The sequence below is a fragment of a genome, unplaced genomic scaffold (assembly GCF_019419815.1).
Source record: "Pyrus x bretschneideri cultivar Hongxiangsu unplaced genomic scaffold, Pyrus_bretschneideri_v1 Contig20, whole genome shotgun sequence".
Classification (NCBI taxonomy): domain Eukaryota; kingdom Viridiplantae; phylum Streptophyta; class Magnoliopsida; order Rosales; family Rosaceae; genus Pyrus; species Pyrus x bretschneideri.
Genome location: NW_025999502.1, coordinates 7150055 through 7294233, shown reverse-complemented (window position 1 = coordinate 7294233; position 144179 = coordinate 7150055). Strand labels below are relative to the sequence as shown.

The window sequence follows — 144179 nt, the reverse complement described above, 5'->3', positions numbered from 1 at the left end:
AAATATCCAATGCATCTCATTGTGCATGGATTAATTTGTCAAAAGGCTTTTTTTTATCCAACTTACAAAAATATAAACAATACAAGGTGTTAACAAAATGTTGTATTTTTAACACTGTTGAGAATACAAATTCAGAGGAACTTGTGTATAATAACTTTGTTATTCTATGTAGTTCACTTATCTCTCAATATTTATTAATATTTACTGTCGTGGATCATCCTGGATCATGAACCTATAACATTAGATTATGCTTTATTACGCACACATACAACAAATTGATGCATTTTGTGTATGAAAAAAATTGGCTTGCCCAAAACAGAATCCATCATTACATCCATCGGAGCATAAAATCCGTATTGTCGCAGATTTATGTGGGATTTTTACATTTTAGCATGTGAAACTCAAATATATATGGTTGTGTGAAAAACATATGCTTTCAACTGTAGTCATTGAGTAGGAGCACACTTCTTTTACATCTTTCATATTCACGTATGTAAAGGCCTCCAAAATTTAAAACAAAAAAACACTCAAATATAGCACTAGATTCTCTCTTAATTACACATCATATCCTGATCATTAATTAGTAATATCCAGTTTCAGATTACCTCATATTCAATGGTCATGACTTCAAACTTATTGCTCTTGGATTCTTCTAACTTAAAGACAATTAAGAAGATGATTGAAAGCCAACAAAAAAAAAAAAAAAAAAGGAGTTTTAACGAAAAGCCCATGGTACTGTTCACTTTAACGAAAAATCACATTTTTACACTAAAAAGTCAATCTTTGTATTATTCACTTTACCTTTTATTCTGTCCTTATCATTAAAAATTGAAGTTTTCAAATCTTTTTCATTAGTTTTCCTAAAAAAAACCTCTACTTTTCCACCCACGTCTCTCTATTTAAACGACTCAATATGCACCTCATCTAAAATTAAGTTGCTAGAAACTAGCTAGAAGCCCTTGAAATACTTTAGCGTACTTATGGATTTGAACCATTCTATCAATTTCTCATCTTCTTCGAACACTTCTTCCCCGTTCGATGATTTCATTCCATTGGATTCTTACATTCTACCCGATTGCGACCCTCATCTTTCTACCAAAGAGGTGAACCTAGCTAATTTCCTTCTACTAGTTTCTTATGCTAGACATGGTCATGTGTTTTTCTTTATTCTTCTAATTATTTAATTTTCTTGAAATCGTTTGATTATGCAGGAGGAAAATCATGAGGCGAAACGCTCTAGTTTTACGCAACTGCAGAAGGAAAATATCGATGTATTTTGGAATCAACAGTTGTTCGAGATTCAAAATACACCAGGTTCTTATTTTGTTGCTGTCTATAACTAGAAGAAAACATGTCATTTACCACATGTCATTTACTATGGTCATGAAGAGCTAATGGTAAAAAAAATCCAATTCCACCACGGACATCATGATACACAATTGACAAGCCATCCATGGTAGATTGTTCGTGATAAATGAACCATTGTCTTGCAATAATAATCACGACTAGTATCTTCTACGCTCGCATGCCTGACTTTCGCTAACATCTTTCATTTTTATTGATTTAAGTTTCTAACGGCCACCTGTTGGCTTCTTATGATGTATAATCCACAGTGAGGAAAACCCATCACGAATTTCCTATTGCAAGGGTAAAACGAATAATGAAATCAGATGGAAAAGTTAAGGTTTGAACAAATTTAAGGTTTTGATTAGTATATAAGAAAACTCCTTTCTAATTTACTAAACTTTCTAAAATACTAATTAGATTGAATATCCTAATTTCAGTTGATTAGCTCGGAGACTCCCATCTTGTTCTCCAAAGCATGTGAGCTTTTCATCATGGAGCTCACACTTCGTTCATGGTTGCACACCGAAGAAAGCAAGAGGCCTACACTTCAGCATTGTGACATATCCAGGGCTATTCGGAATGATCAACTACTGGACTTCTTGGTGTCTATCGCAAACTTGTTCTGAATTTCGGATATTTGGGATTTTCAATTTCGAATTCGTGAAAATATTGTTAATCTTTACTTTCCTTAATCGTAGTAATTTTCTTTCTTTTTTTCGTCCATTGCTTGCTAGCTTTCTCTTCAATCTTTCGTTCACCTTCAATGCAATGTTGTACATCTGCATATTTGGTGACTTGTGAGAGCCATATGTATAAAGTTGGCTGAATGAATGGTAATGAAGCTTTACTTGAATTGAACGTTGCGTACAACCATGGACATTTCAAATATATATTAATTAACTAACTAAAAAAACAAATCAATACGAGTAAAACAATGGAACCCGAATTTCTACATTTAAGTTTGGGATCCTAAAGTAACATATCAAAATCCACATTTCCCTCCCTGCAATGCACGGAGCATGCATGCCACTAAAGTAAGTTACTTAATTCCTTCATTATTACTGTCTCAATTTTTATGATTGCGGGTTTTTTTTTTTTTTTTCCTGTACAAACAATATATTTACATTAAAGAAAAATGTAATGGTATTATTATTTTTTTTTTTTGTTTCAAAACGAGTCTGAGACGGCCAACTGCAGCTTCTCCTGCTCAGTAAGCGAGTGACGGAAGTGGCACCGGTGACCGTAAGGACACGCGCCACCAGCTAACACCATCCGGCAGAGCTGAGTCTTGTAGCGCGGGTGCCTCATCACGGGACGGAGCTCCCTAACGCCGTGAGCAAACTGGCAATTATCCCGGTACGGACACGTCCCCGTCTCCTCCCACTTGTTGCAAAGCTCCGTCTTCAGCATGCCTTGATTGAACACCTTCATCTGGCTTTGCTGCACTTTCCCACACACTACCGTCACCCACTTTATAATCTTAATTACAATTAATTATTTAATCAAAATTCATTTAATTCGGTTTAAGTGATTAAAAGTTTGTAAATTTAATTTAACTCACAGTCATCGGTCTAGAAACGCTCGGGACACGTGGTCGATTCGAGGAGCGAACGGAAATGCTCTTGGGGAGCGAGATCCGGTCCGCATCGATGAATCTGTTTCGCTCCATGACGCTCGTCGGACTGATATCGGAGGATTCCTCGGAAACGACGCCGTCCTGAGGACCGAGACGGAGAGATCCAAATCCTAGTCGCCGAAAGTCATCGAGAAACGACGTCGCCGTCGGACTCTGATACGCGGACGATGACGACGACGAGGGGAGGAAGCTCTGGAAGGCGGCCTGCGAAGAAAGGAGCTTGACGAGGTCGGTGTTCACCGACCGGAGTTGAGCGTTCTCGCGGCGGATCGAGTTGAGCTCATTAGTGAGGTTGCGGAGGTGAGAATTGCATAGATCATAGTGGTCGCGGAGCTCCTCGTACTCGAGGACCAGCTGAGCCTGGTTGAGGGACGTCGTACTGTGGTGGTGCTCGTCGGAGTCGGTATCGGAGAAGGAGGAGCGGGTGGACGGAGTCAGAGAGAGGGAGCTCGGAAGTGTATATATAGGCTGGAAATTTGAGGAGAAATCGGAGCAGAAACCTCGGGAAGAATCGGGTGAGTTGGGGAAGGCGGTGTTGGTGTTGGGCTCCATGCATATAATATATTATATTGGATGTGGATTAAGGGAAAGAGAATGAGGAGAGTTGAGAGTGGAGGGGAAGCATCAAAACAGTTAGAGGCCATAACTGAATTTATATGTTATCTGTTGCGGTGCAGTTAGAGAGAGAGAGAGAGAGAGAGAGAGAGAGAGAGAGAGGGGTTTGCTGTTGCTGTTGCTGTTGGTGGAGGTGGTGCAATGCAAGGCAATGTTTGGCTTGGTGTTGAAGTATGCTGTGTGTGAGGTGAAGATAGAAGCTAACAGCTTAATGAGAGAGAGAGAGAGAGAGAGAGAGAGAGAGAGAGAGAGAAAGAGATTAATAGCTTAATTAGGTTGGTTGGATTAAGACGGGCGTTGTTAGAAGAAGTTCTATATTCTAAGTAAGGTTTAATAATAATTGTATCTGGATGGTTTGCTTGTATATCACAACTTTAACAAACTCTCATATATGGCCCCTCCTTTTGGTAATTGGCACCATCTCAATCAAATATTCAATGTGTCCATTTAGCTTCATGTGTAACCAAACCAAACAACCAACCTGTTCTCACTCTCGCAAAGATATTCTTATTTTATTTAGGAGAAATTAAGCTCTAATCCTTATTTTTTTATATTCCATTGATTAAAACCTTATTTCTTGTCAAATTTTTATCAAGGTCTTTGGGTTTTAATTAACGTCATTTATTTAGTGTTAGAAACATTACATTTAGTATGTTTATATTTATGGCTAAACTTTTTATCATATATTTCTCTTTGTAGTTTGTACCCATTTTTAATTTGCAACCCTTTTTTTAAATTGTACCAATTTTCTTTTAAATTTTAATTTGTACCCATATATTAATTTCTTTTTGTCCCTTATTTTTAAACTTTTATTTGTATTCATAATTTTTTTAACCTTTTATTTGTCCTCATAATTTATTTATAATGTACCCATTTTTATTACAAATGTACCACTTTATTATTGCAAAATGTATCTTTTTTTTTTTGTAAGTACCATTTTTATGTAAAATGTACCTATTTTTTAATGTAAAATCTATATAAAATGTGACACACCCCAACCGAGATCAGGGAGTGCTGGCCGTCACGCGAAGGTGACGTAACCATGTGCACAGTGCGGAAGCTAAAAAAACAATAATAGAAGAAGTACGAATAATTAAAAACTAGCATACATAAGGTGAAAGTAATAAGTGCTAGCGTAAGTGAGGCACAAGTTCAGAGCATAACACCTAAAGCAGTCCAAATTAAATGACACGACAACAGTACACCCGAAGGTGGCCCTACGCTGGTGATCGTCTGTCAGAAATGCCGGAAAAGCCCTCTGGGAAACCACCAAACTTGCTAGATAGCTAGAACCTGGAGGGGCGCAAAACAAAAGCGTGAGTGGGCAAAAACAAAGCTTTTCGAAAACCATTTAACAAAATAAGTTATAACTCCTCGCCGTAAAACCTGTATACTTCCCAGAAAATAAACATTTGTACATATAAATATATATACCAATCATGCTTAAGAATATGCCATGCCAAATCTCACAATGAAATGCAAGTGCTCAGGTGAAAAATCATATCAATAACGTATAATCTGGCAGCCGGAGTCACCTAACGTGACCTGTACGGCTGCATCTAGAGCTCCAATCTCAATCTCAATAATTAAACCTGCCCACGAGTCGGAACCACCTAAAGTGGTCTGTACGACAGGCCTGGGTGTAATACATATAAACGCTCTAGTGCTACGATCACGTGAAAGCTGTGCGAATAATCGCGGGTCACCTACGAGTCGGAACCACCTAAAGTGGTCTGTACGACAGGACTGTGCACCTAACTTGGATCCAAGCTGAGCGTGTGGTGCGGGAGGTGAACAACACGTGAAAGACTGTGCCCTACTCTGGGCAGGAGCACTAACACCGGGGGTGCAGGTTATGAGCTCTCTAAGCATCTCAAATCACTACTGAATATAAACGTGAATAACACTTACCTGGCACTTACCTGTGCGTCCACAGCACCAATACATACGAACATATATATATATATATATATATATATATATAAATGCAACTAATCATGCATAATAACCAACAATATAAAAATGGCATATAACTAATAAACATTTAAATCAATTTCTGGGAAATATAAGTATATAGGTATATACGGAAAACCAAAAGCCCACTCACTGATAAGTGGAAAGGTCGTAACCCCTCTGCCTCGAGTGACCACGCTCGTTCTCGGGATACGTCTCACCTATATGCGAAATAACTATAAAAACGTTAATTTTAAAGCACATAACCAAACTTTAGAAATAACTTCTCATACAATGCTCAAATGGGGTGTATGAATACACCAACGTGATCTACTCAACCTCAGGAACATCCCCATATTTTAAAATAATTTTTCACCACCGTACGCGCCCTCACGCACCGGCCAAGGCACGGCCACACGCGCCGACCACGCGCAGGCACGTGCCTGGCACGCTGACGGCGTCAACTGACGCCGTAGGGAATATTCCGTTAACCCTAACGGTTTCCGTCAACGGCGTTAGGAATATTCTGTCTTCTTCCCCGACGAGCCTCCGGCGTCGGAAAATCGCGAAAACTTTAAACTTCGATATCTTCTTCGTTTTTCATCCAAATTTCACAATATTGGTACCAAAATGAAGCTTAGAACTAGAGGAACACAATCATACTACTTTCAAGGGTTAAAAACCACGAAATCTCACCTGAAAATTCAACCCAACTCCGGCTAACTTCGAAACTAGTGATCCCGACGTTCAATTCCTTGAAACGAACCACTCCGAGCCTCCTTGGGACCTCACCAAGCTACCTACAAGCTTGAAATTCCCTAAAACGTGAGAAATCACGTGTGCATAAACAATACTCAAATTCGGACATTGTGGATTCGACGTGAAAACGATGGTGTTCTTACCTGGAAATGGTATGGTTGGACTCCCACAAGCCTCATGAGCTCAAATATGGTCTTGGTTTCCTCGATCTGTGGAGGTTTAATGGGTTTTGGGTGTGTGTCCATACGTATATGGTGAATGGGAAGGGAAATGGGGCTTGGGACAATCACAAGGAAAGGGACAGAAAGGTGTGGGGTGTGGGAGTGTGAGTGTGTGGCCCAAAACATGCCAACACAACACAAAAAAACCAATAACGTAACGAAATCGAACTAGGGGCAAAATAGTCTTTTCACGCGTACGTTTTAACATTCCCGGGACGGGCTGTCACAAAATGTACCCATTTTTGTTATATAAAACGTGCCCCTTTTTCGTATAAAATGTATCAATTTTTTGTATGTAATATGTACACCCAATGTACCAATTTTTTAATTGTAAAGTGTACCCTATATAAATGTACCCATATTTTATAAAAATAAAATAAAATCCCATTTTTTATACCTAGAATGCACCCATAAGCAATTATTACTGTTTTATGAAACCCATAAGCAATTATTATTGTTTTATGAAACCCATAAGCAATTTTGAATAATTGAATTGGTAGTGTAAATGAAAGCAAAAAAAAGGTTGAGTTTTTATTGGTATTATTGCATCTTTTTTATTATTATGTCATTTATGTGGTAGGGGAGGGATTTTAATTAAAAACTTAAAATGTATAAGATTTGAGTCTATAACAATTAGGAACCAAAGACCGCAACTAAAAACTATCCCTTTTATTTATGTACGCTCTATTTGGAACCTTCTCGCTTTTAGATTTTAGTTTTTATCTTTTACGTTTGAAATACAAGAAAACTATATAGGAGAAATGAGAGATAAAGAAGGGAGATAGGAGAGGAGAAGAAATTAATGAAGAGGGTGAAATTTCCTTTATCACTAAGACAGACAGTGAAAACCAAAGACAAAAACCGAAATGGTAAATATCAAATAGACCCTTAGATTTTGTCTTTTTGGTTCAAGTTTTAGCTTTCAATTTATTCGTACTTTAGAAAATAGAAGAACCATCGTTTATGTGGATAAGTTTGCAATCATGTATCAATTTGAGTTTTGTGGAAAGATAAATTTACTAACTCTAATAGAAATAAAATACAAGAACCATCATTTAGTGCCGAATATCACTTCTAATAGAAATAAAATAAAAAATTGGTCACGTACATATATTTCTAACTCCCTTTTAATAAAATAAAATCTGTTTTGTCTCTAGTCCATTTTTGCTCACACTGAGCGTTACTCTCTATCTATAATTATGACATGTGTCTAAAATACTAATCATAGAAGGTTTGCCCGCCAACTCTAAGGCCAACGGCTGAGGCCGTCTAAAGGGAAAAAGAAAAGGAAATCATCTTTTGTCTTCGGCCTTAGTCTTTGGCTTTCGATCCGCAGTCAAACCTTCTAAAAAATCCTTTTAGGTCTCTTCTTTTTCATCTTTTCCGCTTACTTTTGTATTTTGTGTCAAATTGTCATCGTGAAACGTTGTAGTCACAAGATAGTTACCGTCATTTAGCCCACGAACAAAGCCAACAGATGTTTTGACTCCAATTTGCCCCTTCGATATGAGTTTGGAGCCACATGGTTGCGCAGGTTAAGATTTAGCTAATACAACATTATGGGTCTAGTCACTAAGGTACTAGGATTCTCTTCAGAAAATCGACAAGATTTAGAGTGACACTATATTGTCCTTTTAATTTTGATTTTGTTCAATAATTCCCAAATTAACACTAGGAGTTTGTTGGTGTTGATTTCTGTCATTAAGAGATGTGTTTCTTTTTAACTTGTAATTCTGATCTGTGTCTGAAATAATGAAAGAGGTGGACTTGTTTTGATTTATTGGATCTACTTTACTTGGTATCATGGAGTCATGGTAGTGATTAAGTGATACAATTAGACCTATGGGCATCGTAATCCCTATCTCATACTCCCAATACAATTTAGAGTTTTTGTTCACACGTGATCTCCATCAGTGGTGGAGCCAGGGTTTTCAAATAAGTGGGTCCTAACTTCGACTAAAAAAAACTTCAATGGACCATTTCATCAAGCACCTAATGGGCACTTGCTGATTCCTGCCGACATTTGCCAAAAGCTTACGCCAACGTATGTCAACAACTACTATGATCAATGGAGGCTTGTCGAGGGCAGCTATAAGAAATTGTCGAGTAATATTGTTAAAATTGTCAAGGCTTGTTAACTGAGGCATTTCATTGCGAACTTCACACAATCAAGTTGCACACAAGAAGAGACAAAAGGAAAGTAAGAAATGATAAAAGAAAACAAAATTAGAAGACAAAGGAAGTTACAATTTAGTTTGTCATAGCTATTTATAGGGGTCAAATACAAATGCACAATCAAACATTCATAGTGATTTTGAAGCTGTTGGGATCATAGGTAACCAATGACTGCATGTTAATTCCACCATTGATCTATGTGTAACACAAGATTTTACGACATTGATCTTTGTAATCTTGCGATTCCCAAGGAACTCAGTTTTCAACAAAAATGATTGAAGTCTACTTGTTGCGTTGCCCCTTATTCAAAGAATGAAATATGAAATGTCATACTTTTTTATAAAATAAAAAAGACTAATCATAGTTAATTAGTATCCATTTACCTAATTCTCATAAAAAAAATATATAAATTTGTTATGAACTTTCCTAGTTTAAGAGTGATTGTGTAAAGCTTATATTAGATTTGATTCTAGTTATTCTTTCCTATATGGACTTGTATTCCTTGGGGATGAATGATTTCTTCTCCCTTTTTACTGCTATAAATAAAGGCACTACGTAGGGGGGATAACATATCCTCAACACACAATTCCCTTACAATTCTACATACACATCTCTCCTCTCTCTCTCTTCCCTTGCCGCTGGCCCTCTCTCCTTTGTCAGATAAAATAGGCTACAACACGTTATCAGCACACTCCTACCTCTGCGCTTCGAAATTTGACGAGGAGATTTTCTGCATCAAACCAATTCATCCATATCATCACTCACGCAATCAGGTTCTTCCAAAACAATGGTTTTTATCTTGATATTTTTGCAGCCCTGACAACATGAACATTCACCATAATGCATGACCCAACTTTACATTTTTTGAATTTTAGATTCTACATAAATTGTGTATGCATTATATTCATAATTGTTGAATTATGTGAATTTGATATTTTCCATGAATTGCATCAAATATATGTACATACATTAAAATATTTGAATTCAATATGCATTGAATTATTTGAATTGAAAAAATGAAAAAAAGGCCATTTGGATTCTTCGAACCCACACTGGCGAGCCAGCCGAGACCATGGAGCCCCACTTGTTTCCAACACCAGGACTCGACGCCACCATCGGCATTACCACTGATTTTCGATGAAAGCATGGCCTGCAGCCATGTCCAGCCACAATGGTTGCTTTTTCCGACTACCTGAAGTCGTCCCGTCAAAATCGTGGCTGAGATTTTCGTAATCTTGTCGGAGTTCGAAAACCCTAACTCGAGCCCAAGGGTTTCTGGGTTCAACGACGTCGAGATTTCACTCTTCGTCACCTGGGAAGAGGTTCTACGATGAACCATAATCCCAGACCGCTGCTAAAAGTGACAGGTATCGTGTTCTTCCCCAACAAAGCACACCTAGCACATGACTGGGCTGTTCTTTTGGTCCAACAACATAGCCTTTTGGGCTTTGGTTCGTCTCGACCTAACCTAAAACCCAGCATTGGTTTTAGGCTTGCATGCTGCAACCTATCGCAATTCCCCTTTGGTCCACTCATGACACCAGACCACGTGGCTTCGGTGTCTTCCTGTGCACGATGCCGCACAAGATCCCAGCTTGCAACTGAAGAACCAATACACTACATGAGTGCCACCTAATCCACGCTTATCTTGGGCCTATGATATATTGGGCCTAAATCCCTCTCGGCCTAATCAACTAAACCTACCCAGTTTTGGGCCTGGGATGCACAACACCCTTTTATTAAGCCCACTCGTGGGCTTAGGCCTCATTTTGGGCCCCAAGTTCAATTGCCTAAATATTTTTAGGCCTAATGAGTTTTATATTTTTTTGCCCATACTTTTAATTGGCTCGAAGTCCAAATAATTAATTCAATTATAATTATAGACTTGCAGTTTTATTTGCATATTTCCTTGTTGCATATTTTTTTGTGTATATATTTGCGTTTGCCTGCGAGAACATATGAACCTGAAATTCCTAATTATTTTGAAACCTGAAGTTTCTAAAAACATGCCTTGTTTGAAAACCTGAAGTTTGTCACTTAAAAACATCAACCATGAAAACCCGAAGCTTTTTCATGTGAATTTAACCAATACATGTCTATTAGAACCTAAATGTTCTACCCCTATATGAATGGATTGATTTTTCTCCATTACACTAATCACGTCTTGTCCATCTACTTTGTGGTAGGAACATGTCGAATTTGAACAAACTTGACTTCACCATTTTGGAGGTCTCTGGAAGGAACTACCTCAAGTGGGTCCAAGATGTAAAGCTTCACCTCACTGCATAGAATTTACGTCCCGTCATTGAAGATGAGATGGACAACCCTATTGGCGAAGCTAAGAAAGCCACTGCTATGATCTTTATCTGAAGATATATTCATGACACTCTGCAAACTAAATACCTTGCTAAGGAGGAACCATCTGCCCCTACACAAAAGCGTGACAGACCTCTTGGTTCAAATGATTCACACCCCCGAAAGAGGAAACCCACGGCACAGGCTTCTGAAGAGCCTACCGTGAATCTAACTGTTGCTTACTCATTCTATCCAACTCATGAGGAAATTCTAGATTACGGAAGCATCCTAGAAAAGATGAATCATCCTCCTGAGAATCGTGAGATTTCGGTTTATTATGCTAGCTTAGATGATGTGTGGCGTAGAAATGAGAAGATCGTCGATGATGCATTTGCATATGCAGTAGCTACTGAGATCATGTTAAGGGATGACATTAAACCTCGTTCCATTGATGAATGTCGATGTCGAACCGATTGGTCAAACTGGAAACAAGCAATTCAAGTCGAACTCGATTCGCTTGCAAAACGTAAGGTGTTTGGACCCGTAGCTTCTACTCTTATACATGTGAAACCCGTTGGCTACAAGTGGGTTTCCATTTGGAAGCGTAATGAGAAGAACAAAATTGTGCGTTACAAAGCTTGTCTTGTTGCTCAAGGTTTCTCACAAAACCCCGGGATTGACTATGGCAAAACTTATTGACCCGTTATGGATGTGATTACTTTTTGCTACCTTATCAGGTTGGTAGTTTCCGAAAAATTGAGTATGCAGCTAATGGACGCAGTAACTGCGTATCTCTATGGGGATCTTGATTTGGAAATTTATATGAAAGTTCCTAAAGGACTTACATTGACTGGATCAAATATTTCCAAACCCCAGAACACGCTATCAATTTGATTGAGGTGTTCACTCTATGGTTTGAAGCATTCTAGAAGAATATGGTATAACCATCTGAGTAAATATTTGACTAGTTAGGGATATGTGAACAACGAACTATGCCCTTATGTGTTCATTAAGAAGTCACATTCCGGTTTTGCGATAGTTGCAGTATACATTGATGACATGAACCTCATAGAAGCTCTTGAAGAGCTCGCGAGAACTGCTGCGCACTTAAAGTCAGAATTTAAGATGAAAGATATAGGTAAAACTCGATACTATCTCAGTCTCGAGATAGAGCACTGTTCAAATGGAATCTTAGTACATCAAACAAATTACACTTGGAAGGTGTTGCGCCACTTTAATGAGGATAAAGTGAAGCCTTCGAGTACTCCTATGGTCATTCGATCGCTAGATGCAAAATGAGATCCCTTCCGTTTGAATGAGGATGATGAAAAGATTTTGCAGCTTAAAGTTCCTTATCTAAGTGCAATGGGCGCTTTATTATACTTAGCTCAATGCACTAAACCCCATATCTCCTTCGCTGTTAATCCTTTGGTAAGATACAGTATTGCACCAACACGCAGACACAGGACTGGTGTTAAAGACATCTTCCGTTACCTTAAGGGTACTACTGATTTGGGATTCTTCTATCTCTACGGATCCTCGAGTGATATCGCACCCCCTGCTTCTCAAGTCGATTCTCGCCTTGTTGGTTATGCCGACGCAAGATACTTATCTAATCCGCACAAGGCACGTTCTCAAACGAGTTATATCTTTACCATTGGAGGCACCGCAATCTCTTGGAGGTCAACTAAACATACCCTAGTTGCCACTTCGTCTAACCATGCTGAAATTCTCGCCTTACATGAAGCAACTCGAGAATGCTTTTGGTTGAGAGTAGTTGTGGGCCATATTCGAAGCTCATGCGATCTTTACCCCGCCAGTGATGTCCCAATGATGATCGATGAAGACAACGTAGCATGCATCGAACAACTCAAGAAAGGTTACATCAAATGAGACAACACCAAGCACATTGCACCAACGTTCTTCTTCTCACATCAACAACAAGAGTATCAGAAGATTGAAGTCACGCAAATTTGTTCACAAGACAATTTGGCCGACCTTTTCACCAAATCACTGCCGAAGACGACGTTTCGAAAGCTTGTTCAAGGAATTGGTATGCGTAAACTTTCTGAGTTGTAACATTGTTAGTTATCTTTGGAATTGTGTAAAATTCAAAGGGAGTATCGTGAGGAATACTTGCTTGATCTTAATGTACTCTTTTTCCTTACGATTTGGAGCATTTTTTCCATTGGATTTTTGCTACCTAAGTAGGTTTTAACTAGGCACCCACCTTGGGCTGGTTATATCTCTGATGACGTCCCGTAGACATTTCTTTTGACTTTGCATTTCTCACGCATTTTTCCTTAGACTCTGGATTTTGTCCCTATTCGGGTTTTTGCCATACCCTTAGGGGTTTTGTAATGAGACTTACTACTTTATGCAAGTTCTTACCTTATTGAGAATAAGCGTTGTTCCTTTGAATCAGTGCAGACAACTCGACTTCCTTAACTTCTGCATGATGTTAAATCTACCTTGAGTATTTACACACTCAAGGGGGAGTGTTATGAACTTTCCTAGTTTAAGTGTGATTGTGTATATCCTAGATTGAATTTGATTCTAGTTATTCTTTTCTATATGGACTTGTATTTCTTGGGGATAAAGGATTTCATATCTTTTTTTTACTACTATAAATAAAGGCACTACGTAAGGGGAATGAAGGATTTCGTATCCTTTTTTTACTACTATAAATAAAGGCACTACGTAGGGGGATGAATGATTTCTTCTCCCTTTTTACAAGAACATCTCTCCTCTCTCTCTTCCCTTGCCGCCAGCTTTATCTCTTTTGTCAGTTAAAATAGACTACAACAAAATTAAATTAGTAAAATAATAAACTTTACCATTAATTATACTTTAATATCCTTTCACTAAGTAATGGATTACAGCGATTAACACCCCATTCTGCTGCTCTTTGGCAAACGAAAAAAATGAACTACACCCACCCTAGCAACTGCAGCGCACCTCTGCACCATAGAAATAAATAAATAAAAAGTTGATGGCAGATTCGAAGGAGCATCTCCCACACCATGGTAACTTTTGTTTTTAATATACAACAATATTTAACTTTAAGGAAGGGGAAGTCGAATTTAAGATCTTTAGTAAATATAAATATATTACTAGTTGATAGTAAACCTTTTAATCTCTCCTCATGGACAATTTTTTTTTGTACAATTAGGGATACCATATTAAATCAGATTCTGCAGGAGGTTTAATCAAATTGTGCAATTCAATTCTTTAGTTGCTATAGTGCACTTCCTGTTTTTGTTGTTCTGTGGACCTATTGTGCAGGAGGTCTGATTAATGAGGGAGATTAAAGAGAATTTTTTTTTTTTTTTTTTTTTTTTGTCAAAGGTAAACTTTATTAGATTCTAATTGAAACGTTTACATCTTGAGCAAGAATATTAAATAAAAACTCTGGACTAATTGCATCCCAATGGAAAATACCTCCATGTGAGGTTACATATGAGGCGACAACATGATCAGTGGCATTTCCACTCCGCTTAACAAACCCAAACCTCACCCTTCCTAATTGAGATACCAAAAGACCAATATCATGAATAAAGCATTCCAAAGTAGCATCAATCACGTATTCTCCCATAAGCATTCAAATAAGCACCTGAGAATCCGATTCAAGCTCCACTTCCGCACAACCCAACTCGATACAAACCCTCAAAGCTGCTCGGATCGCAGCAGCTTCAGCCATTGCTACCGAGTTGAAAACCCCACCTCCTTCCCCACCAGACGCCTGCAACAAACCAGTAAAATCCCTTAAAACCCACCCATAACCACCTTTGCAAGTCTTCCCACACCAAGCCCCGTCACAATTAATCGTCATCACACCAAAAGGTGGCCTCTTCCATCGAAGCCGTTGACCCGCGAAGCTTGATTCAATCCCCTCCTCATCGCAGCCACCATCTCTCCTCTTCCTGCATTGCCCAACACGAAACTCCAGGAGGTGTCGCTGCACTAAATTCACCATCTCCATGGGATTAACCAGCACTCCTTTAAAGACCATTTCATTCCGGCTCTTCCATATTCTCCACTTAACAAACACACACTCCTGCATCAACTCCTCATCTTTCATTGTCGCGTAAACAACCTCATAGTCCCTGCCAATACTCACGGAAATCCCTACCTGCCATTGATGCCATGTCCAGCTACAAAGAGCAACAGTACCATAGCACATGACTAAACGCACATTGGAAAAACAAGTGATGCTCCGTCTCCTCTGTTGCTCCACACATCACACAATTACTATCCACTTGCATTCGGAGTTTAAGGAGGTTGATCCGCACAGCCAAGGAATGGTTACAACACCGCCATATAAAAAACAGCCAAGGGAGATTATAAGGTTTACGTAGGAGGAGAATGAAGTATTAAAGATTACAATCAATTACTCAATGAGGGCATATCAAATAAAGAGTAAATGGTAAGTTATTTATTTTATTAATTTAACTATTTTTTTTTCAAAAAAGATTATTTAAATGCATAAACTAGCTATGGTAAAACTTTTAGACACATGGCAGATGACACTTTACTACCATGATGGATAGCAATTGTGCCTATACACCATGGTGTGAGTTTGATTCTCAATGATTCCTCCCCATAACACTATCGTTTGTCCAAAAAAAAAAACCCTTTAGACACATGGTACGGTTCTAAAAGAGGGTAGCGCCATACCAAGATAAATTTTTCCATGTGTATCTGGACCGCAAGATGATGCATCTTCAGGATTTAGAGGAGTGAGCAAACACATATGGACTAAACTAGAGACATTAAACTTTATAACAAAAATCACTTATTATTACGATCTAGTTGTATTTCTCTACCCTTGTAAATAAGAAGTATTCGGTTCGAATATCATGAAAGGGGCATTGATGCTTGCCTAAGGTCCGCTTTTTGAGGTCATGTGAGGGACAAACTTATTGCAACCGCCAAATTAATCCAACGGTTGAAACTCTTAATAACTCATTTTAATGCGTTACATCCGATTGAAAACAAACAAACAAACAATTCGCCCACATAAAACAAACAAAGTAATCCGATGACTCCCATCTTATTTCATTGGTCAGACGAGGCAGAAGATTTGGTGGAGGTGAGGGTGGCGGGGTGTTGATGAGCAGCCATAACCATATCTTAAAGCTTCATGACGGAAATAGCTAGATAAAGTAAATGGGTGTTGAATGTTGAGCACAAATCGTGGACTACTGAGAAATGAAGCCACGGCTTTATTTATTTGATCAATATCCGTCCAAAATCAGATTGGATTCATTGGAGCCACCTTGGAGTGATTGAACCATTCAATCAGAGTTTCAGAATATGGGGTTTTAAACCCTAGTTTTAGGGCTTCATGGCTTAATCATCTCGATCCCTCGAAGGAAGAAACCACTAAAATTATAATTTTGTTTTCTTCTGCCGAAGATGATCTATATATCTAAAATATGTTAGCAGGGTGGATTTTACATTAAAAAGATGAGGAGTTTGGCTAGAGTTTTGCCGTGAAATAGAACTCATCGGGTTATTGTTCTTAATCGGGTGAAGTGAATTTATTCAAATAAATTATTAGAAGCTTCAACCGCTAGATTAATTTGACAGTAATAATATTTATCCCTCACAGGACTTCAAAAGGTGGATCTTAAATGAAAAGTACCGTGGATAGCAAGTTTGATACCAACTTATTTCTTAACTATTAATATAAAAATATCGTTATACTCCAGCAAAACAAAATTTAGAAAATAAAATATAATCGTACTGTCCAAAAAGTAGCTTACAATTTCGTCAAAAGTGAAACAACGAAAACTGCCAATGTAGACTTCTCACTCAGCACGGTTTACTAATAAAACTAGATTGATTAACTACAATAAACATATTTTGAGAACTAATGAATGTTTATTACGTTATCATTATAATTACTAGCATTTGCCTTCACATTTTGTGTGAATGAACATATTTTTTTAGAAAATGAGAAGGAGAAAGGGAGAGAGAGAACGTGGGGGAGTGAGAGGTTTTTTTTTAATTTTTTAATTTTAATATTGGAGGTATTTTAACATCACATATAGGTGAAGCTTCAATAAAAAATAGTAAAATTTAGACCTGTGAAATTACATTATTGCCCATCATTTTTTTTGTGTGATAGAAGACTAATTTGTCTTTTCACCCTATTTTGGCTGATAAAAAGGGTTTCATTAATTAGTAGAGATTAGTCATCAATATATGATTAATCATTACTGAAAAATAATCACTTCTACAAACCAAATGTCAAAATATGTTTATTGAAGCTTTTTTAAGTATTTTCTATAAAATTATTATAAATTGCCTCAAAAAAAAATAAAATTATTTTAATAAGACACGTATCCAATAAACACGTAAGAAAATCTCCACGGACTCAAAGACAAAAGTCTAATGGTGCTGGCTAAATAATCATTGTACGTAAAATTCGATTTTTTTTTTTTTTTTTTAACAATACGTAAAATTAGAATTGAAACACGAAAGAATTAAGGAAGACAAATGAAATTTGAATAAGAGCTAATTGATTTGATGGGATCAAGATCTATTTATGGCTTGTAATATTTATATTTTATTTACCTTGACCAAAAAAATCAGAAATTATGATTGAGTTTATAATTAATGATTAGATTCTTGAGTAAACGGCAAGCGATTACCTGTGCTATATTATTATTAGGTCAAGCCAACTCAAAAGGAGGGTTTTAAGAAGCCAGCCATTTTCTAAACGGAACATTTTCTTGGAGAAGGTACGCTGTTGATTACTTTTCTAATTATCTATGCTCTTCTCTTTACGTAATTGTACGCATTCATAGCAGTTTCCCTAGCTGTTTCACTGCATATGGCTTTATGGTTGTGCATTTAAGTTAAATCCCCTCAAAAGCTTTTGATATTCATGGCAGTACTGGTAAAATCATTTGAAGTGTCTCCTAGATGCTGTATTTACCTTTAAGTTTATTTATTTATTATTTTTTCGGTTTCGTTTAGCATATGTCATATATATATATATATATGTTCATACACGTGAAATCATTTGTTCTTCTCTTTTGGTGTTTAGTTTTGAAGGTGGAGAATCTAGTTATTCTTATTGCACAGCACAAAAGTAAACAACCAAAACAAAAATTACTGTTTATGATCATATACAACTCTTTGAACCGATCCCATAGTCTCCCAAAGATTAAACACAGTTATTTCTTTTTTTATTCTTACAGCAGATGAATATGGGCCGCGGAAGGCTAAACATGGAACTAATTGCAAACGAGAGGTCTCGGAAAACAACATTTCAAAAGAGAAGGAAGGGAATAATGAAGAAGGCTTATGAGTTTTCAACTCTTTGCGAAGTAGATGTGTGCATGATCATCTACGGACCAAAACTGACTGATCGGCCTCCAGAGCTCCAGACTTGGCCTAAAAATCCGGAAGAGGTAAGTCGGATAATCAACAAATACAAGGCAAGCACAATGTGCAAACCGGCCAAGAAAGCCTTCGATTTGTCTGATCTATTGATGGACAGAAAGAACAAGGTATATGCTGATATATACAGAAAGCGTAAGGAGATGTATGAGACCAAGTACCCAGCATGGGATGAACGCATCAACACTTTTTCAGAAAGTCAACTGGAGGCACTTCTTAATGCGTTGGATGCGAAGCTCGAGTCTGGCAAGAGAATATTACTCAATAGAAAGAAAGAAGCTGCCGGGCATCAAATACTTGTCATGAAGAAAGAAGCACCAACACTATTGATGGGTGGAAAACCTGATGTTGGTGAATCATCAAGCCGAAAGCATCCTTGTAACTATGAGGAGGACCAAAACCATATGAGCTCTTTCAGTAACAACATGGTAGATCATATGCTGCAGCAGTTTCCACATCAGCCTTGTGATCAAATGCTTCAATTTGATAATTCAAATGAATACTTGAGCAATCTTTTGGCTCCAAATCCGGGTCCAACGGCAATGTGGATGTTGAGGGAGAGCAACTATAGTCTTCAATTCAGCGCAGGTGCCAGCGGCAGTAATTCTCAATTTCCAGTGGCGGGGAATCAAGGCAATTTCAGTGATCCAATGATGATTCATTCTACAGTGGAGAATACGAATATGAATATGTTGATGGTGAATAATAATCTTAATCCTCCAAGATCGTCATACATGAGCCAGCAGTACTATGCTCGACTAATGCAGCCGGCTGTGCCCTACATGCAGTATCCAGTAATGCCAGCAAGTATTTCATCTCATCCGGTTCAATTGCGTGCTTCTCAAGCCAAAGATGATCAGTACCAGGATGTCAACCATTATCTCTGGTCATGAATAGCAAGATGGTTTAACGACTATTACTGTTTAATTAGTTACTTTATCTTTCTGTGTGAACTCAATCAATACTTTTGGGTCAATTCTTTCAGATCGTTAAGGTTTCTGTGATATGCTAGTTCTAGTACCGGGTACTAAAATAAAATAATCCTCCAGAAAAGGATGTGTTATTATTGTCATTATACATCTGATAAAATAAAATAGCTAAAAGTTTTAGTGTTTCTTTCAGATAAAATGAAACTTTATTAACAACGATCAAGAATGTACATACGGCGGGCATTGCTAAATGTAATGAAATGGTCACACAACTCACACAAGCAAAAAAAAACACAACTTTACATTTACAAATTTAATAAGAATACGATACAATTTTTTATCCATGACATCCAATTAACAAAAAAAATAACACTTATGAAGACTAAACTTTCACTACAAAAATATTGAATCACTCTTATTGCTAAAGACCTTAAGAGAGTCAAATTATACTTTTCAATTGTTGACTAACATATATACACCCTTATAAGTTTGTTATTTGTGACCATTAAATAAAATATGGTTGTATTTGTATAAGTGGCTTCCTTGGTTAAACAACTAATTAATTTTAGTGTTCATATAGAAACTATAGAAACTATGCGGCTTTAAAGATAGAAGGCTACCAAATTTTTTAAACTAAATTTGCAAACTATTAACCTATGAAGTTGCGAAGGAATAGAAAGAACAATGGAAGCAGAAAGGTTGAACAGCAAGAAAGAAGGAGAGAAAGCTCAGTGTATTTCGATAAGCAAATATTACAATATGCAGTGAATGAATCTTACATCAACCTTTTGTAGTAACTAATCTTCAATGCAAATGACACAATTATCCTTTCCAATAACATTACTCTAACAAACTCAATCCTTTTAACAACCATAACTACTTAACCAGTAATACAATGCCACATGGATTAATGACATCACTACTACAAAAGGGCCTTATAGTGTCAGTGGGTGATGTCAATTTAATATTATATAGTGGCGGATAAAACATTTGCAACACCTACTGAACATGACATCGGATTTACTGTCGCATGCAAACGTCATAAACTGTCTATGTCGTTTTTAACCAACGTAAACATTTAATGTCGCTTATAACCGACATACATTTTAATAATTTTTAAATACGGGTGTCGCTTTAAATAAAACAGTGTCGCTTTTAAGCGACATAACGTATGGGTATCACTTCTAGCCGATAATAATTATTGTTTTTAAATATTTTAAAGCATGCGTTGGTTCTGAGCAACATAGATTTTAGTTTTTTTAAATATTTTGATACCCGGTATCGGTTGTAGCCGACACTAATAATATTTTTAAATATTTTAAAACCCAGTGTTAAGTTAAAATTTTTTAAAAAGGCAGGTCACTAAACTTTTGCAAAATTTCAAACATTTTGAAATTTGAAATTTTCACACCACTCCAGTAGACTCCCTCACAAAATTCTAAATATAAAGGAAGAGAACACACCCCCTTCAGCAAAGTAGCTCCTTCTTCGCAGCCACAACAGCAGCAACAGCAATCGCCATTTCAAATTCAAAAGAGCCTAGACTGTGCTCTTGCCTGTCACGACGGAGGTCGTTGATCCCGAGTTTCAGAATTTGCGCGGGGCCGCCGAGTTGAGGCAGATGAATGTCATTAGGAGCGCCGGGGGAGTCGTGGAAGAGATGGAAATGACGTCGTCTCGTATTGAAGGTGAGGTCAAGAAGGAAAGTGTGGCGGAGGGTGGTTCAGCGAATAAGCAAAGGAGCGAGCCCAATGGGAACACTATCCCGAAATTGCAGACGGTCAAGTCATTGGATTAGAAGCGACTCATAGCCGAAGATCTAAATTGTGAATCCCTTTCCTTTTCCCTCGTGCAATTTCTGTGTACAAATTCTTCAAATTTTGATATTTATTTTGGCTTCTTCTCTCAGATGTATTTTCATGGACAAGTCGCCAGTGCGGTACTTCATGGAAATGATGTTGATTGGCAATTCATTGAAAATGAATGTAAAAGACAAATTTTGAAATATTTTTATTATTATTCACAAAGATGGTGTCGGTTAAGACCGTCACTAGTTTGCATATTTTATTTATTTAATTGTTGTCTGACGTCGTTTTAAACCGACGTAATGTTGAAGTATACGTCGCTTTAAATCAACATCAACATCAATGTCGCTTTTAACAGACGCTACTTAGTGGTGGATTAAACGAACAAACCAACACTAAAGCCCTTTAGTGACGCTAGCAATAGTGTCGCTATTCCAATCCAACATTACATTGTTTTATGTTGGATTTTTGCCAAATTTCGGACAGAAATCGAATTTCTTATCGGTTTTTGGTCCGCCGGTGATAGCCTATATTGTAGTAGTGCATGTACATATGGTTATTACTCCGCCCCCCCCCCCTTTCAAACGAAGCTGAGCTACTGAAGCTGAGTTCATTGTTAATGCAAAATTAGATCCCAATCCAAGACCTCTGCAATGCTTGAGAAAAACTAGACTATGCAATCCTTTTGTAAACTCATCTGCCACTTAATCATCAGTAGGGATATAGTGAACCGTAAGATCTCCTTTTTGGACCTTTTCACATACAAAACGGTAGTTAGTATCTAGATGTTATTTTGGAGTGAAAAATAGGATTTGAACTCAATACTGAAGCTGACAAGTTGTCACAATATAGAAAGGGTGGTATTGATAGAGGTTGATGAATGTCCTTGAACACTGAACAAATCCAAAATACCAGCTGCACAATGAGCTAAGGCTTTGTATTCAGCCTTTGTTGAACTTCTTGGTACAATAGATTGTTTCTTTGACTGTCATGAGATTGTATTTGCTCCCAAATAAACAACAAACCATGTGATTGATCTTCTGGTATCAATGTCTACTGCCTAATCCGAGTCTAAATAAGCAGTGAGATTAAAATCCTTCCTCTTTGTATACTGTAAACCATACCCAATAGTGCCTTGTATATATCTCAATATTCTCTTGACTAAAAACATATGTATATCAGTTGGTTGTGTCATGAATTAACAAACCATGTTCATAGAATGGGCAATATCTGGCCTAGTAAAGCTTAGATATTAGAGAGCCCCAACTATGCTTCTATAGTGACTTAGATTAGATAATAAGGTTCCTTCTCCTTTAAGAATATGAGTATGAGGCTTAGATGGCGTTGATGTCAATTTACAACTGTTCATACCTGTTTTTCGCAATAAATCCTTGGCATATTTAGTCTAACCTATAAACAAAGACCCATCTTCTTTATACTGAATATGTAACCCCAAGAAATATGTTAGCTTATCCATATCCTTGAGATCAAACACACCTGCAAGATCGTCAATGACATTTTGTATTTTCACCGAGTTTGAACCAATAAAAATTATATCACCAACATAGAGCAAGAGAAGGATTATATCTCCATCATCTACTTTGACAAATAAACTTGTATACAAAAGAGATGATTGAAAGCCAATAGCTGGAAGGTAACTTGTAAATTTAGAGTTCCAGGCTCGAGGAGCCTGTTTCAATCCATAAAGTGATTTAACCAATCTGCAAACATGATCAGGACTTGTAGCATCCACAAAACCTTGTGGTTGTTTCATGTAAATCTCTTCTAACATGTCTCCATAGAGGAAAGCATTCTTGATATCAATTTGTCTTAATTGCCAATTGAATTTAGTAGCCAAAGCTAGAATGATTCTAATAATAGTATGTCTCACCACTGGATTGAAGGTAATGAAGCAAGAAAAGAACTGAGGTAATGAAGCAAGATATCCAACATAACTCTTGCCTTGAATGGAGTCCTAGACATCATGCCTTGAATGCAACAAATACAAACACTATGTATATCATATGTGTGAACTGAAATATTAGACTGTTTCAACATTGAAGCCATTATTTCATGAGTTGGATGTCCTAGCCTTCGATGCCAGACATTATACCTCACTATTTTATCCAAATATGCTACTGGATACTTTGTAATGAGCTGTGAACCTATTGAATTTGTAACCACATGGATTTGGAACAATTCCTTAGGCCTACTCTTTCCTTGGTACGCTATCTCCCTTGTCTTCTTGTCCTACACAAAAAATTCAAATTCATCATATATAAACCAACTTTTGTTGTTAACACACACTTGTTTCACAAAGAGTAAACTTCTAGCAACATTAGGTACATGCAGAACTTTATTAAGAATCAAATAGTATAGGAATCTGAAGCTTAGTAGAACTAATGTTTTTAATTGGTAGACCTGTACCATTCCCAATTGTTAACTTCTTAGATCCCTCAAAAGGTGTTATTTGATTTAAGGCATTGATATCAGAAGTTAAGTGATGTGAAGCACCAAAATCTACAATCCAGGCATCTTGAGGAAGAACTTGTGTAGTCTGTTGTGCATTCATTGTTGACAATGATGATGGTGGAAGCTAACCTTGATATGCATAATTTCCTCTTTGATAAGCAATCCAATGCAGAGTGACCTCTCTTCCCACAGATTTGACATTCAACTAAATACCTAATGGTTGGTGCATTTGTGTTCCTGTGAAAACTATTAACTGCAATGTGTCCCCTTTTGTTGCATATCTGACATTCAATTACCACTATAGTTCTAGTATCAACATTTCCAAACCAAGTACCATTCCTATTACTGGCTTGTCTTGAACCACCTCAGTAATAATTGGTTAAATTCCCAGAATTATAACCCATGCCTCTAAAGCCATTGTTATTTCTATAGTTGTTTCCACCTCTGTAGTTGTTCCTTTTAGAAGCAAACTGACCATTTGAAGACTGTGATCTAGGTGCATTTTGACCATTAGAGTTGGCAGAAAAACCATAACCATATGATTCACTTAGAGATTGAGATGGTGGATAGTATGGTTGTTGAAATTGAGGAGGTGGTGGTGATGAATCATAAGGCACAATAATGATAGTACCATCAGTTATAGCAAGAATATGATCATGGCTATGAGGATTTGAAGTTGATGCTAAAGACTTAGAACCAGAACTTGAACTTGAACTGGACAACATACAATGCTGACAAATTCTGAGTAATTGCATTCATTTCTCCTTCAATTTCTCTCTCAGCACTAAGTAATAATGCTCTAAATTCTTTCAATGTGAGTATAGATTCCCTAACCAATATAACAGTACTAATCACAACATACTCCTTAGGCAACCCAGCAAGACCAACAATCATGATATCATTATCTGAAACAGATTCTCCTGCAGCACTAAGTTGTCCCTTTATGTGTATCTATTGTATTTGACCCTTTATGAATAGTGTGCAGTTCAATTTTCAAATGGTTAATCCTAGACTTTGAAATTGAGGCATATCGATCTACAAGAATAGTTCATGCATCATGTGCAACATACTTCATTGCCTCATCAGTTAAAGTGGCAAGTAATGACTTAATAAGGCCATATCAGTTGTTTCCCATTCAATATATGATACTGTAATTTCTTTGGTAACCTTAGTATCCGAACTTATTACATACTTTGGTGGCCAAGCAGTTGTACCATCAAAGTGTCCAAACAGTGTATACCCTCTTAGCATAGACTAAAACTGAAAAGTCCATTTGGCGAAATTATCATCCCTTAGCTTTATGGTAAGCATAACACCTTCAACTTTGAAAGATGATGTAGTCATGATAGATAGATTGACACTTTGACAATTATAGATTAAGAAACTATAAAGATTAACACTCCAGACAGAACAAGAAAGATTGACACTTCCTTGCAACCAAATCTTGAAAGATTGACACTTTCTTGAAACTTTTATATCCAAACAACAATTCAAAGATCACTGTAACCAATTATTTCATCATACATCTCAGACTTCAATCACCAAATTATGAGAAACATAACAGAATCCCAAATTAAGAGAAACATGACAAAATCCCAAATCAACCATTTTGCGAATATCAATTCAGCATTCTACAAATTCATAGAGAAATCCATATCAAAATCGCAAGAGATATCACATGATATGAATCAATGTACCAGTAGAAATCCAACAAACTCAACATGACGCTTCAATAGCCAAATCGTCCAAGAAACACTAGACTGTCGAGAACCAGCACCAAAGCAACAAAAGAACACCTAGGATCAGAAACAGCGATGAGCCTTTTCCGGCGATGATACCATATTAACCTATGAAGTTATGAAGGAATAGAAAGAATAATGGAAGTAGAAAGGTTGAACAACAAGAAAGATGGAGAGAAAGCTCAGTGTATTTCAATAGAGCAAATATTACAATATGCAGTGAATGAATCTTACAACAACCTTTTGTAGTAACTAATCTTCAGTGCAAATTACTCAATTACCCTTTATAACAACATTACTCTAACTAACTCAATCCTTTTAATAACCTTAACTACTTAACCAATTATACAATGCCACATGGATTAATGACATGTACATATGGTTATTATAAATCAAATGATGTGGTTGTTAATAATTAGATTATCACTTAAGTGTTGATTAACTAACTAAACTCTGTTGATTAACGTGTTTATTTCCTATTAATGACCGATCATTTGGTTTGTAAATTTGGTTTAAAATTTTGATCTCCCTAGCATTACTCTTTATATTGTCAGGTCGGATTGTAGAAACAGTATATCTTTTACCAATTGCCTCAATTAAAAGAGTGGCCTTGGGAAGCAACTAGTTGCAGTGGTTGAACTCTTGTACCAACAAAAGCCTACACAATTACAAGGCGTTCAAGTTTGTTCATTAAATTTGTACACCAAATGACCATATTTATACTTTAAATATAGTTTAAATTTGATTAATAATTATATTAAAAAGTTATACAGCGTAGAATACGCCAGATTATTTGGGGGTGCACGAACCACCTTTATAAATTCAATCATAATTAATTCATGATTTTTCTTGTTAAGGTAAACAGAAAACAAATTTTACATGCTATATATATATATATATATATATATATATATATTATAGCACATGCTTATCTCCATTAGTTTTTGTTTGAAAAGAAAATGAATCAATTAGCCATTATTTCAATTCCATTTGTCGGATTTTTAGATTTTGTTTAAATTGCTGCAAACAGATTTCATTTCTGCATGTAATTACGCAACCATTTGACCAAATACTTGTTATATTCCATTGCATTTGATTTGATCGTTATCTCCATTTGGTTTGGTTGGAAATGATTTAAGTTTGACTCACACGAATGCGATGATTTAAAGTTTGTACATGTGGTGAGTTCATACATATTTGTGATTGACTCATTGCGGTGGCAGTGCAGTTTTGTTGCAAGTAAATTATCCTATTGTAAATGTTTTTTTTTATTTTTTTTATTTTTTTTATGGTATTAAACCATGCCTAGAGCACGAGAACAACTTACATATTACGAGCATATTGTTAGGCAACGTTCCGTGCTATGCAATAAAGATATGTGAACAACTTATCTAATACGAGTACATCATCATGTGGTGTCTTCCGTGCTAATTAAACGATGACATATGAACAAAAATTTAAATGCCTCTATTTCATTGACACGTGATACCACCATAGTGGTCTGTGTGCCATTTAAGTTTCTTCTAGAGCGCACTTGAGATGACGTCATGTATGTTGGATGTAGCTAGAAGATAGTCTTTTTGTGTGAAATCGAAAAGGTTGGTTAGACAGAATTGCAAATGAGCCGTGACTGCATCTTGGCAAATTGCTCTATTCTGTGTTGGCCAAAGACTGATTGAGGACTTGATAGCTTGGCGTATACATCAACACAATCTCTTTTAGAGCCATATTTTCAGAGAAGCAAAATTGGCCAAAATATAAACTTTTTTTTCAAATCCCGACATGACCATTTTTAGCATGCCGTCAATATTTGATCAATATGTCCGATAATCCAATATTGCAATAGCGGTCACCAGTCGACATATTTACTTAGAAACAAACCTCTACATCCCAAATATCACGCAGAATTTAAAAATTATACTGTGCTGTGCATGCATAGAGAAATGCCGTAGTCCAATTTAAATAGAGTTTACCCCGTGTTTTTCCTCCCAATTTTTCATCGATAAATTAAAATCAAATGTCGTCAAATACTTTTTTTTTTCTAGTAAAAGATACATATCAACCGTAAACGAAACTTCATTGATTTTGAAGCCATTTCAGATGGACAACCTCTGCTAAACGATAAACATTTAATCCACTGATCGTGCCTGTCGGCTGGGGCACATACAATATAAGCAGAAACCACACGATTCTGTATAAACAAACTTGGAAGCGAAGGTACTGTTCCTATCGGTTTAAGCTGTGGCATTTCTCTACATATAGGTACATCGGCAGGATCCATCACGAGCTCTAAACAAATGCACAAAACTATTTCCTCCCAGATTCTAAATCTTCCAATGCTGAACCAGAACCACGTGCTAATGTTAACCCCATACATCCATGGTTACTTGTTTCGTCTACTTGATTCTCAACCCGAGCCTCTGTGACCTGCACGTTGCTCCCATTTATTGTGCTGGTTACTTGTGCCCCCGAACGCATCTCCTCCAACACTTGGAAGTAAGCATAAGGGCCCCAACCTACAAATGGATGTATTGAAAATCAGATGAGCATAAAAACGCACCTTGAAACATTACTAAAACAATTTGATCGAACAAAGGCCCTTGTTAATTAGCAGACAGGCATGTCCAACCAAGGAAGATCGAAACACTTATTTAGTGAATCAAGATCTATGTTAATTTCGTAGATAAGGATGGAAATTCTCTTAAAACATCGAGCCAAATTAAAAAATTATGTTGTAAAAATTGGATTGTTGATTCCAAATTATACACTTTTAGTTTGTGTTCAGTTGTATTCTTTGGCAGACCTGCACGCGCACAAGCGCGCACACATCAAAACAAATGCAATAGAGCTAAATTATGTGCAAAATATTTCATGAGTCATCGATAACACTGAAGAGACCAAGAAAGGAGCATTGCCATTGATAAGCACCACAAATATGACTACGAAAATGTTTCCCCATAACAAAAATGCCCCATATCGAATTTTCTTGGTAGCATACCTTGGGCATGGTATGGGGGTGGAAAGAACTTCAAATAGCAAAAGGTGGCAACCGTAAGGCCTGCAAAAAATGATTCCCTGATTGTTATTGACAAATAAGGTCAACAAGTATTTTAGCTACCATTCATTACGGCACAAACCTAGGAGACCTCCAGCAAACACGTCTTGCCAGTGGTGCCAGTAGTCATCTACTAGAGAAACTCCGACAAGTGATGCAACAAGTAGTGGAAGAATAACAATGCAAAGTTTTGCAGCATGGCCTTTGCGATCAAATACTTGTATTTTTCCTGACAAATACAGTGAGAGAAATCCAAGACCAGCAAAGGACCCTGCATATTGAATACAAATTTCCTCGATGTTAACAAGTCTACAAGAGATTCAGGTAAATATAGTGCTTGTATGACATGATCAACCAAGTTGTTTGCAAGTAAACCATATTCAGTGAATACCAGACACTACGGTGCTACTTACATGAAGTATGGCCACTTGGAAAACTCTTGTGCCCCTCCTTTATAACACTCTTCACACCATGGCATACAACATTTCCCCATTTATCATACACCTGAGGAAAAAACTAGTTATTAACGTTGACTACCAATGGCATCATGTATGAATAAGCTAAAAGAACCCTGCCCTCCAATTACAATCTCAATAACTATGAATCTAGAATGCCGTACATCCTTCCCATCTGGAAAACAGCGCCAAAAGAAGTCTGGTCGGGGTCGACCAACTGCATCTTTTATAGCATCTGTAAGAACCCCTGTTATCAGAACAGAGAACAATAGACCTGCATTAGCAAATTTTAACCGTCAGGTCCTGTCATTCTATTGTATTTCCTCAGTAAATGTGGTAAGATATTTGAACATTCTTTGTAAAATCAAAAGTCGGAAAACTGATCACCTAGTATGGCATGGTGAAGGTCATAGACATCTCTCCTGCGGAAATAGACAACAACAAAAATTGCTATGGGCAGTGCAACTGCATACATCTAAGCATCCAAAGAGGGGACAAGGGGGGCAGGCATCACAAATCACATCAATTCAGAATTCAAGTAATGTACTTGTAAACAAGGTCTCATTAGAATAGAACAGAACAGTAACAACTTACAGGGACAGCCCAAAAAGGTACTGTGACACTTTTCAAGGGATATTTCAGATCAGTCATCATATCTTTTCCTACGAAGCGATAAAATGGATGAATCACATAAAGGATGACCTCTATCAACCCAAGAAGCATCAGTATCACCCAATCATGCATGTGTGTCCTTGCAACTGTCACTCCATGGGACCTTACAGTATGCGAACTATGCTGAACTTCCTGTATTTTGTTCTGCTAATGAAAATAGAAATCAGATGTGTACTCATTACAGTGCGTCAGCATAACTAAAAGACTTCGATGGCCACGAAAAAAGAGAGAAGATTCCAAAGAAAATGCTTTTTATCAGTTGTTATATTACAGAACTACCAAATACTTTTATCAGTAACCGAACATACACAACCAATATAGTAATAGTGGTACTAGATATGTACATTATAGACATGTTTTCATAAGATAATAGCATTGCAAGAAAAAAATTGTAATAAGCTACAATAAAAGGCAAGTAAAAGAAAGTAATTACAGCACCCCCAAAAAACAAAAGAAAATGACACTGAAACAGATACAGAAGAGAAGACGAATCAAGAAGGTGAGCTCTGCGTGCAATGAAGGCGAATGGTAATTAGGAAAAACAACCATGGGAAATGACCAAAACGTTATCAATAACCAGGGAATGAGCTCTGTTGCATAAGCTGGTAAATTCTTGAACAAAATGCAATTTTGACCCACAATCGCAGCAAGCAATCTCTATGTAAGCAACGACTACCGGATAGATCTGTCAGAATCCAGAGACAGAACTGCATGCTTGCCTCGTTAAATAGTATGGACTGCTATTGCTGCTTTTACATCCAATAAGCTTAAGAAATTATTAGATCAAGAACCAATACCACACATGGGAAGGAAAATTCTCTTGACCGTTGGATACAAATTAATGTCTGACTATTGTTTGGTTCAACTTTCCATGAGTGACAAGAAAAGTACTAGCCTATTAGAAGGACATTTCCTGTATTGGACACCTTAGATCGCGAAACGTCACAAAGACATCAACTTTATTCATCCAGAAAAAGTGCAGAATTATCATACTGCACATTTTCTCAAGAAAATAACACACTGCTATTATTACGTACTCAAACAGAGAAGTATTTACTTAATTTTCTTTGGTTACAACAGGTTTGTTAAGGAAGAAGTTTATATAACAACTATGCTATGGCTTTATACCAGCCATACAGATTTCATAATTTCAAAAAGTACACAAATATAGTGGCATGCCCTTGTGTTTGAACATTTAGACGTATGAACCCTATGTCTGTGCCAGGGCATGATATTTACATCTGTCTGCACAATTGATGAGGTCCCAAAAACAACTTTTTTGCTTGCATCTAGTAACAGTTATATAATACAAAGATGGCACAAACCCATCACCGCATATAAATACATACATATGCATATAATTATATAAAATATAAAAAAGAAATGGGTTTTGTGGTGTTGGATCAGTATCACACAGTAACTTGAGCCAAAACAAGAAATCATCAAAAACCACAATGAATTGCAACAAAAAGGGCCAAAAACCCCATGGTAATTACCCATATGCTTCCGAAATATGCATCGGATTACAATCTTACATCAAGTAAAACACGCAGAAAGAAAAGAAAGAGACTGACCTGAAAGACGACGCCACTCAAGTTTTTGAGACGAGAAAGCAATCCAAGATCCCACCAAGGCATTGTACGAACCTTAACCAAGAGCTACGATACAATACCAACTGTTTCTGGTTTCAGAATTTATTCTCGAGGGATGAAATGCGAACGCCGTAGTGACAGTGGCGGTATTGAGTTGCATGGGCGGTGGAAAACTTCGTATTTGTCTAAAAACTGTAAGGCGGTTCATCTCAAAACCAGGAGGAAACGACTAAATAAAAATGATGGGCAATATAGTAAATTACATAAAATACTTTTCTTTCTCAAGATTAACTTTGTTTTTCGGAAAGGGATCCGGAATACTTTTCTTTCTCAAGATTAACTTTGTTTTTCGTAAAAAGATCTCTCGCGATTCTTTTTTTAAGAATTCGTGATCGTTTCTGTTTATCGTACATCGTGCGATCATAAATTATTTAAAATTTAAATTAAATATAAATAGTACCTAACGAAAATTAAACACACGATATACGATGTTGTGCAACAACTTGAGGCCCTCAGTGCCCATTACCCCACTCTTTCCTATTTCCTCCTCCCCTAGCTCATGTTGCTGCAGCTAGCTCATCCGCTCCCCATCGAGCCAAAGCAAGCGCAACCATGGACAGAGCCAATGCAGGCTCATTAGGAGCAACTATCTTTATTCAAGTAATTCGTTTGTTAAGTTACAGACTACAGTTATATAATACACGTGCCTTATTTTTGAAGAAAATATATGTATCTAATATTCAACATACTTTTATACTACATATACTCCATATCAAATATTATATGAGCAAACGTGTTCATGTTTTGTCATTCAAACAAAAAAAACTCATCTCCACCCTTTCCGCCTATCATATATTAATATTTTTTACTCGCTTTGCCACTTTCCACTACTACAATGAAATTTTTAACATTAAAATTATGATACATCATTATTTGAAATCATTTTTATCATTCTATTGTGTATAAATTGTACTATATTAAGATTTTCTTAATTATTTTTTAGATTGTTCCCCATAATAAATTTCTAACTCGGTCTCTAAACGCAGCCCCTCCGTTATCTCGCTACAGCCACCTCACCCCCTCCCATCGACCGAACGCAATCGCAGCCCCTCCTTTCCCAATTGAAACCTGGCAAGCGGAAAGCAGGGTCGACTGAGCCAAAACATAGAAGCCACCTGTCTCTAAACCAATGGCAGAATTATAAATAAAGTGGAATACATTCCAAAACACTGTTTCTCCTTTAGACTATGTTTGAACGAAAAAATTTAAAATTACTAAAGAATTTTAAAATGGCGAGAATTGAAATGACGATATTTTATTTTTTAGAATTTGTGAATTTTTTTGTTTGGTTAACTTAAAAGAATAATAGAATTAAATACGAAATTTGTTATTTTCAAACTCTCAATCATAAAAATTAGGAAATGACACATATTTACATGGAATTTAAACTTGGGAATTTGAGGTCCCAAATTCTAAATTTTTTTTCTACGTAGAAATTCTAAATTTCTATGTTTATGAATCCAAATAAGGGAATTTGTGTATTTCAATTATAAATTCTAACTTTTATTCAAATTCTAAGTTTATTTCTCTCGTCCAAATGTGGAAATGTAGTGTTGCATTACACTAAAGTAATTATTTGTTAAAAAAAAAAATTGTTTATTGGTTGCCAAGGGTCCTAGCATGCCTTCGCCTTGACCTTTTTGTTATCCTTTGTATATACGAACTTCCGTTGCCTTCGCGAACTCATTGTTGAGATGATGGGCGTCGGCGGTGCCTGTCCAATCAAACCGTTTCTTGAGATTTTGAGCAGCCTCCATATCTGAGAGGGTTTCGACCCACATTAAGCCACTGGAAGACGCCTTTGAGTGCTTGAAGAAACTGTGGCTTGATTGGCTTGAACATGTCCACAGCTTTTATGAACGCTTTCATATCAGTGTTAACTTGCAGCTATTTCATGTTTTCTCCGTTTTTTTTTTCTCCGGAAAATGATTGTGAGGATTTGAGAGAAGGAGAGGTGGGGGATTTTATAGATAGGTAGAAGGGTTGGGGGAGGGGGAGTAGGATTTGCAACAATTTGGAGGGAAATTGGAAATTTCCACAGCCGTGTTAGATTGAGCGGGTGAGGAATTTGGCCGTTGAAGTTCTGTTTTTCTTGTTTTTCAAAATTTTAATTCACCTCAGGTGTTCACAGACCCGTCCACTCAGAAATTACACTTTGTGTAGGGGCACCACTTATCCATATACCATATAACGAAGGTCGGCAACAATCATTGGCTTGCTGAAATGCAGCGCGAACCTACAGCTATTGCTTCCAGGAATCTCCTGAGCCCGGTAATCCGCCTGAGAACAATCTTGTGCGTGGCCAGATATACAAATCTCAGCCTCCACTCGGTTCAATGTACCAAAGCATGACCAAAGATACAACAGTACGTTTATCAGAGACGTCGACTCAGTTGCATATAGACAACCATGAGCACCAGAACGGAAACTTGGATCCACAATAGTTATACTCTCGAAAAGACTAAAAGAAATGATTTTGATAGATGACTGATGGTAACTTCACCTTTCTTTTTTGGCTCTCATTTTGGCATGTGAATGTGTTATCTGTATGTTATAGGAACAGAGAATTTCTTGTTCTTCTTCGTTCGTGTTTTTCTTTGTGTGTTTTATGTTGTATGTTGATAGCATATTTGAATATATACTAACTTTGCACTCACATGTATGAAATGTAAATTTTGTGTTATTTGTTGAAGGTATCTGCATATTTATAAGAATGTGTCGGTCTCTTTTCAATACCGATCTATTGCGTTTGTGTTTGTATTGTCAGTTCTGTATTGTGAATAAATCAACTGTTGTTTTGAAGTATAGTCTCTAATGGAAAATACTTCTGAGATGTAAACTTTGGGTAGGGATTTTGATCAATAATTTCCTGATACAGTTCATTTTAATGTCATTTCTTTTAAAAGCTTCAAACATGTCATAAATGAGGACCGTCAATTGAAGGTCTCCTTTCGGTAATCCCCGATAGTTGGCCTCTGACAGCAATCATCATTTGTGTGGCTTCCTGAGCCCCTTTGGTGTAAGAAAGGAGTCCAAGAGTGTGATGATCAGCAATCAGGAATTAAGTCACTCCCCTTTCACATTGGAATCACATTCTTCTCCCTCTGTTACTTGTAATTCAGTGTTTGCTGAATCTGGCCCTAGATATAGTGTTCTAATGATTATACAATTGTCGTTAGTATACCTCCTTATATATGATTTGAGGTGCTGCAAATTGATGCTTGTCATTTGAACCGTTTTCTGGTTTGTTCTCTGTCTTGCCACTTTAATCTCATATGTTGATAGCCACTAAGATTTAAGATGCATTCACACCCAGAATCTATATAGGAAACCAAAGCAAAGTGGGAAAAAATCATCCATTCAGGTGGACGTATGTTTGAGGAAAACGAAACAGTAATGCAGTTTTTGCTTTAAGGCGTTTACCGTGGTTAGTTCTTCTCTTTGTGCCCTACCAGTTACTTTGAGTGTGCATTCACATATAAGTTAGGCATGTCTGCTAAGTTCTTATGTTAGTCTTTGACAATCGATGCAATATAAGTTAGTCGTTGTGACTTGCTTCTGAAGATGGGGAATAAATGCAATATATGATATTATGATATACAATAACCCATAGAACCACAAATATTATGTTTCTAACCTTGAACTAGTCCACAATACTAGGCCAACCTGGCCAAATTATCACACACAAACCTCATAGAAGGTCTCTTTTCAGGGCTTTTATGAACACAAGCAAGAGCGATTTTCAGCACTGCAACAATCTCCTCTTTCATGTCTACATCAGGAGCTAGGAACGGGTCTAACAGATCGCAGAGTGGCTTCCTTTCCTCAACGTGGAGCTGAAACTGTTGTATCAAATCCATTTCCAAAGAACCAATTCTCATAAATGGCATCTTGGCAGAAATCATCTCCAGTATAACTACCCCAAATGAGTAAACATCCCATTTCTGTGATGGCTTGGTTACTTTTGATGCTTCAGGAGCTTTATAGCAAGGTCCGGGTGCCACTAGTGAGCTCGATGTCCTTTGCACATATGGAGAATTCTGAGGTGGTGTTTCAGCCATTATTTGTTCCAGTTGAAATGACGATGATGACAAGGACTCTTCAGTTAAGTTAGCAAGGCGGCCTAGTCCAAAGTCGGAGATATGGGGTTCCATGTTTTGTCCAAGCAGTATGTTTCTAGGCCCCAAGTTTCCATGCACATATCTTCTGGGACTAAATTCATGAATATAAGCCAATCCTTTTGCAAAGCCATTCATGATTTTCAGACGTGCAGGCCAAGAAAGAGGTGTGAAGGATACCACTCCAGGTTTTCCTAGTAAAGTCATATCAGATTCTTTAGTGTGTCAAAAAAAAAACACTTAAGAATAAGATGAAGAAAAAGCATATGATAAGTTGAAGAGTAGTTCGCTAATTTCTGCCTTGAACTTGTATTCCACTGCCAATTTCTCCCTTCGAACTTCTACAAACACTTCATCTGATGAATATCAGATGAAATTGGCCGTTTGTAGTAGTTGAAGAGGGGAATTGGTCTAATTTAGGAGGAAAATCGCATTGAGGTACAAGGTTCGGGGTAAATCTGCAAAAACTTTATAAGTTAAACTATAAAACTAATTACCATGTATTGCAGTAGCAAGGTCACCATTTGGGATATAATCATAGATAAGCAGTTTCTCATCAACAGACCAGCAATATGCTAAAAGATTCACAATATTTGGATGCCTCATCTTTCCTATTGCTTCAATTTGATTTTGGAATACCTTGAACCTTTGGGAACCTCCATCTCCCAATCTTCTCACTGCTAAAGTTCTTCTGTCTTCAAGAACAACTCTGTACACAATCCCGATCCCACTATTACCCAGAAGAAAAGCAGATGATTTCAGCAGTTTGTCAAGATCTAAATTCACCTGCAGATCCACTTGCACAAAATGGTAATGCTCCAAATTCTCTGGTACGGTATCCATGCCATGTCTTTTGAAGCAGAATAGGTCATTTCCGACCTTTAATTTTTGTTCAAATTTGCAGCCAGCAAAACGTTCACGTATTTTGCAGGTACAAACCTTCTTGTACCAGTTGGAGAACAAAAACCCAGCAATAAAAATTCCAGCGATGACGCCTGCAGCAACAGTAATCACAAAAATACCTCTGCTTGAGTTGTTGTGTTTCCCATTCGTACCAGAGCTGCCACCTGAATTTTGAGAATTTAAGCTTTGACTGTTTGAAGAGCATGAAATCTTCAACGGCAGTCCACAGAGTAAACGATTGCCTACGAAAGCCGTTGGTCCTATATTGATCAGAGCACCATTCAGTGGAATCGGTCCACTGAGATTGTTGTAACTGAGATCAATGTATACTGTCTCAGGCAAGCTTCCTAGGGATGGCGGAATAGAACCGTTGAACAAGTTATGAGACATATCAAGGGTTGATCTCAAACTTGACAAGTTGCTCATTTCCTCAGGAATCGAACTGCTGAGAATATTGAAGGAAATATTGAGCTTTTGAAGATGAACAAAACTGATTCCCATACCTTGTGGAAGGGAGCCAGAGAAATGGTTTTGAGCAAGGACAAGGATCTTTAGTCTCTTGCACTGAACTATAGATGAAGGTATCGAACCATTGAATGAATTTTGCGAAAGATCTAGTGTTTGCAGGTAACTGAGCTTCCCTATCTCAGCTGGAACAGAACCAGATAATGAATTTCCGGACAGCACCAAGCTCTGGAGCTCTTTTGCATTGAAAAGCTCAGACGGCAAGCTTCCGGAGAGTTTGTTCTCCCGAAGATTCAGATGGCGCAGGGCGGAGAGGTTCCCAAGAGCACGAGGGAAAATCCCAGAAAGCTGTATGTTTGGAATGCTGAGAGATACAACCTTTTCTTCTCTGCATGTAACTCCAACCCATGAACATGGGGTTTGGTCTGATGAGTTCCAGGTACTCAGAGAGCTTTCGGCGTTTTTTGTTAAGGATTCCTTGAACGAAAGTAGAGCTAATCCTTCTTCATTTATACAACTGACAAGTGAGAGAGAGTTGCATACAAGGAAAGCCAAGCAAAGAACTTGCAAAACCATCCTGGAAAAAGCAAACTTCTTGTCCAAAAGAAAATATGCAGAACGAAGAAAATGGGTTTTAGGAGGACTAGTGATGGAATGCCAAAAAAGAAGGCAAAAAGTTCTCCTTAATGGTGCTTTTGTGGGTCCTTGTTGCAACTAATTAGATATAAGCACAATGTCTTTTTGTCTCTTTTATCTAGGAAGATAACGAATGCATTGTCAATGATTGTGGTGCGGTGAAAAGAGAAAATTTTGTCGGAAATTTCAATTAGATCGAAGGAAAAAAAAACAGCACGCACCAGGAAAAATTAAAAAAATAGTGCTCTTCTTCAAACTTAAGTCTCTGTGCATTATTATCAACAGGAGTGATTAACGGTCATATGTCAAGGCAATTATGCAAGCCTTGATTATTTGCTTCAACTTGTTGATATGTGAGAAATCTGATTTACACTAAGCTACATTTGGGTGATACCTTTTCAAGTTCCAAGAAATTGAGGCCAGGTTAGTAAGAAAGGAAACACAAAATGTTAAGCAGTAACGATTATATTTGCACTATACAATCATGCTTTTGTAATGCTCGTATGGTGCAAATCTGATCCCTCTTATTTAACATTTTATGATCAATTTCTTACTAGGTTGACCTCAATCTTCCGGGACTTAGAAAATCCGTCACCCAGACATAGGCTAAATGGAAAACAACCGGGCAGTTTACTAGTGTTTGTAGGTGTGGTCCATCCTTTGGTTTAAGCGTAATTGGAGGCGTTGTTTGTGTATTGAATTGCCGCTGAAAGTGCAAGCAAATGGAGATTTGGTGTGGTCAATTTGATTGTATGATCCTCCATGGCCCAACAAATTGACTCATGCAAATGCAGTTTGATTTGATGAAAATGCAAGGCTAATCATGTTTCTTTTCTTTTTCTTTTTTTTTCCCGAAACGATTATTTCTTTTAATTTATCTACTCCATTGGTTATTTTTCCTTTCAATATTCTTTCCTTTCAGTTTTACTGACCACCCAACATAATTAACGAGCATGGTCTAATTCTCACCTTAAAATTTACATTTTGGTATTCTTAGGCCTCGTTTAGTAGAGATGATTGCTTGAATATGATTATTCACATTTTTTTTAACAATCGATATTTACACTAAGGAGGAGGGAGTGAGCTTAGTCTCACACGGGTTAGCAATAATGTGATTCAAATTTAGTTTTGGTGAGAATCGAACTTAAGACCTCTCACTTACAAGTGAAGGGGAATAACACAAAATTGTAATACTAAGTGGCATTCACTATGTTGAATGTATTTCCAAGAAGATATGTTATTTGTGCACTCTTTTACCTCCTCCTATGCACTAAGCTATTATATTGAACAAAGCAAAAGAGAATCATCGATCAAAATTAATACGAGGTGCGTAGAAAATGAAAAGGAACGTGCATATATCACTTCCCTTGGTTATTTTATTTGACCTCTTCATTTGTTTCTTTATACCCATATCTATCTGTGGGTGCATCGAAGCAAGCCATTAAAATCGTTGTTGATCCGGCGAACAACACATGAGCCTCATTAAAACATATCGGTCGACTTCCTATCCAGCCATAAACCAACACCTATCGAAATCGCGTTCGTCACAAGGTGTGGAAAATTTTTGTTAGAACAAATTCAACTCCAGATTTTGTGTTTCAAGTTAAATATTTGAGAGATGGTGCGTGCTTTTCGACAATAGTAGGACAATTAGATGGTATTTAACACACTACTTGATTGCTTACACCCCAAGTAATCTTTGAAACACCATCACGAGTTGAAAATTCAAGTTCTCCGATTGTGCTTGGCATACAGGAGATTGGTTAGATCGTTCTCCAAAACAGCAGAGGCGTGCAGTTCTTCTCTTCTATTTTGTTGCTGATGGCATGGAGTTGTATGCAGTTTTCACCATGATTTCTGCTGAGGTTGTTAACATTGGGGATGAGGCTTGTGAATTTGTTGCCGGTTCAATTTCTACCAGACTGTTGGCACGCCAACACCAAAAGGTAGAAATTACACCGACCCTTCTGGAACAAGGAGGAACCGCTGGAAGGTATGGTCTTAATGTATTCTTTGGAATTCAATTCATACAGAAAGCTCTTGGCTGGTTGTTGCATTCAACATGTATGGATTGGAGATCGCTTTGCAGCCCTTGAGCATATTTGATGCCCCCTCAGAAACCGCCACACAAGACAAGCAGCCATGGCCCGAGCTCAAAATATGGCTGAACAGCAATATAGGCAATATAGGATGGTAGTGGTTGCATGAAGAGAGAATTAAGTTTGTTTGCTTTGATTCAAGTGAATGCACGAAGGTGCAATCACATCCTGCACAAGCTAACAAGAAGTAGAGAATGGGGATTGGACGTTCTGAAACAAACTGTGAATTACCGAAGGCTGTGATTCCATCTTAGACAACAATTGGACTCCAAAAAGCTCTTACGAGAAGGACTGAAAATGTATACAAAGCATGTTTTAAATTGAGATACAGAACAAAAAAGGGCCGTCTCTTCTACTTATTGATATGAAAACATTCCAAATTACAGTTACAGCATGAATGATCTACACTCTCAGCCCAAAGCTCACTTGATCCAGAGTTCCATGTTTTTTCGGTAAATCAAATGCTTTAGGAGCGGCACTTATTGGAGAAAAAGCAAAGCTACAAGCTCCCAAGGCAAAATACGACAGTGCGATTTATTTAATTGATGGACTGGATTCACTTTGCCATATTAAGATTTAAGATGTAGTAAACTTCAAACAGCTCACTCATCTTTGGCAGTTTTCTTACCACTGAATAACTTAGTCAGATTAGGCATCACCTTCTTTTTCTTTTGAATGGGGAAATTATTCCGAGCTCCAGGAGAAGCAGATTTTCTATACCTCACCGGCCTGTATGGAGTCTGGTATCCATTACTTTTCATAGCCTTTCTAGGTGTGGTTTGTTGCCAGTTTCCAGAGACTACAATTCTTTCCCCTTTTTTGTCCCCAATTTTGTACTTCTCCTTGCTTTTCGTCCACTCTCATCTTTTTAAGATCTCTCATAGTTAAGTCTGTCCTTATCAGTATTTCCTTCTCACTGGCCTTTAGAGCTTCAACCCATGCCTGAGCTGCTGCTACCTTTTTATCCGCAATTCCTGCAGCTGCAACCGCACGTCCAGTCAGGTACTCGTGTTCAAACTTGGATATGGTTATTGAAGAACTACTCTGTGACTCAAAAGCTCTAGCCCGTATGGTGTTCTCAATCAGAGTTTTGAGATTTTCAAGCGCTACAGCTTCGGATGATTTGACTGTTTCGAGCTCCTGCATTGTAGCCTGTAACTTTTCCTCGGTTGATTCTATCTCCAATTCCATTTTCAGAATTTCGGACTTGATGCTTGCAGTCCCTTCGCAGACAAGCTCCTTTTCTTTCTTTGCAGCTTCTGCTTCTACCTTGAGCTTGTCAAGAGTGAGAGATAGATTGGACGCAATCGATTTTTCTTTCTCTTCGGATGCAGATACATCTTCCAACTTGGCTTTTGCTCGGAGAAGCTTTGAGTTAAGATTTTGAACCCTCAAGTTTGATTTCTCTTCTGTCTTCCTTAACCGAGCTGTCTTGTTTGTTAAATGCTTATGCTCATTTCTCATAACATCCATGGAGGCCATGTACTGAAAACCTTCTTCTTTTACTGCAGCCAATTCTGTCTTTGCCTCCTCAAGTTCTTCCGTAACTGACTGTAACAGCTCTGAACCTTCCAAGTCTTCCTCTTTCCGAAAACTGGGTTCTAAACGACTCAAGCTGTCAATCCTTTGAATCCTTTTGTCCATTTCTTTAACTACCTTTAGTTCATTCTGTAACACATGCACATCAGACATTGTGACAGCTAACTTGGTTTCGAGGACTTTTGAGTTATCAACCTGTTTAACAACATCTTCCATTTTCTTCCTGGTTTTGTCCACTGCCGATGAGAATTGATTGGCTTCCCTTTCTCTCTCAGCTTCTATTTCTCCAAATTCTCTTGCAGCTTCAATCTGGGCCAACTCAGCTAGCACTTGCTCTTCAGTTGCTTCCTCAATCTCGTCCCTGATTGCCTCCACTGAACTTGTATAAAACAACGTCTTCGCATTTGAGGCCTCAGTTTGCTTCTCTGCCCGCGATTTCTCTTCTAAAATCGACGCCATATCAAGCTTAAGCATGCTTAGTTCCTGTCTCACAAGTTCCAATTCTCTCATCACTTCTGTATATTTTTTGTTGTCCACATCCCCAATAGCCAATACCTGGTCTTCACGCCTACCTATGTGCCTTTGCGATTTCTTTAGTACGTCAATCTCTTGTGTATGTGATTTCACCTTGGAGCTTGATTCCTCAATTACAGAAGACGGATCCTTAGCTCTCTTCATCACATCAAGCATCTCGGATTGCGCTTTGTTCTTAAGGCGTCTGTGTCCGTTCTGTTTTCTTTGAATCGACCTATTTCCCTGCGTGCCATATGAAGTTCCCTCACTATTGCAGAAGACTTGACATGAAATTGGTCGACAGACAGAGAGAAGGGGAGATCAGAAGCAATGCAGATGGTTTTTTGCTTACATAGTGAATAAAACTAAGATTATGAAATGAGATTTTTCCGTAGTTTCAAGAGTTGGTTAAAAACATTCAACTCTTTGCACCGAGGTCCCAAGTTTGATTCTCTCACTCACCAACAACATTTGTATAAAAATTTAAAAATTAAAAATTTTCGGGGTTATATATGTACCTTGGATATATCTATCTGGGATTTCTTGAGGGAAGGACTAGCTTCAAGAATCCTATCTTCTTCATACACATTGTTGGCTTTTCTTATCTTCTTCAATTATCAAACTCTCCTACATTCACCTGTTTACCACTCTATTTATCATGCACCACAATCTCTGTCAATTTCTTCAAAAATCCATAAAACTTTATTCTTCAAATATGAACAAAAATTCTAAGCAAAAACTAGAATCTAATTACACTTCATCAATTGCAAGAATTTCAATTATTTATTAGCACATGCAAAGTCCATTCTAACCCTACTCTCAACAAAATGCAAGTAATTTCAGCAGCTAAAATTAACATCTTCATATACAAATATATATGTATTTGTATATATAATATAATTATATACATATATTCTTAGAGACAGAAAGCATGAGATTAAGAATTAAAAATCTTACAAATAATTGAGATGCATGGCTTGGCTACGGTTTTTGGAAGAGTGAAATTTTTGCTTGGAAGGCACAGAGAGAGAGCAAACTTTGGTAGTTGTCAGACAGTTTTAATTTTATTCCGATTTAAAGAGGGAATAAAGATAAAAGAGGAAGGACTGGCTTCGGTTCTGTGCACAATCCAACTCCTGATGATTGCTTGATATTGAAACTACCGCCATCCGCCACCCATCTGCTTTATCTTTTCTTCCCGCATTTTGAATTTTTCTTTCAAATATTCTTTACTTCACACCTTCGTTTTAATTTCATTTAAACTGAAATAAGACATACGTCGGATCTTGAAACCATCTTAAACAATTTTTTATATATTTTAGGAATAATGTGGAGGAGAAATTCCTAAATCAGATACCAGATTAACTATTTTTTGTAGAAGTATTGAGAAGGGGAAATCGAACTTAAAATCTTCAGTGTATAAGTAAATGCTCTAACTGACTAAGATACAAGCCTCTTAGAACATTCATCGTAAAATGCTAAATGATCAGTTAAGTTATACAACACTTTTAATGTTTTTGTGAGGAGAAATTTCAAAATCAATTCATGAAATAGTCATTTCAAGTGCTGAAAAAACACGAATTTCTTTGATACAATATATATTTATACTAAGGGATACAAATTTGAGTTAAGCCTGATGAGTCGATTTTATATTATATATTATTTCTCTATTCTTGGTATATTTTGGTTATTATTTTTGTGAGATTTTGATGTTTTGATATGTATTTTTAATGTAGGACATGCAAACTTGTTTGGAGCATAAAGTAATCAAACGGTGGAATTTTTTAGTGATTCCAATTAAAGCGGGTTCATGAATTTGTCAAGAAGGTTGTCTCAAAATTTCATAATTTTATCCCCAAGCATCTGATCATGACGAATTAATTTATGCCCAGTGTGCAGTGCTAGCAGATTGAGCTGCAGAGCTTATTTGCAACTTTTGGGCTGGAAGATTTGAACTTGGGCTCTTCTTGGAACTTGAAGAGGAGGTCCTCATCTTTAATTTGAGGCGTCTTGGGCCTGTTTTGGTGCTCTGAAGGTCCAGAAACATGGTTATCTCTGTGCTGAGCAGATTTCCTAGTCATAATAGGAATGTAATTCCTAGTTATCCTTTTATTATTTTATTTCCTAGTTTTTAGAAAACCTTTTTCTATGAGGGTTTTAATTTGGAGTAGTACAAATAAGGCTTTTTAGCCATTAGGGTTTGGGGGAGAAGGCACGCATTATTTTAGAGAACTTCAGACTTTTTTCAATCTTTTTTCTAGTTAATATATTTTCTTTAGTTTTTATAGTTGTTCGCAACTAATTTCCGTTTGCTAGGGCGAAGCCATGAGCCTTAGCATGAATATGTGATTTTATTAATTTTCTTATGAATGGATGCATGCTTGCTTTGAATTATTGATCACCGTGATTAAACTATCTAATTGTCTTAGTGATTCATGACCATTAGGGTTTTTAGACAAGTAATTTGATGCAATTTATGGTGGAACATCACCTTGAAATTGAAGAGGGCTTCTTGTGATTAGTAATTGTAAGTTCACTTAAGGCGAACATCACGTTCTTAAGGGTTGCATGGTTTTTCAAAGGTTTTCACAAAGCTTAATGAGTCTTGAATGTTTATATTTGATTTGAATATCACAGATGGGTTGCATGTTAGATATACGTTTTCGTTTGAACATCACGAGGAAAATATGCATTAGGAAAACCTAACCTTCAAAGCATGATGTAGAAATTCATAAGTAATTGGTAGGTGGAACCCTAGCCTTTTACAATTTGGTTTTCAAAACGTTTTCCTTTGTTTTCTTTACTTCGCTAATTTCTTTAATCTTTTTAATAAATTCGTTTTTATTATTTTTAAATTCAAAATCAACTTTTTCCAAACATTGTTCTAAATAATTAGCTAAGGATTAGTTTAAATACAAATTATTCATTCAATTCTTGTGGAAAACGACCTTGCTTGAACTTCTATACTACGACAACCTTGTACTCTTGCAAGTATTTTTTAAGTGTTTTCATCCCCACTTTCGCAGGTGGTAAAAATCCCTATCAAAGCCACATAATAAGGTAGTCGCAATAATTTGGTACTGAACTTTTTATTTATGAGAATTGAATTAAGACCTCCTATTTATAAGTGAAAATAAGTATCACTAAACTGGAACGCTAAATGCATTGAAATTTCGATACGCTTCTCACAAAAGTATTCCCACATAAAAAATAAAAAATTGAAAAAAAAAGTGTTTCTACAAAAACATTCAAACAGAATGGGCCAGTTAAAATCTTTCAAATGATTAGAAAATTAGGGATAATGGTACCATAGGCTTTCCAAGATGTTCTTATATGGTGGAGAATTCATTACTTCTTCTTGCCCGACTCTGTTAAACACATACTCACAGATTTTCTTGGTTGGACCAGACTCGGAACACTCATTTGGATAAGGAAAGTGTACACACTTAGTTTTACCTCTTATATACTCTTACTATTTTTTGTTATTGATCTTCTTCAATTCATTTAATCCGATAACCAAAAATTGAGAAAGATGTGTGATAAGTAAAAAGGGTGTACGGATAGCACCCTTAGATAATAATTCCAAAATTCGACCATCTAATTAAAAAAATTTAGTCATACGCTTCTTCAAAAAATTTCGTCAAATGATAGAATAATTTACACTAAATTTGTCTAAATTAAAGGATAAGAGAGTTTAAATCTATAACATAATAAATTGAAGAAAAATGGTATATCTATTAATACAATTTGCCATTTGACTTCAAAGTTAATTCTTGGTTTTCTCTGAGCTACTGAATGGTAGTTCTCACTTAGGGCCATATAGATGAATTAACATGAGCGGTGCTTTATATGCATTGCAGGCATCTTTATTCTCTTTTGTCATCAGCATATGTGTTTATTCTACATATAATGTGTTTATATATATGGTGAAGGAACTTAACTACGAATGTGTTACCGAATTTTGGCTTTAAGACTCTGGCTCCAGAGCTTAGATTGATTCTTTCGGCTCTGGTGCTTTCAAATGTTCCATTCATATGCTTGTTTGTTTGTACTTTTGAGATTCTAGAAGAAGTTGAGGTTATACCGTAAAATTAATTCAGAATAAGAGGAGTGGTCTAACATTTTATAAGTGATTGCAAAGCTTAGTCATTCTCCATAGTGTGACCTTACCTTTCACATCCTCATAGATTTCCCTTCACGTTTCGTGCTTGTTTGAAGAAGCACCTCTGCTCAAAGGGTTTTAGTTCAAGGACCATTGTCAAATAGGTTTTAATTGGGTACAGTACTGAAGAAAGTTGAGGTTTCATCATAAAATCAACTGGGCAATATGGAGAGTAATCCAGCTACTTATAAGCACATGAAATGTCCCTCCTCTCATCAATGTGGGATACATTCTCAACATGCCCCGATCTTTACGGATAGTGAATTTTCAAGCCTAACACGTGGACAACACAAACGGGATGACGTAGAGCACGTGTGGGCGTTGGGCTTTACATGTGGGTCATCCTGCTCTGATACCATGAAGAAAGTTGAGGTTCCACCATCCCTCCTCCCATATTGCCAATTGATTTTATCGTGGAACCTCAAATTTCTCCAAATACAACTATTGCATTATACATAAGTTAGTACATGCGTTTCAAAGCTGAACTCTACTCTACTGTTACAAAAGCAACCCCCCCCCCCAACAAATATTTCATGTTCATTGAGTTTGTGGTTATATTTTTGGATACAGCGATATATTTATTTACACTAAATAATGTGAAAATAATGTATTTTTGGTCAGAATGTATTTCTCCCTTCCGCAAAATAATGTGAAAATAGAAAGATTCCGGATGAAAAACAAACATTTCTGTGACTTGTGAGGTTTAATGATAAAAACATACAAAGACAGTCTTGGCATGAAATGCAAAATAAAACAGATTTTGTAAGATTGGATCTACTGGATGTATCTTAGAAATCGAAGGGGATTATAAGCTACCACGTCTTTGCATGCCAAACCATACGACCGCGTAAAACATAATCAACATTTTCTTCTTATTTTATTTACTTAGTATATATTTTGAAATACAATTTCACACCAACTAATACTGAGGTATTTTATGATAAAACTCACACTTGACGGATTCTACAGGCAGTAATTACTAAGTAGGAGACAATATATGCATGTTACAAAAGGAATATAATGAAATTTTGAGAGGAACGAATTAGCGGCTCACTAATAACTACACACACACATGTATTGTCTCTAAATCTTCATTTTATTACATATACGGTACGATATGGGGCGATGGTTTTATCATTAAAAATAAAACTTAATGTAATTAAAAGTAAAACTACGTAATATAAGTCTATATATCTTCAATGGTACGACCAGGTCTGATTTATCATTTCTTGATTGTAAGGATGTTCAAGTAATTCTACGGACATGTGGAATTTGTTCCCTACAAATTGAAATTTGATTTACTTTTTATATATGAGCGACAATCACCCTTTTAATGAAGTGAAAAATATCAAAAAGTCAAAAGAAAAGAAAAACTTTGCAGACCAAGTCACACAGCGACTAAGTTACTATTGAAAATGGATGGGGATGAGGAAAATCGAAGCTGACAATTCAAGCCTTCTAGTACTTATTCCATCTCCTTCACGGTAGCCCGGCCAGTATTTCACGCAACAAACCTATACACATGGCGGAATCTCAACTATCTCTGTGGCTTGTTTGTCAAAATTCAAAATCATGCGACTACTAATCAACCTCTCATGGCACTTTTTCAGTTCTCTTATTCTGGCTTTGCCATCACTCATATAGGTTGCGTAATTTATGGATCATGTTTATTAACTAATAGGCATGTACTACCAATCAAACAGATGTGACAACTATATATTCTACTCGGATGGAAATTAGGATTGGGCTAGGGATACAACGTGTCAGCTACTAATTACATATTGAACTCAAACAAATATAATACTTCCTTGTTATCTATGTGATTCGAATCTGAGTCCTTTCAATTAAAGAAAAATATTACTGAACCGTAGTACTAGTTGATTGGTTAATCGGACTATATAATCAATCAACTCATATATAACACTATTTTGTTCATTCACTTTATCATATATGAAAATGTGTCCACAAACCATTTATATAATATGGGATTAGTGGTTAAAACTGTGTGACAGTACGTTAACCCCATTAAAAAAAAGTATGTCTCTAACCATCCCCTTCTTTCTATATCCCCCATTTCTTCTATGTTGTTCTCTTATTTTTAACAAAAAAATAAGGGGCATTTAGATCCAGGTCCAAAAAAATCAGTTACTTTTGGATTGAGTCTAGTTAGATGTTCTTATCAGTTTAGGTCTAATTGATCTCATCTTATTCCCATTTTGCCTTTATAGTAAAAATAAATATATATTTAAATTTCCTAATTTATGCATTATTTACTCAAATTTGAATCTTCGAATTCCTCAGTCTAGCCACAATTTAAGGAAAAAAATTTAAAAGTGAGTTCATGTGTATGACTATAAACCCACGACTTAAGTTGAAATGAATGATATATAAAAAACCTATGAACAAAAACCTGTGATATAGGTAGACTATGAACAAAAACCTGTAATATAAGCAATGTACAAAAACCTATGGTATAGGTAGATAAATACTTTTAATTTGAATTAAAATATCAAGAACTAATGTGTGTGTGCACTATTAATCCATGGTATAAGGTAGATAGAACAAGATAACCTATGATACAGGTAGATAAACACAATTAACTTGAGATAGATTATCAATAATGTGTGATAGGTAGATAATACAATTTATCCATGACACAGGTAGTATAAAACACACAGAGGTATATTACAAAAAAAAAATGTGACATTTAATTGACTTGTACCAATATTTTCAGACATTTAATGATTGGTAGGTTGCTCTTGAGGAGGGTTGCCCGAAGGAGTTCGAGGACCAAGAAGAAAATTAGGTGTGGCTGTGCAGTCATTTTCAGGAGCCCGACTATGTGGTATTTTTTTTTATTAAGTCTAAAAGTATTATACTTTTCTTATTAATGTTTATTGATTTTTTTTATATGTCATTTAAATTACAACTAATACATTCATTCTGTGTATAACAGAATGTAACAACCCATTTCGGAAATTTCATTTTAATTAGTTAAAATTACAAAAATACCCCTAATGACGGAAAAGTTGACCTTCGTTGACTTTCGTCCGTTGACGTATTAGAATTTTTTGTTTATTTTATTTTCATAGCTCTCGTCGATGCGAATGCGTAGGCATGAATGGAACCGAATTCGGAGCTAAAATGACGCTTTTACAAATTTTTGAACGACAAGAGCATTTTGGTAAATTCACTAGTAAAGATATTTCTCCACTTTGGGCCTCTACATGGCTGACACATGGCATTTCCCCACCCCATTTATGGGGTGTTTTCTTCCCCACCTGTGAAGCCTCTCTCTAGAACACTCTTACTCTATCCTTGTCTCTCTCTCACCCACACCTCAAACCCTTTCCGAGAACAGCCACCGAGACCACCCTCACCGGCCTTTCTCCCTCCAACGACCCTTACACCACCACCATTTCTTCCCCTATGAGTTCTACGTGCCCAGAACGAGGAGAACCCCTTACTTCTCTCTCTTTCTCTCATTCATTGCACAATACCTTCACTGTGCAAAAAGTAAATCCGACGAGTTCTCGCCATTTTCCGATGAGGTAAGCTTGATAACAACTCTAAATATTCGTAGATCATGTTAAGGAGTAAATTTAGGTAGTTTTTGAAACATTTTGGTGACATTTGACGCAGAAACCAACTTGGGAATCATTCTCCTAGTTTTCCAACGAAGGATCATGAGTTGTAGGCCATTTTCCGGCTGATCCCGACCTGGATTTAATCTCATCTTGGTATACTCTTATTCTTTATCTTTGTATCTTCATTTTGAATTTTGAATAAATGAAAATGGTGTAAAATCAAGCTCGAATGGAGAACGGGGCGTTCTACTCTAATTCCGGCTGAAGCCATGGCCTGAAACCAGGTCGATCCGACCCATTACCCAGAGACCCAATCCAAAACCCGGCCCAAACTTTGTGCCTATATAGCCCAAGCCCAAACCAAAACCAGGCCCAACCTCTTTACCCTATAACATAGGCCCAAACCCAATCTTAAAACCAGCCTAAACCAGCAACCCAAGCCCAGATTTGACCAAGCCCAAGTTTGAAACCCAGTTCCACGGTAGGTGTGTGGGCATGCGTGGAGCACACGCGTCTCCATTGGAGGTACTGTTCTCCACGGTGGCCCCGTGGTAACGTGTGCGGCAACGGGTAGAGGTATCTGAGGTCCCTCATTAGGTTATTCAACGTCTCGAATCCAAATTCGTTGTCTGTTTTCCTAAATTCTACCGTTTTAGTAGAGTTTTATTAAATGGTCTTCATTTATGTTTAGGTGCATCGATTGGAAATGATTCAGTCCTCCCTAGTTCAAGCGGCTCTTTGGTAGTGGAATACTTGTGAGTGGATCCTTCTTAAATTGCATGTTTTTATAAAATATTAGGCTCACGTGCATTTCATATTTCATGGATTAATTACATTTTATGATATGATTTACAGATTGTTGAATTTATGCTTTATGAAGGATTTATGATTTATCAAAATTGTTTTTATACATATTGATGATTTATCGAATTTATGTTTTACTAAAGGTTATGACATATGGGATTTTCATATATAGAATTCTATGGCTTTACGAATGTGAATTATCTTGGATTTATGAAATGAGGCTTTGAGCTTGTGAGCTTCGGATTTGGATATGAGATTTTTGAGATATGTTTTTGGTGCTTATCTAGGGGGTTATCATACAGCTCATCCACATAACACGGGTATGTAGATGGCTATGGTCTTAGGGCACAGTTGAGGATAGTTATATATATTTCTTCTCCAGCGTAACCCGAAGTCGTACAGCTTCACCTTCGGGTGATGGAGCCTACCATGTTTCTTCACTAGCGTGATCCAGTGTTGTACAGCTTCACCTTCAGGTGATGGACAGGTACTGCCTTCGGGCGAATGAGGAGTTGATGATATTAATGATATACCATCAGCTTCACTAGCCCGGGGGCTAGTGTTAGTGTGTGATAATATATATTTCTTCTCAAGCGTAACTTGGAGTCGTACAGTTTCACCTTCGAGTGATGGGGCCTACCATGTTTCTTCACTGGCGTAAACCAGTGTCGTATAGCTTCACCTTTGGGTGATGGACAGGTACTGCCTTTGGGCGACTATGATACCCCTAAAGAGTACAGTATTGTTGAGATTTATATGTTTGCCTTCGGACGATGATATCACTGTTATTGAGCATGGTTTTACTCATACTTATTTACAAATGATTTCATGGCAGCTAGAGTTTTCAGAAAACTTACTATATGTAGTATTATATATGTTTTCAAAACAGGGGGCTAGTATGTTCCGCAATAAAATGGTTTTCCTATTATTAGTATTAATATAAATTATGGTCCACTCACCTTTTTATTTTGCGCCCCCTCAAGATATAATGAACAGGACTACGACCCGAGCATTGAGGCATTTCCCTACCAATGACCTTACATCCCTCGTATGGCCTCCTTTTATGATCATTGTTACTTAATGCCTGACCTTTCTCTGGCATTTTCATTTAGTGGTATGCTCTGAACATATCCACACATCTTTATTTAGATTTTTTATTGTTGGATACTTTGTCTTGTTCATGTTTAAATTGGATTATTGTTATAATTGCCTCTTCATGTTTATAAATTCCTTGTGATTATTGTTGTTGCCTAATTTTGGTTACTTATCCTTCCATATTTTTCGCATATTCATTCATTCATGGCTTTCGTCACCTTTGGGTGTCAGCCAGCACGTACCATCTAGGTGTCATTTGGACATATGGGTTGGAGCGTATCACAGAAGAAGGCAAAATCCAATAAGATCAATCAAGAGAAGAAGACTATTCTCCACCATTCGGGTTTGAGGCCCTTCTTATATAGGATAAAGACGCAGCAGCTGGAAATAATAAAGCTTTTCATATTCCATTTTTAATATGTCAATAATATTATTTTTTTTGTACTAACAATTTTCTTAGCTTGTTCTATTCAGGGGGGGGTTCAAAATTCTCGGAGATCCATTTCTTTGCAGACATTTATGTTCGACTTAGGGATGAGTTGGCTAAGTCCCTTCATGTAAGTATTCTTCAATTGTAATTACTATCTTATGCATTCATGTATCATGGCTATTATTTCAATGTTATTGTTAATATTTCATGTTATATTACACAGGCGACAATGATGGAGAATAGGCAATCGGTTCTTCAAGAGTCCACCTCTTAGCTTCCTCCCGAGACTCTGATTGAGTCTATAGATCCCCCCAAGGATGCGGGATTTCAAATACTTACAGACACTTTGGATCAGACTCTCGAGAGGAGGGCAGAGACGTATTGTAGGGGGATGGGGAATGCCCAGCGGCGGGAACCCAGAGAGTCTTCATCCTTGCAGTCGAAGGGCGAGGTCACATCTTTGACAACAGAGGTGGCCAGCCTTAGGACTAAGCTCACATCATATAAGAGCCATATGTCACTGATCATACAAGCCCTTAGTCAGTCCAGCATTCATCTCCCAGATATTTGTCCCCCGTCAACGTTTGAGCCGCTCTAACTTGAGCATGCCCAAAACTCCACCCCTTCGACCTCTAAGCCCGTCCTCAACCTTGAGACCTTCTTGCCCCAAGCTTTCCAATCGCCTGCGAATGACGACCTTGTAAATTATTCCACTTCTTTTCTTAGTTTTTTACTCCCGTACTTTTTAAACTTTTTCATTGTACATACATTTTATTTTTATTTTAAATAAATTATTTTTCTCTTCATTACATTTTTAATTGCAATTTTATTTTATTATTTTATTACAAAATTAAAACCAAAACAAAATAAATAAATTAAAAAAAATTGCAATTTAATTTTAGAGACGAAGATTAGTTGTCCCATGTATGTATCCTAGCATTTTGTGCGACAAATATAGCCAATCCTAAAAATTTTGTGTGATGAATGCAAAACCATTGCCCCTTATTGTCTGCTAGCAATGTCTTCATTTGTTGCGTGAAGTCCTTCTTCACGATTTTTGCACAACGCATTATGCGTGACGAAGTTTTCATCGCGCAAACGTTTGTGCGACGAAAATACGCTTTGCACAACCAATTTGTGATCGTCGCGCTAAATGTTAAACATAGTAGTGACAATCTCATTCACCTTAATCTCCTGCATACGTAAGGAACTCAACCCTAATAGGCGTGCAATGATGAGATTTAAAAGATAACCAAGTATAATAATCACACAGAACATTCTCATATATATATATTTCACACAAAAAGAATTAACACTCTGTCTAGATGAGAAAATTTAAGATTATTCAAGAATTTTAAAATGACGGAATTTTATTTTCTAGAATTTGTGAATTTTCTTATTTGATTAACCTAAAAGAATAATAAAATTTGAATACGAATTATGTTATTTTTAAACTCTTGCTCATAGAAATTTAAAACGCCACCTATTTCAATGGAATTTAAACTTGAGGATTGAAGGTCCCAAATTTCAAGTTTTTTTTCCAGGGAAAAATTTTAAATTTCTATTTTTATGAATCCAAACAAGAAAATTAATGTATGTCAATTTATAAATTCTAACTTCTGTCAAAATTTTAAATTTATTTCCCTAATCCAAACATAGTGTAAGGGTGAAATGTCAAGCATGCCTTTTTTATGTTAATTGAGTTTAATTAATCACTTCATAGTCATTGATAATATGGTAATTACAGATAAGTTTAATAATTTACCCCCACTTTTTGCTTTAAACATGCATAATGGGTCTGCAAAAATAATTTAGTATCAAACTCATTATTTATTGTGTTGAACATAAGACTTACAAGTAACAATGAGTCTAATATTCTATAACGCCTTGAAATGAACATTTTACATTACTTATTGCCCGAAAAGCTCTTTAATAAAAAGACGTAAAATATTTATCTTCATTGGAAAATGTAATATACATCTTTAGAAAGTGGACTACGTAACTTATGTTAATACAAGACTCTTTTCAAATCCATTATAAATCAATAGGACCCAATTTTCTGTATTAGACCCAAATAGATAATCCTTAAAAAAAAAACATAGAGGCTCTAGGACGAGCTCAAAGTCTCTAAACAAAGAAAGTACGGGTCGGCGACTTTAAATCAAGCACGGAGAGGCCTCAGACCGAGCACTAGCGTCCGACGCCGAGCTTAGAACACCGCTTTTAACCGCCACCGAAGACTACGTCATACATGATGGGACATCAAAGTCCAGTTAGGTACTTGTGTTCAAACTTGGATATGGTAATTGAAGAACTACTCTGCGACTGAAAAGTTGTAGCTTGTACGGTGTTCTCAATCAGAGTTTCGAGATTTTCAAGCGCTACAGCTTCAGATGATTTGACTGTTTTGAGCTCTTGCGTTGTAGACGGTAACTTTTCCTCGGTTGATTCTATCTCTGGTTCCATTTTCATAATTTCGGAGTTGATGCTTGCAGTCTCTTCGCAGACAAGCTCCTTTTCTTTCTTTGCAGCTTCTGCTTCTGTCTTGAGCTTGTCAAAAGTCAGAGATAGATTGGATGCGATAGATTTTGCTTTCTCTTCGGATGCAGATACAGTTTCCTACTTGACTTTTGCTCGGAGAAGCTTTGAGTTGAGATTTTGAACACTCAAATCCGATTTCTCTTCTGTCTTCCTTAACCGAGCTGTCTTGTCTCTTACATGCTTAAGCTCATTTTTTTACTGCAGCAAATTCTGTCTTTGCCGCCTCAATTTATTCGGTAACTGACTGTATCAGCTCTGAGCCTTCCAAGTCCTCTTTCCAAACCTGGGTTCTGACCGACTCAAGCTGTCAATCCTTTGAATCATTCTGCAACACATCCATATCAGATATTGTGACAGCTAACTTGGTTTCAAGCTCTTCCGAGTAATCAACCTCTTCAACAATATCTCTCATTTTCTTTCTGGTTTCTTCCACAGCCAATGAGAATTGATTGGCTTCCATTTCTCTCCCAGCTTCTATATCTCCAAATTCTCTTGCAGCTTCAATCCGGGCCAACTCAGCTAGCACTTGCTCTTCATTTGCTTCTTCAATCTCGTTCCTGATTGCTTCCACTGAACTTGTATAAAACATCATCTTTGCATTTGAGGCCTCAGTTTGCTTCTCTGCCCGCGATTTCTCTTCTAAAACCGACGCCATATCAAGCTTAAGCATGCTTAGTTCCTGTCTCACAAGTTCCAATTCTCTCATCACTTCTGTATATTTTTTATTCTCCGCATCCCCAATAGCCAATACCTGATATCCACGCCTACCTATGCGCCTTCTTCGTACAGATTGTTGGATTTTGTAAATCTTCTTCTGTTATCAAACTCTCCTCTAATCACATTCAGCTGTTTACCACTCTATTCATCATGCACCACAATTTCTGTCAATTTCTTCAAAAATCCATACAACTTTATTCTTCAAGTTTGAATAAAAATCTAAGCAAAAACTAGAATCTAATTAAACACACTTCATCAATTGTAAGAATTTCAACTATTTATAAGCACATGCAAGGTTCTTTTTTTCTCCGACGCGAGATTAAGACTCTCAACAAAATGCATGTAAATTCAGCAACTAAAATTAACAATCTTCATATATATATATATATGTATATATTATCCTTATATTCTGAGAGACAGAAAGCATGAGATTAAGATTTAAATAACTTCCAAATAATTGAGGTGCATAAGGGAGGGACTGTTATTTTTGGAAGAGTGATATTTTTGCTTCGAAGGCAGGGGCAGAGCAAACTTTGAAATTTGTCAGAAAGTTTTAACTTTTTCCCGATTTAAAGAGGGAAGAAAGCGAAAAGAGGAAGGACTGGCTTTGGTTCTGTCCTTATTCCAATTCCTGATGATTGACTGATATTGGAACTACCGCCACCCGCCAGACGCCACCAGCCACCCATCTATTTTATTCTTTTCTTCCCGCATTTTGAATGTTGCTTTCAAATATTTTTTACTTCACAACTTGTTTTTAATTTTATTTAAACTAAAATAAGACATACATCGTACATATTAATAATATTTTTATTTTAAAAATAAAGGTAAATCTCAGTTTACTACTTTTAAGTTTCGTGTTTTTCAATATTTGATATATAAATTTTTTTCGTCCTAGAATCATATTTAAAGTGTAAATTTTGAAACAGTCTTATACATTTATTAATCTGGCTGTTAAGTTTTTCGTTAATTGATGATATGGCATTCATATAAATAATGATTGGACCTCACTCACGTGAGTATTAAAAAATATATATATGAAAAAAAAAAAAAAAAAAAAACTTCAATCCGTCTTCTTCCAAGGACCAAACCAAAATCCACCTCTAATTCCACCAAGAACATCAATTGAAGAAGCTCAATCCCAAATCAATACCCTCAAATTCCACCAAATCCGCCAGCACATGTTCTCTAACCTTGTGTTCCTCTCCTCCGGACTCCTCGCTGTCGTCGCCCCCTCCATTTCCTGCAATCTTCTTTCTGAACGTCAAGATCTCGTTTTAGAGCTTCGAGATCTCAGAGTCGATCAGGGACTTGTGGAGGTGGACGGTCTTGGACACGACATTGGCGACCTCGAAGGAGAGAATGCTGATGGTCTGCTTCTGGGTTTTGGCGGCGGCGGCACCGACACATGGTGGGTCCTCTGCTTCAGCGCTTCGATTCTTCTCTCTCCTCGGGTGGCTCGCTAACCGGAGCTGCTCCGGATCAGTTTCAGATTCAGGTTCCTCAGATTTTGGGACCCCAGAAAGTTTTGATTTTATTTTTTTTAAATAATCGTGGGTGTTTGGTGGGAAGGAAAAGGATGTGAAGCTGCTGACCCGCAGGAATTCAAAGTTCAATTTTTTAATCGGAAGATTAAGGATTTGGGGGTGCTTGATTTGATTAATGGGTCTTACAGTTCATAACTCGTCACCAAAACGCGTTGCGTCACCGCCTTGATTTCTTTATTGCGTGATTTCTTTCTTTTGGTGTTGTCGTAGTCGTCGGTGTTGCTTACTGTCACAATCAGATCTGCGTTTGGTTTCTCAGTCAGACATTCTCGTTCCTGTCGCTTGGACTCTTTGTTCATCTGTTTGGTTGCCGAGAAATTACGAACAAGAAAAGGTGAGAAAAAATGTAGAATAAAACGTAAGTTTCAGTTCTTTGTCTTCTGGGTTAGCTGAATACATGCTTATTAGCGACATTTTACTTCTGTTTTGTATGATTTCGATTGCCAAATGATGGAATATCCAAGATGTAATCTTTCCCGTTTTGTTTTGCTTACATATGTCGGCAAGTGAGACAGCATATGGTTGTTGATATAACCAATCTATTGACGTTGTTCTTTTTTAGGTTTTTGCAAAGGGTGGAGGTGAAGAAGGTGGAGGAGAAAGAAGGGAGGGGAGCAGATGGGTGGGTGCAGAGGAGGAGAGAAGGGAGAGAGCGGATGGGTGGGTGCGGAGGAGAGAAGGGAGGGAGAAGGGAGGGAGAAGGAAGGGACAAGGGAGGTAGGGGTTGGGGGAGATGGGGGTGAGGTAGGAGACAGATTGGGTTTGCAGGGAAAAAGAAAACCTTTTTTAAATTTTTAATTTTTTAATATTCATGTGGGCTCATATTGATACTTGACGCTCAGTTTATTCACATGCATCACGTCATTAGTTAACGGAAGACTTAACAGCCAGACTAACAGATGTATCAAATTGTCTCAAAATTAATACTTTAGGTATGAATCTGGGATAAAAAAAACCTTCATGTACTAAATGTTGAAAATCACGAAACTTGAGGGTAGTAAACTGAGATTTACCCTAATAATAATATAAAGAAGAAATTCCTAAGTCAAATATAAGATTGACTATTTTTTGTTGAAGTATTGAGAAGGGCAAATCGAACTTAAATCTCAAGTGTAGAGATGAATGCTCTTAACTAACTAAGTTACAAGCTTTTTAGAACATTCAATGTAAAATGATTTGTTAAGTCATACAACACTTTTAATGTTTTTGTGAGGAGAAATTGCAAAATCAATTCGTAAAATAGTGATTTCAAGTGTCGAAAAAACTTGAATTTCTTTAATACAATAATATATTTATATTAAGGGATAAAATTTTGAATTAAGCCACATAATAATTTTGTCGTATTAATTTGGTAGTGAACTTATTAATTACAAGAATCGAATTAAGACTTTCTATTTATAAGTAAAAAAAATTTCTCACATAAAAAATTTTGAAATTTCGATACGCTTGTCACAAAAGTATTCCTACATAAAAAATAAAAAAAATTAAAAAAAAAGGTGTTTTCTACAAAAACATTCATACATAATAGGCCAGTATCTTTCAAATGATTAGAAAGTTAGGGATAACGGTACATAAGGTCTTTCCAAGATGTTCTTTTAATTTGGTGGAGCAATCATTACTTCTTATTGCCCGACTCCGTTAAATCCTCAGACTTTTTTAGTTGGATCAAACTTTGCCACTCATTTGGATAAGGAAAGTGCAATTTACATACCCAGTTTTATCTCTTACATATCCTTGTTGTCATTGATCTTCTTCAATACATTCAATCCGACAAATAAAACTTGAGAGAGATGTGTGAAAAGTTAAAAAAGGGTGTACGGATAACACTACTCTTGGATAATAATGCCAAAATTCGACCATCTAATTAAAAAAATTTGGTTATATGCTTCTTCAAAAAATTTTGCCAAATGATGGAATAATTTACACTAAATTCATCTAAACTAAAAGGGTGAGAATTTAACTCTAGAACATAGTAAATTGAAGTTAAATGCTCTATCCAGTGAGACATCTGCCACTTGCCTTCAAAGTTAATTCTTGGTTTTCTTTGAGCTACTGAATAGTAGTTCTCACTAACTTAGGGCCATATAGATGAATTAACATCAGCAGTGTTTTATATGCATTGCAGGCATCTGTATTCTCTTTTGTCATCACCATATGTGTTCATTCTACATATAATGCGTTTGTATGGTGAAGCGAACTTAACTACGAATGTGTTAGCTAATTTTCGCTTTTAAGACTCTGGTTCTAGAGCTTAGATTGATTCTTTCGGCTCTGGTGCTTTCAAATGTTCCATTCGTCTGCTTGTTTGGCCGTGCTTTCGAGATTCTAGAAGAAGCTGAGGTCCGACCGCAAAATCAATTTAGAATAAAAAGTGGTCTCTCACTTTATAAGTCATTGCAAAGTTTGATCTTTCATACTTATAGATTTCCCTTCATGCTTCATGCTTGTTTCAAGAAGCACCTCTGCCCAAAGGGTTTTAGTTCTAAGACCAAATAGTTTTCAATTGGGTACAATACAACTACTGCATTATGCATAAGTTAGTACATGCGTTTCAGAGCTGAACTCTACTCTACTGCAACAAAAGCCCACCCCACCCCCATACAAAAAAAATAAAAAATCCTTTTCCATTGCGTTTTGGTTATATTTTTCTGTACACTGATATATTTATTTACACTAAGAAAAGTAAATTAGTATCGAACTCGCCGTTAAAAAAAAATTCTAATCTAAGACGTATTTTTTATTAAAAAGATTCTAACCTAAAATTTATCGAACTCACCAATAAGTTAGTCTCGAACTAGCTACTAAAAAGTTTTTGGGTCTTTCGTCATGAAAAACAAAAAATTTTGTGACTTGTGAGGTTTAATGACAAATACATACAAAGAGCCTTGGGTTTTATTTTCGGTTAGATCGTGTTTTTTATTCCCCAAAATAGTATGAAAATAGAAAGATTCCAGATGAAAAACAAACATTTTTTTGACTTGTGAGGTTTAATGATAAATACGTACAAAGACAGTCTTGGCATCAAGGACGAAGCTAGAAATTTAACTAAAAGGGGGCATTTTAAAAAATTTGAGCTCCTTTTTTGGACAAATAAAGCTAGTTCTTTTACAAATGCTAAAAAAATTAATTACAAAATGCCTAATTTTATTACTCTATTGTCTAATTTTGTCTTTAATTGTTGACAATCTAATGCTCATTTGTACTAATTAACCAAATACATGAAACTCAACAAAGTTTAAACATTATTGCGTGAGAAAAATATACAAGATAGAGGGGCATTTAAAAACTAAAAGAGGGTTTTCACTATTTTAATATGATTAACTGAATAATCTGCAAAGCAAAAAAAAAAAAAAAAAAAAAAGAAATGATTAATTGAATAATTTGGAATTTTTATAAAATAAAAAATAGGATGAGAGGGGGCATGTGCCCCACTGGGCCTTACCTCCCTCCGTCCATGATTGGCATGAAATGCACAATAAAACAGATTTGTAAGTTTGGATCTACTGCATGTGTCTTAGAAATCGAAGGGGATTATAAGCTTCCACGTCTTTGCATGCCAAACCATACGACCGCATAAAACATGTTCAACATTTTCTTCTTATTTTAATGCATAGTATATAAGTTGAAATATTCCACATTGATCATATCACTGAGAAAATAAGAGTTTAAATATTCTAACTCCACTCCAACTAATACTAATACTTTTTGTGATAAAATCCTTACCTGACGAATTGTGTAGATGGTAATTACCTAGTAGGGAACAATACTAATGTTGTTGATAGTGGACCTTCTCCATCTCATTTGCATGTTACAAAAGCAATATCATGAAGGTTTGAGAGGAACAAGTTAGCATCTCACTAATAACCACACACATATATATATATATATATATATATATGTTATGCAAAGGGATCTTTATTTTTTTTTTTAAACGGGGATTAAGTGTGGGGTCCATTCAACATCGAACTTTAACGATCCGAATCATCTATTTTGTAAGTCTCGATTCATAGATCATCCTTACAAAAATTCAATTCAATCCGAAATCATTTGCCTATTTAATTATAAAGATAAAATTTTATTGTTTCTTATATAATAAAGTATTCGTTAATTTTTTTGAACCCAATTAGATGTCTTAAATATTTCTGATTTGGCTAATATTGTGCAAGGATAATCTATAAGGTACAACTTGAAAAATAGACAGTTTGGATCGTTAAAGTTTGATATGGTGTGAACCCCACAACTAATTCCTAGTTTTACAAAAAAAATGGAGATCCTTTCTCTTAAAGAATTTATATATATGTGTAGTCTCTCAAAGTTCATTTTACCAATTGAAAATGAAACTACATAATATACACCAAACCGGTATGACCAGGTGTAATTTATCATTTAATTCTTGATTGCAAGGATGTTCAAGTAATTCTACATGAGAGACAATTACCCTCTTTAATGAAGTGAAAAATATCAAAAAGTCTATGTAGAATTTTAATGCTAAACAAATTTAAACAAATTTAGATAAAAATGTAAATAGGGTATGAATAATATGTACAAAATTTGCAGACCAAGTTCCGCAGCGACTAAGTTACTATTTACTTATTTTTATTTTATTTTAAACGATATTATCTACATTAAAGGGAAGGGAGTTGGTTTAGGTTCACAATAAGTTAGCAATAATGTGGTTCAAATTCGTTTTTAGCGAAAATCGAAGCTAAGACCTCTCACTGACAAATAAGAAGAAATATCACTAGACTATAGTATTAAGTGACACTATTTAAAAATGAATGGGATGAGGAAAATCGAAGCTGACAATTCAAGCCTTCTAGTGCTTGTTCCATCTCCTTCACGGTCAGCCCCGTCTACCACGCTACAAGCCTACACACATGGCGCAATCTCAGCCATCTGTGTGGTTTGTTTGTCAAAATTCAGAATCATGCGGCCACTAACTTCTAATTGATCTTTCACGGCATTTTTCCAATTCTCTTGTTCTGGCTCCGCCATCACTCGTATAGGATGCGTAATGTATGGATCATGTTGATTAACTAATAGGCATGTACCGCCAATCAAACAGCAGTAACAACGATATATTCTACTCAAATGGAATCACTAATTATGCATTGAATTCAAACAAATATAATACGTTATTGTCATCTATATGATTTGAATCTGAAACCTTTTAATTGGAGAGAAATATTATTAAATTGTAATACTAGTTGGTTGGTTAATCAGAATGTATGACCAATCAACTCAACTCATATGTAATACCATTTTGTTCATTCACTTTATCATCATATATGAAAATGTGCCCACAAACCATTTATATAATATGGGATGAGTGATTAAAAATGCGTGATAGTTCGTTATAATACCATTAATTAGAGTGTCTCTCACCATCCCCTTCTTTCTATATCCCTCATTTTTTCTATGTTTTTTTTCCTATTTTTTAACACAAAAATAAAAATCGAAAAATGAAATAATTACTAAACGGTGGTTAGTTTTACGGATTAAAGCTGAATTTGTTAGTTATTGTATGTCAAGGATGATACCTAGACCAGTCCAAGACCAAATACTAAATACTATTCCTAGTCTATTTATTAGTTTACGCGTTCGTTTTACGAGTCACAGTCGAACATAGGCCCGCAATTACTACTCATGCAAAATATCTAACAGGTTAGGTACGCTATAAGCCTATAAAAAGCCCCCCTTGGTTCCTAAGTTTATCATCAAATCATAAGTTCAAGTTAATTAGCAACGAGCAGGCACGTAAGATATATTCAATGGCGATGATGAAGAGCCAAGTAGCTTCCCTCCTCGGCCTCACCTTGGCCATCCTCTTCTTCTCAGGTATTATTATACAAACTTCTTATTTATTTCTTTTCTATTTTGTTTCGTGTTAGTTCTAATATGCATGCCTGCCGGATGCAAATATTAGAGGGGGGTTGGTCCACATTATATTGCAACAATGTTAAAAGTGACGGTAAAGAGTATAAAAGAGAATAACGATTGATGATGAGTAATGCGGGTACATAGAAGTGAGCCGGCCAATGTGATGATGAGATCATGAGATTAGATGAATCATCATCAAAGTATATTTATAATAAAATTACTGATTAGTTATGAAAAAGTTCTTAAAATGAATTCAAATTGTTTATTTATTTATTTATTTATTATTAATTTGATATATTTTACAATAGTATGTAAGATTTTCTGTATCAATATTCTTAGCATCTACTATGTTGAATATAAATGCAGATGCACATGCAGCGAAAATCACTTTCACAAACAACTGCCCTGACACTGTCTGGCCAGCAACCCTAACCGGTGGCCAAAAACCTCAATTACCATCCACCGGGTTTGAACTAGCATCCAAAGCTAGCCAGTCAGTGGACGCTCCATCCCCATGGTCTGGTCGCTTCTGGGCTCGAACTAGATGCTCCACAGATGCCGCTGGAAAATTCTCTTGTGAAACTGCAGAATGTGGCTCTGGCCAGGTTGCATGCAACGGCGCAGGCGGAGCTACACCAGCAACTTTAGTAGAAATCACAATCGCAGAAAACGGGGGTCAAGATTTTTACGATGTTAGCCTTGTTGACGGCTTCAACTTGCCCATGTCCGTTGCTCCACAAGGCGGCACCGGCGAGTGCAAGGCCTCGACTTGCCCTGCGAATGTTAACGCGGCGTGCCCAACTCAATTCCAAGTAAAATCGGGTGATGGAAGTGTCATCAGTTGCAAAAGCGCTTGTGTGGCGTATGGCGAGCCGAAGTACTGCTGCTCTCCGCCTAATGATCAACCGGGGACATGTCCTCCCACAGAGTACTCTAAGATCTTTAAGGATCAGTGCCCACAAGCTTATAGCTACGCTTACGATGATAAAAGCAGCACATTCACCTGCAATGGCGGACCTGACTACGTCATTACATTCTGCCCATAAGCATGTAATGCAATGGGATTTACATATAGATCATATCTCTCTCTTTACGTAGCAAATAATGGAGAAGAATAAATACCATGAATATCTTGACACATTGATGATGTCAAGAATTTGTAATATGAATGACAAGATCAAATAAAGGAATATATATATATATATATATATATATATATATATATATATGTTATTATTTTATTTCGCTCAAAGTTCTTTGTTAAAAAAGACAATATACTTCATATGAAAAGAGTAAATACAAGATTTAATACAAACGAAGAATCTGAACCCAATATATATATAAGAGGATGCTTGCAAACAAAAATATGAAATTATAACATAATAAACCCAAGTTGCAAAAACTGAAAGAAACGAAGGTTCCTTGAAGCCAATGAATCTAAAAGAACTTTGAACTCGTCGTCAATCACCTTGAGCTTGAATGATAATTACCACATCTCGTTCACCTTAATCTCCTGCGTATTAAGGAACTTGATCCTAACATGCATGCAATGATGAGATTGAAAAGATAACCAAATACAATAAAATATTTCACACAAAAACAACTAAGGGTGAAGTGACAAGTATACACTTTTACGTTAATGAAGTTTAATTAATCACTGGTAATCAAGGTTAAAAAAAATGTTAAGCGCTAGTCGGACGGCAGGTTGGGTTGAGGCAAAGCGCCTAAGCGGGGGCCTAGCGGACTAGGTAGATTTAGTAAATTTATTACATACGTATAAACAATGTTCTAAAAATCGGCCTAGGTAGCACCTAGGCGCTGGGCAGTGGCCAACTGCCACGATTAATGTATAATCGGGAGCAAAATCAGGACAGAAATTAGGCAGGTGCCGAGGCGGCCTAACCAGCCCTTGGGTAGCCTAGGCGGGTGACTGGGTGGCCCAGGCGGTCTAGGAATTTCAATTTTTTCTGTTGTCAAAATTGAGAAATGATGAATGCAGATCAGTTGTGTTTTGATTTTTCTGGACTTCTTGAGCTTCTGGTCTATGTTCTTGCAAAGAGGAAGAAGATGAGAGAAAATTAGTTTCTCTCTCTTCCTTCCACACCCACGTGACCACTCTCAAACTATTTAATTTAATTTATTTTTTTGGTTTCCGTCCACTCAAGTTTAGACAGTTAGCATAAGTTGTTTGACTTTTTTTAAAAAAAAAAAGGCTGTCGGTCCATAGTATCAAGTGCTATTGTTTTTTTCTTATTAAAAAACAAAAAAATGGATTGTCAGGCTGATGTTGACCATCTTTATGCGTCCCAATCTTCCACTTTTCTTTTCATACCCACATATTTGACACTTTCATTTCTCTTTAAATTCAAAATAAATTAATATGATCTCTAAAAGATATTTTATAAATTAATACATACTTGTGATTATTTGAACTTATATTTCATACGACCAAATTCACTAAGATACAAAAGATATATATATATATATATTTACTTAAATCCGTCTAATCTGACTAGACTCCCACCTAGACCCTGCCTAGCCCCATAGACCCTAGGCCCCAACCTGCCTCTGAACTAGCGCCTAGCGTCTTTTAGAATCTTGCATATAAATAAGTGCCTATTTGTGAAGGCATATGAAATCTTGGTACCCTGATTTTTTTTTTTTTTTTTTTTTTTTTTTGGGTCCAAGTGTTTTACAGTTTCTTTTAACTAGCAGCAGATCGTTAAGTAATTTTGCTCCAAATGTTAAAGTTTTAGATGGGGCTCCTTGACGAATAGCCCAAATCTGTGGAAATTAGTGTGTTTGCGAAAAGTTGAATTTTTAAAGCATACATATAAATGTGCATATATATCTTGTTTGTTAATGGCTATTTTGTTAGTTGTACATGAGTGAGCGATTGGCTGGCCTCATCAGCTCCGGCTGCAGTTTCCAGGGTGGACAGACGCAAAGGGGACACTAAGCACCCCCATAGATGCCTCACGGACAGGTTGTGGAAAACACCCCAAATCCTTATTGCCTCTTATCTCCATGGGTAAATAAAATTCGTCAGGTTTGGGACATATATATAGACTGAATTGAATTGTCATGTCATTGATTGCTGTGGGTAGTAATCAATATGGATTAAATTTTAAACTTGCAAACATGTAGCAAAACGGACATATGACGTGTTTTTAAATAAGGATTGGGTGGTCATATGTTGCTTTAAGCTTGAAAAGGACACAAATATATGTATAATTTGGTAGATAAGCAGTAGTTGTGCAGTGTATGTGTTGCTTATGGTCTTGGTGATATTAACTCGTACGGAATCTGCATGACTAATCAATTAGTCTTGTCCACAAGTTTGCTATTCCTTTTCGGTAGTCATTTAAATATACGTGACTAGTTAACTATGAAAATTGTTGAATGATTTATGGATTGACTGAGAATGACAGAAAGCATTCAGTGGCAAGAACAGGACATTGTACAAATGAATGAGGTTTGTAATAATTGTGTGACAATGATCATTTTCATTCAAAGCATGTGACTTAATTGATAAGCATGAATTTTCAAACATGTATTATTGTTTATGGTTTTTCTTATGCCTAAAGAATTTAAACAATGTTTTGATCAGTCAATTGTTTTGTGCCATAAGGGGAGAAGAAAAGAAATTATTCAAGGCTAATGTATGGCATGTATTGGAGATGTTTCTTTTGGAAGAAAAGAATTTTGGTTGTTCTTTATTAATTTGGTATATACAAGGCTAATGCACATTTTTTATGCTAATGTTTTAGGAGTCTTGTACTATGGAAGAAACATATAAAAGGAAAGGAACTTGTTTGACTAAGAAAACATTTCAGCGTTTTAGCTTTTAAATTAAAGGAATGTATTGTTCTCTCACATTACATAAAGTATTTATAATTTAAGTAATTGACTCCATAATGATAAGTATTGACATTCTTGTGGTGGAATAAAACTTGTTCTATATGTGATTAATCTCTTTTAAGTATGTTGTCAGGTTTTTTGAGATTAATTTAATGTCAAAGGGAGTCATGAAGGAATTAGTGCCATTTGTTGGCAAGACTCAAAGCTCGAATCAGGTTATAATAAAGTTGTCACTTATAGTTAATTAATCCATGTGACTTCTTGTATTGTTTCAAGGCAGAGTTGATCAATGTCTTGTCAACTAAGCAAGTCGTAGAGGCTTAGTTGATGATGGGACTATGATTTTTGAGTTACTTCGATCAACATTGCATCTTAATTAGAATAAAAGCGATAATCTTCAGCCTGCATGTGTGGATTGTTTCTTTTAGTTTAATTATGATGGCATAGTATGGGTTTTATTTCATAAGAGTGGTGAAAGCTTCATCTGCCCATAGGTGTTGAAGTTTTTCATGAAGGTACTCTTGAGAAATAAAATTTAGTACTAGAAACTAATTTTCTGCCTATAGGTATAAATTAACCTAGTTTCATGAAGTTTATTGGGGATAAAGTTCCATGCCATTAGTTGCAAATATTTCCACTATGAGCCCCATAATAGGTTGTGGTTTTAAGGCATGAAAATCCGTTGCATCATGACGTATTTTGGTTATATGCTTCTTCAAAAAATTTTGCCAAATGATGGAATAATTTACACTAAATTCATCTAAACTAAAGGGTAAGAATTTAACTCTAGAACATAGTAAATTGAAGATAAATGCTCTATCCGGTGAGACATCTGCCACTTGCCTTCAAAGTTAATTCTTGGTTTTCTTTGAGCTACTGAATAGTAGTTCTCACTTACTTAGGGCCATATAGATGAATTAACATCAGCAGTGTTTTATATGCATTGCAGGCGTCTGTATTCTCTTTTGTCATCACCATATGTGTTCATTCTACATATAATGCGTTTGTATGGTGAAGCGAACTTAACTACGAATGTGTTAGCTAATTTTGGCTTTTAAGGCTCTGGTTCTAGAGCTTAGATTGATTCTTTCGGCTCTGGTGCTTTCAAATGTTCCATTTGTCTGCTCGTTTGGCCGAGCTTTCGAGATTCTAGAAGAAGCTGAGGTCCTACCGCAAAATTAATTCAGAATAAAAAGTGGTCTCTCTCTTTATAAGTCATTGCAAAGTTTGATCTTTCATACTTATAGATTTCCCTTCATGCTTCATCCTTGTTTCAAGAAGCACCTCTGCTCAAAGGGTTTTAGTTCTAAGACCAAATAGTTTTCAATTGGGTACAATACAACTACTGCATTATGCATAAGTTAGTACATGCGTTTCAGAGCTGAACTCTACTCTACTGCAACAAAAGCCCACCCCACCCCCATACAAAAAAAAAAAAAAAAAAATCCTTTTCCATTGCGTTTTGGTTATATTTTTCTGTACACTGATATATTTATTTACACTAAGAAAAGTAAATTAGTATCGAACTCGCCGTTAAAAAAAATTCTAATCTAAGACGTATTTTTTATTAAAAAGATTCTAACCTAAAATTTATCGAACTCACCAATAAGTTAGTCTCGAACTAGCTCCTAAAAAGTTTTTGGGTCTTTCGTCATGAAAAACAAAAAAATTTGTGACTTGTGAGGTTTAATGACAAATACATACAAAGAGTCTTGGGTTTTATTTTCGGTCAGATCATGTTTTTTATTCCCCAAAATAGTATGAAAATAGAAAGATTCCAGATGAAAAACAAACATTTTTTTGACTTGTGAGGTTTAATGATAAATACGTACAAAGACAGTCTTGGCATCAAGGACGAAGCTAGAAATTTAACTAAGAGGGGGCATTTTAAAAAATTTGAGCTCCTTTTTTGGACAAATAAAGCTAGTTCTTTTACAAATGCTAAAAAAATTAATTACAAAATGCCTAATTTTATTACTCTATTGTCTAATTTTGTCTTTAATTGTTGACAATCTAATGCTCATTTGTACTAATTAACCAAATACATGAAACTCAACAAAGTTTAAACATTATTGCGTGAGAAAAATATACAAGATAGAGGGGCATTTAAAAACTAAAAGAGGATTTTCACTATTTTAATATGATTAACTGAATAATCTGCAAAGCAAAAAAAAAAATAAATAAATAAAAATGATTAATTGAATAATTTGGAATTTTTATAAAATAAAAAATAGGATGAGAGGGGGCATGTGCCCCACTGGGCCTTACCTCTCTCCGTCCATGATTGGCATGAAATGCACAATAAAACAGATTTGTAAGTTTGGATCTACTGCATGTGTCTTAGAAATCGAAGGGGATTATAAGCTTCCACGTCTTTGCATGCCAAACCATACGACCGCATAAAACATGTTCAACATTTTCTTCTTATTTTAATGCATAATATATAAGTTGAAATATTTCACATTGATCGTATCACTGAGAAAATAAGAGTTTAAATATTCTAACTCCACTTTAACTAATACTAATACATTTTGTGATAAAATCTTTACCTGACGAATTGTGTAGATGGTAATTACCTAGTAAGGAACAATATTAATGTTGTTGGTAGTGGACCTTCTCCATCTCATTTGCATGTTACAAAAGCAATATCATGAAGGTTTGAGATGAACAAGTTAGCATCTCACTAATAACTACACACACACACACACACACATATATATATATATATATGTTATGCAAAGGGATCTTTATTTATTTTTTTTAAACGGGGATTAAGTGTGGGGTCCATTCAACATCAAACTTTAACAATCCGAATCATCTATTTTGTAAGTCTCGATTCATAGATCATCCTTACAAAAATTCAATTCAATCCGAAATCATTTGCCTATTTAATTATAAAGATAAAATTTTATTGTTTCTTATATAATAAAGTATTTGTTAATTTTTTTTGAACCCAATTAGATGTCTTAAATATTTCTGATTTGGCTAATATTGTGCAAGGATAATCTATAAGGTACAACTTGAAAAATAGACAGTTTGGATCGTTAAAGTTCGATATGGTGTGAACCCCACAACTAATTCCTAGTTTTACAAAAAAAATGGAGATCCTTTCTCTTAAAGAATTTATATATATGTGTAGTCTCTCAAAGTTCATTTTACCAATTGAAAATGAAACTACATAATATACACCAAACCGGTATGACCAGGTGTAATTTATCATTTAATTCTTGATTGCAAGGATGTTCAAGTAATTCTACATGAGAGACAATTACCCTCTTTAATGAAGTGAAAAATATCAAAAAGTCTATGTAGAATTTTAATGCTAAACAAATTTAAACAAATTTAGATAAAAATGTAAATAGGGTATGAATAATATGTACAAAATTTGCAGACCAAGTTCCGCAGCGACTAAGTTACTATTTACTTATTTTTATTTTTTTTTAAACGATATTATCTACATTAAAGGGAAGGGAGTTGGTTTAGGTTCACAATAAGTTAGCAATAATGTGGTTCAAATTCGTTTTTAGCGAAAATCGAAGCTAAGACCTCTCACTGACAAGTAAGAAGAAATATCACTAGATCGTAGTATTAAGTGACACTATTTAAAAATGAATGGGATGAGGAAAATCGAAGCTGACAATTCAAGCCTTCTAGTGCTTGTTCCATCTCCTTCACGGTCAGCCCCGTCAACCACGCTACAAGCCTACACACATGGCGCAATCTCAGCCATCTGTGTGGTTTGTTTGTCAAAATTCAGAATCATGCGGCCACTAATCAACCTTCTAATTGATCTTTCACGGCATTTTTCCAATTCTCTTGTTCTGGCTTCGCCATCACTCGTATAGTATGCGTAATGTATGGATCATGTTGATTAACTAATAGGCATGTACCGCCAATCAAACAGCAGTAACAACGATATATTCTACTCAAATGGAATCACTAATTACGCATTGAATTCAAACAAATATAATACGTTATTGTCATCCATATGATTTGAATCTGAAACCTCTTAATTGGAGAGAAATATTATTAAATTGTAATACTAGTTGGTTGGTTAATCAGAATGTATGACCAATCAACTCAACTCAACTCATATGTAATACCATTTTGTTCATTCACTTTATCATCATATATGAAAATGTGCCCACAAACCATTTATATAATATGGGATTAGTGATTAAAAATGCGTGATAGTTCGTTATAATACCATTAATTAGAATGTCTCTCACCATCCCCTTCTTTCTATATCCCTCATTTTTTCTATGCTTTTTTCCTATTTTTTAACACAAAAATAAAAATCGATAAATGAAATTCTATATATACTAAAGCTCAGCGGATTGACACTGTTCATTAACAGTGCCGTTCCGGTTTCGTCCCTCAGTTTCTTCATGGTTTTTCTGCTTTAGTGGGATTGTGCAGTAAATTGGCCATTTTGCCCTTCATCATAGGTGCTGCGCGTGCCTGCCTGTTTGCTTCTAAGCGATGTTGACACGTTAGTCTGATTCGAAGAGTTCTCCACCGTTCCTTTTCGTTTTTGGTGAGGAAGGTGCTCGAAGGCTCTTCAATTTTCTTCCGTCGTTTTTTCCTTTCTTTCCTCTCTGTGCTTTTCTCCCTGCGTTAACCCTTCGTGTTTCCCTGCTTCTCTCGCCGCGTCAATCATCGATCGTGTGTTGTGTGAAGAGTTTCTTTTTCCGGCTGATTGTACTGTTTCAGGTGGTTTCTCTGCTTTTTTTTTTTTTTTTTTTAATCATCTTTTCTCTGATTGGGAAGAAAATTTGTGTTTTCAGTGTGGTTGTTTAATCTGATTGGGTTTTTTTGTTTCAGGAAAATTGGTGTGCGAATTTTAGGGGTTTTTTGTACAACCTTGCAAACCCCTGATTAAGGTCTGTGAGTTTTTTCTTTCAAATCTTTTCTTATTTTTTTCGATGATTTGTATGTGGCTGTTCCATCTAATTCGATTTTTCGTTTTAGGAAATCTTGGTCTTCGAGGTTTAGGGTTTCATCTAGATCGATTGCTCGATCGATGTAAAATTGAAGTCCTCTGTTTTTTTTTCTCTCTAGAACTCTGTTTTACTGTGTTGTTTCTGTTGCAAGTGGCGGTGTTTGCTTGGTTTTGTGCTCTGGTCTTAGAAATTGAATAGTTTTTTTTTGGTTTTGTGCTCTGCTCTTTGTTTCTCTGCTTTTTTCCATGTTCGATCTTCGTGTTTCCTTGCTTCTCTGTTTGTGTTGATCATCTGCCGTCTGAAGAGGTGGGTTTTCTGGCTGATTGCGGTGTTTTAGGTGGTTTGTCTATTTTATTCTTTTTCTCTTTTCTTTGATTAGGAAGAAAATTTGTAGATCGATTGGTGTAAAATTAAAATCTTTGCATTTTTTTATCAGTTCTTTCCTATTTTTTTTCATGTTTTTAGCATCGTTGTTTAATCTGATTGCATTTTTTGTTTCAAGAAATACTGATTTATCGATTTTAGGGTTTCTCTATCCAATCCTGGAAACCGTTTTCGATTAAGGTGTGTGGGTTTTTTTTATGTGGAATGTTTTCTGTTTTTTTCCGACATTTGTGTCTGGTTGTTCCATCTAATTGCATTTTTCGTTTTGGAAAATTTTGATCTTTTAGGTTAGGGTTTTCCTGTACATCGATTGGTTGGTTGGTGTAATATTGAAGTTTTTTTCGTATTGCATTGACTGTTTCGTTGATTTTTTACTGTATTCAATGCTGTTTTCTAATGTGATTCGGTTTTTTCTTGCAGGAAATATTGGTGTTTGAAGAAATTAAGGCTTAGCAAAGTGTGACTACCTATGCTTGAATTAATGTTGAAGTTTTGAGCTCAATTAGATTAAAGTGCATAGAACATCCATAGAAGTGGTAAAAGTTCTTCTCCCAATCAGCTTAATAGTAGTTAACAGCTTAATAGTAGTTAACATGTATGCTTACTTTTCAATTATTAAGAAATTATACCTTCCAGTTGTATGAATCTCTAACGCATCAACATCATTTCTTCTGAGAAGTTCGGAGGTTGCATAAGCATCTCTTATGTACGAGCACACTCTGCTATTATGAATTGGAGTGGTTCTTATTGTCTTTAAGTGATTCTTATCACAACAATTAGGGAAGAAATTCCTTTCTTTTAAATTGGATTATCCCAACCTGCATAAAATTGAGAGTCATGTTGATAAAATCTTTGTCTTTATTATGCTGTTATTAAAAGTAGCCTTGAAATATTTTAAATTCGTTTTATATTTATTTGAGAATTAATTATTTCTTTGTTTGCAATCATCTGCAGGTTAATTTTGGTTGAAAAAAAAAAAAAAAAAAATCTTTGCTGCATCTCAGTTCCTATTGTAATTTTAACTGCCAAGTTAGCTTTCAGCTGTCAAGTTTACAGACAATTGATTGTGTTTGTAAGTGCTTTTCACTTTGTTAATATTGTGTTCAAGATTATATTTCTTCCTTTTGTTTGACAATTGCCTGATTGTAGTCAATACTGTGGCTCTAAATTGTATATCGAATCATTCTTTTTGAATATTTCTTTACTTAAGTTATAATGTTGAGCTACTTTTATGTTATAATTTTATAACTAGATAGTACATTATCATAAAAATAGAATGTTTTGTTTTTTTTTATCAATGTTATCTATGCAGTATAGTCTTTTTGTTTTGTTTTTTTTTTTTTTTTTTTGCTTTACTCTGTATATTACCTTTTTTTTTTTTAATTTTAGCTTATACATTTTAAACCCATCGGTTCCACGTTGTGTTAATCATGATTCTTGGAACCATAGTTAGTTTTTATTTTTGTAGTTAACTGTGTTATCGTTTTTAGTAAAACTGCGAATATCATAGATAAATTATATGTAAAATGCTTTTTTATAGTCATATACTGTGTTATTAAAAAAGTTAGATGTTTGTAAAAACTGTCAATATCACGGAGTGATATTACAATTTTCTATTGTGATAACAATTTTTGTTTTAGTTAACATATACATTTCTTTGAACAGGTGTATTTGTTAATTCTGTGTCACCCATTGTTTAAAAAAGTTTTAGTGCTCCTATGTTCTCACGATATATTTGATAATCTAGCCATCAATTTATATAATTTATGTATTAGTAAAAATCAATTGGTTTTTTTATTTTTTGTAATTTGTTTTTCATTGAGAATAAATATTGTTAATACTGTTGATCTTTCCAGTTTCCACTCAGCGTGGATAAGACAAGTAAGAAGTGATACTCCCATTGAAAACTTATCTGCAAAATAAATTTTGGTCTGTGGTTGCATGGTGCATTGGTGCATAGTTTCACAACTGAACTATAAGAAGTAAGAATGTAGTTATCTTATTACTTTGTTAATTTTTAAATTTTTTTAAGTTCTATTTATTATTTGTTTTATATTTTGTTTCTTACCATTTGTTGTTGAACTAAATTCTATTGTCCATTGTAATAATTGTTTGTTGTTTGCCTTTTTGAACAGATTGGCTATCGTGTTTTCTAAATTTCAATTGTTTAAGGTGAGCAATTTTAAATTTTAAATTATTTAGTTTTAAACTTTACTTTTTTTAATCTTCTTTTTTTTTTTTATAACTTTTTTTTTTCCAGTCACATTTTAAAATTTGGGTGATCTATTCTTTTTAATCATTATAGTATATATTTGTTTAATCTTCGCATTATATGTTTGTTGATACTTCTTTTTTTCATTTTTTGTCTTTTTTTCCAGCGTGGTTTGCACTAATTTGTTTTCAAATTTTTATTACAATTTGATTCCATCATGTCAAAAAGACTTGCAAATGCTTTAACAATTAATGATACAGAACACGAGAAAGAGTTTGTCAATAATCAATCCAATGTCTTATCTGAATATGACAGACAATTTAAAAGAGTGTGTAGAATAAGTTGTATACAAAACTATGTTGATGTTTTCTCATCTAAGAGTAGTCCAATTATTCAGGAAAACTCAGCCATTGACTACCAAGATGGTACTAGCACATCTTCTGTTCAACAAGATGTTGAAAACTTAAGTTCTTCCAATATCAATGAATCACATTGCATGACTATTGTTGAAAAAAATGTTCTCTTAAGAGATAGAAAGGGAAAAAAGATTGTCAATGTATTAGACCAATCTACAAAAAACACTCAACAAACCCTTGATGATCAGAATAGTAATCTTATGAACAAGGGTCAAGCATTTTTTCAAAAGAATAGAAAAGGTTAGTTCTTAATTTATGCATCTATTAATTTGATATATTATGAATTTCAATTTTCTAATTGCCTAAATAATATTACGCTCATTTTGTTTTGTTTTTGTATCTTTTTTTGTAGGAGTTGTTAAAGAATATGCGGACTTAGGAGATAAAAATTATAAGTGTGTTCATTGTGGTGCTTATTTTTGGCTAAAAGAGTCTCTTAAACCAAAGTGTAAAAACGATCTACCTGTTTTCACTCTTTGTTGCCAACAAGGAAAAATTAAGTTTCCAAATCCAAAACCAGCACCACCATTTTTAGATTACTTACTCGATCCAACTAAAGGGCAAAAAAATTTATCATTTCGAGAAAATATTAGAACTTATAACTCAATGTTTGCATTCACTTCAATGGGAGCCAAAGTTGATAACTCAATTAACAATGGATCAAGCCCTTATATTTTCAAAATCAGTGGTCAAGTTTGTCATTTAATGGGATCTCTTTTGCCTGTTGATAATGAGTCTCCAAAATTTGCTCAACTGTATGTCTATGATACATATAATGAGGTGGAAAATCGACTTAAAGTTTTTAATTCCAATGGAAACAATCAAAGGCTAGATCCAACAATTGTAGAAGGGTTAATCAAAATGTTTGATGCATCAAATGAATTGGTTAAACTTTTTCGAATGGCAAGAGATAAATTTGAAAACGATGGTCTTTCTTCGTTAAAAATGACTTTGCTAGGCAGGCAATTAAATGATAGCAAACAATATGAGCAACCTACAACTGATGAAATAGGTGGTTTGATAGTTGGAGATATAGGATTGTATGATTCTAATCGAGATATTATTATAGAGTCTAAAAGTCACGAATTAAAACGTGTAACAAAGTTGAATCCTAAATTTATGTCTCTGCAATATCCAATTCTTTTTCCATATGGTGAAGATGGTTATAGACCAGATTTAAAATGGAATGAAAATTATAGAGGTAAAAAAACTAAAAGACAAAGAATACCAATGAGAGCTTTCATTGCTTATCAAATTCAAGAGCGAGAACCACCATTAAGTACATTGTTAAGAGGAGGAAGACTTTTTCAACAATATTTGGTCGATTCTTTTGCAACACTTGAAGAAGATAGATTAGATTATATTAGACAAAATCAAAAAAATTTGAGAAGTGAAGTTTATAAAGGGATATATGATGCATTCTCAAAAGGTGATACTGATGCAAATAATTTGGGACAAAAAATTGTATTACCCGCTTCATATACTGGAAGTCCTAGATATGTGATAAATAATTATCAAGATGCTATGGCTATTTGTAGAGAATACAGACATCCTGATTTGTTTATAACATTTACATGTAATGTTAAATGGCCAGAAATCACAAGAGAGTTTGAGAATAAGCCAGGATTCAAACCTGAAGATAGGCCTGATATAATTTCTAGAATCTTCAAAATGAAGCTTGATCATATGATTGATTTCATCAAGTCCGGGAAGCCTTTTGGAGAAATTCAAGCAAGTAAGTTACTAAAACTCATTCTAGCACTTATTTCAAGCTTTTTAGTTTTCTTATTTATTATAAAATTTACTTTTATTCTTTTCTTTGTTTTCATTTTTTCCTCATGAACAGATCTTTGCACGGTTGAGTTTCAAAAAAGAGGTTTACCTCATTCTCATATGTTAATATGGCTGAAATCAAATGTGAAATGTTTTTGCGCATCAGATATAGACTCAATTATTTCTGCTGAATTACCTGATAAAAATTTGCATCCACAACTTTATGAAACTGTTAATCAGTTTATGATTCATGGTCCATGTGGTTGTATTAATCCAAAATCACCTTGCATGCGAGAAAATAAATGTTCTAAAACTTTCCTAAGCCATATAAAAGCGAAACAATTTTTGACACAAATGGTTTTGCTGTTTATAAACGTCGTGAAGATGAAGAAAAATTTGTGATTAAAAACGGCATAAAAGTTGATAATAGATTTGTTGTTCCTTATAATGCAGAGTTATTACTAAAATATAATGCACATATAAATGTTGAATCCTGTTGTCAATCAATGCTTATAAAATATTTATTCAAATATGTAAATAAAGGTTCAGATAGAGCACGTTTAGTTTTTCAAGAAAATTTGAATGATGAGATTCTAGCATACCTCAATTGTAGATATATATCACCTTATGAGGCTGTTTGGAGACTATTTCAATATTTCATACATCATAGAGAGCCTTCTGTAGAGCGATTACCAGTTCATTTACCATTAGAACAAAATATTGTTTTTACTGCTGATCAATCACTGCAGTCAATCATTAATCAAAAAGCTTTTGAAAACACAATGTTAACGAGTTGGTTTGAATTGAACAAAAATTTTCCTAACGCGCGTGAACTAACTTATGCACAAATTCCCACAAAATTTTTGTATGATGTAAAGAAAAAAACTTGGAAGCCAAGAAAATATAAAGCATCAATTGGTAGAATAGCATATGTACATCCTGCATCTGGTGAATTATATTATTTGAGAATACTTTTGAATTTAAAAAAAGGTGCCATTAGTTTTGAGGATTTAAAAACAGTTAATGGTGTTGTACATTCTTCCTACCATTCTGCATGCAAATCATTAGGACTATTAGGTGATGATAAAGAATGGATTGAAGCTTTATCAAGTGCTGCACATATTGCATCGTCTGCTCAATTGAGACAATTGTTTGTCACAATAATTTTATTTTGTGATGTAGCAAATCCTCAAAATCTTTTTGATAGTCATTGGCAAAACATGTATGATGACATTTTATACAAATTGCGAAAAGCTTTTGCAATTCCAGATATGATTGTGCCAGAACATGAATTAAAAAATTCAGTGCTATTTGAATTAGAATTACTTTTTAATAATGCATCTACCTCTTTGAAAAAATATCATCTTCCCATGCCTAATGCAGAAAAAATGTTAGAAATTCAAAATAGGCTTTTGAGAGAAGAATTAAATTATGATTGTAAAGAACTTTATAAGAAACATGCACTTTTGAAATCACAGCTTAACCAAGGTCAAAAACATGTTTATGATTGTGTTTTAAATGCTGTGAATGCAAAAAAAGGAGGTCTATTCTTTGTTTATGGTCATGGAGGCACTGGAAAAACTTTTTTATGGGATACAATTACCAGTAAGCTTAGATCAGAGGGTAAAATTGTTCTAGCTGTTGCATCATCAGGAATAGCATCATTATTATTACCAGGTGGTAGAACAGCCCATTCTAGATTTAAAATCCCTTTGATTATTACTGATTCTTCAATTTGTTCAATAAAGAAAAAAACTCATCTTGCAGGATTAATTGAAAAAACAGATTTAATTATATGGGATGAAGCACCTATGAATCATAAATATTGTTTTGAAGCATTGGATAAATCATTTTCGGATATTTTATCAAATTCTCAAGCTTTCGATAAAAATGTTCCATTTGGTGGAAAAATTCTTTTATTGGGTGGTGATTTTCGACAAATATTGCCTGTTATTCCTGAAGGAACTAAAGAGGATATAATAAATGCTTCATTGAACAGTTCTTATTTATGGCCATATTTTAAAATTTTTCATTTGAAAGAAAATATGAGATTGTCAAAAAATGGATTGAGTATTGAAGAAAAAAATAAAATTAGTTCTTTTGCAAATTGGATTCTACAAATTGGTGATGGACAAATTAATGATGCAAACAATATGAATAATTCAATTGATAGGGATTCATCTTTGATTCAAATACCACAAGATTTGATAATTGATTGTTCTACAAATGCTATCCATTCAATTTTTTCTGCAACATACCCGAGTTTTGAAACTTTTTTTGACAATTTTGCTTATTTAACGGAAAGAGCTATTATAACACCTCGAAATACAACTGTTACAGATGTGAATAATTATATAATTAATTTATTACCTGGACAACAACAAACATTTTTGAGTTATGATTCTTTATGTTCTTCAAATGCAAATGTTGAAAATCTTGAAATAATGTACCCCACAGAATTTTTAAACAAGCTTGAATTCAATGGTTTACCTGCACATAATTTGGTATTAAAAATAGGAATGCCTATTATGCTACTACGAAACTTAAATCAGTCTTCAGGTTTGTGTAATGGAACTAGATTAGTTGTTACTCAATTATTTGATAGAATTATTGAAGCTAAAATTCTTACTGGTACTAATATTGGTCATAAAGTTTTCATACCAAGAATCACTCTTACAGCTACAGAAAATAAGTGGCCTTTCATCTTCAAAAGACGTCAATTTCCAATTAGAGCATGTTATGCAATGACAATCAATAAAAGTCAAGGACAATCTCTTAAACAAGTTGGTTTATATCTTCCAGAACCTGTTTTTACACATGGCCAATTATATGTAGCATTATCAAGAGTGACATCAAGAGAAGGTTTAAAAATTTTAATAGAAAATGTAGAGAGTAGTGTTAAAAACTGTACTTTGAATATTGTTTTTAAAGATGTGTTACAAAATTTACAAGAAAATTAACCCAGTTCAGAGACTCTGCATCTTTCACTTTCTCATCTCTCAAACTTCTCTCTCTTCCATCTCTCCCAATGTCTTCGTCTCTCGGCTTTCTTGCTCAATCTCTGTCGACTGAAATTTCGAGGTGATTTTCCAACCCTAAATTAATATATTTCATACCTTGATTTCATCTTAATTTATTGGGAATTGATCTGCATATGTGTAGTACAGATAAATTTTTTCTTTAACTAATGTTATAGAATCCATGTCCTATTTAGAAATACTGAGATGGAAAGGGTTACGGAAAAATTGCAAGCTAGAAATTCCATTATGAGTTCTCCGGCCGATTTGAGGTGAGTAGTACAAACTTTTATGTTAAATTGATTTGTTTTGGTTTTTCGAGATGCTTAATTTCATCTGCAAACAAGGTTGACCATCCAAAACTTTCAGTTTTGTACCCATTATTCAATATTAGCTCAATAATCATAATGTTTCCTCTGGCTTTGTTTATAAATTCTGATATATAATCATATTTTAGGAGTTAGAGTTTTCTATTAGGGAAATGTTAGGACCCGATTGTCCTACATCGAAAAAATAGCAGCAGCTGATACTATTTAAAATGAATCTAATTGAAGACATTAAGGATTGGGCACCTTCTACAAACTACAGTAGTATTACTCTTGATGAGGTCTATTTCATTTCCTCTATGCTGTCTCAATCTTCATAACTCACGTTTATGTGCATTTTTGGTTTGGTTCTTATTTAAAATGTATCTAATTGAATATTTATAACCAAAAGAATTAATTTTTCTAATTGCCCAACTTTACAGGTTTTGCATCGTTGGAACATCAAGCCTATGTCATTGCTTTACCTAAGGTAGTTGAAATGTACATACAATATCTTAGCTTTTAGTTTTTTTCTTCTTTGACTGCTTAGAGATTATGTGTCATGAGCCTGGCCTTTAATAGTTTAGGAAAAATTTGCATCTCTTTGAAAGCTACGAATTCAACTTTTGGGTTCCTTCAACTCAGAATTTATAGATGTAACATTTCAAGGCTCATGTTGGTATGAAATTATAATTCCTCATCCGTCATTACATTTTTTTGACAGAGATTTCAGTTCATAAAACAATAAACTGCATAAATTTGTAAAAGTCTACTTTTTTAGATGGTAAAATCTTAGATTGCCAATTGAGGATATAATTGCAATTTGAATTCATTCTGCTTTCCGTGCACATGTGATATGTATGTGTGCACTAAAATCTCCAAAATATAAAATTCCAATTTCATTCTCTCCCTTAACAACGTTATTACTGAAGAAATTAAAGAATATTTTCAGTTCAGAGTATTGAGTGCCATATGTGTTTCTTTCATTCCTAAAAATTATGGGACATAATTATGCAAAACTTAATTGATGATCGTATGAAAGCTATGAAACAACTCTCTGTACAATTCTTTAAATCTGGTTCAGTTTTGTCTTAGGTATCCATACAATCATTATTTGTGAGATAATTAGTTCCATGGTTCAATTATGTTTTTTCCATGAGAATATTTCCATGTTGTAATAGAAGAATTGTCTAAAGTTCCTTAAACCTTTCATCTTTTATGTTTACCATAAAACATATAAAAATGCATGATAATGAATTACAAATTGTTTTTTATTTCTTACATTCAAATTTGGTTTTTATACTTTCTTCCTACGTATGACACCATTTTTCCATCCATGTCAACTAATTATTATATATTATAATTAATTGCCATAGAACTTTTTTTTTTAACACTTTATTTTACAATTTCAGGAAGAAAAAAAAATTTGCTAATTCAGCAAGGAGCTTACAATGCTGACAAATACATTTTCAAACAATGAAGAGGCAAACATTCAAAGGTATGTAAAATTAATTAATACTTTATTAATTTTGTTTTGTTAATGTTTTACGTTTAATTACAATTTTTACTAAGCTTTCTCTTCAGAGGAATTAGCTATTACTAATATATATACAAACCATCTTCTTTTCACATGATCTAAATACATGACAAATTACTTGCTTGCATATTGAAAGGTTAAATTGAATATCTAAAAGTATAAACGTAGACATTTTCACTAGAGATATACCATGTCCATGTATTTTAATCTAATATGTTCTTTCACAGATTCACAAAATATGGACAGGATTTATCTTTAATGGAAGGATGTTTGTTTATACTTTCAAATGTTAGCCTTAAACCTTTTGCTAGACAAACAAATAATTAACTATGTATTCACAATAAGTTAGAAGAAGAAAGTATCTATATAAATTGGTAATAGTTAATTCCTCTGAAGAGAAAAGACGGAAATGATGATTCTTACTCCATATAATTAAACCTAAGTTTACCAATTTATGTAAATCTGATCCGTCTTGGATCGCCAACATTTAACTTTGTTTTAAAAATTATACTATTGCCAAATAAACTACTATTTAATCATAGCATGATTTGCAATACTTTTCTAAGTCTTATATAACACTATCACTAAATATATTTTATTGCATAAGACATCAATTTTCTTTTTTGTTGTACTAAATTGCAACAAACTTATATTTTCTGAAATGTTATTCAAATTCTCATCCCAGGTATGCATCCAATTTCACTTACTCTTTATTTGTATAAATTAAAAAATTACCAAATGCAATGGATGGTCGGGAGGCCCAGAATTCACAGTGTTAGTCTTTTTTTTTTTATTTTTTTTTATTTTTATCATCTAAGGTTGTCTTTCAATTTTTATTTTAGATTTTTCCTAATTTGGATAAAACCCTAACGATTTTGTTTTGCTGTCAGTATATACATGCTTATTTAAAATCAAATGACACAACTTTATATTTACAATTATATTTTGTTTTTAATAGCTTATATAATTTTTTCTTCGTTTTCCTATAACATCGTGTCGTAACATGGTCTAATCATATTCAATATAATTGAACAAACTGTTATCGACCGGTTAATGCCAATTTAAACACTTCTAATAAGTTACAACTACATTCATTATCTTGAATTTCAACATCAAATGTATATTTTTTTACTTCAAATATTTCGTTAATTATTAATAATTGTTTTGACGTGTTATATACTCACACTCATAAAAGCAGTTATCCTCTTATACATAATTCTCCACCACAAATTTATATCACTATTAAAACACTTCTAACCTTAATTTATAGTTACTGCAGTATATTCTATGTGCACATCATTTTCTTCTTCAGTTTCTGCTATTTTTTTGTTCTCTGAGTTATAAATGTTACCGGTGTTCACAACTAAAATCAATTACACAGACTTGACTACAGGTATGCTGCAAATTACATCACTTTCTGCCAACACTCTACTTCTTTTTCTTATTATATTTTCTGTGTTTAAATAGCATGAACATACTAAAAACCTACTAATTACAAACTATCCATTACAAGTTTGCACCGACTGTTTTCTTCTTTTATGTCCAGTAGTTTTAAGACCCGCAGCAACGCGCGGGCACTATTGCTAGTAATTACTAAACGGTGGTTAGTTTTACGGATTAAAGCTGAATTTGTTAGTTATTGTATGTCAAGGATGATACCTAGACCAGTCCAAGACCAAATACTAAATACTATTCCTAGTCTATTTATTAGTTTACGCGTTCGTTTTACGAGTCACAGTCGAACATATATAGGCCCGCAATTACTACTCATGCAAAATATCTAACAGGTTAGGTACGCTATAAGCCTATAAAAAGCCCCCCTTGGTTCCTAAGTTTATCATCAAATCATAAGTTCAAGTTAATTAGCAACAAGCAGGCACGTAAGATATATTCAATGGCGATGATGAAGAGCCAAGTAGCTTCCCTCCTCGGCCTCACCTTGGCCATCCTCTTCTTCTCAGGTATTATTATACAAACTTCTTATTTATTTCTTTTCTATTTTGTTTCGTGTTAGTTCTAATATGCATGCCTGCCGGATGCAAATATTAGAGAGGGGTTGGTCCACATTATATTGCAACAATGTTAAAAGTGACGGTAAAGAGTATAAAAGAGAATAACGATTGATGATGAGTAATGCGGGTACATAGAAGTGAGCCGACCAATGTGGTGATGAGATCATGAGATTAGATGAATCATCATCAAAGTATATTTATAATAAAATTACTAATTAGTTATGAAAAAGTTCTTAAAATGAATTCAAATTGTTTATTTATTTATTATTAATTTGATATATTTTACAATTGTATGTAAGATTTTCTGTATCAATATTCTTAGCATCTACTATGTTGAATACAAATGCAGGTGCACATGCAGCGAAAATCACTTTCACAAACAACTGCCCTGACACTGTCTGGCCAGCAACCCTAACCGGTGGCCAAAAACCTCAATTACCATCCACCGGGTTTGAACTAGCATCCAAAGCTAGCCAGTCAGTGGACGCTCCATCCCCATGGTCTGGTCGCTTCTGGGCTCGAACTAGATGCTCCACAGATGCCGCTGGAAAATTCTCTTGTGAAACTGCAGAATGTGGCTCTGGCCAGGTTGCATGCAACGGCGCAGGCGGAGCTACACCAGCAACTTTAGTAGAAATCACAATCGCAGAAAACGGGGGTCAAGATTTTTACGATGTTAGCCTTGTTGACGGCTTCAACTTGCCCATGTCCGTCGCTCCACAAGGCGGCACCGGCGAGTGCAAGGCCTCGACTTGCCCTGCGAATGTTAACGCGGCGTGCCCAACTCAATTCCAAGTAAAATCGGGTGATGGAAGTGTCATCAGTTGCAAAAGCGCTTGTGTGGCATATGGCGAGCCGAAGTACTGCTGCTCTCCGCCTAATGATCAACCGGGGACATGTCCTCCCACAGAGTACTCTAAGATCTTTAAGGATCAGTGCCCACAAGCTTATAGCTACGCTTACGATGATAAAAGCAGCACATTCACCTGCAATGGCGGACCTGACTACGTCATTACATTCTGCCCATAAGCATGTAATGCAATGGGATTTACATATAGATCATATCTCTCTCTTTACGTAGCAAATAATGGAGAAGAATAAATACCATGAATATCTTGACACATTGATGATGTCAAGAATTTGTAATATGAATGACAAGATCAAATAAAGGAATATATATATATATATATATATGTTATTATTTTATTTCGCTCAAAGTTCTTTGTTAAAAAAGACAATATACTTCATATGAAAAGAGTAAATACAAGATTTAATACAAACGAAGAATCTGAACCCAATATATATATAAGAGGATGCTTGCAAACAAAAATATGAAATTATAACATAATAAACCCAAGTTGCAAAAACTGAAAGAAACGAAGGTTCCTTGAAGCCAATGAATCTAAAAGAACTTTGAACTCGTCGTCAATCACCTTGAGCTTGAATGGTAATTACCACATCTCGTTCACCTTAATCTCCTGCGTATTAAGGAACTTGATCCTAACATGCATGCAATGATGAGATTGAAAAGATAACCAAATACAATAAAATATTTCACACAAAAACAACTAAGGGTGAAGTGACAAGTATACACTTTTACGTTAATGAAGTTTAATTAATCACTGGTAATCAAGGTTAAAAAAAATGTTAAGCGCTAGTCGGACGACAGGTTGGGTTAAGGCATAGCGCCTAAGCGGGGGCCGAGCGGACTAGGTAGATTTAGTAAATTTATTACATACGTATAAACAGTGTTCTAAAAATCGGCCTAGATAGCACCTAGGCGCTGGGCTGTGGCCAACTGCCACAATTAATGTATAATCGGGAGCAAAATCAGGACAGAAATTAGGCGGGTGCCGAGGCGGCCTAACCTGCCCTTGGGTAGCCTAGGCGGGTGACTGGGTGGCCCAGGCGATCTAGGAATTTCAATTTTTTCTGTTGTCAAAATTGAGAAATGATGAATGCAGATCAGTTGTGTTTTGATTTTTCTGGACTTCTTGAGCTTCTGGTCTATGTTCTTGCAAAGAGGAAGAAGATGAGAGAAAATTAGTTTCTCTCTCTTCCTTCCACATCCACGTGACCACTCTCAAACTATTTAATTTAATTTATTTTTTTGGTTTCCGTCCACTCAAGTTTAGACAGTTAGCATAAGTTGTTTGACTTTTTAAAAAAAAAAAGAGGCTGTCGGTCTATCAAGTGCTATTGATTTTTTTTTATTAAAAAACAAAAAAATGGATTGTCGGGCTGATGTTGACCATCTTTATGCGTCCCAATCTTCCACTTTTCTTTTCATACCCACATATTTGACACTTTCATTTCTCTTTAAATTCAAAATAAATTAATATGATCTCTAAAAGATATTTTATAAATTAATACATACTTTGTGATTATTTGAACTTCTATTTCATACGACCAAATTCACTAAGATACAAAAGATATATATATATATACATATATTTACTTAAATCCGCCTAAATTGACTAGACTCCCACCTAGGCCCTAGGCCCCAACCTGCCGCTGGACTAGCGCTTAGCGTCTTTTAGAATCTTGCGTATAAATAAGTGCCTACTTGTGAAGGCATATGAAATCTCGGTACCCTGATTTTTTTTTGTTTTTTTTGGGTCCAAGTGTTTTACAGTTTCTTTTAACTAGCAGCAGATCGTTAAGTAATTTTGCTCCAAATATTAAAGTTTTAGATGGGGCTCCTTGACGAATAGCCCAAATCTGTGGAAATTAGTGTGTTTGCGAAAAGTTGAATTTTTAAAGCATACCCAGAAGCATACATATAAATGTGCATATATATCTTGTTTGTTAATGGCTATTTTGTTAGTTGTACATGAGTGAGCGATTGGCTGGCCTCATCAGCTCCGGCTGCAGTTTCCAGGGTGGACAGACGCAAAGGGGACACTAAGCACCCCCTTAGATGCCTCACGGACAGGTTGTGGAAAACACCCCAATTCCTTATTGCCTCTTATCTCCATGGGTAAATAAAATTCGTCAGGTTTGGGACATATATATAGACTGAATTGAATTGTCATGTCATTGATTGCTGTGGGTAGTAATCAATATGGATTAAATTTTAAACTTGCAAACATGTAGCAAAACGGACATATGACGTGTTTTTAAATAAGGATTGGGTGGTCATATGTTGCTTTAAGCTTGAAAAGGACACAAATATATGTATAATTTAGTGGATAAGCAGCAGTTGTGCAGTGTATGTGTTGCTTATGGTCTTGGTGATATTAACTCGTACGGAATCTGCATGACTAATCAATTAGTCTTGTCCACAAGTTTGCTATTCCTTTTCGGTAGTCATTTAAGTATACGTGACTAGTTAACTATGAAGATTGTTGAATGATTTATGGATTGACTGAGAATGACAGAAAGTATTCAGTGGCAAGAACAGGACATTGTATAAATGAATGAGGTTTGTAATAATTGTGTGACAATGATCATTTTCATTCAAAACATGTGACTTAATTGATAAGCATGAATTTTCAAACATGTATTATTGTTTATGGTTTTTCTTATGCCTAAAGAATTTAAACAATGTTTTGATCAGTCAATTGTTTTGTGCCATAAGGGGAGAAGAAAAGAAATTATTCAAGGCTAATGTATGGCATGTATTGGAGATGTTTCTTTTGGAAGAAAAGAATTTTGGTTGTTCTTTATTAATTTGGTATGTACAAGGCTAATGCACATTTTTGATGCTAATGTTTTAGGAGTCTTGTACTACGGAAGAAACATATAAAAGGAAAGGAACTTGTTTGACTAAGAAAACATTTCAGCGTTTTAGCTTTTAAATTAAAGGAATGTATTGTTCTCTCACATTACATAAAGTATTTATAATTTAAGTAATTGACTCCATAATGATAAGTATTGACATTCTTGTGGTGGAATAAAACTTGTTCTATATGTGATTAATCTCTTTTAAGTATGTTGTCAGGTTTTTTGAGATTAATTTAATGTCAAAGGGAGTCATGAAGGAATTAGTGCTATTTGTTGGCAAGACTCAAAGCTCGAATCAGGTTATAATAAAGTTGTCACTTATAGTTAATTAATCCATGTGACTTCTTGTATTGTTTCAAGGCAGGGTTGATCAATGTCTTGTCAACTAAGCAAGTTGTAGAGGCTTAGTTGATGATGGGACTATGATTTTTGAGTTACTTCGATCAACATTGCATCTTAATTAGAATAAAAGCGATAATCTTCAGCCTGCATGTGTGGATTGTTTCTTTTAGTTTAATTATGATGGCATAGTATGGGTTTTATTTCATAAGAGTGGTGAAGGCTTCATCTGCCCATAGGTGTTGAAGTTTTTCATGAAGGTACTCTTGAGAAATAAAATTTAGTACTAGAAACTAATTTTCTGCCTATAGGATAAATTAACCTAGTTTCATGAAGTTTATTGGGGATAATGTTCCATGCCATTAGTTGCAAATATTTCCACTATGAGCCCCATAATAGGTTGTGGTTTTAAGGCATGAAAATCCGTTGCATCATGACGTATTTTGTATCTCTTCATGAGACTTGTTGATGCAAAGTATTGGACCCATGAAGGTTAATCAAGGATTGCTAAGGTACGCATTGTTTAAATCTTATGCTTGTAAATCTTTTCAATTTGAACTATGATGTCGGTTTAGAGGATGAAGTTTGACTACTAAAGTTTCCTTTGGACATCAAAATTGAAATGATATGAAATTGAATTTGTTATGGATGCATAAATTCATGATAGATGCACATAATTGTTTCTAGCAGATTACGTGACTTGATTTAAATCGGATGAATGACACATCTAATGGGCACCAAATGATCTGAATTTTGGATATGTTCAACACATAGATGTCTACTATGTGTCTGCAAATTTTCGTAATTTTCTGCCATGTATGTTAATTATGGTGAATCTACTAGTAACCCATGCTCGTATAGACAGTTTTACTGGCAGATTGTGTTGGTCTTTTTGAGACGTGACTTTTGACTACTATTTTGACCCAAAAAGGCTCTATATTTTTATTTTATGAAGATTAGTATGTCTAATTTGATCAGTATAAATTTGGTAGCAATCAAGCTTATAAATTAATTATGATTAATTCTAAAGTAAGTGTAACTCGTTGCTAAAATTATGTTTGACAATTTTATGTTGGTTGTAATGTCTATTTTATTATATCCAAAATATAAAGCAGTTTTATTTAGGTACATCTTTGAAAGAGTGTTTGCCCAAGTGGGAGAATTAGTGAACGAAAATTGGGTTTCACACTCGTTAACTTATTTGCAAGTATAAGCTCTGAAAACTTAGTGGGAGTTGTTCTAAAATTTTGAGCATTAAGTGGACTTGCATGAATCTATTAAAGTGTTATTCTATCTTCCATGAATTTGTGTTACTCAAATGTCTATAATATGTTTAAGTTGCACGAATGGATACTTGGTTTATGCGTAGATTTTTCTTTTACTTGCAATCATTTGGATTTCTCGATTGATCATTTATTTTGAGGCTCATAAGGACTTAGCATAAATGTGGAATTATTAATACATATAAGATGGCTGTTGGATGCATGTTTTTTGTGTAATAGTGGGAATGCTTTCATGCTTAGTTGTACCTTTCATTGAGGTAATATGCATTCATTGACTGAGTAAGGCTATTCCGAAAGGCATATTTTCAAAGGTATGATTTAAGTATTGATCTGCAAATTAAGTAATGATGTTGCAGATCAGTGGGAGCTTGAGTTTTCTGTTAGTAATGCCTTATATTTGCAGATGACCTATAAGGTATGTATAGAATCCATGTATTCAGTTTAATCTTCAGTTGGATTCATTAAGTCACATTTTTGTGTGCTAGTCATTTATCTGATGAAATATATGTTAGATATCAAGTTGTTAAATGCATACTCAATGGCATGGCATGGTCTATGCGTCAGTTGTGAGGATTTCCATTTGCCCGCAAGTGTTGGAAATCACCATTAAAGTAACTGGTAAAGTGCATAGATCCGTGTCAAAAACATGTTAATTCATTTGCTTATAAGTGTTGGATTAGTTTGTTTTACGAAGCTTTTGGGTATTTTACTTGGACATGTGCCTATTTGGTACTTTCAGTTGTGTCCGTTGGCTTCAAACATTGTCTGTGTGCTTGTTATTGGTTTAATGAAAGTGATGCGTGATTGTTTTGAAATGTATTCACGCCTACCTGTTATGGTGGTTTCATTAGATGAAGGATATCTACATTGGCATATTTCAGACTTTGAAGAAGCATAAAGTGTAATTTATGAGTTACAATAAGGTGGACCTAAGATGATATAAAGTAAGACATTTTGGTTAATTTAAAGTTTCATCTCTTGATCATAATTTGTGTTTCATTTGAATGAGGATCTTAGCATGTGTGATTATGAAGGTTCTGGATTGTGTCAACCCTGCAACCTTGTTAGTTCTATGTTGAGAAATGCATTTGATAGAAACTGTATTAAGTACAAGATGTAATCACTGTTACATGGCCACTAAAGAGACATTAGTCTCCAATCTCAAGTATAAACATGAATATTACATTTTGTAGACCAAGTGGGAGAATGTTGCATTTATCCAACATGAATCAACCTTTAAGTGGTCTATTACATGTAATAGGAATGTAATATTGGAGAAATAATGTTGATTGTGATTTGATCTTTTAAAGATATAAATCCTATATCACGTGTCTTATATTGGAAATAGGATTGATGGAATCCTTAATTGAGTATAATTATGATACTTGACTTAGAGGCTAAGAAAGTAAGTTTAGGTTTCCTTTATGGATGGAAACCCTAGCTTTTAGCCTATATATATAAACACCGGTCCCTATAAGCCCTAGAACACACAACATAATACTTCCCATAGAGTAGTTGTATTCATCTAGGAGTTTATAGAAGACATTGGTGTTGCCGTGCCCTTTTCTCCTTCCTTGCTCGAGTACCATGATTACAACTGGAATTAGGTTTGTCACTCCTTCGTTTGTGTTTTAATTGTATAACCTTATAAGACTAATAGAGAATCTATCGAGAGTTTCATTTTTAGAGTTTTTTTGGCATTTCTCTAATTCGTGGAGATATTTTTCAATGGGCTTGAATAAAGGGTGGTACATCACATGTTAGTGGTGGGACATTTGAAAGGTAAAACTTATCTTTATTTATACTAGCATATGGGGACACACAAAGTGTGTGAGAAAATTTTTTTATTTTTGTTTTTGAAATAGAAGGAGAGAGAAAGAGAATGATAGAGAACGTGGACATGGGAAGAAGTTTTTTTATTTTTATTTTAATTTTATTATTATAATTAGAGATATGTTAGAATTACTTGTATGTGATGCTTTGAAAAAAAAAATCAAAATTTGGTTGTGTGAAATTACATTTCTGCCTCATATTTCTTATTCATGTTTTGTTTTAATTAGATGGTTAAACTGGTAATTTCATAGGGTTTTGGTGGACAATGAGTGTTTTATTGATTAGTCGGGTTAAATTGGTAATTTCATAGAGTTTTGATTGACAATGAGTGTTTTATTAATTATTACTAATATTTGCCTACACACTTTGTGTGTATGAACATATTTTTTTAGAAAATGAGAAAGAGAGAAGGAGAGAAAGAACGGGGAGTGGGAGCTTTGTGTTTATGGTTTTTTTTTTTTTTTTTTAAATATTAGAGGTATTTTAACATCATCTGTAGGTGAGGTTTCAATAAAAAAGAGTAAAATTTGGACCTTTGAAACTATATTGTTACCCATCATTTTTTTTGTGTGATAGAAAACTAATTTGTTTTTTCACCCTCTTTTGATTGACAAAAAGAATTTTATTAACTAGTAGAGATAATAATATATAAAGTACTATCATGTATTGGATGTACACGGCAAAATTTCTCTAATTCAAGAGTCAACAGTTGACCTTCTTGGCGGTGCACCAGTTTGCCATGAAAAATCACACGTGGTGAACGTACTAATGAAAAACGCAGGCAGATCTATCAACAACAATCATAAGATCGACGGTTGCAAACACAATCAAAAGAGCGACGCGTCGCACCGAATATCACGCGTTCTCTCGATCGGTCCTTCCCTTCTCTCTCCCAACTCAACGACTCGATCCGGAGGTGCTCCTGAAGAAAATAGGCATAGAGAAAGACAGAGAGAGAGAGAGAGAGAGAGAGAGAGATCTTCTTTGGTTCTCTGGTTCTTCAATGGCGTCGCGCTAAGGTTGCGGAGGAGATAGTGAGCTCCGATGGACGTGAAGAGGTCGTCGTTGTGCAATTGTGTCGTGAATTTTCTGCTCGAGGAGAACTACCTGCTCACGGCGTTCGAGCTGCTCCACGAGCTGCGCGACGATGGCAGAGACGACCAGGCCATTCGACTCAAGGACTTCTTCGCCGACTCCTCTCAATTCCCTCCCGATCAGATCTCTCGCTTCAACTCTCTCCGAGGTTCGTACGATCAATTCACACGCGCACTTCTGAATCTGTTTGAATTCGGTTAATTTGAAATTCTCTTGTTTTCTGTTTGGTTGCTGAGAAAGTGGGGAATGTGGTGAGCTAATAGATTTGGAATTTTGGTTTTCTACTCTGTTTTCTTTGGCATTGTTAATGGCACGAATTGGCGCGCTTGTGACCGTTTACTTTACCTAATTTTGAAGGATCCTTTATCTCCTTAGCGGCTTCTTGTTAATGCTAACTGAAATTTTTTGCGTTTGAAGCCTCGTTGCCGATGGCAATTATAGCGAAAGTCGAATTACATTTTGTTTGTTTGAGGCACAAGTTAGACTTGAAACTAGTTGCAGAACTCAAAAGTGTTTGAAATTCTTTTAGTTATGTGGCCAAATGGGCTACCTCGACCATCATATAGAAGCATTGTGTAAAGGAATGGTGATAGGCGGGACTTCAGTTGGTTGGACGAAAACACCAGTTTATTCTAGGAATTAGCCTGAACTGAGAAAAGCAATTAGTTTAGAACATATCGATTTTATCAAACTGTTACTTTCTGCGGAGGAGTTACTAACATATTTAGAGAATGCAACTGAAAGTATGAGTCCGTGGTGGCTGCATATCTGTATTGCCTGTACTTTCGGCTGCCAGGGTGAGATCTGATATCACTTCCTTGATGACTTTGTTCTGGAGTTCTGTATAGCTTTCTCATTCTTTGGTTGTGTTTTCTGTTAAGAGGAACTGTGTTTGCTTCTTTGGTTCCCTTTTTTCTGGTACATTTTGGCTGTAATTCATTAAAACCTTAAAATTTCAATTTTCCAGAAATTAAGTTTGTCAAAATTAGTTCAACGAGCTTGATGGTCAGTGCCAGCCCAACCCATAAATGTTTAATTTTTAATGAAAAGGGAAAAAAAAAATACTAGCCGAGGGAAGGAATTCCATTAGTATTGTATGTTGCAGCCTGTAAGCGCAACTACAAAGGGTGTTTCTGCTGGTGGTGATTGACTGAGTGTGTGTTGGGGTGGGGTGTGGCCAAGAAAGCCTAACAAGCCAACTAAACAGAAGCCGACCTAACAAAAAATAACTTTAATTGAACTTTTCTCAGTAAATTGACAGAACTGATTTACAAATGGTTTATGTCTCTGCTTGATGAACTGATAATTGGAGCTTGAAAAGGAAAGCTTCTTGTTGTACCTCATTAATCTTGATACTAATATTTTCTTTTGGAACATAACTAATGCTTTATTTTTCTACTGTTTTCATTTTTGGAATGCAGTTGCAGACCCTCAATGTTTGCTAGAGGAGAAAGAAGCAGTAGAAGAAAAATTAGCAATTAGTGAATATGAGCTTCGCTTAGCCCAAGAGGACATTTCGAAACTGAAGGCCGAATTGCAGAAGAAAGCAGAAGCACCCTCAAATCACTTGAGAGGTAAGTTTATCTTCTTTCCAGAATTTCAAATTCTATTCTTATGCTTGTTTTAGCTTCTAGTCTGATATATCTTTTCAAACAGTAGTCACTGTGATATTGTTTGCTGCAGAACTTTGCATTAAGTAACTTTTCATTTTTACGGAGTTTGGTTATTAAATCTCTGGACGTATCTTGTCATAAAGTGCGACCATAGTGCCATAGGCACATCTATAGTGAGGTTATTAGGTAAAATAACGAGGCAAGCTTTGTTGGGTTTGTTATACTGGATATGGACATCCGTGCCTGTTCCTAGGTGTACTGGAATTGTTTTCTAGAAAACATTCTAACAAATGAATGTCAATGGTGGAGACTCACACCACTTTTTCCTCTTCTTGTTACTGTTCACTGCATTTATATTTTCGGGAATCAGTATTGCACCTGTATACAGTGGAAAAATGCGAGATTCACTATATGTGCAATATTCTCCAATACTAATAAACCACAAACGTTTCTGTTCCATGACTTCAGTTCCACTCATATTTGTATTCAGATTCAAATGCCAATGTTTCCTTAAATAATGGACCAGAATTTCAGCGGCAAAAGAGAGATGTTTCCTTTTCTGATTTGGGTCCATTGAAAGATAATGAGCGCAGAGATCTTAACTGTGCCGTAAAAGAATATTTGCTTGTAGCGGGGTACCGGCTTACTGCAATGACATTTTTTGAGGAGGTATGGATGACCATGAATGCTTGTCTTTTTCTCTTCTTGCATCTATCTTCTCTTATTTCTTGTTATCTCTCTCCTTGTTTCTCCCCTGTATTTTTATATGTGAAAGGACGAGTCCTTTCTTTTCTATGGCTCACATATTGTTTATTGGATTCAACCTCCAATAGACTATTGTAGATTAATGGTACGGGATTGTAAACAGGAGCTAGGGTAACTACATCTTAACAAAATGTACCAGTTTTTATGCATATGCAGTGTAAAATTATGTTGTAATTAGAATTCTATGTTAGTTAGAATTTCTATTTGCTAGGTGTTTGGTTGGGTTTGTTGTTTGCTGGGTTATTAATACTTCTCTCTAGAGGTTATTTTATTTTACGATTTACGGCCCATCTTTAGGGAGGCTAGGATGCACCGAAACATGACTTCATCCAGTTTGTCGGCAAGTGATGTTGAAAAGTTTAAAACTTTATATCAAAAGTGAGTATATTATATTTCTAGCAATTCTTTAGGGGAACTTCTCCATCTAAACATTAGAAGTTTTGCTTCAAACATATGTGGCAATTTCATCCACTATAAATTGATATGGGATCGTGGAGAGTTTTGGAGATGGCTTTTAATTTTAATTCTATAAGAAATAAAATGTATTACAATTCAACAAATGTATTACAATATCAAGAGGGCCACCAAAAGGATGATGCAACTCTCATAAAAAAAACAAATCCATATTGAAGATGACTAATTAGTTATATCCTTACTGATCACTTGGTGTAATACCTTCTCCATCTCTCTCTCTTTGCTGTAAGGATGATGACTAACTACTTATACCTTAATCTCTCTTTGTATTTCTTTACTCCACTCTCAAATGTTTTCAGACCAAAAAACAAGTTTTTTTGTTTTTTGTTTTTATGTTGATCAAGGTTAAAACTGGTCTAGTGGGAGAAGAACCCCGTTGTGGTCATGGTTCAAAGTTCTTGTTTAATGTTAGTTTGATTTACTTGTTATTTAAGTAATGGAAGCTTTCTAACAATGTAACAACAACAGGCTTAATTTGTTTTATCAATGAAAGAAATGGATTGAGGAACACAAATATTTAAAATAAAGGGAAAAAAAAAAAGATGTTTACATGATTGGGATTGATTCTAATCTGTTTGTTGCGGTAATAAGTAGCACTGAACAACTTTTTAGGAACTATTGTACTAGGTTAATCCCTTGGAAGGCCCACTAGTTTCTAAACCTTTGCATCAGGTGAATGCGGTGCTATTGTCACTTTGTTTGTGTGGCAAATCTTGGTATAATATCAAACCCAGTTCGTGTAATCTTCAAATATTCTAATAACCTGTCAGTGCATTCTCCCCAGGTCACAGATCAAAATCTAGATGTTTGGAAGAACTCACCTGCATGTGTACCAGATGCATTGCGCCATTATTATTATCAGTATCTTTCATCCACTACTGAGGCTGCTGAGGTAATTCCTAGGATATGTGATGTTGGCAAATTTCTGAAGTTCTATATACAGACTTTTACCATGCTTCCCCGACCTTGTTAGACAAGGGCTTCCAAGCTTTTCACTTGCTTCTGCTTTTGTGGATGTGGCCTGTGTCCTTTAGCATATTTGTTGTATGTTTATTACTTAGGTATCACAAAAAAGCTTAGCCATTGGAAATTAACTAAATCAGAAATTAATGTTTCATTAGTTTCAGGCTATTGGTAATTCTATCTAGTAATCCGTGTCTAGCTCTTTGGAAGTCTGAGGTAACACCATGACCACAACTAAACTCATCTCTTTTACTTTCTGATGTGCTGAAAACATTCGTTATTTATGTTTGCTATTTTTTTTTCCTCTAAAACGATGGCTATGAAGCATATCAAACTGTAGATCTGTGGGTCGTGAAATTTTCCTTAAGTTTTGCTCTTAAATTATTTCTCAATATGTACCGTGCTTTTCCTTATTTTCTGCTTTTTTTGCAACAACACATATTATGGATGAGTACTGTCTCGGCTTAAGACTTGAAGTTAATTACTGAAACTTTGCAGGTTCTACTCCAATGTAGGATTTTTTTTTTTTTCTTTTTCTAAACTCAACATAAATACTTTGCTATATACAGGAAAAAATTTCCATGCTCCGAGAAATTGAGTTGTTATCGAAAGAAAAAGAGAGTCTACACCTTGACAAGCTATCCTTACTTAAAAACAAAGATTTGGCTGAAGGCCAAATAAGTACACTAAGCAAATCATTGGAAGCTCTTCAGAAGGACCTTAAAGACAAAGAAAACCTTGTAAGTCCCTTTACTACACTGCATTGAGATGTTATCTAATGAAAAATCATACGTAAGAAAATAATACACCCTTTAATTCAGGAACAAGATTTGAAACACTCCTTGGAACACCAGAGAAAGGAGCTGAATGATTGTAGAGTTGAAGTCACTGCATTGAAAATGCACATTGAAGGTTATTGTTCTGGAAGGAATATAGGAGCTGCTGATGCTGATCAAATCCAACCTCTTTCCTTGGAAAGATACAAGGAAGAAATTAAATCATTGCAGATGGAACTAGAAAGTTTAAAATCCAAAAACACAAAAGCTCATGATTTTTCAGAGACCACCAATTTTGAAAAAGAGTCTGTGCAAATGGAAGAAAAGGTTGTTGTCGTCGATGAAGATAAAAGTGTAATCCCACCAGTTGATGTAGAATCAAAAGTTGTGGAAAAGGAAGAAGATCAGTCTCTGGCTGCTCAAAGTTTTCATGATAACACAGTTGAACAGAAGGAAGTTTCACATGAGGTCTCTGTTGGTGTTTTAAGTGATAGTAGTACCTTGGTGAATGGTGATAACGTCTCCAAACAAAATGATGAACCATCATTAGACCGCAGCCTACATCTAACGTCAGAGAATCTTAGTCCTGAAAATGTTTCCGAGAAAAGGGCAAGTTTCTTTTACATTTCTTTTATTGCATCAATGCCTTTATAGGAGGACCGGATCAGACATGTTTTTCTTTTTCCAGGGTTGGCTCTTCTTTTGATATCTACCCTGGCACATCCCTTTTTCTTTTCGTTTTGGATGGGACAACCATCTAAATTTTGAATAATAGAACATAGAGTGATTTTTTAGAAGCTTTGGAACTGCCCTTCCCTTCTATTCCTTTTCTAAAGTTATGCTTATATTTTACAGGGCCTAGAGACCATTCAGATCCTTGCTGATGCTTTGCCGAAGATTGTTCCTTATGTTTTGATCAACCATCGGGAGGTTTGCTTCTTTTACTTTTTCATATGTACATATATATTATATTTATATGTGTGTGTGTGTGTGTAAATATATTATTATTGTTATTATCATTGTATGTATGGATCTTTAAATTTATCCTTTAATAGAACGATATATTTTTATTTTTTTTATTGGTTATGCATTCACAGGAGCTTCTTCCCCTAATCATGTGTGCGATTGAACGCCATCCAGATAGCAGCACTCGGGATTCCTTAACCCACACATTGTTTAACCTAATCAAACGCCCAGATGAGCAGCAGAGAAGAATTATAATGGATGTAGGCTAATATTCAAAGTACCACATTATTTGTAATATAGCTGTGTTGTTTTGGACTTGTTTCTGAATCTTTAACTGCATTTCAGGCATGTGTTAACCTTGCTAAGAATGTAGGAGAGATGAGAACAGAAACAGAATTACTTCCCCAGTGTTGGGAACAAGTAAGTTTGAGCCCCACCTTGAGAGGATCTTGTCTAGCCTTTTCGTATTTCTGATTAGTTTTTCTTATGTTTCTCTGGTTTGTTGGTTGCAGATAAATCATATGTATGAGGAACGCAGGCTGCTAGTTGCTCAATCATGTGGAGAGCTTGCAGAGTTTGTCCGGCCTGAGATTCGTGATTCTCTTATATTGTCCATTGTTCAACAACTTATAGAAGATTCTGCAACTGTTGTCCGGGAGGCTGCTGCACATAATCTTGCATTGCTGCTTCCACTCTTCCCAACCATGGACAAATATTTCAAGGTCAGCCTCACTAATATGCTTCAGAGGCTCTCATGGAGAGGAATTCTGACTTGACAGAAATGGCTACAATGTAAGCTCTAGAACAGGTTGATGTCACATGGTCTAGGGAATGGAGAATTTTCTCCTCATAATATGATGACTGACAAGAAATAAATGGATAAAGTAGTCAAGGATCTTCTCCAATATTTTACTGTATTTTTATTTATAGGTCGAGGAGTTGATGTTCCAATTGGTCTGTGATCCCTCTGGAGTGGTGGTGGAAACGACGCTTAAGCAATTAGTCCCTGCAGTAAACAAGTGGGGAAACAAATTAGACCATATCTTAAGAGTTCTACTCTGTCATATATCAAGCTCTGTTCAGGTCGGTTTCTGTTTGATTATATTTTCCACTTATGACTAAGGTATTTCTAATGATACTTTCTTTAATTTGCATCCTTGTGACATTGTAGCGCTGTCCTCCTCTTTCGGGCGTCGAAGGTTCTGTGGAGTCACATCTTCGTGTTTTAGGTGAACGAGAACACTGGAATGTTGATGTTTTACTACGAATGCTAGAGGAAATTCTTCCGTATGTGCACCAGAAAGCAATTGAGAAGTGCCCAGTTTCTTCTGATCCCGAAACAACTGGAACAATATTTTCCATATCTTTCCTTGAATTGTATGCAGGGTAAGCTCTTTTCTCTTTTTTCCTTTTTTTTTATTTTACTTTGTTATATATTCTTTTTTCAGGCCTGTCTACTATTTTCTGACAGAACATAGCCGTTTGACTTGTGTCTTTAGGTAGTGATATTGTTAAATTGATTTACTATTACTGCTTATGAGAATTTTGTTATCTCGGTAGTGGACATATTCAATTGCCTGCATTTGAGTGGCTACATGTCGACTGCTTTCCTGCTTTAATACAGCTCGCATGCTTGTTACCTCCAAAAGAGGACAATTTGCGAAACCAAATCACCAAGGTATCTTTCTCTGTCCTTGGTGTCTTTTTTATATTACATCATCAACAATACTTTATTAATTGTTTCTGATCTAAATGTTGGTAATGCAGTTTCTATTGGCTGTATCAGAACTCTACGGGGATTCTTATTTGACACACATAATGCTGCCTGTATTCTTGTTAGCTGTTGGGGAAGAAGCTGAATTGGCATTTTTCTCATCTGCAACGCATTCCGGAATCAAAGGTAATAACCTTAAAGTTACTTGAAATCCTTTCACACCTGTGTTGTGTGTGCTCTTAATTGTGGATATTATCTAAATAACAGGTTTAAGGCCAAGAACGGCTGTGGCTAAGAGATTGGCTACTATGTGTGTCCTACCTCTTCTCTTGGCCGGGGTTTTGGGAGGTCCAAGCAAGCACAAACAATTAGCGGAGTACCTGAGAAAGTTATTAGTTGTAGGTGTTCCAAATCAATCTACGAAGTGCAATGCTGAGATTGTTGATGCTGTTCGCTTCCTTTGGTTAGTAAAGCAATAAATACCTTTTACGATTAACTTTTTGTAACTTAATTTTGACTGAATGGCTTTCCATAATGCAGCACATTTAAAGATCATCACGGTATGATATTTAATTTACTCTGGGAAATGGTTGTCAGCTCCAACATAGATATGAAAATAAATGCTGCCAATCTGTTGAAAGTCATTGTAAGTCTATCCATTCTTGGAGTCCTAATTTCTTTATGCGTCTGATTAAGAAATAATTAATTGGTTTCCTTCCTTTATAGGTTCCATATATCGATGCGAAAGTTGCATCTACTCATATATTACCTGCCCTAGTTACCCTGGGTTCTGACCAAAACTTGAGTGTGAAGTATGCAAGCATAGATTCCTTTGGAGCAGTGGCCCAACATTTTAGAAATGACATGGTATGAGTTCTCTACCTTCTGCAATTAAGATATTAGCTTACTTAATCGAACAGTTTTCATACATCTGGCTGACCAAAATAAACCTCCCAGATTGTTGATAAGATACGTGTTCAAATGGATGCTTTTCTTGAAGATGGATCTCATGAAGCTACCATTGCTGTGGTTCGTGCATTAGTGGTTGCTGTACCACATACAACGGATAGACTTAAAGATTATATCCTCTACATGCTTACTGAAAATTACTAGTAGCACATTTTCAGCAACGTGTTCATAAGCACACACACCTTATTTAGTTGGTTGGGAAATTTTCTATTGGATTCATTATTGAATAATCATTGGGTTACTTTGTTTCTTTGACATCATGTACATCTTTTGTCCAAGATTTTTCAACTGACGGCCACTCCACCTTCAAGTGACTTGATGCGCCGGCGTGAGAGAGCCAATGCGTTTTGCGAAGCAATCCGTGCTCTGGATGCAACAGGTTTTTTTTTTCTTATGACTCAGATGTTCTCTGTTTTGTTAGTTTATTAATTTCTCTTCCCTTTCTGCACCGTTACACATCTTGAGCTACATTATCTTTCACTTCCTTTGTATATATAGAACATGACACTTGTACACTTCTTGGGAACATGTAAAAAAAATTTGGTCTGATTACCTAGATTATTTTCAGACTTAAATACGTTATGCATTTTATCAAAGAGAATTGTATGCATTTTTTATCCCTAATTTTACTCTAGACAAGGTTATGTTTCTTTAGCATGCAAACAAACATCAAATATTAAACGACTATAATGTTAATATAATACACAGATCACCAGTTCTTCAAAGTTTTTGAGCCGCCATGCTTGAAACCATATGTTTATGTAAAAACAAGATGCTTGAGTCAATATCCCTAGATCATATCAGTTTTCACTTTAATGACCTTATGTACATAGTTGGAACTTTACAATCATGTGTCGAAACTAGTTTTTGGTGGCGCCCTAACAAATCGCGCCATGCCAAACTGTAGCTTCATAGGATTCTTAACTGATTGGTGATGACCTACTATTATGTTAAAACAATGACCTAGCGTTATAGTTTATATTCGTGACCCTATGTTCCAGAATTTTCAGCTTTTGTAATGTGTTGCTGATATTGATTTTAAATGCACGTAATTAATCCAGATATTTCAGCAACTAGTGTTCGGGACTTTCTTATGCCTGCGATACAGAACTTATTTAGAGACTCTGATGCGCTTGACCCTGCACACAAAGAAGCCCTTGAAATTATAATGAAGGAGAGATCTGGTGGAACTTTTGATACTATCAGTAAGGTGATGGGGGCTGGGCTTGCATCCTCTGTGAGTAGTTTCTTTGGTGAAGGTGGTCTACTGGGAAAGAAAGAAAGTCCTGAGGCACCACCAGAGCCTGTTGAGTCCCCAAAGGCCGCACCGTCACCACCTACAGAAGACACTAGATTAAGGCGAATAATGCGGGGAAATTTCACTGACATGATCAGAGGCAAAGCAAAGGGACCAGAGGAAACTCAGAACCAATAAAATTTGATTCGTCTCTGTAAGGGGTGGCAAGAGTATTTACTTTGCGTCTCGCTATCTCAGGTGAGGATCATCCAGTTAATACAAACATTTTTTTTCATTTTTTGGTGCACTCGTTGAGAAAAGGGTTTTCAAGAAAGGAAGAGCAATACTTTGCTGCATTTTTTGTGAGTTTCATTACATGATCCGATGGACGGCGGATTTGGTTCGAGTCCCATCCAAAATCCAATTTGTTGTTTATTCCTTTTCTTTCTTTCTTCTTATAGGCAGTTAAAATTGTACAAGTTATGAACAATATATAGGTAATTTGATGGCACTGTGTTTAAATAATGGAACCAAAGCATTTTCCTACATTTTTTAGTTTAAACTTATTATAGGGTGTGACTTTAATTTTATGTACCATTCAATACTATGGGTGTTTAGCCGTTAAATTTGATTTACACAGCTATTTCAGTTATTCATTCCTGTATTATTGACTAATACGTTCTAATATTAGGAATGGTTGTAATAACATAATAGTATACTCTCTCTTTGATTGTTGTTGAGTTGAAAATTTTGGTATCCCTTCAGCCACAGTATATTGTAGGCTTGGTAATTTCTTAAGACCCGTTGATCATGTACAAAATGACACAAAAATAACAGATTTCGAGTCAATCTGTTAACGAGTCGGGTCGTTATCGAGTATCCGTTAAGAACTTGTTAACAAGTTGGGTCCTTAACAAGCTTTAAGCATGTATAAAACATCTTTGCTTTTGAGGCCTCAGTTTGCTTCTCTGCCCCCAATTTCTCTTCTAAAATCAATGCCATATCAAGCTTAAGCATGCGTAGTTCCTGTCTCACAAGTTCCAGTTCTCTCATCACTTCTGTACATTTTTTATTGTCCACATCCCCAATAGCCAATACCTGATCTTCCCGCGTGCCAACGCGCCTTCGCGATTTCTTTAGTACTTGAATCTCTCGCGTATGTGATTTCGCCTTGGAGCTTGATTCCCCAATTACAGTAGACAAATCTTTAGCTCTCTTCATTGCATCAAGCATCACGGATTGCGCTTGTGCTCTTAAGGCGTCTGTGTCCGTTCCGTTTTCTTTGAATCGACCTATTTCCCTGAGTGCCATATGGAGTTCTCTCACTATTGCAGAAGACTTGACATGAAATTTGTAGACAGACAGAGAGACAAAAGGGAGATCAGAAGCAATGCAGATGGTTTTTGGCTTACATAGTGAATAAAACTAAAATTATGAAATGGGATTTTTCCATTGTTTCAAGAGTTTGGTTAAGAAAATTCAACTCTTTGCATTTGAGGTTCCAAGTTTGATTCTCTCCTTCACCTAACATCGCTCTTATAAAAAATTAAAAATTTTCGGGGTCCATCGGGGAGATCTTGTGGGACGGACTAGCTTCAAGAATCCTATCTTCTTCATACAGATTGTTGGCTTTTCTAAATCTTCTTCTGTTATCAAACTCTACTCACATTCACCTGTTTACCACTCTATTTATCATGCACCACAATTTCTGTCAAATTCTTCATAAATCCACCCAACTTTATTGTTCAAATTTGAATAAAATTTCTAAGCAAAAACTAGAATCTAATTAAACACTCTTCATCAATTGTAAGAATTTCAACTATTTATAAGCACATGCAAGGTCCCTTCTTTTTCCAACGTGAGATTCAGTTTCTGAACAAAATGCAAGTAATAAAACTAACATCTTCATATATATATATATATATATATGTGTGTGTGTGTGTAATATATAAATATTATTTCTTCTATTCTTAGAGACAGAAAGCATGAGATTAGGAATTTAAAAACTTACAAATAATTGAGGTGCATGGGAGTGGCTGCGATTTTTGGAAGAGTGAGATTTTTGCTTGGAAGGCAGAGAGAGAGAGAGAGAGAGAGAGCAAACTTTGATATTTGTCACAGTTTTAATTTTATTCCGATTTAAAGAGGGGAGAAAGATAAAGAGGAAGGACTGGCTTTGGTTCTGTCCTCAATCCAACTCCTGATGATTGGCTGCTATTGGAACTACCGCCATCCGCCACCCATCTGTTTTACTCTTTTCTTCCCCCATTTTGAATGTTGCTTTCAAATATTCTTTACTTCACAACTTCTTTTTAATTTTATTTAAACTAAAATGAGACATACATTGGATTTTGAATCATACATATTAAATAAAATTTTTATTTTAAGAATAATATAAAGTGGAAATTCCCAAATCAGATACAAGATTGACTATTTTTTGTAGAAGTATTGAGAAGGGAAAATCAAACTTAAGATCTCCAGTATAGAGGTGAATGCTCTTAATTAACTAAGTTACAAGCCTCTTAGAACATTCAACCTAAAATGCTAAAATGATTAGTTAAGTTATACAACACTTTTAATGTTTTTGTGAGGAGAAATTGCAAAATCAATTCGTGAAATAGTGATTTCAAGTGCTGCAAAAACTTGAATTTCTTTGATACAATAATGTATTTATATTAAGGGATAAAAATTTAAGTTAAGCCACATAATAAGTTTGTCATATTAATTTGGTACTTATTATTCACGAGAATCGAATTAAGAAAATTAGGGATAATGTACCATAGGTTTTTCCAACATGTTCTTTTTATTCGGCAGAGAATTCATTACTTCTTGTTGCCCGACTCCGTTAAATACACACATTTTTTTTTAATTGGATCAGACTTGGACCACTCATTTGGATAAGGAAAGTGCAATCCACACATTCAATTTTATCTCTTACACACTCTTGTTATCATTGATATTCTTAAATTCATTCAATCCGACAAACAAAACTTGAGAGATATGTGAGAAGTAAAAAATGGTCTACAGATAGCACTACCCATGGATAATAATGGCAAAATCCGACCATCTAATTAAAAAATTTTGGTCATAGCTTCTTCAAAAAATTTCACCAAATAATGTAATAATTTACACTAAATTCATCTAAACTAAAGAGTGAGAGAGTTTAAATCCGAAATGTCACATCTCGGCCCGGGCCTCCACCATATTCCCGGCCCGACTCCACCGTAGCACGATATTATCCGCTTTGAGCCCCCTACCACATCCTCACGGTTTTGTTTATAGGAACTCACACGAGAACTTCCTAGTAAGTCACCTATCCTGGGATTGCTCTTGCGCGCTACACGCTTAACTTCGGAGTTCCTACGAAACCCGAAGCCAGTGAGCTCCCAAAAAACCCTGTGCTAGGTAGAGATGGGAATACATGTATAAGGCTTACATTGATATTCTTCAATTCATTCAATCCGACAAACAAAACTTGAGAGATATGTGAGAAGTAAAAAAGGGTCTACAGATAGCACTACCCATGGATAATAATGGCAAAATCCGACCATCTAATTAAAAAAATTTGGTCATAGCTTCTTCAAAAAATTTCACCAAATAATGTAATAATTTACACTAAATTCATCTAAACTAAAGGGTGAGAGAGTTTAAATCCGAAATGTCACATCTCGGCCCGGGCCTCCACCATATCCCCGGCCCGACTCCACCGTAGCACGATATTATCCGCTTTGGGCCCCTACCACATCCTCACGGTTTTGTTTATAGGAACTCACACGAGAACTTCCTAGTAAGTCACCTATCCTGGGATTGCTCTTGCGCGCTACACGCTTAACTTCGGAGTTCCTACGAAACCCGAAGCCAGTGAGCTCCCAAAAAACCCTGTGCTAGGTAGAGATGGGAATACATGTATAAGGCTTACAGGATCCACTCCCCTGGACGATGTGGGATGTTACAATCCACCCCCCTTAGGGGCCCGACGCCCTCGTCGGCACACTTTCGGCCAGGGATTGGTTCTGATACCAAATTATCACATCCCGACCTAGGCCCCCATCACATCCCGGGCTCGACTCCATCGTAGCACGATATTATCCGCTTTGGGCCCCGACCATGCCCTCATGGTTTTGTTTCTGGGAACTCACACAAGAACTTCTCGGTGGGTCACCCATCTTGGGAATGCTCTCGCCCCACTACACACTTAACTTTGGAGTTCCTATGGAACCCGAAGCCAATGAGCTCCCAAAAGGTCTCGTGCTAGATAGAGATGAGAATACACATATAAGGCTTACAGGATTCATTCCCCTGGACGATGTGGGATGTTACACAAAATGTAGTAAATTGAAGAGAAATGCTCTAAGACAATCTGCCACTTGCCTTCAAAGTTAATTCTTGGTTTTCTTTGAGCTAAATAGTAGTTCTCACTTAGGGCCACATAGATTAATTAATATGATTAGTGCTTTATATGCATTGCAGGCATCTGTATTATATTTTGTCATCAGCATGTGTTCATTCTACATATAATGCGTTTGTATGGTGAAGCGAACTTAACTACGAATGTGTTAGCTAATTTTGGCTTTTAAGACTCTGGCTCTAGAGCTTACATTGATTCTTTCAGCTCTAGTGCTTTCAAATGTTCCATTCATATGCTTGTTTGGCCGTGCTTTCGAGATTCTAGAAGAAGTTAAGATTACAGGTAAATCAATTTAGAATAAGAGGTGTGATCTAACTCTTTACAAGTCATTGCAAAGTTTGATCTTTCTCTATCGCGTGATCTACCTTTCACATCCTCATAGATTTCCCTTCATGCTTCAAGCTTTGTTTGAAGAAGCACCTCTGCTTAAAGGGTTCCAGTTCTAAGACCATTGTCAATTTTTAATTGGGTACAATACAACTACTGCATTATGCATAAGCTAGTACATGTGTTCCAGAGCTGAACTCTACTCTACTGTTAACGCCCCCCAACACCGCCCCCCGCCAAAAAAATAAGTATTTCTTTTGCATTGAGTTTTTGGTTATATTTTTTATACAATGATATATTTATATACACTAAGAAAAGTAAATTACTATCGAACTTGTCGTTAAAAAGATTCTAATCTGAAACTTACTTTTCATTAAAAAGATTCTAACCTAAGATTTATCGAACTTGCCAATAAATTAGTGTCGAACTCACCATTACAAAAATTTTGGAATCTTTTGTCATGTTTTATTTTAGGTTAGAATGTTGATAGTTAAGTTGTTTTCAGATTTCCTTAATTGTCTTTGTATTGTCTTATATGACAAGTTTAGGTTCTGGATCCATTAAGGTCTCATATGTCCTTGTAATAGCCATGTGTCATCATCATATTGATGACCTACTATGTACGGCTAAGATTGGATTTAGTGCTTAAAAGAATGAAAAGGAATGTTGGTTTTATTCTCTGTAAAGAAACAGAGCAGTCGCATTATTCCATCAGTGAAAAGAAAATTGCAGAAAGCTTTTCTTTTTCCCAGTGAGTTCAGTTTTCTTCCTTCTTCTTCATACTTCAACCCAGAAATTAAACACTCCATCCATAAACTTCAACATGGTATCAAGAGCACAGGTTTGAATTTAAATCTGGGCGTTGTGAAATCGCGAAGTTGAAAAGGGGAAATCAACGAAATACCCCAATCTCTGTCGATTCAAACTCAGATGGCCGGAGCCGGAGGTGGTGAGCTACGAGCTCCCATTTTCAATGGAAGTAACTATGATTTCTGGATGATCAAGCTGCGTACGATCTTCATCTCGCAGGATCTCTGGAGACTAGTTGAAAAAGGGTATGAAGAACCTGAGAAGGATGAGAATGAGCTTACAGCAGCTGAAAAACTAGCACTGAAGGACAATGTCACTAAAGATGCAAAAGCACTAGGACTGATTCAAAATGCAGTCTCAGATGATATCTTTCCTCGCATAGCTCAACAGGTAACCTCCAAAGCTGCTTGGGATATTTTAAAATCAGAATTTGTTGGTGATAAGAAAGTAAGATCTGTGAAATTGCAAGGGCTTAGGAGGGAATTTGAACATCTTAGAATGAAGGATGATGATTCTTTATCTGGGTATGTATCTAAACTGTTTGAGCTTGTGAATCAAATGAGGTCATATGGGGAAGAACTTTTTGATCAAAGAATTGTACAAAAGCTTTTGATTAGTCTACCTAGGAGCTATGATTCGATTGCAGAACTTATAGAGGAAACCAAAGACACAGATACGATTAGTGTGCAAGAAGTTGTGGGTTCCTTGAAGTCACATGAACAAAGACTACAAAGGCATGCTGACTATGGCTCAGAGAAGGCTTTTTCATCCTTGAGTATCAATCCCAGAGAAGGACCAAGTTCCTCATATGGGGGTAGCTCAAAATTCAAGAATAATTGGAAGAACAAAGGCAAGAAAATGGATGTAAAATCTGCAAATGTCCCAAAGAAGGAGAATCAAGGTGAAGGAACAAAGATTTCCTGTGTTCACTGCAACAAACTACATTATGGAACCTGTTGGTTTAAGGGAAAACCCAAGTGCCATAAATGTGACAGATTTGGTCACTTGGCAAAGGACTGCAGAAGCAAAATTGTACCTGCAGCAAATTATGCAAATGAAGTAGAGGAAGAGGGAACTATGTTTTATGCTTGTCACTCAGCCTCTGTGGTAAAAAATTCTAGTGTATGGTATGTGGATAGTGCATGTAGCAATCATATGACTGGCCATGAATCCCTCTTGATTGAAGTGAACAGAAATGTGACAGCCAAAGTTAAGATGGGTACTGGTGACTTAGTTCAATCTGTTGGAAAGGGAACATTGGTCATTGACACCATACACGGAAAAAGATACATAAAGGAGGTCATGCTAGTGCCAGGACTAGATGAAAACCTCTTAAGTGTAGGCCAAATGGTTGAACATGGGTACTTCTTGGTATTTGGGGATTATCTTGTTGATATCTTTGAAGACAAAACCCTTGAGAACCTCTTGGCAAGGGTGTAAATGACCAGCAATAGGTGTTTCCCTATGACACTTAAATATGGAAATGAAGTAGCTAGAAGAGCAACTGTTGAAGAATCCACCTGGAACTGGCATAGGAGATATGGGCATCTGAATTTCCAAAGTCTAAAAGCTCTACAACAAAAAGAAATGGTTTATGGGCTACCTGAGATAAAAGATACATCCAAAGTTTGTGAAGGGTGTGCTATGGGTAAAGCTCACAGAGAGGTATTTGACAAGGAGAAAGCATGGAGAGCCACTGTACCTCTAGAATTGATCCATACTGATGTATGTGGACCAATGCAAGTCTCTACCATAGGAGGTAACAAATACTTCCTAACCTTTATTGACGATTACACCAGGATGTGCTGGGTATACCTGATGAATCTGAAATCTGAAGTTTTCAATATCTTCAAGAAGTTTAAGGCCATGGTAGAACTACAAAGTGGATTCAAAATCGAGAAGTTGAGGAGTGATAGAGGGGGAGAATACACCTCCACTGAGTTTTTGAAATTTTGTGAAGATGTTGGTTTGGAAAGACAACTCACAATTGCCTATTCCCCTCAGCAAAATGGAGTGGCTGAGAGGAAGAATAGGACAATTGTTGAGATGGCAAAGGCTATGATACATGAGAAGCATTTACCATATAATTTCTGGGGTGAAGCAGTAACAACTGCAGTCTACATTCTTAATCGATGTCCTACCAGATCACTTCATGAAGTAACACCTTTTGAAGCCTTTAGTGGTAGGAAGCCAGGAGTCAAGCACTTGAGGGTCTTTGGTTCTATATGCTACTATCACGTGCCTAGTCAACTGAGGCACAAATTGGAGGAATCTGCAACGAAGGGAATCTTCATTGGGTATGGAAAATGTGAGAAGGGGTATAGAGTGTATGACCTGCATTCCAAGAAAGTAATATTGTCTAGGAGTGTCATTTTTGATGAGAACTTAGCTTGGAATTGGGAAACACAAAGGGAAATGCCTATTTCAGTTCCACTGAATGTTGAGATCAATGATAGAATCACTGAGCAAGTGGAATCAGCACCTGCTTCAGATCAAATACAAAGTGAGGACACTACTGGAACACAAGATTCAAGCGTAAGGGTCCAGAATTCAGCAACTCCTACCTCTACACCGGTTAGGCTAAGAAGCTTAACTGATATCTATGCAAGGTGCAACATGTGTATCATAGAACCAGAAAATTATCAAGAAGCTGCAAAAGACAAAGCATGGCAGGCAGCTATGGATAATGAGATCTCCATGATAGAAAAGAATGAAACTTGGGAGTTGGTGGACAGATCTACATCCAAGCCGGTCATTGGAGTTAAATGGGTATATAAGATCAAACTCAATCTTGATGGTTCTATACAAAAACATAAGGCAAGACTAGTTGCTAAGGGATATTCTCAAAAGCCCGGAGTGGATTTCAATGAGACCTTCGCTCCGGTAGCAAGGATGGATACTATTAGGACACTAATAGCTCTTGCAGCCCAGAAAGGTTGGAGATTGTTCCAACTTGATGTCAAATCTGCCTTCTTAAATGGAACTCTACATGAAGAGGTCTATGTAGACCAACCTGAAGGTTTTGTAATTCAGAATGCAGAAGAAAAGGTTTATAAGTTAAGGAAGGCATTATATGGCCTGAAACAAGCACCAAGGGCCTGGTACGAAGAAATTGATGCATATCTCATCTTAAGTGGATTTGAGAGGAGCCCCAGTGAACCTACACTTTATGTTAAGGTAAGAAATGGTACTGAAACTATAATCATCTCAATCTATGTGGATGATATAGTTTACACTGGCAGCAGTGAAGAATTGATGTCAGAATTCAAGTTTGATATGATGAACAGGTATGAAATGACAGACTTGGGACTGCTGCACCATTTTCTTGGCATGGGGATTCTGCAAAGTGAAAAAGGGATCTTCATTGGGCAAAAGAAATATGCTCTATCTCTGCTAGACAAGTTTGGTTTGCAGAACTGTAAACCAGTGAGCACACCACTAGCTACAAATGAAAAACTTTGCAGGAATGATGGAAGTGAATCCACTGATGAAGGAGTTTACAGGCAGATTGTGGGCAGCTTGCTATATCTAACTGCCACTAGGCCTGACATTATGTTTGCTGCATCACTGTTGGCAAGATTTATGCACTCTCCCTCCAAGAAACATCTTGGAACTGCCAAAAGGGTCCTAAGATATATACAAGGGACCATTGATTTTGGAATTGAGTTTGAGAAGGGAAAGAAAGCTGTACTTATAGGATATTGTGATAGTGACTGGAGTGGGTGTGAGGATGACATGAAGAGCACTTCCGGATATGCATTCACATTTGGAAGTGGAGTGTTTTCTTGGGCCTCTGTGAAGCAACACAGTGTTGCTCTCTCAACTGCAGAAGCCGAATACGTCAGTGCAGCTGAAGCAACAACTCAAGCCATTTGGCTAAGATTTGTGTTAGAAGATTTTGGGGAAATGCAGGCAGAAGCTACTCCACTTATGTGTGACAACACATCAGCTATAGCCATGACTAAAAATCCAGTCTTCCATCAAAAATCGAAGCACATAAATAGAAGGTACCATTTTATCAGAGAAGCACTGCAGCAAAATGTGATTGACATCATGTACTGCAAAAGTGAAGACCAGCTTGCTGATATTTTCACTAAGGCTCTTCCTAAAGCTCGTTTTTGTTTTCTCAGAGATCTCCTTGGTGTGAAATCAATTAACAACTTAAGAGGGAATGTTGATAGTTAAGTTGTTTTCAGATTTCCTTAATTGTCTTTGTATTGTCTTATATGACAAGTTTAGGTTCTGGATCCATTAAGGTCTCATATGTCCTTGTAATAGCCATGTGTCATCATCATATTGATGACCTACTATGTACGGCTAAGATTGGATTTAGTGCTTAAAAGAATGAAAAGGAATGTTGGTTTTATTCTCTGTAAAGAAACAGAGCAGTCGCATTATTCCATCAGTGAAAAGAAAATTGCAGAAAGCTTTTCTTTTTCCCAGTGAGTTCAGTTTTCTTCCTTCTTCTTCATACTTCAACCCAGAAATTAAACACTCCATCCATAAACTTCAACATAGAATTCTCTGAAATTGTGTGAAAATAGAAAGATTCCGGATGAAAAATAAACATTTTTGTGACTTGTGAGGTTTAATGACAAAAACATACAAAGACAGTCTTGGCATGAAATGCAAAATAATACAGATTTTCTAAGTTTGGATCTACGGATGTGTCTTAGAAATCGAAGGGGATTATAAGCTTCCACGTCTTTGCATGCCAAGCCATATGACCGCATAAAACATAATCAACATTTTCTTCTTCTTTTATTGCTTAGTATATATGTTGAAATATTTCACATAGATCGTATCTCTAAAAACAAAAAATGTTTAAATATTTTAACTTCAATCCAACTAATACCAATATTTTTTGTAATAAAACTCATACCTGATGGATTGTGCAGGAATTACCAAGTAAGGAACAATATCAATGCTGTTAGTAGTGGAACCCGTCTTTCTAATAATTTTACAATATATGCATGTTACAAAAGCAATACAATGAAGGTTTGAGAGGGACGAGTTAGCGGCTTACTAATAACTATACACACGTATAGTCTCTCAATCTTCATTTTATCACGTACACAATATGATAGGGGGTGAGGGTTTTATCATTAAAAAAAAAACTAAGCGTAATTAAAAATGAAACTACATAATATAAGTATATCTTCAATTGAATCACAAATCCATTCACACCAAACCGGTATGACCAGGTCTAATTTATCATTTAATTCTTGGTTGCAAGGATGTTCAAGTAATTTCTACGGACATGTGGAATTTGTTCCCTATAAATTGAAATTTGATACACATTTTATATATGAGAAACAATTACCCTTTTTAATGAAGTAAAAAAAAATATCGAAAAGTCAAATTAATTTGTAGAATTTATGGGAAAGACTAGATATGTCATCTTCAAAACCTTCTCTTAAAATGTAATAGGGTATGAATACTATGTACTAACCATTCTAACCTTGCAGACCGTTTGAACAAAAAAACAAAACAAAAAACCAAAAAAAAAAAAAAAAAAACAAAAAACTTTGCAGGCCAAGTAACACTGCGACTAAGTTACTACTTTTTTTTTTTTTTTAATTTATTTATTTTTAACAAATGATATTGTCTACATTGAGAAAAAAGAGTTAGCTTAGCCTCACAATGAGCACCATTAGATCGTAATACCAAATTGCACTATTAAAAATGGATGGGATGAGGAAAAGCGAAGATGACAACTCAAGTCTTCTAGTGCTTGTTTCATCTACTTCTCGAAAAAAATTTCATTGTGACCAAAATACAAGTAGTACATCACGAAGTTTTATATAAATGATGGAAAATTTTATTTATCCCCTCCTCCATGGCAGCCCGCCCAGTCCATCACACTGCAAGCCTACACACATGGCGCAACCTCAGTTATCTGTGTGGCTTGTTTGACAAAATTCAAAATGCGACTACTAGTCAACCTTCTAATTGATCTCTCATAGCATTTTTTAAATTATCTTATTCTGGCTTCCTCATCGCTCATATAGGATGCGTAACTTATTGATCATGTTGATTAACTAATAGGCATGTACTGCCAATCAAACAGCTGTAACAACGATATATTCTACTCAAATGGAAATTGGTATTGGGTTAGATCACACACTGAGTCGCCACTAATTACATATTAGACTCAAACAAATATAATACGTCATCATTATCCATATCATTTGAATATAAGATCTCTCAATTAGATAGAAATATTATTAAACAGTAGTACTAGTTAGTTAACTAAATTGTATGATCAATCAACTCAACTCATACATAACAATATTTTGTTCATTCACTTGATCATTATATGAAAATATGTCCACAAACCATTTATATAATATGGGATTTAGTGATAAAGAAAGTATGTCCCTCACCATCCCCTTCTTTCTATATACCTCATTTCTTCTATGGTTTTTTTTTTTTTTCCTATTTTTAACACAAAAATAAATAAATAAATTCGAAAAACGAAATATTTATAACACGGTGGTTAGTTTTACGGAGTAAAACTTAATTTATTAGTTATTGTAGGTCAATGTTGATACCTAAACCAGTCCAAGACCAAATACTATTCCTTACCTACTTTTTAGTTTGCGCGTTCGTTTTACCAGTCAGCGTTGAAGACCCGCAATTACTAGAGAGGGGTCGACTCCAACAGATCAAACACGTTCGGCACGCTATACGCGTATGTACAGCCCCCCTTGGCTCCTAAGTTTATCATGAAATCATAAGTTCAAGCTAACTAGCAAGAAGCAGGCAATTAAGATATATTCAACGACGATGATGAAGAGCCAAGTAGCTTCCCTCCTCGGCCTCACCATGGCCATCCTCTTCTTCTCAGGTATTATTATATAAAACTTCTTATTAATTTCTTTTCCATTTTGTTTCGTATTAGTCCATAATATGCATGCCTGCCGGATGCAAATACTAGAGAGGGGATGACTCCAACAGTGTATGGGATGAGAGAATTTGAGAGTGTAGAATTGATCCATATCAGAATGTTCTGATTATTTTCGAACCATGTCACATACGGAGGATTCAGAGTAGATGTGCAATTTCCAGAGAAATCAAGAAGAAATATGGGCGGAGCAGTCATCGTGCCGTCAATAATTCTGATGAGATTGTATCGGCAGAAGATCAAAGCAAACAGCGCACTTCAGGTGAGATAGTTCATTGTGGTGAGCTTAATTGGAACCATAGATTCAATATTATTGATTGTAATCGAAGAAATTGCCGAAGGAGTTGAGGAATTAGGGCAAGAATTCATAGGAGCATAATGAATTTGAGAAGCAGATTCAGAGGAGGGAGATCCAGAGGTCGCCATGGCTGGATTTTTAGGGTTTGGATCTTCAAAGAGGAAGACAAGTGGGAAGCGGAAGAAAGGAGGATCGAAGGGTCGTTAGACACGGGCGAGAGATACCATAATAGGAAAATTATGCTTTCATTTCATAAGGAATAAGATTACGTGTAGTTGTACATATACTGGTGACTAACTCACTGGTATTAACAACTAATTACATCTTGTCTAACTAATTACAAAATTGCTACAACTGCCTTATGACAAATTCAATGGTCTTGAGTAGACTTGTTTACAATATTACCAGTATTACGCTTTACACTATAACAACGTTAAAAGCGTAGGTAGGGAGTCTAAAAGAGAATAACAATCGATGATGAGTAATGCGGATACATAGAAGTGAGTCAGCCAATGCTGTGATGAGGGCATGAGATTAGATGAATCATCCTCAAAAGTATATTTATAATAAAATTACTAATTAGTTATGAAAAAGTTTGTAATATGATTTCAAACCGTTTATTGATTTTTGGATAATGCTAAGGAGACTAAATTTATAGACAAATTTTTGAAAACTAAAGAATATGGAAGTTGATGACTGGTTTAGTACTTAAACGTTAATAAAGGTGTTCATGCTTATTGGTGACCCATCATTTAGTCTACAAATTTTATCTACAAATTTAGTCTCTCTAGTATTACCCTTTATCTATTTTTAATTTGATATATTTTACAATTGTATTTAGATTTCAATATTCTTAGCATCTATTTTTATGTTGAATATAAATGTAGGTGCACATGCAGCAAAAATCACTTTCACAAACAATTGCCCCAACACTGTTTGGCCAGCAACCAGTGGCCAACAACGTGAATTATCACTCACCGGGTTCAAACTAGCATCCAAAGCTAGCCAATCAATGGACGCTCCATCCCCTTGGTCTGGTCGCTTCTGGGCCCGAACCAGGTGCTCCACAAACGCCACTGGAAAATTCTCCTGTGAAACTGCAGACTGTGGCTCTGGTCAGGTCGCATGCAACGGCACAGGCGCAGTTCCACCAGCAACTTTAGTAGAAATGTCAATCGCAGTAATCGGGGATCAAGATTTTTACGATGTTAGTCTTGTTGACGGCTTCAACTTGCCCATGTCTATCGCCCCACAAGGCGGCACGGGCAAGTGCAAGGCCTCGACTTGCCTTGCGAATATTAACGCGGCTTGCCCAGCTCAATTACAAGTGAAAGCGGCTGATGGGAGTGTCATCGGTTGCAACAACGCTTGCGTGGCGTTCAACGAGCCGAAGTACTGCTGCACTCCACCGAATAATCAGCCGGAGACATGTCCTCTCACGGAGTACGCTCTGGTCTTCGTGCAGAAGTGCCCACAAGCTTATAGCTACCCTTTTGATGATAAAAGCGGCACATTCACCTGCAATGGCGGACCTGACTACGTCATTACATTCTGCCCAGATGGTATGTCTACTTCCAGCCACAATATAAAGAATGTGACAATTATGGAGCATGTGGACCTTTTGGAGTTTGCAAAGCTTCTGAATCACCAATCTGCAAGCGCTTGAAAGGGTTTTGTTGAATTTTCAGGTCCATGGGTTGAGGGCCCCATTCCACCAACACCGTCCCCACTTTACTACCCACACAATCCATCAGGTATGAAGTTTTATCACAAAAGGTCTCGATATTAGTTAGAGTGGACTAATTCTATTTAAATTGCTTTTCTTCTTTCCCTCTAGCCGATTTGGGATTCAACAGGTTTGTACCCAAGTCAGACGGGTAATGGAGCAGAGGAAACTGGACGGGAGTGTGTGTGAGGGAAACCAAATTGTTTTGTGTCTGCCGACTGCAAGACAGTGCGCCTAAATAATTGTTCTTACCAAGCGTATGCACTTGTTTATAAAATACGGTGTTTGGTCTGGTCCAAACACCTCATTCATATGCAGGAGTTTCCCTCTGACGGCGTAGATGTTTATAGTGCCTAGCACGCGCAGAACTATCAGATGAACAAATGATACTAGTGCTTGAAGCCTTTATTTTTGTTCAAAAGTGCTTGAAACCTTGGACAACTCTAATTATCAAGCAGTAACTTTTCTTTTTCTATATATCTCATGCTTGTTTTGTTTTCTAAATTTTTCAGGTAAAGGAAAGCCAATAAAGTTAATTGTGAGCCTTACAGTTGTTTGTTTTATCGGTGTACTGGGTGCCATAGTGTTCGGTTTGTGCAGAATGAGAGCTAAGCAAAAAGGTAATTAAGTGAAAGAGATCGAGGTGTTGGATTAATATAATGCATTAGCATATTATCTCTCAAAACTTTGTTAGTTGTCTCACTTGGATTCAGTGTTCGATATTTATATTTGCAAAATCAGGAGAAATCAAATTAACAAGGGACACCCTACAAGAATATATAGGAGGAAAACATGATGAGCTACTGATCTATGATTTTGAAACCATATTACTTGCTACGGACAATTTCAGCATAGAAAACAAACTCGGGCATGGAGGATTCGGTCCGGTTTATAGGGTAATTACTATTATTATTATTATTATTATTTTTACAATAGATACAGAGAGACAGACATGAATGCAGTGATTTATTTGTCAACTTTGTATAGGGTAAGCTAGCAGAAGGGAAGGAAATAGCAGTAAAAAGACTATCCAGTACCTCAGGGCAAGGTGTAGTAGAGTTCAAGAATGAAATGTTGCTGATCTCCAATCTCCAACACAAAAATCTGGTCAGAATCATCGGTTGCTGCATTAAAGAGGATGAGAAGTTACTGATTTATGAGTTCATGCCAAACAAAAGCTTGGATACTTTTCTTTTCGGTTAGTTTCACTTGCACTTTACTGCAGTTTCTCATCTTTACATTCTAGTCAGTGTATTTATTGATTATTTGATGATCAGATTCGACGAGAAGAGCAGTGCTTGATTGGGGTACACGTTTCAATATTATTCAAGGAGTTGCTAGAGGGCTTGTTTATCTCCATCATGAATCCCATTTGAAGGTAATACATAGAGATCTAAAAGTGAGCAACATTCTCTTGGATGAGAAAATGAACCCAAAAATTTCAGATTTTGGATTGGCACGTTCGGTTGAAGGGACACAGAATTTAGAAAATACTCAGAGAGTTGTGGGAACGCGGTAAGATTCATGCCTTTCCTGTATATTCTTGAACATGTCATACGCAGCCAAAGTTCTAATGGTTAGCATTGCATCATGATTCATGAACTCTTAACCGACTCCTCCTGTTTTGGATAAAAACTGCTAATTCGTTGCATCATTCACATTAGATATATTTTTGGTAACGTTTCTTAAAAGGCAGAAACCAAGCACTTATTTCAGTGACATATATACTAATGAGTTTCATGTTCGCGCAGTGGATATATATCTCCAGAGTATGCCATGGGTGGAATATTTTCTCAAAAATCTGATGTCTACAGCTTTGGGGTCTTGGTATTGGAGATTATTAGCAGCAAGAAGAATTCCGCCTTCTATATCTATGATCAACAGCTAGGCTTACTAGCCTATGCATGGAAGTTATGGAAGGAAGGCAGGGAATTGGAGTTGGTAGATGAAATGTTGGCGGCTGATTCATATTCGGCTCCAGAAGTTATGAAATGTGTGCATATTGGCCTGCTTTGTGTACAGGACAATCCGACGGATAGGCCGAGCATGCCGGATGTAATTTTTATGCTAAATGGTTCCACAAATGTAATTGGTGGTCCACAACCTAAGCAGCCTCTATTCACTATCCAAAACTCAGTCTCTCATCCTCAACCACAGCCTTCGAATAATGAAGTTACAATTACAATGATTGAAGGACGCTAAATGTATGCTCCTGACAGTGGTGGAGGTTGGGATTTGCTGATCTATGTGAATTTGGGTTGTGTTTGCTAGGATTTGTAGTCAGTTCGTATAATTTGTTGTTTGCTTTCCTTTGTTGGTGCTTAGCTAAGCTTGGCCAATCCTGCTTGCTTATGCGGCAAGATGCTGAACCTGTAGTTATATATATATATTTTTTTTTTTTAGAGGGAATTAGAGAGGATTAGTTATGAAGGAAATTCATAAATTTTGAATAATAGAACATAGAATGATTTTTAAGAAGCTTTGGAATGCCCTTCCCTTCTATTCCTTTCCTAAAGTTAGGCCTGTATTGTTAAACATTAAAATTTCTGTTTTGGAGAAACTAAATAGCTATGTATTTTTTAGTCTTTTGCTTGTATGTGTTAGCAGTGTTTAGAATTATCTTTTTGGGTATTATTTATTAGGTCCAACTTTATTGTCTTCTAGAGAGAGAAAAGAGCAGTCTTTAGAAAGAAACGAAAAGACACTAGTTGTGCTTTTCCTCCTCCCTTATACCAGATCTTTTTTTGTGTGCGGAAAATAGAAGTTGGAGTTTTATTTTTTTTTATTCATCTTTCTAGCTTGTTCTTCTTCACACCTTTGTGGGTTGATCTTGGGCTAGTGTATTGTATTACACTATTGTTGTTGTTCTCATGGTATTAGAGCCACAAAGGTGGTAACTGGTTGTTTGCTTGAATCCCTTGGTGAAGAAGACCAGCTGCTGTTGCTCCAAAAGATGGAATCTTCAAGTCGGGTTACTGGGCTCGGCATAGAGCTCCTCAATCCATCAAATTACAAGATTTGGAGATCGTGTATCGAGTCGTATCTGGTTGGTGAAGATTTATGGAATGTTGTTGGAGGAGCGTACACAACCAAACCCGAAGACGGTGCAGATGTCGATGACTTGAAATGGTGGGTAACGAATAATGTGAAAGCCAAGTTCGTGCTGAAGAGATCTGTTTCTCATGGGTTATTCGAACATATCATCAAGTGCAAGTCTGCCAATGACATTTGGGAGACTCTTGACAGATTATTCAACAAAAAAGACATTGGGAGGCTACATGACACGCCCCGATCCCGATATTCCCCGAATACCAAGATAGGCACGTGCTGACCGACACCCAAGGATGACGAAAGCCATTTATTGAGTGCAAATGCTGAAAACAAGGGATAAATAAGACTTATAAATATAAAAGAATACTGAATATGCAATTAAGGAATGTGTTCGGAGCACACATCTAATCTAGAACACTAAAAGAACTAATATAAAAATTGAATGAACAAAGGAGTAGGTCCTACACCAAGAGGACTTGAAGATGCCGATGCGGAAGTGCCTGGACGTCGAGATTGTATGCCTCGATTCTATGTCCAGAAGGGAGCGCAAAACAAACATGAGTGGACCACGTTGATACATATATATATATATATATAATAATAAAACAGTTATCAACATACTAACCTCCAGGTTTTATGAAAACATATATATATATATATATATATATCATGATAAACATAAGTTTTCCGAAACCTAGCATGTCGTGCAATGTCTCAAATCATAAATTGTATATATAATAATCACTAGTGAATGTCCGATAACCCCCAGGCCCCATGCCAGCTCCCCGTCTCTGTGCAAACAACTAGAGGAAAATTACCCCCAGGCCCCGTGCCAGCTCCTCGTCCCAGTGCTAATAGCCAGAGGAAAAACGCTTCAAGCCCTATGCCAACACCACAATCGTCGCCTGGGACAGACCGGAATCTATCCCTTCATCTCGTAGCGGAATTGGGACCACTAGCTAAGTACAAAACCATTGAACACATATATATATATATATATATATTGAAAAGCAACTTCATAGTATAAAGTCATCCATCATCTATACTATAAAGAGGTGTTCTAAATATTATATCATCATCCATCAGATATTTTATAAGAACACGGGTTATAGGAAAAATAGTAATAATTCAAACTAGCCTCAGTAAGCATGTTATCTCATAAAACATAGTCATCAAATCATCTTTTTCATGTATGCATTTCTACTATCAAAACATGCATTTTTAGAAGGAGTCCACTCACAGTACTTAGCTGCCGAAGAGCCACGCAACTAGCGAAGACGGAAACGCCATAATTAATTAACCCTAAGCACACAAAGGGTACATTTAGTCAAACTCTACTCAAACAATTGAATTTGGGAAAATGGACTTCAAAAATGGGTCAAGGACGTCAAAATTAGCCTAGGAGAGGTCCCGGACGAAGGTCAAAGTCAACGCTGACCACTAACCGGGTCAACGATCAAACCGGGTCAAAGTCAACAGATCTGGGTCAAGGGTATTGGGTTGGACCAGGTTAGGCCTAAAGGGTTTTGGGTTTTAAAGGGTTAAATGTTTAGGATGCACGGGCCTAAGGCCCTAAAGGGAAACGGCCCAAAGGCCTTTTGGATTCTTAAAAAAAAATGGGTTTAAGGGGAAATGGGTTTAGGGCTTGGGCTTATGACCCCCAACAACACACAGCCCAAAGGCCTTTAGAACTGAAATGGGAAAATGGGTTTGGATTCATGGCCTTCATAGATGAGGCCTAAGGCCTTTAAAACAGTTAATAAAAATATACTAAACAAATAAAATAAAAAGAGGTTGGGTTGGGCTCGATAGGAATGGCCTGAAGGCCTTAGACTTAAAAGGATTTGGGTTTGGGGTAATTGGGCTAGGTCTCATCCCAAATGGCTTTGGGTTTCAAGGCAAACAGGTTGGGTCGATCCGTTTTCAGGCCATGCATTCAGCCGGTTTCTGGGTCGATTTTCCAAGGCTCATAACTTCTTCGTTACTCAACCAAATCGAGTGATTCAAAAACAAGAGTCATAATTCTTGAAGAGACGAAAAGAATGGTCCCTTGTACGACAGCTAACTCGCCGTGGTTTGGCCGAATGATTTCATTCTAAACTCCAAACACGGCCAAATGTTAAGCATTAACAAGTGAGAATTAAATTTTGTATAAACTCAAGAATTCGAAGTTTCAAATGTGCCATGCCTTGGAAAAAAGTACAACCAAGATTTGGCAACCTTGGCCTATCAAATACCCCAAAAACAAAAATAACAAAGATCAATCCAAAAAGGAGTTCAAAAGTTTAGAACAGCAAACAGCATAAAAAATTACAAAACGTAGCAAATAATATAACTCGTGCAGTACGTAGACTACATACTCAAAAGAAGTAACAACCTGCCCAACTTCTACTGCTTGCAGGAACTTTTCCTCTGAGAAAATCACAATAGTCCTGCAAATGAGATGTTACACCAATGAGTGTGAGTCAGCATAAAGACAATGAACATAGAAAACTCTCATGGAATTACTATATCCACCACTGGAGAAAGAAAATTGTTATTTAATAGTCTTTCATGTCAAATGTATAATGTGTACATAAGAGTAATGCAGAAAAAAAAAATGAATTTAAAAGCCCAAAAGTAACTAAAAATCTACTTGAAGTGATGCGCACACACACATATAACAACTAAAGATGTGGTTTAGAGTCTAGACAAAACCAGATGTTAGTATCAGCTCTATTGTACCAGATTAGTCTAGAGCCCAATCAAGTGCCAACTCAGCTATGATTAAGTTAGACAATTAAATCATTCAGTTGTATTAAAGTTAATTAATAGTGTTTATTTGTTGATGAGCTGCATTAGTTAATGTATGGAATTAATCCAGTTCAAGTAATGAAAAAATAAATTCTCTCTCTTCGAAAGGGAAGTGTAGACTTCTCTCTCTAGCTTCTCTCTTGTAACTTATTAGAGCTTCTTTGCAAATCAATCATAGTGATTTCTTCATTGCTTGCACCAAATATTTCTATAGTTCTAGTCTAGTAGTCCAGTTGACAGAACAAATAGCTACTGCGATTTTATTCGCTGCTTTGAATGTGTTGTAAAGATAATACCACCAACTAAGGGTGGCAATTGATTCCTGTAATAACATACTATAAAAGTAAAGGTATGGATAAAAAAGAAAATGCTTCCCTTGTAAGATATCGGACAAACCTGAAATTCAACGAATTGGCCTTTTGTTGAAAAAACCCACACACTGGACCTTGTTCTTTGATGTAACCAACGGCAATAGACTAAACTAGCAAATATAGAAAACTTGGAAACACACAAGACTTATACTGGTTCGGCAGAACTTATGCCTACGTCCAGTTGTGATTTCCCTAGGTAGAGAAATCACCGCTTCTTTGATTAATAATAGAGATTACAGAACTTATGCAAACCCTAGAACTAATCTCAAAACTCTCTGCTGTTTGGCTGTTTTCTCTCTGCTGAAAATCAGCCTTGCCGCACCCTATTTATAGATATAGGGTTGGCTTACATGTCCTTTACAGATTATAATTCCTATTCTAAGTGGAATAGGAAATTAGACTTCCTTTCCAATTCCAAATAGACTTCTAGGATTTCTAATCTAAATTGAATGAGGAAACTAAGATTCTTTCCTAGCCCTTTTAGGAGAAGAATTGGTGCACCCTTTCCCTAAAACAATCCTAAACAGAAAAGGACACAAATTGACGAGCCAAAAACTAACAATCTCCACCTTGGTGAGTCAAACCAAGTCTTGATCGTTTGCACCCCAGAGTATCTTTGAACCTTCTTGAAGTAGCTCTGGAAAACTTCAAGAGTCTTCACCTTGGCAACCTCCTTCTTGCCTCATTGCACCTCAGGTGAGGAGGTGCTCCACTTTAATCAATCAACGAGATTGATCAAGTGCAAACAATGCTTGAACTTCTTGGCCGGCACTATCTTTGTAAGGAAATTTGCGGCATTGTCATCCGTATGAACCTTTTCAATCCAAATTTCCTTAGACTCCACCCAATCTCTGATTCTGTGATACCTTGCTTCAATGTGCTTTGATCTTCCAGAAAAAACCTGATTCTTTGCCAAGTGAATGGCACTTTGACTATCACACTTAAGCTTCACACAATCTTGAGTGATTCCCATTTGACTTACCAAGCCACTAAGCCAAATTGCTTCCTTTCCAGCTTCGGCCAATGCAATATACTCTGCCTCTGTGGTCGATAAAGCTGTAATTGGTTGCAGTAGTGCCCTCCAACTGATTGGTCCTCCTGCGCATGTAAACACATAACCAGAAGTTGACCTTCTCTTGTCCAAGTCCCCTGCATAATCGGCATCCACATATCCTAACACCCCTGCATTTTCCTTTTGCTTCTCAAACATAATCCTTTGTCGCCAAGAACCCTTCAAATAACGCAAAATCCACTTGACTACATCCCAATGTTGCTTTCCTGGATTTGCCATGTATCTGGAAACGACACTGATTGCTTGAGCTATGTCAGGACGTGTGCATACCATTGCATACATGAGGCAGCCCACGGCATTAGCATAAGGCACCTTCTTCATTTCTTGTTGCTCTTCCTCGGACGTAGGACACTGTTGTCCACTTAACCTGAAGTGAGCTGCCAAAGGAGTCGAGACTACCTTTGCTTCTTGCATGTTGAACTTCTCAAGAACCTTCTGAATATACTTGGCTTGTGATATCCAAATCCTTCCAACGGTCCTATCTCTCTGAATTTCCATGCCAAGGATCTTCTGTGCGGCACCTAGATCCTTCATGTCGAACTCCTCGCTCAACATCCTTTTCAAGTCTTGAATTCTAGACTTGTCTTGACAAGCAATTAACATGTCATCCACATATAGCAATAGCAATATGATCATCCCATCTTGGAATACATGATAGTACACACAACAGTCATACAAACACCTTCTAAAATTAATTTTCAGCATGAATGAATCAAACCTCTTGTACCACTGTCTTGGAGACTGTTTCAGGCCATACAGGGACTTCCTTAGTTGACATACTAGGTTTTCTTTCCCATATTCAACAAACCCTTCTGGTTGAGCCATGAATATTGTCTCCTCTAAATCCCCATGAAGAAACGCTGTCTTCACATCCATCTGCTCAATCTCCATGTCATGCTGAGCTGCCATTGCTAAAAGCAATCGGATAGAAGTATGCTTGACTACAGGTGAAAAGATCTCATCATAATCCACCCCTTCCTTTTGCGAGTACCCCTTAGCCACGAGCCTTGCTTTGAATCTCACGGCATCTTGTTCATGTAGTCCTTCCTTTTTCCTAAATACCCACTTGCATCCAACTAGCTTTCTGTCTTTGGGTTTAGGAACCAACTCCCAAACAGAGTTCTTGTAAAGAGACTCCATTTCCTCTGTCATAGCACTTATCCAACTATCTCGCTCATCACTTGCTATAGCTTCTCGATAAGTAGTCGGATCTCCTTGACTAATGTTAAGAGCATAATTAACTTCGTTTTGGTCAAACCCAAACCTGTCAAGTTTCTTCTTGTTCCGCTTAGGTTTGTCCAGTGCTATGCATCTTTGGAATGCAGGTGGATTGTTGGTTGGAGTTTGACTCCTTTGGGATATCTGGCGGATTGGAGTACCTTCAATCTGTCCTGTTTCTTGCTCCACCTGATTCCTAACTGGTGAATGATGCTGATGCTCTTCTTCTTCCTCAAAACCATCAGATTCGGCCTCTTGCTCAATTTGCTCCACCTGAGCTTCTTCTTCATCTAACCTGATTAACGGAATCTTTGTTGCTTCAATTTCAGCATCATCCTTCTTCTCCCTACTGCTCTCGACTTTATTCAGAGGCATGGTTGTCTCATCAAAGACAACATCTCGACTGACAACCTTTTTCCTGTTGTTGAAATCCCAAAGCTTGAAACCCTTCACTCCTTTCTCAAAACCTAGGAATATGCAAGGTATAGACTTCGGTTTTAGCTTGGACCTTTCATCAGTTGGAATATGTGCATAAGCACTACAGCCGAACACCCTGAGCTTGGAATAATCCATCGGCTTGTCAGACCATACCTCTTCTGCACTCTTAAAACCGAGAACTGTAGATGGTGATCTGTTAATCAGATAACTAGCATGATTAACAGCCTCTGCCCAAAAACTATCAGGCAATCCTGCATGAAATCGCATGCTCCTTTCTCTCTCCATGAGAGTTCGGTTCATCCTCTCAGCAGCTCCATTTTGTTGGGGATTCTTCTTTACTGTGAAGTGCCTTATGATGCCTTCCTGCTTGCAGTAATCGGTGAACTCCTTACTTGTATATTCACCTCCATTGTCACTTCTCAGATACTTGATCTTTCTTCCAGTTTGATTCTCGGTTTCTATTTTCCATTCCTTGAACTTCGCAAAAACCTCGGATTTCTGCTTCATGAAATAAATCCAAATCTTCCTAGAAAAATCATCCATGAAAGTAACAAAATACCTGGCTCCACCATTTGATTTAGTTGGAGCAGGACCCCAAACATCTGAGTGAATATAGCTGAGTCGCTCCTTACTTCGGCTATCTGCACTGCTACTTGCGAATGATACCTTTCTTTGCTTCCCAATAACACAGTATTCACAAAAGTCCAGTTTGCAAGCTGACACGCCTTCCAACAGGCCTTGCTTGTGTAATTCTTGCAATCCCTTCTGGCTTATGTGCCCGAGCCTATGATGCCATAGTTCAGTCTTGTCTTCTATACTTTGATTTACAGAAACAGCTGCTCCCCCGACTATAGTGGTCCCAATTAACTTATACAACTTATTGGGTTGTAGGTCACCCCGCATTACCACTAGCGATCCTTTGGTTACCCTGAGTCTTCCTTTTTTAGATTTGTACCCATAACCGGCCTCATCTAAAGTACCCAAGGAAATCAAATTCTTTCTTAGTCTAGGGACATACCTGACGTTCCCCAAAGCTCGTATCATCCCATCGAACATTCTGATTCGAACAGTGCCAATTCCTCTTACAGGACATGAAGAATCATCCCCCATTAAGACTTCCCCGCTGCTGACTTCTTTGTAAGTATCGAACCATTCTTTTACTGCACACATATGAAACGTGCATCCAGTATCCAAAATCCAATTGGAAGCCTTGGAGCCCGATGTTACCGAAAGAAGTTCCCCGTCACTCTCATGTTCGGTGACTGCACTAGCAGAACCTGAGCTTCCTTCCATCTTGGCTTTTTTTTCTTTCCAAATCTTGCAGTTCCTCTTCCAATGATCGGCTGAACCACATTCGAAGCAACCTTCCTTCTTTTCCTTTTTCTTCTTGGATTTTGACCTACCTCTGTTGCCAGTTTTCTCTTCCCTTGTCTTTTCCCGCCCCCTCTCCTTGCCTTTGGCATAAAGGCCTTGAGAGCTTTCAGTTATATCATCTAGTTTAGCATATGACTGAAGAGCTTGAATTACGTCTTCAAGCTTCAAGGACTCTTTTCCAAACATTAGAGTTGTTCGAAAGTGCTTGAAAGACGAAGGTAGAGACCTTAGCAGGATGATAGCCATATCATCACCTTTGTAAGTTTCTTCGACTTTCTGAAGATTAGCTATGCAATTCTGGAACCTGCATACGTGATCTTCAATATCACCTCCTTCTTCTAGTCGAAGCCCGAATAGTTCATCCTTTAGAAAAAGTTTATTGGACACGGTTTTGCCCATATAAACATTCTCCAATTTTTCCCATGCTTCCTGGGCAAACATCTTTTCGGTGATGTGTGACCGAACTGATCTTGTGAGATGGATCTCGATGGAACTCTTGGCCTTCTTGAGAACCTTATTCCATGCTGCTTCTGTCATGCTTTCCGGCTTCTTACCATCAAGTGCATCATCCAAATCCTGCTGTATCAGTACGTTCTTCATCATCCTTTGCCAGTCCGTGAAGTCATCCTTGCCGTCAAAGGGTTTTAAGGCAGGTCCTTGATCCGCATTCATCTTCCCTTTTAACATCGTAGAACACCTTGATCCTAGCTCTTGATACCAATTGTTGAAAAAACCCACACACTGGACCTTGTTCTTTGATGTAACCAACGGCAATAGACTAAACTAGCAAATATAGAAAACTTGGAAACACACAAGACTTATACTGGTTCAGCAGAACTTATGCCTACGTCCAGTTGTGATTTCCCTAGGTAGAGAAATCACCGCTTCTTTGATTAATAATAGAGATTACAGAACTTATGCAAACCCTAGAACTAATCTCAAAACTCTCTGCTGTTTGGCTGTTTTCTCTCTGCTGAAAATCAGCCTTGCCGCACCCTATTTATAGATATAGGGTTGGCTTACATGTCCTTTACAGATTATAATTCCTATTCTAAGTGGAATAGGAAATTAGACTTCCTTTCCAATTCCAAATAGACTTCTAGGATTTCTAATCTAAATTGAATGAGGAAACTAAGATTCTTTCCTAGCCCTTTTAGGAGAAGAATTGGTGCACCCTTTCCCTAAAACAATCCTAAACAAAAAAGGACACAAATTGACGAGCCAAAAACTAACACCTTTTACAAAGCGCAACACCAGACTTGATTTCCCAGCTCCAACATTCCCAAGAAGCACTGAAGAAGAACATCAAACATCACTATGGTGATCACGATATGCAATACCCAAAGAAAAAAAATTTAAGCAAAAATAAACCTATTCATCACATAATACTCAAATACATATGCCTACATATCCATAATTCCTATGTTTACGGAACATCTTTCGATAAATCACAACCTTCATTTTAACATGGACTTTTGTATTTGTATTTTGCTTGTGAGTATGGTCTTGGTTAAAATTTAGCAGTCCAGCATTTACTTATATGATATCATATAGCAAGAAAGCTATGAGACCCGAGTAACAGTATATTGTATTCTTGGAGACCCTGAAAATATCAGAGCTAGACCAAGATAAACAACAACACGAAAGAGTAAAACTTTTGGTCGAAACAGCTCGAAATCCTAATAAGCTTTCAGTTCCATTTTTCTCATTGCAGTCGGAATACAAATATGAAAAACAAAATCAAAATATCCATGTTCATAGATATTGTATTTGTTTGACTTCCATTTCCAGGGTTTAAAAATAAAAATAAAAAAATTGTAAATCCACATCCTTTATGTTAATTAAAGCAATCAAATCAACAAATAACAAAAAATAAACCCCAAATATGAACTCGCCTAAAAATATGCAATCGTCTGAAAATTATCACAGGTGAAAATCAAATAAGACCCAAATCAGAATATCCAGAAACTATTGCAGTAATTGATCACAACAAATTCCACGAAAAGAAACCAAACCCACATCAAAAACCCCAAAATTCGAACCCCAATTTTCCTGAAAGCAAAAACCAAATCAAATCCGGCAACCAAACACAAATTCTCCCCAAAAATTAAAAAAAAACAAAAAACTTCAACAACCAAAACCAAATACCGATTTAATCATATACGAAAGAAAAATCTAAACACAGAATCACAGATTAACAAACTGAACCCAAAAAAAAAAAAAAAAAAAAAAAGCAACTGTCCTTAAAACAAAGAACAAACAGACAGAACAGAAAATATAAAACAATCCTATTTTAATCAAAATTTACAGAGAGCAAGGAGCTTAAAGAGAAATGTAACAACAATTACAAATTGAGAAACAATTAAATCATTAAATCACAGTGTAACATGAACACCATCAATTAGAATAGACAGAGCTACATGGCAATAAACATAGAAAGAGTAAACATAAAGAGAGGAACTGCTTCAGATCCTTCCCAAAAGCAATCTTCCGCAGAATAACAAAAGAGCAGTTGATCTCTGATCTAATCGCAGACACAATCTGCAGAATCAACTTCTATGGAATTTGAACTTGTACTAATTCAAAAACCCTAAATCCCTAAACCAGGAATTCACATGGTAAAAAAAACCCCCTAATTCAGAAATTACCTAACATAGGTTTGTTGATAAGTATCAACCATTTGGAGGTGGTGGTCCATGCCATGCATTACTGCTAGGGTTTTCTTGTATACATGCATATGTTTAAAATTGATCGACATATATAAAGCTCAGTTGATGGTTAGTTTTCTTCAAAGGCAACCACCAACCCCAACGATCAAATTCAAGGACATCGAAGGTTCTGGGAATGATATTCATATATTTTCTTAAAAAATTAATTATAAGCAGTCACACCATATGGCCCATGCCTCTTTACATTTGCCCCCTTCTAAGTTCATTGGACTATTAAACCAATTAAGATTCATATCGCTCGGCTTCATAAATCTCTACATTTCTCTTTTTTTTTTCTTTTTTTTTTTTTCTGCGGTCCAATTGACCGCAATCTAAGTACCCTTTTGGCCCTCAACATTAATTTTGTCTGAAATAACATTAGTATGTTCTCCTAGAAATCATGGTTTAAAAGAAAAAAAAAACCGTGACAATCCACCATTTGATCTTAATCCAATAGCGGAAGAAATCTAACTCTTGTTATTGTACTTTTTTCTTCTATCGTTAGATTAAGATCGAACTGTGAGTCACCATAAACACACCACTGTAAAAACCCCAAAATCCCGAGATTTATACCCAAAAAAACATAATTTGAAAACCAAAGATCAAGGTTAACCGATATAGCAGAATAATTCAACAGAATATGTGCAAATAGTTTATACCAAATCCAAATTCCTAAAATCCACAAAGCACAAACCATAAAATACATATCAAACATCACAGAAATTAGAGAATCCTGAAGAAAAAAAAAATTGAGGTCTAATTCTCTTCTTCACAGAGAAGAAAATCTAAATAAGGATGTCCCCTTGATTAAGCTCTGAACAAAAAAAGGTGTATGATTATATACCTCCAAATGCCAAAGAACCAAGTTCTCACTCCAACGATCCAAAATTCTGAAACATAGTAAGACCATCTCCAATGGTGACCTAAAACCTAAAAATATTTAGCCCAGAAAATTTAGGTTTTAGCCCAGAAACAGCTTTTCTACTCCAACCCTTCTGGCTTAGAATTTTAGCCCCTAGATTATCAAAGAATGAATTAAGGCTTTTTTTTTTTAAATTAACTTTTTTTAAAAAAAAATTTATACCACATAATTTTTTAAAATTATTCTAGCCGTTGGATTTAAATTTGGACCGTTAGATCTTTTTTTTTACCGTTATATTTAATTATATTTGATCTAAACCGTTGGATTCAATAAATACATAAATATAAGACCATCTCCAACAATGACCTAAAACCTAAAATTTCCCTTTCCCCCAAAAAATCTACTCCAACCCATGACCTAAAATTAACCTAAAACCTAAAACTCATTTGAGGGTCAAATACCAGCCCAGATTTAAGCCACAAACCAAAATGGGCCCCACCAGCTGTCTTCCAAACAACAACCCCACGTGGGGCTGTTCCCTCATGTTTCAAAGCAAAAAGTAGCCGTTAGGCTGCTTTTTGTAATTGAATGGTGATGTTAAATGGATCCAACGGCTACTTTTTTTTTTTTAAGACCATCTCCAATGGTGACCTAAAACCTAAAAATATTTAGCCCAGAAAATTTAGGTTTTAGCCCAGAAATAGCTTTTCTACTCCAACCCTTCTGGCTTAAAATTTTAGCCCCAGATTATCAAAGAATGAATTAAGGCTATTTTTTTTTTAAATTAACTTTTTTTTTAAAAAAAAATTTATGTAGACTATCCTAAATTAATTTTATGAACATTTTAACCTAAAAATATTTAAATTCCGATAAATTTTGAAAAATCACTAAATCAATACATGAAAATCAAGATAAACCACATAAACTTAAAACCAACGACATTTAATAAACCACATAATTTTTTAAAATTATTCTAGCCGTTGGATTTAAATTTGGACCGTTAGATCTTTTTTTTTACCGTTATATTTAATAATATTTTATCTAAGCCGTTGGATTCAATAAATACATAAATATAAAACTATAAAAAATAAAAAAAAAAGTAGCCGTTGGATCCATTTAACATCACCATTCAATTACAAAAAGCAGCCTAACGGCTACTTTTTGCTTTGAAACATGAGGGAACAGCCCCACGTGGGGTTGTTGTTTGGCAGACAGCTGGTGGGGCCCATTTTGGTTTGTGGCTTAAATCAGGGCTGGTATTTGACCCTCAAATGAGTTTTAGGTTTTAGGTTAATTTTGTCATGGGTTGGAGTAGATTTTGGTTGGGGGGGAAGGGAAATTTTAGGTTTTAGGTCATTGTTGGAGATGGTCTAAATCCATTAGCAATTCTCAAACATGCTCAATTCAGACAGAAGGTAAATAACCATTATCCAAATAATCTAAGAACGTGTCAATTTAACAACCATAATCCAGTAATCTGGGACAACCACTATCCCTCCCCAACCCCAACACCCACACCCCCCCTCCCCCCCAACACCCAAAAAAAAATAAAAAAATAAAAAAGTTGTTCTGATGATTGACTACACTCAGTGTCCATTGGGATTTAGGGTTTTCTTAGAAGTTCCAAAAACTGGGGTAGTTTTTTTGTTTGCAGTCTTTATTTTTTATCAAGACTTACGGAATAAATTAAACAAACAAACATGTATAGACACATAGAATAGATTAAACAGAACAACTAACTATGCATGAATGGCTATAGACCCTGGCATAAACAAAACTTCTATCATTCATGATTTGGTTTTTCATTTCTTTTACAAAAATTTTAGAGTACAAGACTCGTCACGATAGCAAAAGCAAGGCACTAATCGTGGTCGGAACTTCAATAGAGGCTGTCTAGAAAGCAAAACATCAAGGAAAATCATGGTGCTAAATGTAATCAATCATTTTTCACAGAGACAACAGTTCGAGAGATTGATAGTAACGACATGAAAATATTACTCAAGCCAGCATGAAAATATTACTCAATCATTTTATCAATACCGTAAACTGATATACCACTTTTTGAAGTATTGTAACATCACAATGAAGCAAAAACACTTACCCTTCAAGGTTCCAAGCCTCACAAAAATTTATGAAGTTCACGCATACATTTTTAGGTCTCAATGCACCCATCCTGCAAACCAACGAAAATGGAAATGCATTAATACAAATGCCAATACCGAATTCTGGGATTTTAGTGTTCTCTTTACCCTTGCAACTGAAAACCTAAAATCCCAGAAAAATGAGCAAGAAGCTTAAGCAGAAAAAAAAAAAAAAAAAAAAATCATATTTTCAACAACCAAAACCCAATACCCATTTAATCATACACAAACGAAAAATCTAAACACAGAGTCACAAATTAACGAATTGAAAACCCACAAAAAAAAAAAGGGAAACTGACCTTAAAACAAAGAACAATACACGTAACAGAGAGATGCATCCCCAAAATGAGAGAAAACGAAACAAATAAAGGAACCCCCAAAACCTGACCTAGCAGTACAACAAAATCCGGCAATAATTCACAGCAAAAAGGCAAAAATGATGACAATCTATGCTAACAGTAAAGAATCGAAATAAAAATTGAACTTATCTTTGGAAATCCAGCCGCTCATCCGACATGCAAAAGGGAACGGACGATCGGGATTCGGGAGTGAATCATGGAATGAGGGACCTTACTCAGTTCTATTCACCATCCCAACCCCTCCCTCTGTGTTTCTCTCCCTGTAATCCGGACAACTACTCTCTCTTTCTCTCACTGTCACCCTCCCATAAACTGATGCCAAGATCGGCTTGGGCATGCCTGCGCCGAAGAAAGAAAGAAATGATGGGAAAGAACCTAACCCCAATCATTCTGAAATCTTAAGGATAAAATGACGACTCTACCCCTCTAACTCATCATCCTCACTGTGTGATCTAAACCTCATCAGATGGGCAGTCTCGTCATTTAATAGAACAAAAAATTTATCAAGCCCAGTGGCAATTTTGCAAATTACGTTAAATCGGGGGGCACGAAGCTTTAGTGGTAATTTCGTAAATAAACTGAAATCTACCCCAAAATTGCACAGTGCCGTTCCCCCCTACTTTAGACTACCACGAAAAGAGAAAATTTACAGTCATGGCATGCAATCGAGTTCGGGTTTAAACCGCTAACTTCATACATTTGTACACAATCAAGCTGCCTGTTTCTTACTACTTTAGGTAATGCTTAATTGGGTTTCTTCTAAAAAGTTGTTGTCTAGGGAGTTTTACTTCTATTATATTTATATACTTACTTCCAAATGTTTAAACTAAATTTGAAAATTTTAATTAAATTCATGATTATATTTATCTGATACTTTCTATATATACATTAAGCTAATACAAACAAATATTTTATTCTCCTTTTATATTATAAATAACCATTCAAGAACAACATGAACCCAAATAATTAAATTCACCGTAACAATAAAACAAATTGTACAATTATGGATTACAACCTAGCTCATATACCACTCTTGGGTTTCCGGGCATATTAATGGGATAAATTTAAATCGAATAACTAAATACGGAGCAAAAAATAACAAATAACATACACTATGTTATCCTAATTATATATCCGGTTAGTTGTAATTGATAAAGCAACAAATTAAGAAGTCGTTGAGATTAGCTTACTTGAATCTCTAGCCATGTGCATGCCGCTTGATTGGATCATCTTTATGCTTGCAATCTTCCTCTTCATGATTGACCACGCGAAACTCTTTAAGTGTTGAGCCTCTAAGTGTATACACACTGATAAAACTAGCAATGGATGATGCAATGATCGATTTAATGTGCTAGCAATATCTCTCACTTTGATCAATATAGAATGGGTGGCACACAAGGTGTTTTGGCTTAGGGTTTTTCTCTCTTTCCTCTGAAGGACAAAACTAACAACTTTTGCATTCTATGTATGAGGGAAACACAAGGAGTATTTATAGACTCCTTGTTGCATCCCTATGCCGCACCTCCTCTAGGCTTTTGTGCCTCAGGCTTTATGCCATGTGACAAGCCCACAACTTACCAACATTAAATTTGTGATTTGGGCTCCTTTTAATTAAATAAAGCCCAATGCCTATTTAACTAAAACCATGTCCAATATTCTTAAATAATTAATCCAATACAATTTACAATTAATTATACCGTATCATCATCTATATAAAACTTACTAGAACTTATCATATGTGTATGACGTCTTAGGTTCTAACTAAAGTCGGCAATGAAATTAATCAATCAATTTATTTAATTTCACAAACCATGAGTGACATCTAACAGTATGTCATGGCTACCTGGATTAGTAGAACTATTCGCAAACAAATCATGATACTTTTTCAAACCTTGATTTTAGTTACAATGCAAGTCGATTCTTATATCGTCCATATCCCGATCAAGATTTAATGACTTGGATATGTGTCAAATCACATCACATGGTGCATCTCATGTTGAAGTAGTTCTTACAAACATATCTTGATCAACAAGTACTTCAATCAAAGATTTATGAGATGAATCTTCAAGTGGCTTCGAGGGATATCTCATTTTGTTAAACAATTACCAGAAGGTGCTAGATTTCTTATTGCGCATTCATATACCTTCACACTTGTACATATGAATGAACCTGAAGATCACACTATTGAGCCATGTGATCTCATTGAGGCTTTAAGGTAACCAAAGTTCGTATCTACAAATATAAAATAGCTTGATGCCTCAGGTCTAAGAACTATTTGCATAATACAACTAGAAGTTTTGTAACGTTTATAACCATCACGTGTCTAACACGCGTAGCAAGAGACTAAGCCTGACAATTTCTGACACAACCCCTTAACCCGACACGACATGAAATTAACAAGTTTTCAAGTCGACACGATAATGAATCGGGTTGTTATCAGGTAATCCAATAAGCACCTATTAAGATAACGGGACGATCCAAGTATACACGTGGGTAACCCATTACATGATAAGAAAAATATTAATTTTATAATTTTATACCACTAAAAAGAAGTACTTTTAACAACAATAGAATTTAATCCCAAACTAAACTAAAAGTTTATATATATATATATATATATATATATATATTAAATTTAGAAAATTGATGACCGTTGGACTGGCTTAGATTTAATCTTGGCCATCCAATGTTTTTCTCAGCCCTAAATCAGACTCTCTCTCATTCTCGAAGGCTAGAATAGAAGTAGCCTCTCTCTCTCTATCTCTCTTTCTCCCTTTCTCAAAATAAACTCTTGAATCTCAGTCTCGAACCTCAACTCCGACCAGCCACGAGTCCACGACCACCCTTTTCAATTTCCCTCTACCACACCACTGTCACCACATACGACCTAGTAACCCACCTCCAGTCGATCTGCTACTTTTGTCTTCTATTATCTCTTTCTGCATCGAGCGAATCTCGAGCCCTAATCGAGATAGTTGTTGATTCTTTCAAGTTACTTTCAAAATATAGGGTTTTTCTCGAGATAGTTGTTGATTCTTTCAAGTTACTTTCAAAATATAGGGTTTTTCTTCGAATTAAGATTAATTTTGTTTCTTCAATTTGGGATTTTTCGTTTCTAGAGTTTGTGAAATTGGGGTTTTTGGTTTCGAAATAGTTTTCGAAGTAAAATTTATTTGGTAATGTGGTGTGTGCAAATTTAGAAGAAAAAAATTTATTTTTCTTAACGGGTTGGGTCATTTTACCTGTTGAGTAAATGACCCGACCTGTTATAAACCCGTTAAGATAATGGATGTGACACGACATGACCCGTTAAGATAACAAGTGATACACGAAAATGAACAAACATGGCAAATACGACTCGTTTGCCAAGCCTATACAAGACCAATGATATCCTTAATGCGATATACATCAGCTTTTCCGAATAGGTGATGTCCAATTGACTTTCCAAATGGTTTGGAACTTTATTTAAAGGCTAAGTGACTATGGAAGACAAGTCTCCAGTGCCTAAACCTCATTTAGGACATTGTTTCCGTACCTTAAGTCTCATCGACTCATTCATAGCATATTATCACTACAATATAAAGCCAAACTCATGAATGAGTAGATTTTGCGCATTTATTTATTAATTAATATGAAGTTGTTACTTAATATCCAATATTACAAAATTGGCTTTTAAGACACAACTCCAATACAGGTATAATAACAAGATATAAAACCTTTCACATGGAACTCGACATGTTCACTCACATTGCAGGTATAAGGCCATAAAGGCTGAACTTAGAGATACCTTGATTAATGTTCAATTGTTCATATGGCAAGCATTCAACTCCAATGCAGGTATAACAACTAGACATAAAACCTTTTACATGGAACTCGACATGTTCACTCACAATGCAGGTATACAACCACTAAGACTGAACTTATAATTACTCTAGTTAATGTTCAATTGTTTGTATGATAAACATTCAACTATAACATAGTACTCAAACATAGTATGATTTTCAGTTTAGCTAGATAATAATATGACTACAATAGTGTTTTCCCATTTTAGACTAGAAATCTAATTAAATAATTAAACACTCTAAAAGAAAACAAAAATAACTTACTTAAGCTTAGGGACTTGCTTGAATATGTACAGATGAACAGTTAGTGATATATGAAATGTTTACAAAAAAGAGTGTTTACAAGAGAGCTAGAGAGCTAGAGAGTAATACAAAAGCAAAAGACATCAAAGTTTTTCGTGTGTTTACAACTAAATAAAATGCTCCTTATATACAATTGAAGCTTCCTTCAAGACAAAATTGCTGTAGTGTAAAATGAGTCACATATGTCACTTTTTTTAGAGAAAGTGTTTCTGCAAAAAGCAAACTGATTTTGCGGAACATATTTTTTCATTTATTGAGTGCTTGGTTGGAAAAGTTCGACCATTGGGACAATCATGCAGATGCTCATTTGTGGCTTTCCCAAGACGAGTTTTGTCATTCAAAAACACTACTTTTAGGTCATCTTTAAAGAAAATATCAAATTACAATTAATAGATGATGTGATAATTAAAAGTTTTATATCAAATTTTGTATTTCTACAATCGAATTGTCAAATATTATTTTATTATTTAAATAGAGCTTTAAATGATTGTATTTATTAAAAAATGAAATTATTATTAGCATTCCAAAAATCTCATTTTACATTCCTCATAAGTGTATTTTTTTTTCTAATTATAGAAAGTTTGGAGTGCCAAATGATATTTTTGGAGTGTTAATATCAATTCCCTTGAAAAATGTTGAAACACAATTTTTATTGGTTGAAATGTTAGTTGAATAAGAGACCTACTATTAAAATAAATTAAAAATAAACTTGACATTGATGTCAAATTTGATATCAAATTACTAAGCTTTCAAATCCAGTCAGCAAATAACACTTTGATTAAAGAGACTTTTGATTAAATATACACAGTGACATTCCACTTAGGATTTTGACATCTCTTTTAGAAATGATTGTATCATATATTTGTATAATCTTTTTAATAAATATATGATTTGGTGAACCTTATCTGTACAAAATAAATAATACAAATAATAGTACAAATATATAATAAAGATAACATTACTTTTTGAGATTAAGAAAATTTGTTATCCCTCTGGCAAATGTTGTCCAAAAAGTGGCTCTCCGTGTAATTTTACCATTTTATACTGGCATTTTCTTTACATTCGTGCAATGATAAAGAAAATTAAATTATTTTCTCCTTTATGGTGGTGCCTTTCAGTGACTCCATCATCCCTGGACTTTTCTACGTAGCTTCTAGAGTTGACTCCGCCGCCCCTTTGGTACATATTTTCCATACCAGAAATAATATTTAAATTAGTACGCGGCTTCTTCGGAGTGGCCGGTGTACAAGAAATTCAAATATCATTTTTTAGTCGAAATTCAAATATGAATGCAGTGTGCAGACTTCAAACTTCGAACCCTATGGTCCCTGCCGTTCGTCTCCCCTCCTTCGTACTTCTCTATTTTCTGGCCGCTCCCCACTCCTCTTCCCCAACGCTCCTTCCCCTTTCTTTATTTATTTATTTATTTTTTTTTTTCAAAGTTCTAAGACCTAGCTGCAAATAAGCCCCTTTCAAATCTCTGAAGCTTCGTCTCAGTGTAATTTCGCCGCTGAGGTTTGAGAAATTCGATGAAGATGGGTCACGGTTTGCAGCTGGAGGTGGTTTGAGCTGTCGCAAGTCTAAGCCTAGAAGACAAGTGCAGGTTGAAGGTGGAGCAGCTGCAGGTATAGGGGGATAAGTCGCGGGGTTGCAGGGGCTGGTTGGCCAGGATCGGCCTATATAAAATATGGGTTGTGCAGCCATGGGTTGCTGCTGAAGGTTTGAAAATTGCTGCGATTTTGGGTTGAAGGTTGCAGAGGGAGTGGGGTCGGTGATGAGAAGAGCTTCTGCAAATTGAAGCTTGCTGCCGCAGGTCTGGGGCGTGGGAGGAGGGTGAGACCGTGGGTGGCTAGGGCCCGTGGGTAAGTTGGTTGCACAGTGGGAAAACCGTTATGAATCCGTTACCCAATGGGTTCGGTTAATTTCCCGTCCGGGTTTTTTACGGTTTCGGGTACGGGAAAACAAACGGATTCAGTTACGGGGATAACACATCCGAACCCAATCCGTCCCGTTGCTATCCCTAAACCTGACTCTTAATGTCTTTACTAGTTCCCCTATTTCATTTGATGCTCCAATCTCTTTGCTGAGTCTTTTCCTCCAACTTCCATAATGCATTCCTTTCTCCTCCAATCACTGTTTCCATATCTATTGATCGCTTCAGTCCTTTGGATCAACCTCGAGTTAAGTCTATGCCAGGGTGATGAACAATTCAAGAACTGCGGCAGCGCTGTGAATTGTGGTGACGTCGGAGACATCTCCTACCCCTTTTGGGGGTTAAACCGACCTAGTCACTGTGGTCAGCCAGGGTACGAGGTCCAATGTCTAGACAACATCCCTATGATCAACATGATGGGTGTGAGCTTTAGAATTCTTCAAATGAACACAACTAATCCTCGGACCGTAAAGGTTGCTAGGCAGGATTACTGGGGTACTATATGTCCTCCGACTTTCGTCAACACCGCCCTCAACTTCTCTCTGTTTAATTATGCTTCTGGTTATACAAACGTGACGTTTTACTACCAATGCAATAGCACCATAGAGCTTAGTAAGCAGTCCTGCAACATAAGCAATAAACTGAGCCCTGTTATCTATTTGACACGTCCGATGACAGCTGGTGAGACATCTTTGAACTGTACAGATGAGGTTATTGTTCCGGTTTATACAGAAGCTGCTCTGGCTTTAGAGGCCAGTAAAACAACCGTCAACGATGCGGTAAACGGGGGCTTCCCATTGGAATTGGAGATTGACAACGATAATTGCAACAAATGTTTGGAATCAGGAGGACAGTGTGGGCTTAACACTACTACTAATTCTGGATTCAGTTGCTTTTGCCCAGATCAAGCCTATGCATCCATATGTAATGGAACTCAATCCGGAGGTACGTCTGTCCCTTATCATTCTCTTATAAATTACACATTTGGAACTCCTAACTTGCCTTTTGTTTTAGATGATTAATCGTAAACCGTGTTTAGTTAGGCTTGTGTGCTAGAAAACCCGGTCGAAAATTCTGATGCGAGCTATCTGGTCCCATGTTATAATTAGGAGCAGAGGGAAGGAATCTAGTATAGTAAGAGTCAATTGTTTGCAAAACAGTGGACAATTAATGGATTGGTTTGGTATCCATGTTGGATTCAGTTTTTTTGTTTCTGAAACCAATTAATATTTTCTTACATGTTTTGTGTGAGCTGATGAACTCTGTATGGAAGTATAGATTCCTAAGAGTATGATCATCGTGTTTTGAATGAATCACCATCGTGTTTGCTTCTCTGATTCTTCTCTCTGCAATTTTTTTCACTTCCGAAAATTCCAAAATCTCTAGATTAACTCTCACTGAATTCACTCCCCTAAAACTCAACCTCTAACAGTTTGAGCCTTTGTTGGTGCCTTTCTAGTCAACCCTTTTTATTGCTCTTCCCACATTGCAAAATTTTTCTTTTAAATCCAGTTTTACATGCTACAAGTGGTCAAATAAAAGTTTATGCACACATGTCAAACGTGTATTTCTATCAAAAAATACACATAACCTTACATACAACTATACAATTCCACCGAAAATGTGTCAGCCTTTGTTAACTTTAGGTATACAAATCCAAAATTAAGCCAATTTTTCTATTAAGGTTCATTTTCTCCTTTTTTTTTTTTTTTTTTCGACTTTTGGTATACTAGTAATTAAATTAACGTTCCTAATAGAACTCTTTTTTTTCGACTTTGAATAGTACTCTCTCTCTCGCCATGGAAATCCATCACTATCCCTTCCAAAACATCTTTTTCGGCTGTGAATGACGATCGATACCTCAACTGCAGCGCATCGTTTCGATGAGCAAATTTTCGGAATGTATGTTACCCTTTTTGGGGATCAAGCCAGCCAGATACATGCTTGACCAGAAAAAAAAAAATGAAAATACATACTTGACTTAAAAAAAAATACATGAGAGAAATGAGTGATGAAAGTGGGCGGAGGAATGATGGTGGAATGTGGAAGTAATCTATATGGAATTGATCGGATGGAGAGAAAAGAATAAAGAGTATGCGACACACATAATGTGCTCCTGTGCTAAATTTTTGTTAAGCTAGTGATCTAATTATGCATCATTCTTAATTTTTTCCTATTTTCTAAAGGAGAAGTGATTTTCTTACACCTTTTTTCTCCTTCTGTGCTATGCTAAATATTCTCCTATTTTCTGTTCTTAAAATACTAATCTACTTATGCTTGTTTTTTTAATTTTATCTTATTTTCTAGAAAATAAGAAATTTCCGCACACCATTTTCTCCTAAGTGCATTCTTCTAAGTTTGCTCCCCTTCTTTGTTTTCTTAAACTAGTGCTATAACGGTATAACCATGCTAACTACCAAATAACTTTTTCACTCTTATGGTGGGCACGCACAATTCCATCCAATTTCTTTCATATTACCATGACAAAATCCATGTGGCTTTCCATGGGAAACGAAACTTCAAATTGGGTGCCCTCTTTTTTCTGATTTCCTAATATCATCTCCAAGTTATGCTTTTCGATTTGGTAATGATGCAGCAGACAAGGTCTTTTAATGCCAGGTCACGTGTATTGGGAGTAGAAGGTTTAATTAAGTTGTTCCTTAGAAGTTGTCAAGTTATTATTGGAGATTGTAAGAGTCTCATCGAAAGTAGAAGTCTTTTAATATTGTAAGCCTTTATAATTCTTATGCTAAAAGGATTGTCGGTCAGACTTTGAATGTAATTGAAAGCTTCTAGCAAACACTTTGCTTGTTCTAGTTTCTGGTTGAGTGAGTTCCAGTCTCTTACCTGGTGAGTGATTCCCAGAGCTACGATCGTATTTGTTCTCTCTTACCTAGTAAATGATTCCTAGAGCTACGATTGTATTTGTTCTCCACTCTTTCTATTAGCTTCCCTACGTTAGGTAACCAATTATCTCTTCATAATATTCAAAGCAGGGGCATATGAAAGTTGAGTTCTGTTTTTATTCTATAAAAACAAATAAAGCTTAGGTAGACCCAAAAGCGATGGTGCTGTACAGGGACAATGGACAATGGAAACTTTGTTGTCAAAGATGATATAGGAGCTGATCAATTGTTATAGCAGAGCTTTGATCATCTTTGTGATACCCTGCTAAGAAGCCAGCTCCTGGGATATGGTACTAATTCTGGAACGAGGACTGCCATGACTTCCTGGAAAAGTGAAAGTGATCTGTACGTCAACTGGGATATTCTTGCTTGGAATTTCCCAAGAGACGCCGTCACAAATATTCACCAATCTGCAAGTGCTTGAACCCAAGTCAGACGGGAAATGGAGCATTGGAAACTGGATGAGAGGGTGTGTGAGGAAAACCAAATTGTTTTGAGAGAGATACACAAATAAGTCATTCAACATTGAGAGGAATAGAAGATGATGATGGGTTTCTGAAGCTGGTAGGGTTCAAAGTACCAGATTCTCATGAATTTGTATCTTTGGATTCTGACAGCACATCGGCCGACTGCAAGACAGTGCGCCTAAATAATTGTTCTTACAAAGCCTACGCACTTGTTTATAAAATAGGGTGTTTGGTCTGGTCCAAATACCTCACTCATACGCAGGAGTTTCCCTCTGATGGCGTAGATGTTTATATTCGCCTAGCATGCACAGAACTAGCAGATGAACTAATGATACTAGTGCTTGATGCCTTTTTTTTTTTTTTTTTTTTGTTCAAAAGTGCTTGAAGCCTTGGACAAATCAAATTATCAAGCAGTAACTTTTCTTTTCCTATATATCTCATGCTTGTTTTTGTCTGTAAATTTTACAGGTAAAGGAAAGCCAATAAAGTTAATTGTGAGCCTTACGGTTGTTTGTTTTATCGGTGTATTGGGTGCCATAGTGTTCGGTTTGTGCAGGATGAGAGCTAAGCAAAAAGGTAATTAAGTGAAAGAGATCGAGGTGTTGGATTAATATAATGCATTAGCATATTATCTCTCAAAACTTTGGAAGTTGTTTTGATTCAGTGTTCGATGTGTATATTTGCAAAATCAGGACACATCAAATTAACAATGAAGCACATCAAAATAACAAGGGACACCCTTCAAGAATATATAGGTGGAAAACATGATGAGCTACTGATCTATGATTTTGAAAGCATATTAGTTGCCACGGACAATTTCAGCACCGAAAACAAACTCGGGCAAGGAGGATTTGGTCCAGTTTATAAGGTAATTACTATTATTATTATTTTTAGGATAAATTACACCATACCACCTTAACTTTGAGTCACATAACAATTTCATATCTTTTAAATATTGCAATGTTATACATCAACTTCGTATTCATTGCAATTTCAGATATTCGTCGACTTTTCTGTCAATTTTTCTATTAAATGTTGACATGTCAATTATAAGGCTCATATTTTGCGGATATGGATATTAAGTTGGGATTTGGATCCTCTCCTGAGCCCAAGATAAGGATACTCCCGACCAAAGAGTGTGGGCCGTTTGATGAAAATCTAACGACTATAATTATTATAACTTTAAAAGGATTTTCCTGTTTGTAGTTGTTGGATTTTCATCCAACGATCCACACTCTTTGATCAGGAGGATCCTCGTCTTGGGCTCAGAACAGGATCCAAATCCATTAAGTTGGAGCCGAGTGGACCAGAAAGTAATAAAAAATTGTTATTATTTATAGTATTTAAAACTAATAAGAAATTTATTTAAAAAAAGGCCCTACATCCCCACCTTCGTCTCCACTTTCACTCCGACACCCTCGATCCCCACCTTTGTCTCCACCCCACCTTCGACCACTCCACCTCCCGCGCGCCTTCTTCTTTCTCTCCGTTTCCACTGTCACTGAAACCCCATAACTCGTGAAACCCCCACAGGCCGTGGTGGGTGGGTCGGATCTGTGACTGGTGGCCGGGAAGGGAGTGAGGTGAGGGAGAAATTGGCTGGAAAGAAAAGGTGGAGGAGACATGGGAGGGTGGGGATGTAGACAAAATTTGATATTTTTGTTGGAATTATTTGGTTTGGAACTGGGAAATAGATTTATGGGTTTGGGTTAGAAATGGGATGGTATTCGATTCTCTTGCTTCTCTTTAATGGAGCGCATGTTATCCCTTTTTTTTTGTATTTTTTTTTTTTTTTTTGACTTCCTTTTGTTTTTTTGGGGTGATTTCTTCTTCTTTTTCAGAAAACTTTGATATGGCCTGTTCGGTGATTTTCTGGGTTTGGTTGGGGATGGTATGATATTTTGGATTTGGTTTAGGATGATATGATTGCAGAAGATGCGAGGGAAATGTGCACAGTCCCTTTCATCCTCATCCTGTTAATCTTCTTCCCTACCCTCTCCGACTTTCTCTCTCTTCCCCCATTCTTCTCTTCTCCATCTCTCGCTATCAATAAAAACTCTGCAATTGCCAAAGATGGAGACTGCAATTTTCGTTTCAAAAATTTTCGATCTTTAATTCTGGCAAAAACCCAACGGCAATCAAAAAGCGTTGTCGGTAATGATGTTGGGCAGTATGCGCTGGGTCGGGCGGCGCTGCACCTACATCGGCTCCGACGACATCGATACCTGGGCGTCCACCAACCCTGACGAGTTCCCTCGCATCTGCTGCCATCCCCATTGTTTTTCCCTTTGCTTTTGCCTCCCATCGGCGGCGGAGGGTGGGGAGAGATGGAGGTTTAGAAGCAGCGCAGCATCAGATGGGTGGTAGGATGGAATGGGTGGACCCACTCTTTCTATTTATTTTTTTGCGTAAAAATTTATGTTCATTTTAAAATAATTAATTTTATAATTTAGTATTTATCTAAGTGGCACAATTGACCGCCACCTCAGTAAAATATGGATTCTACGTTGCCACGTTATCACACGGGAGGTTTGACATTGTAATCAATTCGTAAGAGGAGGTTTGACATTGCAATGTTTAAAACATGAGGTATAAAATTGTTGTGTGATTCATAATTGAAGTATTTTTGTGTAATTTACCTTTATTTTTACGATAGATACAGAGAGACAGACATGAATGCAGTGATTTATTTGTCGACTTTGTGTAGGGTAAGCTAGCAGAAGGGAAGGAAATAGCAGTAAAAAGACTATCCAGTACCTCAGGACAAGGTGCAGTAGAGTTCAAGAATGAAATGATGTTGATCTCCAATCTCCAACACAAAAATCTGGTCAGAATCATCGGTTGCTGCGTTAAAGAGGACGAGAAGTTACTGATTTATGAGTTCATGCCAAACAAAAGCTTGGATACTTTTCTTTTCGGTTAGTTTCACTTGCTCTTTACTGCAGTTTCTTATCTTTACATTCTAGCCGGTGTACTGATCAATTATTTGATGATCAGATTCGACGAGAAGAGCAGTGCTTGATTGGGGTACACGTTTCAATATTATTCAAGGTGTTGCTAGAGGGCTTGTTTATCTCCATCGTGATTCCTATTTGAAGGTAATACATAGAGATCTAAAAGTAAGTAACATTCTCTTGGATGAGAAAATGAACCCAAAAATTTCAGATTTTGGATTGGCACGTGTGGTTGAAGGGACACAGAATTTAGAAAATACTCAAAGAGTTGTGGGAACGCGGTAAGATTCATGCCTTTCCTATATATTCTTGAACATTTCATACGCAACCAAAGTTCTAATGGTTAGCATTGCATCATGATTCATGAACTCTTAACCGACTCCTGTTTTGGATAAAAACTGCTAATTAGTTGCATCGTTCACATTAGATATAGTTTTGGTAATGTTGTTCTTAAAAGGCAGAAACCAAG

General features: G+C 36.1%; 10 protein-coding genes, 3 long non-coding RNA genes and 2 pseudogenes across 23 annotated transcripts in view; 8 read left to right on the top strand and 7 right to left on the bottom strand.

Annotated features, from left to right (window-relative positions):
• Positions 1-2222: 2222 nt before the first annotated feature.
• Positions 2223-3630, bottom strand: LOC103936025 (zinc finger CCCH domain-containing protein 14-like). Its single transcript, XM_009345858.3, has 2 exons — positions 2909-3630; positions 2223-2787 (listed from the first exon to the last, which is right to left on the bottom strand). The coding sequence occupies exons 1-2, from the start codon at positions 3533-3535 to the stop codon at positions 2515-2517; spliced, it is 900 nt and encodes a 299-aa protein (XP_009344133.2). The 5' UTR covers positions 3536-3630; the 3' UTR covers positions 2223-2514.
• Positions 3631-14602: 10972 nt separating this feature from the next.
• On the bottom strand, positions 14603-15184 carry LOC125477072. Its single transcript, XM_048583840.1, has one exon. The coding sequence runs from the start codon at positions 15182-15184 to the stop codon at positions 14603-14605; it is 582 nt and encodes a 193-aa protein (XP_048439797.1).
• A 2939-nt stretch (positions 15185-18123) lies between these two features.
• LOC103933366 (agamous-like MADS-box protein MADS1) lies at positions 18124-19309 on the top strand. Its single transcript, XM_009343052.2, has one exon. It carries the CDS (start codon positions 18216-18218, stop codon positions 19305-19307), a length of 1092 nt encoding a protein of 363 aa, XP_009341327.2. The 5' UTR covers positions 18124-18215; the 3' UTR covers positions 19308-19309.
• An 8108-nt stretch (positions 19310-27417) lies between these two features.
• Positions 27418-31348, bottom strand: LOC103936016 (lipid phosphate phosphatase 2-like). Of its 5 annotated transcripts, none has more exons than XM_048583788.1 (8): positions 31116-31348; positions 29464-29688; positions 29257-29344; positions 29034-29116; positions 28828-28918; positions 28497-28685; positions 28358-28417; positions 27418-27875 (listed from the first exon to the last, which is right to left on the bottom strand). In XM_048583788.1, exons 1-8 carry the CDS (start codon positions 31176-31178, stop codon positions 27667-27669), a joined length of 1008 nt encoding a protein of 335 aa, XP_048439745.1. In that variant the 5' UTR covers positions 31179-31348; the 3' UTR covers positions 27418-27666. The 5 variants fall into 5 exon arrangements, with proteins under 5 accessions (XP_048439745.1, XP_048439743.1, XP_009344126.2 ...); XM_048583786.1 differs by having other exon boundaries at positions 29034-29143; positions 31116-31347; XM_009345851.3 differs by having other exon boundaries at positions 29034-29143; positions 29464-29685; positions 31116-31347.
• A 2956-nt stretch (positions 31349-34304) lies between these two features.
• Positions 34305-37626, bottom strand: LOC103933354 (receptor protein kinase-like protein ZAR1). Its single transcript, XM_018644022.2, has 2 exons — positions 35809-37626; positions 34305-35505 (listed from the first exon to the last, which is right to left on the bottom strand). The coding sequence occupies exons 1-2, from the start codon at positions 37253-37255 to the stop codon at positions 34850-34852; spliced, it is 2103 nt and encodes a 700-aa protein (XP_018499538.2). The 5' UTR covers positions 37256-37626; the 3' UTR covers positions 34305-34849.
• Positions 37627-38646: 1020 nt separating this feature from the next.
• Positions 38647-42597, bottom strand: LOC103936027 (annotated as a pseudogene).
• Positions 42598-48931: 6334 nt separating this feature from the next.
• LOC125477167 lies at positions 48932-52306 on the top strand. 2 transcript variants are annotated; one of them, XR_007258339.1, is made up of 5 exons: positions 48932-49179; positions 49271-49368; positions 49907-49970; positions 51003-51671; positions 51768-52306. It is a non-coding gene; the product is annotated as an uncharacterized LOC125477167 (long non-coding RNA). The 2 variants fall into 2 exon arrangements; XR_007258338.1 differs by having other exon boundaries at positions 49907-51671.
• A 1021-nt stretch (positions 52307-53327) lies between these two features.
• LOC125477129 lies at positions 53328-55579 on the bottom strand (annotated as a pseudogene).
• A 6982-nt stretch (positions 55580-62561) lies between these two features.
• LOC125477130 (thaumatin-like protein 1b) lies at positions 62562-63433 on the top strand. Its single transcript, XM_048584023.1, has one exon. It carries the CDS (start codon positions 62577-62579, stop codon positions 63273-63275), a length of 699 nt encoding a protein of 232 aa, XP_048439980.1. The 5' UTR covers positions 62562-62576; the 3' UTR covers positions 63276-63433.
• A 7019-nt stretch (positions 63434-70452) lies between these two features.
• LOC125477131 lies at positions 70453-70978 on the top strand. The gene is made up of 2 exons (XR_007258319.1): positions 70453-70803; positions 70915-70978. It is a non-coding gene; the product is annotated as an uncharacterized LOC125477131 (long non-coding RNA).
• An 11500-nt stretch (positions 70979-82478) lies between these two features.
• Positions 82479-83895, top strand: LOC103936020 (thaumatin-like protein 1a). The gene is made up of 2 exons (XM_009345853.3): positions 82479-82638; positions 83039-83895. The coding sequence occupies exons 1-2, from the start codon at positions 82572-82574 to the stop codon at positions 83716-83718; spliced, it is 747 nt and encodes a 248-aa protein (XP_009344128.2). The 5' UTR covers positions 82479-82571; the 3' UTR covers positions 83719-83895.
• A 7019-nt stretch (positions 83896-90914) lies between these two features.
• On the top strand, positions 90915-100990 carry LOC103936021 (RAB11-binding protein RELCH homolog). The gene is made up of 20 exons (XM_009345854.3): positions 90915-91113; positions 92387-92539; positions 93069-93247; positions 94602-94709; positions 95350-95520; positions 95602-96165; positions 96412-96486; positions 96654-96782; positions 96868-96942; positions 97035-97244; positions 97453-97605; positions 97694-97908; positions 98083-98200; positions 98290-98422; positions 98504-98699; positions 98777-98882; positions 98963-99103; positions 99194-99317; positions 99471-99584; positions 100267-100990. The coding sequence occupies exons 1-20, from the start codon at positions 90915-90917 to the stop codon at positions 100638-100640; spliced, it is 3537 nt and encodes a 1178-aa protein (XP_009344129.2). The 3' UTR covers positions 100641-100990.
• LOC125477132 lies at positions 100726-102672 on the bottom strand. Its single transcript, XR_007258320.1, has 2 exons — positions 102454-102672; positions 100726-101780 (listed from the first exon to the last, which is right to left on the bottom strand). It is a non-coding gene; the product is annotated as an uncharacterized LOC125477132 (long non-coding RNA).
• A 9943-nt stretch (positions 102673-112615) lies between these two features.
• LOC103936022 (thaumatin-like protein 1a) lies at positions 112616-117227 on the top strand. 5 transcript variants are annotated; one of them, XM_048584019.1, is made up of 9 exons: positions 112616-112837; positions 114080-114754; positions 114881-114946; positions 115431-115538; positions 115660-115814; positions 115906-116116; positions 116196-116296; positions 116364-116433; positions 116670-116799. In XM_048584019.1, exons 1-8 carry the CDS (start codon positions 112777-112779, stop codon positions 116403-116405), a joined length of 1419 nt encoding a protein of 472 aa, XP_048439976.1. In that variant the 5' UTR covers positions 112616-112776; the 3' UTR covers positions 116406-116433; positions 116670-116799. The 5 variants fall into 5 exon arrangements, with proteins under 5 accessions (XP_048439976.1, XP_009344131.2, XP_048439972.1 ...); XM_048584015.1 differs by adding an exon at positions 112948-113156 and having other exon boundaries at positions 112679-112837; positions 116196-116433; positions 116670-117227; XM_048584016.1 differs by adding an exon at positions 113039-113156 and having other exon boundaries at positions 112680-112837; positions 116196-116433; positions 116670-117227.
• Positions 117228-136711: 19484 nt separating this feature from the next.
• Positions 136712-144179, top strand: part of LOC108866354 (G-type lectin S-receptor-like serine/threonine-protein kinase At1g61420) — an 8296-nt gene continuing 828 nt past the window's right edge. The window contains exons 1-6 of one of the 2 annotated variants that reach the window (XM_048584020.1): positions 136712-137314; positions 137454-138328; positions 141225-141332; positions 141449-141624; positions 143464-143674; positions 143754-143991. In XM_048584020.1, coding sequence (XP_048439977.1) covers positions 137560-138328; positions 141225-141332; positions 141449-141624; positions 143464-143674; positions 143754-143991 — 1502 coding nt within the window. In that variant the 5' untranslated portion in view covers positions 136712-137314; positions 137454-137559. The other variant, XM_018644846.2, reaches the window with a different exon arrangement.

Excerpts from the sequence above, each read along its gene's own strand:
- LOC103936025 (XM_009345858.3), bottom strand. The coding sequence starts at position 3,535 with ATGGAGCCCAACACCAACACCGCCTTCCCCAACTCACCCGATTCTTCC. Across the intron at positions 2,788-2,908 it reads GCGTTTCTAGACCGATGACT|CAAAGCCAGATGAAGGTGTT; the intron begins GTGAGTTAAATT and ends GGGAAAGTGCAG.
- LOC125477072 (XM_048583840.1), bottom strand. The coding sequence starts at position 15,184 with ATGTGCTATGGTACTGTTGCTCTTTGTAGCTGGACATGGCATCAATGG.
- LOC103933366 (XM_009343052.2), top strand. The coding sequence starts at position 18,216 with ATGAATATGGGCCGCGGAAGGCTAAACATGGAACTAATTGCAAACGAG.
- LOC103936016 (XM_048583786.1), bottom strand. The coding sequence starts at position 31,178 with ATGCCTTGGTGGGATCTTGGATTGCTTTCTCGTCTCAAAAACTTGAGT. Across the intron at positions 28,919-29,033 it reads GTTTTCCAGATGGGAAGGAT|GTGTATGATAAATGGGGAAA; the intron begins GTACGGCATTCT and ends TTTTTTCCTCAG. Across the intron at positions 27,876-28,357 it reads ACCCCCATACCATGCCCAAG|GTTGGGGCCCTTATGCTTAC; the intron begins GTATGCTACCAA and ends ATCCATTTGTAG.
- LOC103933354 (XM_018644022.2), bottom strand. The coding sequence starts at position 37,255 with ATGGTTTTGCAAGTTCTTTGCTTGGCTTTCCTTGTATGCAACTCTCTC. Across the intron at positions 35,506-35,808 it reads CCTTGCTACTGCAATACATG|GAAAACCTGGAGTGGTATCC; the intron begins GTAATTAGTTTT and ends TGACTTTACTAG.
- LOC125477130 (XM_048584023.1), top strand. The coding sequence starts at position 62,577 with ATGTTGAATATAAATGCAGATGCACATGCAGCGAAAATCACTTTCACA.
- LOC103936020 (XM_009345853.3), top strand. The coding sequence starts at position 82,572 with ATGGCGATGATGAAGAGCCAAGTAGCTTCCCTCCTCGGCCTCACCTTG. Across the intron at positions 82,639-83,038 it reads GGCCATCCTCTTCTTCTCAG|GTGCACATGCAGCGAAAATC; the intron begins GTATTATTATAC and ends ATACAAATGCAG.
- LOC103936021 (XM_009345854.3), top strand. The coding sequence starts at position 90,915 with ATGGACGTGAAGAGGTCGTCGTTGTGCAATTGTGTCGTGAATTTTCTG. Across the intron at positions 96,487-96,653 it reads TTTTGATCAACCATCGGGAG|GAGCTTCTTCCCCTAATCAT; the intron begins GTTTGCTTCTTT and ends ATGCATTCACAG. Across the intron at positions 99,318-99,470 it reads AACGGATAGACTTAAAGATT|ATCTTTTGTCCAAGATTTTT; the intron begins ATATCCTCTACA and ends GACATCATGTAC.
- LOC103936022 (XM_009345856.3), top strand. The coding sequence starts at position 112,777 with ATGATGAAGAGCCAAGTAGCTTCCCTCCTCGGCCTCACCATGGCCATC. Across the intron at positions 114,755-114,880 it reads CATTACATTCTGCCCAGATG|GTCCATGGGTTGAGGGCCCC; the intron begins GTATGTCTACTT and ends TTGAATTTTCAG. Across the intron at positions 116,117-116,195 it reads CTTGGATACTTTTCTTTTCG|ATTCGACGAGAAGAGCAGTG; the intron begins GTTAGTTTCACT and ends TTTGATGATCAG.